The sequence below is a fragment of the Marmota flaviventris genome, chromosome 4 (genome assembly GCF_047511675.1).
Source record: "Marmota flaviventris isolate mMarFla1 chromosome 4, mMarFla1.hap1, whole genome shotgun sequence".
In the NCBI taxonomy this organism is placed as follows: Eukaryota; Metazoa; Chordata; class Mammalia; order Rodentia; family Sciuridae; genus Marmota; species Marmota flaviventris.
Window position 1 is genome coordinate 9,656,466 of NC_092501.1, and position 141,645 is coordinate 9,798,110.

General features: G+C 49.4%; 1 protein-coding gene across 5 annotated transcripts; it reads left to right on the forward strand.

Annotated features, from left to right (window-relative positions):
• The first annotated feature begins 337 nt into the window (after positions 1–337).
• Positions 338–94,370, forward strand: Fgfr2 (fibroblast growth factor receptor 2). 5 transcript variants are annotated; one of them, XM_027930022.3, is made up of 17 exons: positions 338–461; positions 20,811–21,077; positions 22,104–22,181; positions 33,362–33,531; positions 43,908–44,031; positions 60,124–60,314; positions 62,659–62,803; positions 64,769–64,965; positions 73,425–73,576; positions 76,446–76,567; positions 77,874–77,984; positions 79,471–79,661; positions 86,820–86,942; positions 87,481–87,551; positions 89,352–89,489; positions 90,888–90,993; positions 93,870–94,370. In XM_027930022.3, the coding sequence occupies exons 1-17, from the start codon at positions 353–355 to the stop codon at positions 94,032–94,034; spliced, it is 2,460 nt and encodes an 819-aa protein (XP_027785823.2). In that variant the 5' UTR covers positions 338–352; the 3' UTR covers positions 94,035–94,370. The 5 variants fall into 5 exon arrangements, with proteins under 5 accessions (XP_027785823.2, XP_027785827.2, XP_071466785.1 ...); XM_071610685.1 differs by lacking the exon at positions 338–461 and adding an exon at positions 24,498–24,508 and having other exon boundaries at positions 21,047–21,077; positions 22,104–22,185; XM_071610686.1 differs by lacking the exon at positions 338–461 and adding an exon at positions 25,181–25,185 and having other exon boundaries at positions 21,047–21,077; positions 22,104–22,185.
• The last annotated feature ends 47,275 nt before the right edge of the window (positions 94,371–141,645 follow it).

Sequence of the window (141,645 nt, forward strand, 5' to 3'; positions counted from 1 at the left end):
GAGGACCCATCTGGTGGACACACCTGGGGCTCCGAGGTGAGGATGGAAGGCCCTGGCTGATAATGAAAAAGAGCTGTGTTTGCACACACCCTGGCGATGCCGAGAAACAGTCTTATCCTATGTGGGTCCAAGTGCGTGGCGCTGGGGAGGACTGCACTGACTGGCCGAATCTCTTTCTTTCAGTGGCTGCTGCAGTCGCAGCACAGCAGCGAGCCCCGCCGCAGTGCCCTGCCTGCTGAGCCCCCCGTGGGCCGAGGCGCTGCAGGCGGTCCATGCTCCAGGAGGAAGTGTGCAGATGGGATTAACGTCCACATGGAGATATGGAAGAGGACTGGGGATTGGCACCGTAACCATGGTCAACTGGGGTCGGTTCATCTGCCTGGTCGTGGTCACCATGGCAACCTTGTCCCGGGCCCGGCCCTCCTTCAATTTAGTTGAGGATACCACGTTAGAGCCGGAAGGTAAGTTATTTAATTTCGCTTTCAGGGTACCAAGTTTGTGTGGGGATTTGTCTGGGGGAAGCGGCACGGAATGGGGAGGTCTGTTTCAGCATGGGCTGCCCTTTCCTGGCTGCCAGGTGGCCAGCAGAAGGTATAGTTTGGAGGTTTGAGTGCTGGGCGAGGGAGGCAGCTGCAGCTCCCTTTTAGCCAGTGCCCAGGAGAGCCGCGGAAGGGACGTGCCTCGGGAAGATGACTGTCCTTTCTAGCCTCCTGCAGGAGCTTTCTCGCTGGAGGGATCTTGCTTTCAGTGTAAAGAATTGCTGTTTTCTGACCAAAGGGGACCACTAAAGGAAACTGCCAACATCTGAAATGCTGACGCTTGATTTTCATTGTTTGTTGGAGTCTCTGAAGTGCTACAGAGAGAGGCCAGACAGGTTGCTTCTCTAAGCCATTGTAGTTCATAATCCTTAAGCAATGTGCCCTAGAGTGGCAGACTCTGTTTTAGAGAGACCAGGAAGTGAATACACCCAGGGGTCTCCCTCCTCTCTGAGAACTTCAGCTCTCACGGGGCAGGCACTGACTGGCATGTCGTCTTTGGGGACCTGATTGTAAAAGTGGAAGGCCACTCGCGGGGACTACACCGGGCTCCTGTATTCAGCTGGGCATATCTGCAACCTTTTTCCCAGGTCCGGGGGAGACAGTGTTCACTAGCCAAGCCTCCACTTGGTGCAGCATTGAATCTGTCATCAGGAGGGAATATTGGTAGCCGAGTTATTTTCGAGTGGTAATCCGAGAGTAAAACGGCAGATCCCGGCACTCATCGCCACTTAATGAACCTGTTTGCTCTGAGCCCACCTGGTGCCTGCTTGCCTTTGGGAGCCCGCCCAGTCCTGCGTGGTGTCTGGGTTTGGCTGAGCCGCTGTGGGGATGCATGGGGCGTGTGGGGTGGGTGAGCAGCATGCTGACCCAGAGGGGTGGCCTGGGAGGGGCAGAAAGCCCAGCTTCCTTGGTCCCAAAGGGGGACATCCACAAGGAGTATTGTGCTGCCATCCAGAGATGAGAACCAGAGAGGTGGGGTCCCTAGGGAGACCGAGGCACTGCTCTTCCAAAGCTGTGAGGGAGGCTGGGGCATTCGTGGTTACACAGAGGCACTGCGACTCTGTAATTGCCAGGTGTGGTGACATCGTGGCGGTGCCTACCATGTCTCTGGAAAGGGATCTGGGAGGAGTTGTGTCTGAGGCTGTTACAAGCTCTCGATCCAGACCACTATGGAACCGCCTCTTTGTGACTTGTGCTGTGACATCAGGGCCGATGTAATTTGCAATGGTGACGCATTTGTAAAGGGCTTAATGTGAGGGAAACCGTCCCCAGTTTCTCAAAGTCATGCCTGTGATTCTTTAATTTTGCTAATAATTAAAATGGATGTTTCCCTAATTGCCGGCTCTCCCCTGAGTACATGGCTCTGCACGGTGGGGAAGCTGAGCTGGGATTTCCTACCGTGTGGGCTTCAGGAATGGCCCAGGTTAGGAATAACTGTCATTTTCCATTTTAGATTCCAGGGCAGTGTTATGGTGAGTTTATTTCAACATAAAGTGTAAAATGGTCCTGGTGGAATTCTTTTACCACATTTAATTATTGAAGGAAGTTTAAAATACAGGCGTATGTGGGGACAGACAGTTGAGGCAGAGGAGGAAGAGCAGGGGAGAGGGGTGCTGTGCCTCCGTGGTTCTTTGTGTAAGAATTTATATCCAACAGTGTGAACATGGTTCTCAGCAGGTCTCCCCACTGAGGACTTGTGGATCACTCTGGGGTCGGGGTGCAGCGCTCAAAGTTCCCCAAAGTGTAGGTCACACTCTACCACCGTCCTTGTGAGCGTTTTTCTGAGCTCATAGTTCCCATGAAGGTTTGCATCCAGAGTTGAGAGACCAAAATGAAAGACAGTGGCTTAGAGGGAAAGCCAAGCGCCCCCACGGAGGGGGCTTTGAAAAAGCACAGAGGCCCCTGGGCTGGGTTTTCTTCTCTGTCTTCTGAGGTTGCATACAATGGTCTTCTGGGTCTCTATTAATATTTGATGAACAGTAATCTTCTCAGAGGCCTTCTGACTAGTGACCTCAAAAGATTGTTGGATTTCTGTTTGACGTGGCTGTAAAGAGCAGTGAGCTTGGGGCCTGGCATCTTGTTCTCATACTGAGGATTGAACCCTGGGGCACTTCACCACTGAGCTGCGTCCCTGTCCTTTTTTATTTTTAGTTTGAGACAGAGTCTTACTAAGTATGTGAGTCTCACTGTGTTGCTGAGGCTGGCCTTGAACTTGTGACCATCCTGCCTCAGCCTCCCGACTCACTGGGATTCCAGGTGTGGGCATCGCCAGAGCAGGCCTGGCATCTCATAAGCCACCAGTGCATGTTATCGTCAGCACTGTCCCCGGCAAGTGAGGAAGGGTCTTTCCAGACCCTTGGGTGGGCCAGTTGGAGCAGTGTCAAGGAGCACATAGTTGAGAAGAAAGTTGTTCTTGGACAGAGGTGACAGTGGACCCTGCCTTTGTAGGTCCGTGGGTCTCGTGTCTATGGATCCAATATTGCCACCTGATTGGAAGTTTAAGACCAGTTTATCTGTTGAGTTTTGCTTTGAAGGTCATTGAATTGTAGGTGAGAAAGGAGCTTTAAGCTCTTGGAAGCCAGCCGGAGCAGCTCCAGATTGGGTTCTGGAGTGCCAGATTGGTGTGTGTGTGTGTGTGAGTCCCCTTACATCTGTCCCTGTACGTCTGTCTGTCCTCTGTGGTTAATGTAGCTATAGCCTGGGTTAACGGTACCTTCAGCTTTGACCTTCTAAGGCCTTATCTTGGAAGGCTTTTTGGTTTGCTAACTTGGAGACTCAGTTTAGATTATGTCTGTTGAACCAGAGAGGAGTGTTCCTGAGAAGTTCCTGCAGAACCTTGTCTGATGGCCCAGTCACCGCAGCATTGGCCAGTGCCACATCAGATGTCACCTGTGTCACCTCCTGGTGTGCATTTGTCTTCTGAGCACTCTCTCAGGTGGTAACCATGGCTTGGGTCTACCTAATTAACTTGAGAGAACACTCTGGAGGATTTTGGTTAATATTGCAGACTAAAATTGGTTGTTTCTGTGTGTCACCCGTTGTTACTGGGACAGCTGAGTGAAGTTATAGCAGTTATTGATTCCGAGGGGAGTGATTCTCAGAGCCAAGTGCTACTCTGCTGATTAATATTCTGAATGTTTAGAGTATAGTGAAGCTTGATTACAGAGAGGAGGGAACTCTTACTTTCAAATTCTTCCTGACATTGTCACCTACTCTGGTTAATTAAGTCATTGTTGACATAAAGGGAATCTTTGTTTACACCCGCCCAGTAGGAGCTAAAATAAAAGGGCTTTTCCAACCCTGAACCCTTAATTACTTTCCCACCCTCACAAAGTGCCATGATTCCAAAAACCACCAACCTGGGTAACAAGCAGTTTACATGCTTTTTTTAAAAAAGCCATTTTCCCAGCAGTCTTTTGGGGGGCCGGGGGCCATGCTGACCCCGACCAGAGCAGGTTGTTCCAAAGTTCATAGCAGAGGAATTGAGTGTGGGATCTGCATGGAGACCTCCCCAAGTCAGATTTTTCCAGTGTGCTTTAAGTCCTTTGTTAGAAGTATTGTAAATGCCATAATATCAGCCATACGCATTTAATTGCAAGTTAAAAGAAAAGCAAGGGAAAAAAGAATATATCCGCATACCAAGAGTGAATGACTTAAAATAATCTTCTGTTTTGCATTATCTGCATCTTTGTTCCTCAATATGAGTGTTAATATTTAAGAGTTGACTGTAACTCGAGAGTTAGCTTAGGAACAAGGATTTATTCTTGGTCAATTAAACCAAATGCAGGCTTATGCAGTTAAATACACAATGAAGTACTCATTCTTTATTAGTATATAAAGTATTTCACAATTCATAGACAAAGAGCTGTGTTTAATATTACTTCTAGGGCAAAAATCTGGCAAGTCCAGAAGTGACATTGGTATAACTTTCTATACTGACTCCCTCTGATCTGAGTTTGGGGTGTGTGTTTGTATGTGTTCTGCCTGCTTATTTTAACCAGTTAAAAGACCGAACATGTACTTATGCAAAAAAGCCCCTCACCAGCTCGGGCCCAGTTGAGGGTGAGAATTCCCACAGCCAGCGCCATCCCATAGGAAGGATCCTAATATCAGTCAGACTTAAGGAGTAATTACTTGGTTAGGAGAGAGCTGGGGCAGGGCTTAAACAGGAAGAGTGTGTTTAATGTTCACTCTCAGTGAAGTGTAGGTGGTGCCCCCACCCCTCGTGGACTGTTACTTAGCCCAGTGACTGTTCCAGGCTGCCTACCCACTTTCATCAGAGCCCATCTGACTTTTCCATTCCCCTTTAAGCCAATTTTAGTCTTTAAAGGAAGACATGGGACGTTGGTTTGAGGGTGCCAGCTTCCTAGTGAGCTGGGAACTGCAGCGGGCTGGCTTTCCACACCGCTGGTTCGGTTCTCAGCAGAGAAGTGGGTGCTGTGGGTTGTGTGCAGCTGCAGAGAGATGTCTCCGGTCTTTATTTGATTTTTTTCCCCGAGGGCTAAGATCCTGAGGTCTTTTATCCCTTCCCTGTGTCCCTCATCCCAGTGACAGCTGGAGAATGGCTGCGTCCTGCTGTGTTGCAGGTCGCACACCCTCCTCCTGCGCAGTTTCCTTGAACTGACTGACAGTGGTGGGGTCCCAGGTCCCATGACTGGCCACTGAGCCTGGTGTAGAGCGGAGCCCTGGCTGTGCTCTGAGTAGTGTGCCTCGTGTCTTCTTGGTGGCCTTGTCAAGTTGGAGTGAATCCCAAGAGTTTAGCTTTGACCTCTTGGGGGCCCTGGAACCTGATGATATAAGCCGCGGTGGCTTCTGCTTTGAGCAAAGTGAGGCATTGAATCCTCCATAAACTGCCTGCTCCCTCCTGCTGTACCCAGCGGGACACCAAGTGACCTGGATTGGTTGCACTTTAGCCTTGGTTAGGGAAGGGGTGTTAGGGTCTGTAAACAAGTCAAGATGGCGCCTGGCATGTTGCCGGGGAGGTGTAAGGAAGGGGGCTTAAGGCTGATGCACTTGATGGAGAAGTGTGGTGAACAGGCGGCTGGATGCTTCACCTGGCTGTCCTTCCTGTCTGTCCCCTTCAGAAATGAACAAAGGCCACACCTCCGTGTGGTTTCTCTCCCTGGCTCTGATTGCTTACTATCCCTGGTTAGGGCGTGATAGAAAATCCAAGATGGTAGCTCTGTCAGTGTGGCCACGGGCTTTTTGTGGCCTCTGTTTTTATTATGTCAGGCCTTTACCATTTATATTAAAAAAACTTTTTTTTAGTTATAGGTGGACACAGTTTTCTTTATTTCTATTTATTTATTTTTATGCGGTGCTGAGAATCAAACCCAGTGCCTCACACACTACCACTGAGCCCCAGCCCCAGCCCACCATTTATATTTTGTTTCTACAAACACGTATTTAATAACTGGACAAACCATGGTCATTCTTTAGATTGTCAGTAATTTTGATTTTGGAAAACTTGTACCATGATGGAGTTTTAAGATGTTGGATGTGTCATTTATTCCTACTACCATAAGTACTCACACCCCACTGTGGACTTTTGCCACATCCTATGAATAAAAAAATTTTTTGACTGGCCTGAGTAAGGGACCTAAGCTATGGCGTATGCTTTCCTTTAACTCCTTGTCTGACGAACTATAAATTCCAAGTCATTTCTGACCAAAATGCATGCATCTAGAATTTCAGGGTATGGTGAACATGTTTTATGAGGAGGTTAAAAATAACTCCTAAGAAAAATGCTGATAGAATTAGGAATGAGAACAAGGGACATATTTATTTACATGATTTATGTTGCACCTTCCTAGAAACAGCTCAATTCACAGGTCTATTATGAATAAAATGAACTCTGTATAAATTACCATGATTATTTTCTAACCTCAAAATGTCTGTGTTACTATATGGGACCTGTTTCGACACTTGACAGTTGACTTATGAAGTTTTTTCCCCACATGTGGCCAATTGTTATATTTTAAAAGTGTTCAGAGGTCAAATTGAGAGTTTAAATTCTTTAGTACCCTTCAAGTTCAGAAGTCAGTTGACAGTGGGATTGCCCTGAAGTCCCATGGCTGCCTTCATCAAACTTCCTTCCTGTCCTGCTAAGCCTCCCGGATTTCCACTAAGACATGCTACATTCTTAGATGGCTGTAGTTGGCACACTATTGAATATATCTTAGGTGATATTAATTTGAAACCATTCACATCTTTCAAAGACTGGGACTTCTCTATACGTTGGATCCAAATCCTGTAATGACATTAAAAAATGAATGAATAAGGTTGCTTTCTGGAGACAAACTTGCAGAGGAACTTGGCCTTGGGAGCTGGGTTCCAATGTCTCCAGTATCTCCTTGTGACCTTGGACAAGTTAGATAACTTGTCAAAGATATTGAGCCTCAAAGATAATATCTATCTTGAAGGGTGACTGTGCAGATTAAAGGCAAATGACGCAAAGCCCCTCTGCAAATCCTGGCCCAGGGTAGGTGCTTAGTAAATGAGGCTTTCTTCCCTACCCCACCCTGCCTCCTTGTCAAAGTGAATTTAAAAACAATATTTCATAGGCTGATAAGATGTTTACCATACAATATATAGATACCATACAATATATAGATCTGATGATAAGTTTTACATTAATGAAACAGAAAACAAGCTCTAACTAAGCCCTGGGTTTGTCCAGCCCTTCTTATTATCTTGGGCTTTTGCAAGTCTCAAGGATTTTGGAGAGATGAAGCCCTTCCAGTTACTTCCCATTTGTAGCCCAAATAGCTCAGGGTTCACATTTTTCTCTCTTGCTGAAAAAAGTCAGTTACAGCTGAACAATGAACAGTGGGGCACAGATGCCGAGAGGCACAACATGTTTTGGCAAAGGAGTCTCCTGTTTGAGGTTCCCAAGGGTTGACTTAGGCCCTGTGAAGATCGGGGAGGAGGTAGTGGGGTGCGGGGGTGGTGGAGTGGGCTCTGCTGTTCAGGTCAGTGAGGGAGTGCTCTGCATCCTGTGGCCACGTGCCTTCTGCCTGCTGAAAGTCCCCAGGTGCACAGGTGGCTGGGCTTGCTCAAGCAGTCATGGTGGGACCCACAGTGGGGGCGGGGCTGAGCATTCATTTGCATGGTCTCCCCTGGGAGCTGCTTGATAGGACCGACCTGGGGGATGAGGTCCTGTTCCTGTAGCCCCTGCCTGAGATAATGAGGATGAAATAGTGATGGAGACGGTAACTAGCTGCCATTCATTAGGTGGCTTCTGTGTGTAGGAGGCTGCACTAGGTACTTGGACATTATTATCTCTAATCTCCAACCGACAGATCCTAGGTGCTCCTATTCTCATCTTATGGATCAGGTCATAAGTGACTCCTCTTAAGACCTCCCAGGTGGTAAGCAGGCCCAGGCCTCTGAGTGATTTTATTGGCCCAAGACAGATTTCACAGCTGGCTCTTCCTTCCTGAGCAGGAGGATGTTTTGAGGAGCACTTCTTTCTATTTCTATTTCCTCTTCCTTTCTGTGCTGGATCTGCCATGGGACTGTTAAACTTACAAGGACACTGGTGGTTGGTTGTTTCTTTCTCGTGTATTTACACCTATTTTCCTAAAGTAATTTGAGGAAAGATTTCAGACAATGGAACTAATAATACCACTTTGTGATTCTTCTGGAGTGGCTTCTGTTAGGGGGTAGCTTATCAGTAAGAAGCCAATTCTCTCTGGCTTCTGGTCCCAGGGAGACCAGTGGGAGGCTTCCCTGGGCCCCAGTGACCAGGCTAATTTGGGACCATAAGGACATGCAGGTCACCCCAGATCTTCCTTGTCCCAGTGCTTTTGGGGTCTGCCCTGGAGCCTACAATCCATTAGCCTTTTTGGCTGTTGCTTTTTTAATATGTCAAGCTTTTCTTCCCAGTATCATTTTTTTTTTTTTTTTTTGGTATGGAATTGAACCCAGAGGTGCTTAACCACTGAGCCACATCCCCAGCCCTTCTTATTTTTCATTTTGAGACAGGGCCTCGCTAAGTTGCTTAAAGCCTTGCTGAAGTGTTGAAGCTGGTCTTGAACTTGTGATCCTCCTGCTTCAGCCTCTCAAGTTGCTGGGATGACAGATGTGCACCACTGTGCCCTTCCAGCATTTCTGATTAGTGACTCAGTGGAAAATGAAGGCCCACCCGTAGGACCCCTGTACCAGGACCTCCTGCAACCCGTGATTATGGAAATGACAAGTACCAAAGCCTGCCTGGCCCTTCCAGTTTCTTCCCTGCAGAGATTAGGAACAGAGACTAGGAACTCCCTCCACAAAAGAGAAAAATTCCAAGAATGAAGGGGCAGAAGTGGAGACATCTTCCCTTCCTGGGCCAGGAATGGTGTCCCTAGGGGAAAAGAGGCCAGGTAATAAATAGAGTGCTTTTTAAAGCAAGCAAAGTTCAATTTGGTGACTTAAAAAAAAGGTAAACCCTGACTGGTCCCAGAAGACGCGGAGTGAGTGGAGACTGGCTTAGGGACTGCGTGGGTCTCTGCCCAGTGGCTGTGGACGCCTAGGGTCGCAGGCATTTAGAAGTGAGGGTTTAGTGGTGGGGGAGGTTGTGGAATTCCTGCCTGGACGCAGCAGGGCAGCTTCCCCTCTGATCCTCGCAACCCTGGGGGTGAGGCAGCTCTTGGAGCTCGGCAGAGACTTTTCTGTGCAGGTCATTAATGTGGCTTCTTTGAGTTCGATCGTTCATTTGTTCTCAGTTTATTTTTTGAGACCCTAGTATGAGTTAGTTTCTGTGGAGAAAGAACAGCAAGCAGAAAACAGCCTCAAGTCCTGTCAAGTAGGGAGACCAGCTTTTGTGAAATAATGGTGAAAAGGAAGGGCCACTTCCATCCCAAGGTGAAGCTGCTGTGAGGGAGTGCTTGGCCTGCCCAGGGACGTGGGGAACCCCAGGAGGCCGTGTGCTGCCCTGGAATGAGGCTGGTGGGTCTGGGTACCAGGCTGAGGATTTCTGGGGACTTGTGCACCTTCTGAGGCTGGCCTTCACCTCAAGGAGGTGGCCATCCTCCTTGCTTCTCCAGCAAACTTGCTGCTGGACTTCCCGGCAGCCATCTCGCCCATCAGGTTGCCCCTCCTCCAGCCAGTGGATCATCCAGGGCCTCTCTGCTGTCCCCAGCTGGCTTCTGTTGACAGAGGTGTCCCAGAGGCTGTCTGGTGACGATGTGCAGCTCAGAGGCCACCCCGCCTCCATTGCAGAAAGGTGCCCATCCTTGGGTGCAGCTTGTGAGGACGCTGGGCCACGCTCTGCAGGTCGGCTCAGCCTGCTCCCTGGTGGTCTGTTCCTGGCACTCTCTCTCTCTCTCTGATGGGCAGTTTCTTGCCAGGCCACCTTGGAGGCAGGGAGACAGGAGCGCCCAGCGTGGCCCGGCAGGTAGTGGTTACGCACCTTGCGCTCCTGGGATGCCCTGGCTGCCGGAGGCCAGCGTGTCAGGAGGCTTGTCCATCCTTTTCCAGGTCCAGCGCTTCCGGGGTCTTGGAGGGGACTTACTGAGGTGGGGGCTCTTCAGAGCTTTTACCTCTATGCAAAGCTATGGTACAGGGCTGGGGAAAAAGTTGACCAAGTGGGGCCATCTTAATTTGGAATTTCCTGAATTAATGTGGATTTCAGTCCTCTAGGACAGTGTCCCCAGGAGGAGGGGGAGTTTTGCTTTTTTCTGCAAAACACCTAAGAAAAGTGATTCTTGTGCCTCTGACTTGCCTTCCCAGGGCCCTGGGGTACAAACTCATGGGAGTCAGAGTGAGTTTGGGAAACCCTCTGTGAGGTCATTCCCATCTAGCTGCTTGCCCAGGGTTCCTTGGGCTACCTCTCTGCCTCCAGCCACCACGTAGGCCTGGCCCTTACTAGCAGAGCCCCAGGAGTGGGACCAAACCCATTCAGATGAGGAGGGCCATCTGTTTCCCTGTCTCCAGCTGCTGCCCCTTCCTTTGCAGATGGCTGGGATGCTGCTGGGAGGGACCAGTCCTGGGACACATCTGCAGCCTCTGAACGGGTATTGGAACTGGGGTCCTGCTGAGAGAAGAAAGGCCGAGCCCTTTAAATAAACTTGCTGAACAATACCCCCAAAAGGTCCCCGCCAAAGGAGCAGGAGGCTGCCCTGCCCTCTTGGAATAACTCTTAACCCTGACCCCCCTTTCTTCTGTAGCTGTGCCATTAGAAGTATTCTTTTATTTCTAAAGTACTCGTCAAGAGAGGGCCTGCTCTGTGGCTAGGGAAAATGTCACCTAGGATTTGGACATTGATCTGCCCTTTAGGGGACTTTGAGAACGAATGTTTCCACTTGATGAGTATGCACCACTTATTGATTATTTCAGTGTCAGGGAGGGGCAGGCTTGTCCCTGCCGTAGCTTCTGGGAGCCACAGGTAACAGTGGACACTTGGTTCTGGAATGCAGTTGCACGGCTGGCCTGAGGCACTCTCTGGAATGCAGGCCAGTGACCCGACATGCTGGCCCTGGGCTCCTGGGCCTCCTGCCCATGGTTTGATTCACTGGCTTATTCCCAGGGTGCTGTGGGGGTTGTGATGAGTTATTCAGCCCCGAGCCTGCTGGGATCTTGGTCTCTAGGGAATTCCGTGGGGTATTACTGTGCCACCCGCATAAACATCAGGTCGGTCGGGCGGAGGTGGAGTAGGTGGCGTTTTAATAAGCCGTCGGCCGCTTCTCTTGCTAAATCAGTCGAGCAGGTGTTAGGCCTGGGCGTTGATGATGATGAATCTCACAAGATCTTCCCAAGTTTAGTTCCATTTGGGTACGTTCCAGGAGTCCCTGCTTAGGTAACTTACATGTACATGATGTGACAGATTTGTTCATTTGAAAGAAAACTCTGTTTTGAAGTCAGAGGAATTCTAATGGAGGTTCTCACGGGGCTGGAGAAAGCTGTCTGCTGACCCGTTAGTATCAAATTGTGACCCATGAGGAGGAGCCCAGGATGGCCCCCCTGGCCAGGGTGGGGCCAGCTGCAAGTTGGGGTGCCTTCTCTCAGGTGTGCCTCTATTTCAGGGGCTACAGGGGCCTTCTGAGGCAGCCTGGGGTTTGTCCTAAGGCTGGCCTTGGCCAGCAGCAGGAGACTTGGAGGTGCCTCTGTCCTGGAAACCAGGATTAAGGGTCACCAAGGGAAGGGGCTGCCCCTGCGGATGTGGCTCATTACTAGAAGAAGCAGGTCTGGAACTCTTGTCCTGGGACAGTGTGGCCCTTGTAGTAGCAGGTTGGCCTCATCTGGGAACCTGGGGCAACTAGAGTCTCAGTCCCCAGCCCAGACCGGCTCCCCTGGGGCCTTTCTCAGGGGGCCTAGGAAGGTGAACTTCATACACAGTAAAGTCTGAGACGCGCTGGGTTGATTTGCCCCTCAGGAAGCTCTACGTGTAGCCAACGGCTGGATGGAGTGACCTGGGAGGCAGATGGTGTTTGGCTGTTGTACAGGCTACACAGAGAAACAAAGGCTGTGGTGTCCTGGAGATGGGAGCAGCAGTGTCTGCCTTGGAAGCAGGAAGTTTCCTAGGGAGATACTTGAACTGGGCTTTGTAGACTGAATAGGAGCCTGCTGGGCAGAGGAGCCAGGCGGGGCGTGCAGGTGCATGAACAGCGCCCTGAGAGCAGGCAGTCTGTGCTGTGAGGAAGAGTGGTCTGCAGCAGGTGGGCCCCAGTGTATTCTGTGTAGAGAGGTCGGTGCCTTTTTTTTTTTTTTTTGCTGTAAAGGTGGAGCCCAGATGTGCTTTCTAGAACACCTGGAGTCCTCGATGGCCGGGGGAGGGGATGGGGAGGCCCTGGTGATGGGTCAGACTTGTGCAGAGGTTCTGTGGAGAGACGGAGGAGGCATGGCATGGACCGTGGGGTGGTGCCTTGTCTGGCTTTCTGACCGCTGTCTGAGGTGGGCTTAATAGGGGAGGGGTGCTGGAGCGGGGGGGGGGGGGGGTCTCTGAGCTTGAACCGCTGGACTCCATTGGTGACTCCGTTCAGCAAGAGGCCGGGGGAGGGGGCGCTGAGGGATGAGCTCTTACTGAGGTGGGCCTCGCTCCTGGGGCCTTCTCTCATTTGTTAAGGTTCCTAGTTTGCAGGGCAAGAAAAAAATGAAGGATTAGAAAAGCCAAGGGCTTGTTCCAAGGACACGGTGTGTAGGGGGCAGAATTGGGACTCGGGTCTGCTCAGCCTGCATTTTTAGTATCCTTGGCCTCATCCTGGCCTCTTTGCTAGGGAAGGGACCAAGATGAGACCGCAGCCTTAACAGAGCTGGGGTGCAGAGGAGGGCTCAGGGTGTGGCCGTGAACCTGAGGGCAGCATCTCCTCTGCCACTTGGTAAAATGCAGAAAGCTACTTAGGGCTGGTGCTGTCACCAGGTCTTGGAGATGAGGAATTTGGGGGAGGTGCAGAGTGTTAGGCTTCAGAACTAGAGAAACCTTCGTTTTCCAAGGTGACACCTCAGCAAGCCTCCCAACCTTAAGATCATGTCACTAAAGGTGACCCATGTGGCTCATTCCTTCCCCTCCTGGGGGCTCAGGTGCTTTTCCTGATGCCAGGATGTGGGGAGGACATACCTGGCTTGCTGCTGGACAAGCGGGGTTCTGGGGCCTTTGGTCTTCAGGGCTAGCTTTTGGTTTTCCAGAACAGCGTGTCCCCAGAACCCCTGCAGAGCGTGGGAAGCACCAGCTTTCTCTGCGAGTGCATTTCAGGAGGCAGGAGGCCCCGCACCAGTGGGCAGGGCGGCTGTGACAGACTCCCCATTGTAACCCCGAGCAGGGAGCGCGGAGCACTTACATATAACTTGTAGTGCAGGTTTCTACTTCCTGGGCGCTATAGGACCTGATGGCTTCTCTCTTTGGGACATGCTTTTTGAACAAAGGCTCAATTTTGTAATTCTTGCCCAAGCAAAGCCGCCAACATCCAGGCATTTTATGCCTGTGGAGCGGATTTGATTTGCACATCTTGATGGTCCAGTGCGCAATTTGCTCTTGTGAGTATAAGAGTTGAATGCAGGTATTGTGACGGGGTGAGGGGGACTGTCCCTGTGTGCCTCTATCCCTTTTAGAAAACATTGTCATGAGCTGGTGAAATTGGGAGAGACGGGGATGCTGACAAAATCAGGATGTTTTTTCTGATTCCACTTTGAGTGATTCCATTCAATTCCACTTTGAGTCCCAGTGTTGGGTGACCAGGGTGACCCGTTCCTCAATGAGTACATTCCTAGGCCTCTGCTCTTTCTACATTTTAATTTTCTCATGGGCATCAGTATGATGTCATTCAAATGTAGAGAGCTGTCCACCCTGCCGCTCGTAGAGGGGCCTAAATTGTGTGAAGGGTGTGCCTAGAAATACGGCTTAATGGTCACCATATTGGAGACATTAGTTATGCTCCATCTGGTCACGTGGTGGGGGAGCCAGGCCAGAGTTTCTGGAGCTGTCAGGCTGCTGCCACAGAGGTAGCTATTAGCGGTGGTGACGGTACCTGGTTCCTGGGATGCAGCACGTTGAGTTCTGACACGTGACATTTCAGCCCCATGCAGGGCTATAGGATGCTAGACAGTTGGCTGGGAAGAGAGAGAAAGGCCTGCAGCCCCTTCCTGGACACCTTTTCACTGCTTTGGCTTTTTGTCCCCAACTTTGTGCTGGCAGGATTTCGTGAGGATGAGAATTTTTTTTTTCTTTCTTTGATTGAACTCAGGGCCCCCCACATGCTAGGCCAGTGCTTTAGCACTGAGCCACATCCCCGGCCCCATGGGTGAGAACTTTCGTCTTTATACTGGGCAGAGTGTATGTCCCCTCGCCCCCTGTTAAAGGACAAGTAGCACCTCTGCCTTGTGAGGCCTGTGTTTGACGTTGGCTCTTGTGAAGGGGGGGTCTAAGGCGTCTGAGCTGAAGGAGCTGCGTGGGCGCTGACTCCGTGTCTGTGTAGAGTCCTTGCTGCAGGACGCCATCGAGGGGACCCCACTGCCTTAGTTCTGTGCGAGCTTCACCAAGACCTTGCCATGGAAGAGTCGAGCTGGGCTCTTCCAAAGCCCCAGATCTTGCTAAACAGCTCTGGGTTTCTAAAAAACCAGGCTGCCCATGCCAGGTGTCTGTTTGTCTGTTTGGATTCCCTCATTTCACAGTTGTGGAAATATTCCAGTTGTGCCGCGCGAGGGGGGTTCTGATCCTGTGGACAGAGAACTGGGCGTCGTCCAGCTGAAGCGTCTCACTAGGACCCTGGCATGGCCTGGGGCCAGGGACCTGGTGCAGGCCAACTGGATGGGGGACCTCTGCCCCCACCTGCATGTGCTGTGACTTTTTGCAGTGACTTTTACAGCTTGATCCCGTGTGTTGCTGTCGATTCTGGCAGTCCCTCAGCGTCGAGTTTGTCTTGTACCAGGTGACAGAACGTCTGGGAGGGCACCAGGAGCCCGAGGCCTTACTAGTTTTGCTGCAGATGTCCCAGGGGACAGGGCTCGTGGGCCTGAGCCCTGCCTGGAGGTGCGGATGGGTTTAGCCCCAACAGGACATGACAGGACAGCCGCCACGCCCGCTAGCCCCCCCCCCCCCCCCCCCCCGTCCCCACCCATCAGCTCCTTCTCCCTTTCTTCTGTCCCCTCTTCTCTCTTCGCCCCCTCCTCTGCCCCTTTTCCCTCCTCCTGCTCGACAGCTCTATGTTCAAGGACTTTTCTCCCCTCCCTGTCTTCCTCTTTGTGGGGAATGTGCGGGGACTGGATGACCCCGTAGGGAGGAGCCCTTGGAGGGGCCTGTTCCCGGGACCCTATGTGTCCTTGAAACTGGATCCTGTAGACACTTGAAAAGGCGCCATGCTGGGGACGCCCCAGAAACCGCTTTCTTGGTGACAGTGGAGTGTGGTTAGTTGTCCTGTTGGCACAGGCTGCTCTTCTTTCCCCAGAAGTTTAAGCCCACAGAGCGTCCCCTTGGGATGGCTGGACAAGGCAGGCCGGGGCTCCCATCTGTTTCTGTTGGCGTTTGGGCGCCACTTCAGAAACCACCGGGGAGAAGTTCATGGGCAGGCTTGATGAGAAGTGACAGTCTGGGTGCGGCTGGAGCTGGACTGGCAACGGGAGGTGGGGCCACGCAGCTTCCCCTGTCCACACAGCATGTCCTCCCGCTGGGCTGGGGAGGATTCAGCTGGGCGGAGGGGCAGCCGCTTGGGCAGGGTTCCCCCTCCTGGGGCTGCCTTCACCTGCAGCAAGGCCCCGCCCCTTCATTTACCTACAGAGCTTGTCACAGGTGACATCAGTATGATGTCTCACCCACAGGTCAGGACCTCTCCCTGGATCTGCTGAGGGCCTGGGAGAGTCATGCAGACCCTGCCTCAGTGTCCCTCTCCCTGCTTGGAGACCCCTTATTTCCAATTTCCATTGGAATTTTGGAGGAGCACGGGACTGAGGGAGTTCTTGGGGAGGGCAGGAGTCACAGGCCCGTGTGGGTGACTCTTGGGGACGTTTCCCTCGCTCTTTCTCTCAGAGCAGCCTACCTGTTGAGGCCGCCCCAGCTGAACCAGCTGCCAGCTTCTCCAGTGTTGGAAGCTGGGGGAGAAGGCCACCCAGTCCCCGCTCCTGGGCAGCAGTGCCTGGTGCCCGTGCGCTGGCAGCAGGTGGAAGCCAGAGCGCCGAGCCCGCCCAGAAAGTAAACTTGTCACCTTGTTTGTTGAGCAGTTTTAGGTAACATGACAAAGAGTGCCCAGGGTTCATCCCAGCTTGCTTGCTTGCTCCTTTTTGAATTTCAGTTTATATTACGGAAACTATGTGGGGACAAGCCTTCTGTCTGTGGAACCCCCTGGAAGAGCATTTGGTGCGAGCAGAGTGGCTTCTGGAACCTTCTCTGTGTTGCATTTTGGCAGGACAGAGGCTCAAGGTGAGGCTGTGAGCCTTGGGAGAGGTGAACCGTGTGCTGCAGCATCAGAAACACCAAATCCAGGAAATGTTAATATTGCTATAAAAGGCACTGTTTAGATTTCCCAGGGAGCTCCTTGCCCTGTGTCAACTGTCATATTTCACAGAGCAGGCCGTGCAGCGAGGCGGAGTCAGGGAGGGAGTGGCCCGCGTTAGTGGCGGGCAGTCCAGGTTGGGGTAGCAGGTGGGGTGTGGCAGGCACGCACTTCTGGTCCCAGCAGATGAGCAGATTGTGTTGGCCCCTCCCAGAGCAGCATGAGGGGATTTGGGCACGCTACTTAGAGGGAGTGGGCTCTGAGGCCACCCAAAGCATTCACACACAGAAGCCAAAGCCCCAAGAAAGCAAATGGCCTTAAGGCAGGACAGGGACAGGGTTGCTTCAGCGGGGCCAGCTGTGTGGTCTCTACTGTGTGTCCCTGGGCAGGGACCCGCGAGCTGGGTCACTGGTTGGCATTCTGGCCCTCCCCTCTCCTTACAGCTTCAGCCTGTCCCTCCTGCTGTCCCCTTCCTGTGCCTTTCTTCATGTATCCTCTCTTCTTCTAGCCTGTGCTGGAGTCTGCCTGGGACGCCCAGGGGTGTGGCAAACACTGCAGACCCCCAGGTGGGAGGGCCTGTTGCCTAGCTCAGGGAGGAGGAGGGGTGTCTTCTGAGTTTGCCTTTAAAGTTGTCACGGCTCGATTTTATGGATAAACATCATTGTCTTACTGATGCCTTCAGCAGAGAGAGTTTACTGTGCTTGTGGTTCATGATGTCACTGGAAAATGGATGACAGTTTTGACCTGGGTTTAATGGAAATAAGATCCATTTTTGGTACCTGAAGACACCCTAACTGTCCACAGAGATGGGAGCCCAGCCTGAAGTCGCTTTGTGTCTTGATGTAGAATCCAGAGGTTCTCTGTCCTTTGAACACTGGTGTTCCCAGTCGTGGCAAATGTCTCTGGAGGGTAACCGTGATGTGCTGTCATCCACTTTTGTGGGTTATAGTTGGAAGGTCAGGTCCACACGAGGAGCCTCCCTGGAGCCTCACAGATAGTGGCTGGATATTTGGGCACCCCTGCTCTTCATTGGGGAGCCTGTGGCTGGATGGAGAGTCCTAGGATGTCATCTTCTTTGCCCCCAGGGTAGCACCCCAGAACCAATCATCTCGTGTCCAACCCAGAACAAGACTCTGTCCCTTGTTTTGTTTTTATTTTTTATATGACAGTGGAATGCATTACAGTTCTTATTACACATATAGAGCACAGTTTTTCATATCTCTGGTTGTACACAAAGTATATTCACACCAATTCGTTTCTTCATACATGTACTTTGGATAATAATGATCATCACATTCCACCATCATTTATAACCCCAGGGCCCCTCCCTTCCCCTCCAACCCCTCTGCCCTATCTAGAGTTCGTCTATTCCTCCCATGCCCCCTCTCCCTATCTTTTATCAAGGAAAAATTTAGCATTGGTTATTTGGGATTGGCTAACTTCACTTCGCATTATCTTCTCTAACTCCATCCATTTACCTGCAAATGCCATGATTTTATTCTCTCTCATTGCTGAGTAATATTCTCTGACCTTGCTTAACTGGCAGGTGGGGATGTGTTTTGGTGACATTGTTCCAGTAATGGGGACACCCCTGGTTTCAGTAAGACTTTGTGGTTCATTGAGTTCACGTGAAGGAAGGGATTCTCAAAACTGAGTTTCCTAACTTAAAAGCTGAGAAATCATAATTGTATTTTCTCAGGAGAGGGATTTTTCTGTAATCGCAAATGCCTTGCTTATCTTTCTTCCCTCTGATGTCGTCTTCGAGCATTCTATGACATGGAGTAGGCCCGTGGCCTCCCCTTATCTGAGGGACAGGACAGAGCAGATGGGCTACGAGGGTCTGTCGACTCTCCTTTCAAGGAGGGAAGTTTTGTGATTTGACCCAGCTGCTTCCCTGCTCAGGAATCCTTGATGACACATTCTGGCTCAGAGGAAAGCAAATTCCAGAAATTCTTTTTCTATTTTTTTGAGGCAGGGTCTAAGTTACTTAGGCTGGCCTCTTACTTGCAGTCCTCCTACCTCAGCCTCCTGAGTGGCTGTAGCTGGGAGTACAGGCACACACTACCACACCTGGCCCAGGGAGTGGAGTGACAGGTGGTCCGCCGTCCCTCCCATAGTTCTCTTCCTCTCCCTTTTCTGCTCAGGGTCCCGACTTCTGAGCGTTTCTGTTAGTGCCTCAGTTCAGCTGCCTCCTGACCTGCCGTCCTGGAAGATCCCATCTGAGAACCTTCCAACCAAGTTCCCAACATCTTTCCCTTTGTCCTTTGCTTCTCAGCCCAAGTGGCCGCTCCTGGGGGAGCTTCTCTGATCGTCTCCCTTCACAGGAGCTGAACCTGCAGGCCACGGGTCTCTCCGTGCGAGGACTCGGCTCTGCCCTGAACCACAGAAGCCGCCCGGGCAGTGCAGAGCCTGTGAGCGTGGCCGGGCTCCAGGCACACTGTTTACAAAAGCAAGCCGCGGCTGGCTTGGCCCCTGGACCACCGCTGGCCAGTTCCTGCCACGGATGGAGCCCTCACCCGCCACTTCTGTGTGGGCCGCTGTCTTGCTGTGTTCTTTCCCCCTTGCTGAAGGCCACCTCGCACACTTTATATTCTTTTGTAGATTTATATTTCCCCTCTGTCACCCCCACCCCAGTGGAAGCCCCACAAGGGCAGGTTCCTGTGTTGCTTCCGGAGAGTCCAGAACAAAACGTGGCCCCCCGGGGGTGTTCAATAAGTAGCTGTGCGTGAGGAAAACAGGCCTTTGAAAGGAAGCCCGCCTGCCAGTGGGGCTCTCTCTGCACCATGTCGGGGTCTTTGACTGTGTCCCCCGGACCCCTTGTGTTCCAGTCTGTTAAACATTTGGGCCCCTCTTGGTGGGGCCCCATGGAAGGCCGGGGTCCCCAGGTTGGCTGGTTGTGGTGGCCGCGGTTCGTGGATCAGATGCTTCTTGGGAGTGAGGACTAAGGCGTGGACTGACTGTATCTCAGTCATGTGGGAGATTTGTCCTGAATGGACTCTGGGCAAAACAATTGCCTTGTGACGCTGCCCAGCTTTGGAGCCGTCCAGTGCTGGGAAGGAGGCTTTGTGTTTTCCAGGCCTGGGGCTCTGTGTACCATTCACAGCCCTCGCTGCGGGGATGAAAGCTCGCTTCATGGACCTCGTGGCCAGCCCCTGGTGGCCTTGGCTGTTCTTAGAGGCCAGCAGCTTCCTCCCTCCTCCTTTGGGGAAGTTAATGTGGGTTGGATCCTCTTGGGTCTGTTCCATCTTGCCCTGTGTCTCTGGGGGCTGTGATGATGCTCAGTCCTGCTGTCCCTGTGTATGCCACAGGCCCTAGGATGAGTGGAGGACACACTGATCCACAAGACCTGGGTCCCCTCTCTGGCAGCTTTGTGTGTCCTCGGGGAGGCGGGACGTGCTCATAAGAAATATGTACATCCCAGGAGCTGAGAAGGCGGGCAGGTGTACAGTGAGGGCGCAGGGCCACTTCCCTCTGGCCAGGTGACTGATCCAGGGCTTCTGCAGAGGGCCCTTGATCTGGGCTTGAAGGAGAGTCGGGTTGAACAAGGATGAGAGAGAGGAAGGGATATCCCCAAAGAAGAGAGAGGCACAGAAGCCGGGAGGCTGAGGACCTGGATGAGTGGGGTAGGGTTGGTGGCAGGTGGGGTTGGGCCATGTGACATGGAATAAGAGGCGTCCAGGGTCAGTGTGGCACAGACCCGCTCTCAGCCGTGGACATTCTGCTCTGTTAGTTTTGTCTCAAGCCCTCTGGGCATGTCCCAGCCTAGCCCAGCACACTCCTGACCAGCAATCGCTCTGTGCCCGATAGCTCTGCATGGGACGGTTGGTTTCCCTTGAGTTTGAGGCATTTCATTTTAAGGAACTTGGTTTTATAACCAGAGGCCAAGTGTGGCACAAATAAATAGAGAAGTAAGAGAAGGCGGGAGAGCACGCACATAGTCCTGTCGAATCAGCGCATTGGTAAGAGCCAGCGACTCTCTTACACACGGGAAGTGCCACGGTAACGGGCTTTCCCAGGGGGAGCAGGCTTCAGGTTGGTGGTCAGCTTGGGCACGGTCCTGTGGCACATCCTTCCTGGCTGGGCTCTGGTTTGCTTCTGAAGACCTTCACCATGAGGAAATGGAGGCGGGGCAGCTCTGCTGGGCACTTCCTCTGGCTGCTGTTTCGGGGCTCAGTCTGCCTCAGTCTACCCTTGAGTGTGGGCTGCTTCCTGGCTTCTTGGGGTGCGGGGAGAGATGGACGCCTCCTGGGGCCATTTGTCAAACAGGAACGGCTTCTCCTGGAACGGAGGGCCTCACTGACCTTTGTTGGACGTTCTCTCCTCCCGCTCTGTCCCATCTGTCTCTGTCTCTCTCTCCCACTTTCTGCAGAGCCACCAACCAAATACCAAATCTCCCAACCAGAAGTGTACGTGGCCGCGCCAGGGGAGGCGCTAGAGCTGCGCTGCCTGTTGAAAGATGCCGCCGTGATCAGTTGGACTAAGGATGGGGTTCACTTGGGGCCCAGCAATAGGACAGTGCTTATTGGGGAGTACTTGCAGGTCAAAGGCGCCACACCTAGAGACTCCGGCCTCTATGCTTGTTCTGCCGCTAGGACTGTAGACAGTGAAACTTGGTACTTCATGGTGAATGTCACAGGTGAGTTGGCCTGCAGGCTGCGCCCTCTTCTCTGGCTGTTTTCTGGTTAAAGTTGATTTTTTAACTTTTTTTTTTGCCTAGTGAAATCATAGTGACATCTGCTAGTTGGCTGGCTGCGGGGCACACAGCTTCAGAGTTTGTTATTGATCAGTTTTTAAAAAATTATTTGTTTACTTTTTGAGATAGGGTCTTGCTGTGTTATTCAGGCTAGTCTTGAACTCCTGGGCTCAAGTGACCCTCCTGCCTCAGCCTCCTGAGTAGCTGGGACTATAGGTGCATGCCACCCCACCCGGATGACCCATTTTTGAAATTCTTATGGAAGGACCTGGTCCTCTGAGAGGCCCATCATTATGAATGACCGAGATCTTGTGTGCAAGGCAACATTTTAAGACAGCACACTTTTAATGTTAATAAGTCTTGTTTCTCTTTATGCCACCAACATCTTTGGCATTTTGAAGATTGGACTGAACTACGGAAGCTCCAAATTTCTGGTTCCTTTATTAAAATATGAGTTCCTCTCAGCTTTCTTTCCATGTAAGGTGGGGAACCGAACAAGCCCCCTTTGGGGCCAAGGTTGAAGTTCTCTGTGAAGTTTAAAGTTCCTCTCTCAGAATGCTAATGACGAGAAGGGCCACACAGGGATCACGTTTTGTTAGGGACCCATTTCTTTCTGGAAGGGGTCCCCACATGCTGAAAAGTTCTCTTGGGGAGGAAAGAAATCGTTGGCTGTAACATAATCAGTAAATCTGCTGGGGACTCGAATGTTGTTAGAAGCTTAAAATCCAGTTCCAGTAGATCCAATCTGACGGTGTGTTTAAATAGCACGGGAGCAGGAGGCGTCGAGAATCCCAACAGAGACCCACTGTCCTTCCAGAGGGACCCTTTAAACCATTAAAAGCAACCGAACGTGGTCTCAGGCTTGGTGGTTCCTGGGTGGTGAGCTCAGCCCTGCGCAGGGCTGGCGGCGGTGATGGCGGCCCTTGGCTGGGCAGAAACACAGGCTTGGATCTGTTCTCTTGCATACAGATGCCCTCTCGTCCGGAGATGACGAGGACGACACAGACGCCTCTGAAGACTTGGTCAGTGAGAGCAGTAACAACAAGAGTAAGTAGCCGCTGCCCCGAGGCCGGAGAGAGGAGCGCTGGGAGCTCCGACCCCCACCGCCACCGTGTCCTTGTCCGCGCTGGGCCCTGCGGCTCTTGCTGTCCAGTGTGTCTGCTGTCCTAACTTTCAAACCTGAGAATAAACCGTGTCACTGTCCCCCCTTCACCACCGCTCGTCCTTTCTTCTGTGTCTGTCCACTCTGTGGAGACAGCGGCTGCCTTTCTCGTGGCTTTCTTTTCTCGTTCCCTTTCTCACTGTTCCGAGACCGGCCACACCCGCCTTGGTCATCTCCAAGGCTATCCACGGTGCCTGGCTTCACCCAGTGACTCTTGACCAAGGGTAACTGCCTGTCCCTCTCCCTGGGACCTCTGTCAATGTCTGGTTGTCACTGGGGGAGGGGCACAAGTGGCATCTCACAGGCGGGGCCAGGTTTGCTGCTGGGACCGCAGGGACCCATCTGGTCAGTGCGCCACGGCGTGCGCCACAGCTGAGAAGCCCTGGCTTTCCCAGATGAGGGCCTCGTGTGGTAGGCAGGGACAGGAGAGGGGCCAGGTGGTGTTTGCTTGTTCTGAGGCAGTTCACACTGAGCGCTGACCCCAGAGAGCCCCTTTTACTTGGTGGTAGGAACGCGACTGGCCTCTCGGGGCTGGACAGCCTGGGTCTGGGTCCTGCTTTACCTGCCGCATCTCAGTTCCCCATTGAACACCTGCACCTCAGTTTCTTGGGCTGTAAAATGGGAATAATAACAATGATAATGTCTTCCAGGTGGTTAGGAGGCGTGAATGAGTTGACATTTGCACAGTGCTCCTGTAAAGACTAGGTAGCATCGGTTGCGTTCTGCGTTGACCCGGCTGGAGCGTCCCACAGTGATGGTCCTGGAGTTCTTTGCTTGGGTGGTATAGACTGCACTGTCTCCAGACGATTTTGTCAGTTAATTTAACCAGGGCCTAAATAATAAAACAATTAGTTTTTTTTTTTGAAAAATTGACTTTTTAAGGAGCAGTTTTGTCGTCATCACGCGAAGCCCGTAGTTCACCTCAGGGTCCCTCTTGGTCTTGTGCACTCTGAGTTAGGACGAGTGTCTGAGCACACGTGTCCACCATTGGTGTCATGCAGAGCAATCCGCTGTGCCCACCAGGCAACCCTGGCCTTTGTACTGTCCCTGTGGCTCTGCCCTTTCCAGGATGTCCTGTGTTGGGGACGCACACTTCAGCTTGGCCTCTTCGTCCAGCGGTGTGCTTGGGCTTCCTCCTCGTCTCCATGTCCTGACTGCTCCTTTCTTTTTGGCGCTGATGCTGTTCCGTAGTTCAGATGGGCCTCAGTTACTGACCCACTCACCTGCCCTAGGGTGGCTCGGTGGCCTCCACCTAGGAATAAAGCTGCTGCAAACTCGGGGGCAGGTTTTGTGGAGATGCACATTCATAGCTCTCCTAGGTAATCGCCACGGGTGCTGCGATTGTTAGATGATGCAGAAAGAGTGCGCCCAGGTTTGTGGGAAGCCACCGCACACCTTCCAGAGGGGCTGCGCCATCTTGCTTTCCAGATCCTCGCCAGCTTTTGATGCGGTCTGTGCTCTGATTTTGGCCTTTCGAGGAGGTGGTTGTGGTCTCTCTGTTGTTCTTATTTGCATTCCCTCAGGATGAGCCATGTGAAGCACCTTTTGTAGGTGCTTAATTGCCATCCCTGCATCTTCTTTGGTGAGGTGCCTGCTAAGACCTTTGGCTCGTTTTTTAATTGGGTTGTTTGTTTTCTTATTGTTGAGTTTTGAGAGTTCTTTGTATATTTTGGATAGCAGTCCTGTGTATTTTTGCAAATATTTTCTCCCAGTCTGTGGCTTGTCTTTTCATTCCTTTGAGCAGCTCTCACAGCACAGAAATCTTCAATTTGCATGAAGCACAGCTTATCCGCTCTCTGTGAATTGTTGTGCTCTGGGTGTTGCTATCTAGAAAGCCACCAGCAAGGTCAGCTCTGTGTTATCTCCTAGGAGTTTTGTAGTTTCCCGTTTTACATTTAGATCACAGTCATGATCTATTTTAAATTAAGTTTTATGAGGTCTCAGTCTGATATTTTGCCTGTGGATGGATGGATGTTCAGGTGGGCCAGTACCATTTGTTGAAAAGTCTCTTATTTAGTCCAGGGCTTTTTAAAGGAAGAAGAAACAATAGATCTTAGGCACCTGGGGAAAATGTGGTACTTAAGTGAGGGTTTGGATTTGTCCCTGAGTCCCCCAGTTGCTTGGGGAAAAAGGGAAATGTTTTGGTTGATAAGAGTTTTTACTTTTAGGCAAGAGGAAGCTTAGGGCAGTGGTTCTCAAAGTGCTGTTCCGGGCCCACAGCATCAGTATCACTGCGGGTGGAGGGGCTTGTTGGAAATGCAGATTCTCAGGCACCTTCTCAGACTCACTGAAGTAGAAGCTGGGTGTGATTCTGATGCACATGGAACTGTGAGATCCACTGGCTTAGGATTTGCACGTGCAGATCTGCCTTGGACAAGAGTTTGCCATGAGCCATTTTGTTGTGAAACTGGGTAATGAGGCGAGTAAAAATGTCATGTGCTGTGATTCGTACTGGCCTTCTACGGGGGCATGGTTTAATACAAAAACACTGACACAGCCCAGCATACCACTGGCCTCTTTAGTTGCTTGGCTCTGGTTTGGAGCTGGAGGCCAAGAGTCAGGGGCTGTGAGTGGCCCTGGCTGGTGCCGCGGGTCGCAGTCCGGGGAGAGCACTTCTCCTTTTATTGATCTGCAAAACCTGACTCGGGAGCAGAAGGCAGCGCTGGAGTGGGTCATAGGCCTGTTGCCCGTGGGCATCCCGGGCTCACACTGGGGTGGAGTGAGCACGTTCGTGCAGTTGTCTGTAGCTCCGCAGTGATACTGCATGTGGGCGCCTTTGCTGCCGACTGGGACATCAGATTCCCCCAGCTTGGTTTGGCTGGCTTGCCTGCCAACTGTGTGGTCCTGCTGGTCAGGTGCCCTGCCAGATAGCTCGCCGCCACAGTCCACGTGAAGCAGTGAGTGCGACAGCAGGTAGAGCAGGCTGGGCATGCATCCTCCCTCTGAGGGCTCAGCAGACCTCTGGGTTTCCACCGTGACCACGAGCCAGCTGCCCAGGGTCCGGGAAGGGCCAGGCACAGAGCTGTCCGGTGGGTGCCAGCGAGGGAGCATGTGCCTGGCTTTTTTCACCTTGCACCCGGGGGTTTTTGTAATTGACTCTCGGATGACACCACTCTGGCCCTGAGATGGGCGCTCTGTGGTGGTGAAGGGCGAGTTTTAGCTGTCCCTGGAGGTGCTACCCCCGCGAGGGCCTCTGTTTGTGCCTGTGAAACATTAGACGCTATTTAAAGTGATAGCAGCTCTTAGCTGGCTGCGTGGCCTCTGCCATCTGTTAGTGTGATTAGGCTGGTCTGATTCACAGGTGCAGCCTGGGGCGGCCGAGATTAAGCAGCTGTGGCCTGTGTGGACAGAGGAATGCCGTGGCTGGGGTCATTGGCAAGGCGGGAAAGGGATGTTGCCATTAAAACAGTTTTTTGCCACCTCAAGTGTCAAATGCCTGACCTGATTAATAGGGAAAATTGCAGAAGCGCAGAATTCTCAGCATTTCCAGCCACCTGGAAACACCCGGGTGTCCAGATTGATTCCCCGGTGCCCTCTGATTGCCTGGGAGATGCCACGTGGGGTGGCTTGAATGTTCCTCTAGTGAAGTTCACAAATGAACTTCTGCTGACTGCTGACAGTGACATTTTGGGGCTTTGCTGGGGAGATTTTTGTCTCTTTCTGGATTAAGACATTGCATGTTTAGTTCTCTGTCTTCAAGCTTGAGAAATGTGGGGCGGGTTATTCTGTTTTGATGCCTACGTTGATGGGTGCGTTAGTGCTCATCCAGTGTCGGTGCTCAGCTGTGAGAAGGAAAGGTAGCCTCCTGGGAGAGGCCTGGTAGGTGCAGGCGGGGGTAGCCAGCTATGACGGCCCAACCAAGGTGGGCTCCGTCCCGGCATTGGAAAAAGAAAAGAAAAAAAAAAAAAAAAGAAAAGAAAAATTAAGGCAGGATTGCTGAATTTTGTACATGAAACTGGTATCCATTAAGACCAAGGTGTTGCTTGATTTTTATAGGAATGTTCTGCAGTATCCAGGTTGCTCCTAACTTTTAACCCAGCTCTGATCCAGTCCCAAAGTGGGCTCCTCTGAGGGGGACTTTGTGTTTACACAGGCAGAACAAGTGGCTTGTTTTCTGTTTTATTGCATCTTTTTTTTTTTTTCTTTTTAGTTGTAGCTGGATGCAATACCTTTAATTAATTAATTAATTTTTATGTGGTGCTGAGGATCGAACCCAGGGCCTTGCCCGTGCTAGGTGGGCGCTCTACTGCTGAGCCCCAACCCCAGCCCCTTATTGCATCTTGTGTGATAAGACCTAACACCTTGAGCCTGCCTTTCCCAGTAGACTGCTGGCTTCTCGAGGGCAGAACCTTCCTGGAGGTTGAGTGAATATTTTGTGGAATTACAGGCCTTATGTACATCTTTTATGGATCATATTAAAAACAGAGTGATGTGTAGGTTCTGCTCCATACATGAAGGAAATAAGCCAGTGTTTCTCAAAGACCATACCTTGGAACCCTGGTTCCAAATGATTCTCTGCCAAGTGAGTTGTTTTGAAATTTTAGAAATGTTGCATGCCGTAACCCTTTCTTGGAGATGTACAGTGTCCAACAGTATAGTCCACGCCCTAGGGGGTTCTACAGTAAAGCATCTGTTAGTTTTGTTTTTTCCCAGGCTTTTTCAAATGTATTGGCCATAAGACCCTTTTAAATAATACAGCCTCTATTAACATACCATTGTACATGATTTGGAAAACCCGGCAGGGGCTGACTTAGTGGGTCTAACCCTCACCCCTCTTTAAGTCTAGTTCTCCCTTCACAGATACAAAGGGCGTTCTTTGGTCATATTTTAGCAGCTGACTAGCTGATGACCTCACACCTTGCCAGCGCTAGATGTTTCCCGAGCAGAGCAATCCTGTGATGTCATCACACGCCGGCTGCCAGGAAATAATGCAGCTATACATGCCCGTCAGTGAAACACGTTCTCTCTGGACAGAAAGTTACAGTTTCAAATGCTAGTTTTTGAAAGGCATCCAGGTTGAGGGTTTTGAAAGGTTCAGAATTTATGCCTTAGCATAGGAAAGTATAACTTAACCAGTCGTTGCCTTCCCTAGGTATTAGGGATCTTAATGGGTTACCTGGCAGCAGATAAGTAAATGTGTATGCTGGTTTGCTCAAGGGGTTTTTATTACCTCCAGCTTAGGTTTAAGTGATTAATGTTTCTCAGAGCCTGAGACTCAGTTCCTGGGAAGGTCATGACTGTCAACAGTTGAGGCCCATTGTTTGGCCAGAGGGACATGATGGCAAGATGCGAGATGGCTGCATTGAGACTCTACCCTCTGGAGGGGTTCTTTCTATTGACCGGAGATGGAGAGAGGCAAGGTAATTTTCTATTTTGGTTTCATTCCTGTTGAGACCAGCAGATGCCCCATACTCCATGTCAGAGACAAGGGATTTTTTTTTTTTTAAAGTCACTGGGGTAAACAAAAGTATTTGGCCTGAGATTCCAAACTCTTTTCATTGATGAATCTGCCCACGGTAACGGTTCTGAGCCATTTTCTCATTGGGAATTTTACTTGGTGGATGATTTCTAGGTTGGTGAATGGAGCTTTCTTAGTTGTGTTGACTTCTAGGAGTTGAGAGGAACCAAGAAACAGAGACCTCAGGCCTCTTGTGTTTTTGAAAATTCTTTTTTTTGGCAGGGGGCAGTGTACTAGGGATTGAATTCAGGGCATTCGACCACTGAGACACATCCCCAGCCCTATTTTGTATTTTATTTAAAGACAGGGTCTCACTGAGTTGCTTAGCATCTCACCATTGCTGAGGTTGGCTTTGAACTTGTGATCCTCCTGCCTCAGCCTCCCAAGCCGCTGGGATTACAGGCATGCGCCACCACGCTCTGCTGTTTTAGGAAATTCTTGGTAATGGAAAGCTCGTCAGTAAGTTGGCGTGGGCATTTCATCTCAGGCTAACAGTGATGGCCACTTGCTTCTCTACCTCCCTGGTCAAGACACACAGGCAGAGGCTGGAGGGTTTTCCTGCAGGTGATTGGCCACCTGGTGGACTCCACTCATTTCACTTGGGTAACTTGTCTGTGTGTTTTTTTTTTTTTTAAATGTGTTTCTGATTGGCCTTGAGCTGGTTGAGATTTCTCAAATGAAGCCACAGACCTTCCCCTCAGCTCACACCCCCACCGTCTGTTAGATTGGCTTTCTCTAAGTTCACATCAGACTGAAAACAGATGAACCCCAGGCGGGTTCAAGGCTGGTGACGTTTCCCCTCACAGGGGTTAGAGCATTCAAATGTCCTGATTAGTGATATTTTTAAAAGCCCTAATTATAGACTTAGGGCAGAGGCCTTACTGGGGCTTTAGGGAGTTTGTGACTTAATCTAGGAGCTGGAACTGGCTGCGTGTATGTGTGTGTGTTTTTATTTTTGCATCAATAAAAATACAGTTGGCAGTCATCAGCGTCCATGGCCCACATAAATCTTGAACTTTTGACTTAATTACTATGGGAGAGTTCACAGGGCAGTCGGGAGTGGTTGAGAGAGCACTGCTCAGGGAGCCAGAGACTTGGGGCTAGCCTCAGTGGGGCCTCTGGCTGTGTGACCTTGATCATATCACTTAACCTTTCTGGGTGACACTGATCACATCAGCCATCAGGCCAGATGGTCGCTGAGGCCTCTTTTGGTACAGCTCTGTAATATGATTCCATGTTTTTCCTTTAAAACCTTGGGCTGTGCTCTCTTTTTGGTTCTGGGGAGAGAGCAGACCATGAACCTTAGGTATCCGTATTGGGGACATGTAAAGGTTTTTTGCGGGGATGGGCTCCGTAGCCCATGGTTTCTCATTAAGTTTAAATTGCAGGGTCAATAAAAGACCCCTCTAATCCTCCCATTTACTGACAGAATCAGTATCTGCCTAGCACGCTTGGGAAGAATGTTAGATCTGGCAGGGGCCCCGTCAGAGCAACTCCTAATTCTAGAGCTAAACCTTGGAACAGTCTTTGTCTGCTTGTCAGGCCGCGGTTCACCCGTCCTTCAGCTCTGAGAGCCCACTCTGCAGGTGGAGGATGCATTCAGGCCCCCGCCCTCGTTACTCAGCACACACACGAGAGACACCTGGTGCCGAAGCGCACGGTGGCCCAGGCAAAGATGCACTTCACCACGGGGTGGGGACATACGGCAGGGCTGTGTTGAGGGGGAGTTTCTGTGGGGTTATGAGTCCCTTTTCAACCACCCAATCCTAAGACACTTCTGTTGTGGGAAAGTGAAATTCCACTCGACATGATCTCTCACAGTGTGGCAAACGGTAACGAGTGGCCTGCTGTCCCTTGAAGATGGGATTTTATTTGTTCCTTGTGGCTGGGTCTTTATTGTTCTTTTAATTTGCTCATCATTAGGATTCAGTGACTAAGAGCATTGCTCTTCTGCCACATGTGACATCAGAAGGTACGAGGGGGTCAGTGCCGAAGGGGCCATGCCTATGGGCGAGGCCAAGTGGTATCCTTACAGGTGGCTGGTGGAGTTCAGGTCGAGTGCCTTTGGTGGTCTTGCTGCAGCTCCCCCACAATTCACGACTTGAAACCCATCTTTGTCCACCCCCAGGGTTCTGCCCGGTGAGGTGTGGACGCTAGATACTCACGTACTTGAACTCAGCCAAGGTGCCCTTGGCTTGTGGGTTCCTTTTAAGCAGGTTGTTGATAGTCGGTCACCCGCTGTGTACAAGGATGTCTCTGCCTTTGACTCTTTTAACTGGTTGTGCCAATTCCTTCTCCAGATGAAGCTGGTGAAGCTGTTCGGGTCCAGCCTTTTGGGTTTTGGCCTGTCCCTGGTGCCCGGCTGCATCCCTGCAGCTGCCTCGTGGTTCTTTGGCATTTGCTTAGACTGAAGAAATGGACGGAAATACTGAGGAGAGAAGAGGCTGTGGGGACCAAGGCTAAAGGGAATGCTGTATGGCTGTCCTTACAGTGTTGCTATTTTCTTTAAGCTAGTTTATTTCAGCAAGAGCCACTGTAATTATTATTTTTTGGTGCTGGGACTGAATCCGTGGTCCCCGTGCGCTGGGCGGATGCTCTACCCCTGACCTACAGCCCAGCCCCGTAAAGCAGTTCCTTCCTCCCAGCATCAGGCTCATTTTCAAGAAATTCAGGAACTCAGCCTCCCTCCAGGGCCTCTTGTGCCTGTGTGATGTCAGCAGGCCCCAGAGCGAGGCTGGTCAGGTGAACAGCAGGGGCTTGAGGCAGCCACTCGGGACACCCAGGCCACCTTGCACAACATGGCTCGTGGGCCTTTCTGTGGAGTCACGACTTGCAGTTCTTGAGGGAGCGTTGTGAAATCTCAGCATGGAGCCGTAGCCATGAAGGGGATCTGTTCCTGCTTACAGTGATTGGATTTCATGGTGCCCCACCCACCATGGGCCTCAGACGCAGAGAAGCGGGTGCCCACACCCTGACGCATGGCTGGGCGTCTGTTTTGCACGAGCAGATTTTATAGGTATAGTTTTGATGATTGAAATTTCACCCCAGGGAAGTGGCTACCTGCCAGAAATTCCAGCAAAATTCTTTCCCCCTAACCTGCAGTCATTCCTTAGGCACCAAGACAAAGGCCCCAGTGGAGGGCGGGAGGTGGAGGGGCAGGTCAGTCTGCATGGCCGCGTGGTCAGGGGCTATCCTGTGCTGGGTACAGCCTCTCTGGTGGCTTAGCTCAGCAAGAGTGGAAAAGATCAACATTCCTCCATCCTTAAGCCAAATCCCACTTTTTGACCTTTTAGGGAACATAAAAATCATGCCTAATGGTATGTGAGCACATATCTGCTGATTTCTTTTATGTAGAGAAGAAAAAAAAGACATTCCAAGGGATAAGCTCAGCAGTAATTGATGCTCTCTGAAAGAGTTACTACATTAATATTTAGCTAATTCGCGTGAATAGGCCATTGTGTTTACTTAAACAAATGACGTGAGTTCAGACACCTGACAGCATGAGGTGTGCTTTTCATTTAGGTCAGATTTGTAAAAGTCTTTGTGCAGCAACAAAGCTCTTTATTTGTTTTGTGCTCTCAAAGGTTTCTTTTCAGTGGCTGTGGATGGGTTTTTCTAAGTAGAAGCTTTGAAAATGAAAGATTATTGAAATTGTTTCAGTGTATGCCTGGCCCCAGGGGTCTTGTAATAAATGGGGATCCAGGAGCCCCGTGAACTCTCACAAGAATACGTGTGCTCATGGGCACCGGACACCCAGCCCACTGGCTGCCAGGGATGCCTGCTCGTTCCAAATGCAGTTGGGGTCCAGGGAAAGAACGTGCCCATCTCTTGCCTCCCTCGTCTGACCTCCCCGCTGCCTCTGTTCTGCAAGATGACCCACCGGACGGTTCTGCCCTCTCTGTACTATCTCGCCACCTAAATCCCACTGACCTCGGCACTTCAGTGTGCCAGACGATACGAAGGCACAGCGTGGCCTTGGTGAGGAGTCTGGGCCCCACCTTCCATAGTCCTCTCAAGAGCAAGGGAGGCAAAGAGCGGTGGATACATGGATGTAGCCATTCCAGTTCCGAGTTGTGACATGGGAGTCTGGGTGCTCAGTTATGTGATTGCTACTGTGGGGGCATGCTGTGCCACTGTAGAGCAGTGCAGACTGCCAGGTACGGGCAGGACCCAGGCCCTCCCTGGTGCCATTTTGTCTCTGGCTTGTGGAATGTGGGTGCTGTTGCTCAGGTGAACCCTCATCAGAAAACAGCACAGTTATGAATCGTCCTTCGAGAACATTCTAGGCCCTGTTGATGGACCCTTTAAGGGCGTGGATTTAGGTTACCAGTTTACTAAGACAGAAACGTGTGTGAAAAGTTCAGTTGCTGTCCAACATTTCAGTGGAGGTTCTGGAAGATAATAAAGGAAGGAGTGTGCCTTTAGGCCAGGCCAGTTGCCCTGGACGCCAGTCTTAAATATCACAGTGGTTGAAGACATGGATTCTAACCCCTGGGGAAGCAGTAAAGAACACAGCTAAAAGCCGTGGGCTCTGGCGTCAGACTGCTTGGGTTCAAATTCTGGCCCACACCTTTTCTGAGCCTCCTGGCTTTTGGCAGATGACTTAACAGCTCAGTGCCTCGGTTTGCCCACCTGTGCACAGGGAATACTGTAGAGCCGTTCCCTTGGATTGCTGAGGGTTAAGGTAACACACATGTAAACTCTTAGAGACACGCTGCTTGACAAACGAGAAGCCTTCTGTCAACCATGATCCCTCGCCATTATTAGCCAGCTTAGAAAATTTATAGCTTATCCTGGATTGATGCCGTGGCTTTTTATAAAATGTATGGCAATTGGAAAACTTACCTCCTTTCTTGGGTTTAAAAAAATTACTCGTATTTATGGCTGTGAGGGCCACTCAGAGGGCACAGCTTTCCATAACATTTATTGGTGGCCTCCTGTCAAGTTATCTGCTTAGGTGTGCTGGTAGGATTCTGGTGTTCAGAACCACCATTGGAGAAGAAAAAAACCTTTTTATTAAAATATGTTTTGTGATAAGGTATTTTGTCGGATAAAGCTGGGACGTTAATGATGCCTATTTAGATTAGTTCCTCACAATAGGATGGGAATTTATAATATCAATCACCCTTTAAAGTTCAGCTCTATTGGATAAGTTTCTGGGGCTTTCGAGGACAGCTAGCTTTTACCATTGTGTGTATGTAGCCATTTAAAAGGTGTGAGGATCCAAAATGATATATTTTTGGAGGACTGTGCTGTTGTTACTGCGTGCGTTGTTACCGTGACTATAAAGTAGCATTTAAAAATATGACTTGATGTGAAATTATTTTCTGGCACCAAGCTTGAGAGAGAGAAGGTGCCTCGAATGCTTTTTTTTTTTTTTCCCTCGTTAATAGACATAAACCAATAAGCAGTCCCTCCCGGGACCTTCTGCTAGGCCAGCTGGATTTGAGTGCTGAAAATATTTTCCTAATGTAAATATTATTCAAAGATTTAAAAAAAAAATCAGATCCTTGTCGTCTAAGATGAATTGCTCTTACCTGTTTGGAGTTGGCTGGTGGAGATGAAGCTGTCCTTCTATGTGCATTGTAACACTGTCTTTCCAATCAGGGGCGCCCTACTGGACCAACACGGAGAAGATGGAGAAGAGACTGCACGCAGTCCCCGCAGCCAACACGGTCAAGTTCCGCTGTCCAGCTGGGGGGAGCCCAACACCCACCATGAGGTGGCTGAAGAACGGGAAGGAGTTTAAGCAGGAACACCGCATTGGAGGCTACAAGGTAGGATTGAGCTTTCTTAAGTGTGTATTTTTTAAACCCCTCCAAAGTTAGCAAGAACTAGAAGGAACATTAAAAAAAAAAAAAAAAAAAAACAACCAAAAAAAACCAAACAGCGATTATCATAATGGATCGTGTCAGTGTTTGATATCTAAAAAAAACTGCCCGGGACTTGGCTGTTATTTTAAAGTACAATCCCCATTTGCATTGTTCTTTTATATGAGGAGAATTTAATAACTGAAGGGTCGAAAGTTGAGTGTCTGTTTTCTATATGCTTTATGGTCTGTAAAACTTAAACTGGCGCAGAATTTGAGAAGTCTCAAGTAGAGTTACCCTGTGAGAGCAGGATTGCATTAATAGGAACGGGCTAGAGGCCGGGGCATGAAAAATGGTTCACTAACGGCTCTGGAAGATGACAGGCGGGCCTCTGTCCTCTGTCCTTTGTCCTCTGGAGGATCCTAGGATGCCCTGACATTTGACATCATTGCTCATGGGAGGGAGCGGGGGTAAGGCTGACCTTGCCCTGAAGATGCCTGCAAAGGCTCCTCCGGGTCCTGGTTCATCTGTCCAGCCAAGGTTGGTTGAGCACCTCTGCGTGAGACACTGTCCTAGGCACTGGGGAAGCTGCAGGGGCCAGGATGTGGCTGCAGCTCAGAGAGCCCCTGGTCCAGCAGGGAGGCAGACGAGAGAGCTGGCGGTGGGGCCATGCTGATGAGGCCCACGACCTGAGAGCATGCTGTGTCCAGTGGACAGGCAAGGAGCCATGGTGGCCGCTCTTGGGAGGATAAGAATGAAGGAGATCCAGCAGGAGTTTTGGGCTGTGTTGGAAGGAAGGGTGTCTCATAAGGAGAGCGATGGAATCTCTATTTGGTATGGAAGCAGAACTTCGAGACGCAGGACTCGAGGAACCCTTATTATGAAATTCTTTGTGCCTTTGGAATGTGAGTGGGCACGTTAGTCACCTGTTGCTGTGTAACAAATTACCCCGGGACACAGGGACTTTAAATAGTGTTATCTCAGTTGCCAGGGTCAGGAATCTAGGTGCAGCCTGGTGGGTTCTTCTGTCTCTTGGTGCCTCCCAGCACGGAACGCCGGGTCCCACGTAGGGTGGGGTCTCACCTGAAGGCTCACCTGGGAAGGGTCTGCCATGTGGCTGTTGTCAGATGTGCTTTCTGCAAGAAGTTGGCAGCCCAGAGCTCCTTGCCACCTGGGCCTCTTTGTAGGGCAGCTGCTGTGCTGTCCTCAGGGTGAGCAGACGAGGAGCCAGAGTGGAGGAACACAGAAGTCGTGGCTTTTGGTCACCTCATCGTGGAAGTGGCATCCCAGCACTCCACCGCCTGGAGTGGTGGGGACCACTGGGCTCCCTGTGAGAAGTAAGTATGCGCCTGGGTGTCAGGGGATGCAGCCGTCTGGAGCCATCCTAAGTCAGGTGGGGGAGGAGTTCTTGGTGGCAGTGGAGGGACGTGTAGGACCATCTCTCCCTCCTGTTCAACATCACTTGATGGCATGCGAGCCCCTGTTCCATCACTGCCGTGGTTACGAAAGCCCCTTCCTAAAAGTGCCTGGGAGTCCTTTTCTGAAAGGCCATCCACAGGTTTTCATCTTTAAAGGATTATTTGATTGTGCAAAAGTTTTTGCCTTTTTGTTTTAACATTTAAAAATTGACACCTAGAAGCCAAAACTCAGAGGAAAATGGGAAAAGCCCGAGTCCATCTCTGTGAGCAGGTAGGGAACAGTTTAGGGTGAAACGGGTGGAAGGCAGGTAAATGGTGGGTGGTGTAAGCCTTTGAAGCCCCTGGATGTTGAAATGCTGTCATCGTCTGCCACGACTCCTGCTTGGTGAAGGCGGGAGGCGGTGGCGAGATTTGTCCTTACATTCTGAATTCAGTCCTTAGATCAGCTACCATGAGTCTGGGACATTGGCCCTTTAAAAAAAATTCTTTAATAACAAGTAGACGAAGATTTCATTAGGCAGTACTGCTTAGAAAGGAAGAGTTAAACCATTAAATTGTGGCCCCTGGGATTGTCTTAACCACCAAGCGCTCGCTGAGACTCACATAATTGGTGCAGTTCCAACCATTTATTTAAATATGATTTAAGCATCAGAATGGTGGTCAGAATCCCAGTGTCTAACTAATTCTGTCAATTGAGACAGACTTGTAAATAAGCACAAAGAGAGCCCAGGAGCCTCCAGAGATGCCTGGTCTCAAAATAAACGGGACCCACATCATCATTATGGGTGAGGAGCTTTTTGCCGATCTGAATCAGTGATTACGAATACGCTGGGAGACTAGGGGCTTAATGAGGAAATGCTGCTTGATTTTTAACAGGTGCAGCTCAGCTTTGATTATTTATGACAACCTTCTTCTCAGTGAAGAGCGCCTGTGTTCTCAAAGCAAAACCAGGAACCCTCCGGAGTGTCTCTGGCCGGTGGGGACATGTGAGGCCACGGCTTCTCTGTTGGTCCACGTTTGATCCTTTTCTGGAGGGAAAGAGAAATGGAATCTGAGTAGGTGGGACGAAAGTCTAGAGTATATTTTGCTTTTGAGAAAACAAAGCGAGAGAGAGGAGGACTGCGTCTTTGGAACATGGAGTCCTGGCTGGAGGCAGCGAGGGCCTGCTTCTTGCCCTCTGGACTTTTCTCTGGCCGTGGCGGAGGGATGGGGTGGCCTGGGAGGTGAGCCTGACTAAGGCAGATGATCGGTTTGCACAACAGTGGTGGCACTGGACTTTCATTTTGGGGACACCGGAAACTCAGAATTCCAGAGGCCCTTCTAGGACCTGGGAAGGGAGGGGAGAATGCTCAACCCCTGGTGAAGTCTGTACCTGAAGTGATCCTTGCCAAGGGATATGTGACGTCAGCCCCAGGTCCCCAGGTCCCCAGGTCCCCATGTCATGGAGTCAGGGAGGTCCCTGGCTGACGCCCACCTGGAGCTGGGCCCCCCTGGCCTGTCCAGCTGCCTGCCTGGCTCTGGTCAGCTTCAGGCTCATGGTCCTCGTCAGGGCCTGAGCAGGACAGCATTTGGGGTGGGTGGGCCCCAGTGTGGAGTTAGCCCCTGGTATTTTCTTCGTCCCCAGGGTCTTTGCCCTGCGGGAGCCCGTCCTTCTGGAGCCCAGTCTTTCCTGGGGCTTCCTCCAGAGGAGAGGCCTTGCTCAGGGGGAGGGCCTGACGTCCCCCCCTGCTCCTGCCTTTTAGCCACTTAATGAACAAGCTGAGGCTTAAGTCTTCCACCGCGTTTGTTTTCCCCAGAAAACAAAGACCCGAAAGTGCCCACAAACAAACATTTGTTATTTCTGTGATTTTTGCTTTTCCTGGGAAAATCAATCTGCTTTTTCCATCAACTGAGGCTGAGCTTTGATGGCCCCGCCGCCCCCCGGCCCTCCTCTGCCGAGCCGCAGCTTGTTCTGGACTGGGGTGCGCATGTGGCCAGCCAAGGGAGAAGGGAAAACGAAAAACAAAACGAAGTCAGAGTTATGAAACGGACGGACGGACGGACGGCTGGCTCCTCTTAGTGAGAATGACCCACAGAACTCTGTGTCCTGTGGCTGGGTCTTGTTTATCAGGGACCTCCCGCCGAGCTGTCCCTCGGTGATTAAGAGTCAGATGATTATTTTTCCTAGTGGGTGCTCAGGGCTGGTTGAGTGTTATTAATGTGTAAGTTTTTAACGTAACGCTTGACTCCAGCCGCGGCTCTGGGCTTTCTCCTGGGCTGCACGTCTGTCCTGGAGGCCAGCGCGTTACGAGCTCAGCCTCAGCTCCCACACCTTGAAGGGAGGAGGGTGGACAGAACGTCTGGTCCCCTCCAGCTCCAAGAACTCTTGAGTTAATTGCTGAACTGTAATGTGGCACCAGCCATTTTTCATCTTAAACAATAGCGCTGAGTTGTTTTTTAAGTGAAGAGGTTACCTTGATGGCGCGGTATTTCACAGTCTCTGAACAGTTACTGCGACGTAGCACGGAAAGCAGGAAGACACCTGGGGTAGTTAGTGGGCCCTTAACCTCTTAACCCCTAACCCTAACCTCATTCATGGAACCACTTGGCCTAGGGGGTTCCTGAAACCCATCTGACATCACGTCTCAGGGCACAAGAGCTTAGACCCGGAGTGAGCACAGAGACATGCTCCCTCGACATGACTGTGAACAGCCACCGAAGCCCACGGCCTGAGTTCCCAAAGAGCCCCTCAGCTGAGAGCAGTGATTTATGGAGTACAGACTGTTCATCTCCAAGAGGGGTTCAGATCTGAGGAGAGACAGCTGAAAACAGTGTTTCGTTACCATCACCCCCAAACTGGTGCTTTTTGATGCCTCACTTAGTCAATTTCCGATTTCTAGGTCAGTTACTCCGACGTTGTTGGAATGACTTTTTTGATGTAACGCTTAGGTTTGTCCTGCCGTGAGTTTTGCCCACACGCTGGGCAAGGCTCCCACAGAGCTGTGTCCCCAGCCCTGCACGTGCATTTAGGGAGAAAATCAAGACTAATGTGCTGAGAGGTCGAACAGCCCTAATCTGCAAATCCAAGATCCAAAATGCCCTAAAATCTGAAATATTTTTAGAGCTGACATGACACTGTAGTTGGGAAGCCCCCCCACCTAGCTTCATGGTGGTCAAGGTCAAACATTGTGTTTGATACTGCGTCAGATGACCTTTAGGTTTTGTGTGTAAGGCATAGGAAACAAATGGCTTTTTTGTTTAGACATGGGTCCCCTCCCCAAGACACCTCATGAATATGTGAATATTCCAATGAATATTCCAAAATTGGGGCAGCGGGGGACCCTAACTCTGAAGCGCGTCTGGTCCCGAGCATTGGAATCAAGGATGCTCAGCTTGTCTTGGTGGGTTTGTACTTGACCCAGGTTCCTCTGGGCCGGGACATTTTAGCTGCAGACGGAGCCCTCTGTGAGGAGGACATGGGGTCAGTTGGCCTCATCCAGCCTTGATTGTTCCTTGGGTTGTGCCTTTGCCAAGTGCCTCCTGTGCCTTAGGGCACTGGGACCTTCCACAACTTGAAGGGGTGGATGGGTTCTGTCACCGTGTCATTTTTGTAGATGGAAGTTCTCCGTCCCGTACCCCGTGGGACCCCAGCTCTTCTCCTCTAGCTTGTGTTCTTGGTAAACTGCGTCCTTCAAAGGAGGTTCCACATTTTATAAGAACATCATTAACAGCTAACTCAGAATCATCACAGTGCAAGTCAGTACCATTTGGCCCAAGGAGTACCATGGAGAGCAAACCCGGGGTGCTTTTGTGTCTGGCTTATTTCACATACTGTGTTCAAAGTCATCCATATTTGTAGCTTGACTCAAAGCTTCCATTTTTATGGCTGAATAGTATTCCACTGTGTGGATATACCGCATTTTCACTTGGGTCATTTCTGCCTTTTGGCCGTCATGAGTAGTGCTATATTTGGTGAAGAATCTGTTTTGAGTCCTCACTTTCAGTTCCCTTGGGTGTATACCCAGGAGTGGAATGGTTAGATCATATTGTAGTTCCCCGCTTAGCTTTTTGAGGAAGGTCATGCAATTTTTAGAGTTAAGTTCAAAAGGTGATGGATGCCCTGCTGTCACCGACCTTGAGAACACCGCAGGCAGCAGACATCTAAGAGAGCAGCCTTGTGTTTTGCAGGTCACTTGCCACCTCCTCTGGAGAGACCCGGCAGTTGTGCACCAAGGGGAGGGAAGGTTTCTGCTGCTGGTCCCAGGGAATCAGGTGGCCGGGCTCTGTGGTCTGGACACCTCCTGAAAAGCAAACTCTGTGGATGTGGGGTTTGAGCACTAACAGGTGTTTGCCTTCACTTCTGCATGACCAGCTGCTCTGAGGGCCACAGTCCTCGACACGGGGAGCCCAGCTGGTACAGACCCATTTGCAAGGGGTGTTTTGGAGCCGGAAGCCTGCTGGGAATGGGACTTGGGTGGGATGGTGGGATTTTTTATGCATCTTAATGACAGCTGGCCTGTGTGGAACTGTAGTTCCTGGGGTGGCTTTCCACAGGCCAGGGCCACAAAGGATGGCTGTCTTCCTGGATGAATGGGCCCTGCTCTGAGTGGAGGGAAGTCACAGGAGTATGGACTGTCACATGGACAGTGTTGGACCCGGCACAGAGAACAGCTTCGGGATGTTCGTTCCACTCGCTATCGAACACCTGGGTATTTGGAAATGTTGACTTTTTATTTTGCAATGTGGAAGCCAAACATCCAGGTGACACTTTGGGCCTTTGACCTTTGGCCTTAACATTTGGGTTGCTACACAATCTACATCTGCATTCCCAGTTGTCACCCGAAAGTAGCTGAGGATTTAACAGGCACCTTGGGAGATTTGGGTAACAGAAGCATTCCAAGAAAACCTGTCTGGGCCACCTTTTGTCTCTGCGTGGACAGGGTGTGGAATGTTGGTGGAATCCGCTTTTTGTACTGGAGTAAGAGAGTTCAGGCCCTCCGCTCCAATCTGCTTTGTTTCAATATTGAAATGTTATTTTAAAAAGACTGCAGTGAACATAGTTTTGAAGCCCCGTGCTCTCTAGTTCTGTTACTTGGCAGATGGAAAATAATGATGAATTCCACAAAGATCTGGCCATGGGCAGGAATGAAAATAAAGAATCGTGTGTGTGTCGGTTTCTTTCCTCCTGGCCTTTGTGTGTGTCAGCTAGAGAGCCCTAGGCACAGGGGCTCCGCTGTGCAGGATCCAGCACCACGTAGCTGGCCGAGGGGCTTTCCCATTTTACTCTTTGTTGTGTGCGTGATCTCTGTTTAAGTTTCAAAAGTGAAAATGAGGAAAAAGTAAACAACATGCATACTCTGACCATTTAATTAAAGCCTGTGGCTCACAGCTTGCTGTCTTCTCCCTGATGCTTGCTATGTTCACACAGGCCTGCTTGTGGCTTAGGCCTGTGTGCCACTGCGGGTTTGTGCTGTGTGTGTTTGGGTTTTTTTTTTTTTTTTTTTTTTAATAAAAGGGAATCACAAATATACTTACTTCTATGCAATCTGCTTTTTTTGGTCATTTATCAATTGCTCTATAATGGAATCTTATCAGGGCTGAACATGAGACTATCTCATTCTTTCAGTGACTGGAACTAGACATTAGTTTCTAGAGGATGACCCATACATTATTAACGACTCTTTTCTTGATAGATTACACTTTTGGGTTGTTCCTTAGAGTGCTTGAAGCAAGTTTTTGTTCACGTGCAATTTCTGTGGGCTACTTTCCTAGAAGTGGAATTAACCAGGTAAAATAATATGCATTGCTAATTTTAACAGTTACCGCCAAATTCTTCTACAGAAAGGTTTTCTCAGTTGATGTTCCTGTTCTCAATTGAGTCCTTCTTTGCTCCGTACTCACCAAGTACTGAGTGACATGGAGCCTTCTAATTTTTGTTAATCAGCTGGTGAGTAACAGTGTCTCATTATTGTTTTAATTTGCATATCCCTGGTTGTCAATGAGATTATGCATTTTTTTCAGTGTTTATTGGGTATTTTACAGTCTCTGTTCTGGGTAAGCAAAGACGGCATATGTTCATTTGACCTGACAAAATAATTGTAGCACTGAGAGGGGGAGAGGATTTAAAAGACGCCTCGAAGGGCACCTCGTCTGTTTTTCTTGGAGGGTTGACACTGTAAGTTTTTACTGAGGCTTGGAATGGAAACACAGGGATTAACTTTATGCTTTGTCTCAATTTTTATAAAGTTACTGTTGTTGTTTTGCTTGCTATTAAGCAACCACTAATTAGTGGTAGGATGTCCCCTACAGAAGTGCCAGCCAGAGTCTCACCGGTGGCAGCTTTAAGGACATCCATTTAGAAAATGCCACAGCTCATAATATTTGGGCCTGGTGGTATGTCAAGGAATCAAACCCTGGATCAGTGATGTAAAAAGTAAATATTAACAGTACCGCACAAGGCAGCGTTGACCCAGCACCCAGGTTCTGGGAGGATGGGAACACCTGTTTGGTAAATGTGCTTCTTCTCGTCGTCAAAATATTTTATTAATATTAACTTGCTAATATTTGTAGCACATCTCCAGGAAGTCAGTATTGAGGGCGCATAGTCCCTTCAAGAGGGATCTCGCGTGGACACATATCACAGCCCCAGCAAGACACTCTGGCTGACCACGTGCCCCTGGGGGTGGGGTTGGGGCAGCTGCCATGCCAAGCTACATATGCCAAGATTTAACGTCCCCTCCCCATGCAGTTCAGGTTCAGCTCCATTTGGAATATGCCGTGTGCCAAATCTGGGTCCAGGCGCGAGAAAGACATTGACAGTTTGGACCGGGTCCAGAGGCAGGCACTGCGGTGATTAAGGGCTTATGCGCATGACATCTGAGTGGGGGCTCAAAGAACTGAATATTTACAGCAGGGATAAATGCTGGATTACGTGGCTTGGTGACGCTGGTCTCTGCTGCCTCCCTGTCTTGCCTTCCACGTGACTGGTGGCTCAGAGGCAAGGAGAGAACCGTATCTGTACCCCTGGGTGAAGGAGCATCTCCTTGTGGGGCCACCTGCCTCTTGGTAAGCCAGGGAGCTGGTACCTGCCTCTCAGGCCCTCTGTCCCACAGCTCTAGTGGTACCCAGGGGTCAGGAGTTCTCATAGAACCGGGCCATTTGGTATCTACTCCTCCAGGTTCTGAACACCCCTCCTGCGCAGGAGAATTTTCTCTCTCCTACAGGGAGACCTGGCCCCTTGCTTTGGTTCTCTGATAAGTTATTGGCCCAGCCAAGCGCACGGCTTATCTCCTGAGTGGAGACGGACTCTCTCTGCGGTGGATCGGGTGCCCCAGGTGCTCTTCAGTGTCAGGGATCTTACTTGCGAAACATCACTTTCCCATCACCAGCTCACAGTGGGACTGTGAGATGACCTCCAGAGTCAGGGCCTCCGAGTGGGGTGACTGCCCAGAACTTGCTGCCTGTGCTCTTGAGAAGAGTCCCCTGTCCCCTGGTGATCCTCCACGGGGCCGGCAGCGCCGAGCAGTGGTCTGTCTGAACCTGGCGGCAGTGACGGCAGGAAGGCTGTGAAGTGCCGCTGCTAACGTGAACTCGGTGGGCCCTGGTGAGCTCCCGTGGTCCCTTACCTCTGTTGGCAAAGTGGACAGCTGCTCCGCCCTCCTGCTTTTATAACTGGAGCAGTTACGGGATGATTTTCTTTATTCTCTGGTTTAGTTCCTTGAATCTCTCATGTGCCTGCGAAGGCTCTGCCTGTATTATGGGTTTTTATGTGATTAAGGCTGAAAACACTTGCGATGCCCAGGGTGTCATTCAGAAGGTCAGTTGAGATTCCTGAAATGAGAGCTGAGATTAGTAGTCCCTCACTTTTTATTTTTTCTTTCCATTTCTCTGGAGTGCCTCGTCCAAAATACTAAGAATGATTCGGACGGAGATGTTAAAGCCATGAACACTAAAGATAGTAAAATTTGCATTTTTTTTTCCTGGTAAGGAAAATTCAATTTTGTTTAAGAATCTAAGTCTATTGAAAATATTTCAAAAGCAGGGTGAGAACATTAGAATCTAGTCTGCGTATTTACAGACTGGGTAGGAGTCACCATAGTTTATTTATTTATTTTTTTACACATGCTGCTTATCTTTGCAAAGTCTCAAGAAGTTTGCAAACAACTGGATATAGAACTGAAGTTCCATAAGGATTCATTGCTCCCATATTTGGAATTCTGGGTGTATCTCGGGAACACGACATCTACTCAGCCACCACTAGGGATGGAAGTGGCAGACTTGTGTTCTCAGCTGAAACTTCTTGAGATTTCTAGACAGCATGGGAAAGCCAGGAAAAGAGAAATGAGGGGCTTTGAACCAGAAAGTTCAGGAAGGGTAATGGCGCTTTCCTCGTGGGCTCCCTGAGAGGATGAACTTAGCTAAGTCAGGACCGAGGGCTCAGGGTGGTGCCTGGCATACTGTTGGTGCTCACTAGCATTGACTTTAGATAGTTCGTTGGTGCTCTAGGGCTGGGGGCTCCCAGGGATGAGTGAGCTGATAGATCCATACTGTAGGTTGCTGTTCAGGCCCCGTGGCCACTCAAGTTCTCCTGGAGGAAACAGTTAATGCCCCTGCACATCTGAGTGTTTGAGTGCGTGAGTATCTGCCCCAGAGGCCTTCACATGTTGAAGATAGTTATTTTCATTTGTCACCATCCTGAGGACCAGTTGTGAGCACAGTGTAGAATCCAGGTGATTTTTCTCTGCCCTCCCTGGACTTCTTGTTCTGCCTTTTTTTCTTTTCGGGTGCTGGAGGTTGAACCCAGGGCCTTGGCACATGCCAAGCACATTTTCTACCTCTGAGCTATATTCCCAGCCCCAACCAACTTCATTTTACAATAAGAAAGCAGAGCAGTTGTTTTTCCGTGCTAAGATTATTGAATGACCACCTTTACTTGAATCTTTTCAGGTACGAAACCAGCATTGGAGTCTTATTATGGAAAGCGTGGTCCCGTCCGACAAAGGCAATTACACGTGTGTGGTGGAGAACGAGTACGGGTCCATCAACCACACCTACCACCTCGACGTCGTTGGTGAGTCTGCTGCTGTGGGCCGGCCTTTCGCAGCCGGTTCTAGTGGACTCATTCGAAGCCATGATAGTGGATTCGCTTGTCCCTCCCCCATAGTTAAGGGGAAATTATTTTCACATTGTTTCTGCACTCTGTTATTTGACTGTTCTGATTCCCCATCTGCTGGTTTTCTGGGTTTTTGCTGTATCTCCGTTGTTCCCAAACCTGACCTTTTGTAAGGTGGACAGGGTAAGAATCGTCTGGCATTCTAGAACCCGAGATTTACTCTGAAAATGTGAGTGGAAAAGGGGTCGGATATGCTGTAGGAGAACTTTGCTTTTATAACAGGCAGCACTGGGCGTGGTGGCACACACCTGTAATCCCAGCGGCTCAGGAGGCTGAGGCAGGAGGATCAAAGCCAGTATCAGCAAAAGTGAGGCGCTTGGCAACTCAGTGAGACCGTGTGTCTAAATAAATACAAAATAGGCCTGGGGATGTGGCTCAGGGGTTGAGCGCCCCCGAGTTCAATCCACGGTACATGCCCCCTGCCCCCGCGCACTTGCAAAAAACCCAAAAAACAAAAAACAGAGGCAACATTTCCTAAAGAAGGGCCACGGTGTCACGTGGGCTGAAGAGGAAAGGAAAAGGTATCACCAGCGCTGAGCCCCCGCTGGCTGCAGGAAGATGGACGTCCAGGTGCCCGACCCCTTGCTTCAGGAGTTGCCCGCCTCTCCAGGTCAGGGTCTGTTCCTGGAATGCATGTTCTCTGGGCAGAGGGAACCACATGGATGAGTTTGTAAGTACTTTCCATCCGAGTGCGCGGAGGAAGAGGCATTTTAACAAACATCTTAAGCTCGTGTAGCCCAGTGTCTCGCAAGCTCCTATTTCTTCCCCAGTTTTGCCTGTTAGGGTGGGTTTTGTTGATGACGAGAGGGTTCTCCTCTGTCTTGGAGGGTCCCTACCCTTTGGTCTCTCTGGGAGCACATGCCCACCCACTGTGCTCTGGGGCACGGTCTCTCACGTCACTTCCTGTGCAGGTGCCCCCAGTGTTATCTCACTGTAGGTATCTCTTCTCCTTTCATAATAAAATGTGTTAACTCCTCACAGAGAGAAATTCCACAGGTATTTGAATTGCCCTCCAAGCCATTAAAAACCTTTGGAAAAAAAAAAAAAACCTGGATTAACTAAATGGTGTAGATTTGGTTAATTGAAGATTTAGGTTAACTGAAAATTAAAACTATTTTGGCTTTCTGTCAAATTAAAAGAAGTTAAATTCACAAGACACTCTGCACGATAAAGTCTTTATTTGCATTTGCACATAAGCATCCCCTGAAAAGAAGATTTATTCGAGCATTTGAGTCATTCTGAAGCCTTCATATGGAATTTGATAGACCTTTGTACAATGTCTGTCCTATGGATAAAGAATGACTTACAGTCCCCTTTTCTTGTAGAGATTTGTGGTATGATTCTTAGAACTACTATGTTCGTATATTTTACAAAACAGAAAGAGGCCTAATATTCAAATATGAGAAGAAAATGGTCAATATGAATTTTGGCATTCATGTACTATATATAAATCCATCGATCAAAGGGTACGTGACTTGGAATTTACTTTGGGCTGCATGTGTACCGCATTTGACAAGAAGTGTTTCCAGTTAAGGAAAGCAAGTTGGATTTTGGGTTAAAAGTTCTAAATACCTAATTTTGTAATTAAGTAATTTATTGTTGGAGGGAAGAAAAAAACCAGTGGTGCTGCAGCCATCTTCAGGGGTCAGGCTTTGCATAGGTCCATCGATTGTCCATTGAGGTGGGTTGGGGCCGCTCCAGGAATCACAGAGTCCTGTCATGGGCCCTGCAGCAGCAGGCTCTTGCTTAGGGCAGGTTTTCCGTTGAGTTGTTATGTCAGGCATTCAAAAGCCCCTCACCCACCTCCCCTTTGAGCTTTCTGGCAGCTCATCCCTGTGAAGCCCTGAAATCTCTCTTAGAGTTTAGGGTTGGGATTTGAATCGGGCTGCTGAATAATGGAATTGTGCTGTCTAATGTTAATCCCCTGGCAATCGGTCTTGCTGAAAAGAGCGTGTGATTCAGTGGGTAATGTGCAGGGAGCCTGAGTGTATGGAGTAACGCAGAGAGAGGCCTGATTATGTCACAAATTTGGGAGATCGCCCAGCTAAACGCAGGCCAATAATGACACAATGCTGGTTGGGAATATCCATTAAAGCTCAACTCCAATAATTTTCCAAGCCTTGAACCTTCTTTATAAATAGAAGCCAAAAGTCAGCGAAGTATAAGACATTTTCAGTAAAGATGGAGGCGTGAAATACTCTCATCTTTGCTCAGAACCCTAGTAATTGCTTTGAGAAGCACTAATAAAATAAGAATTGAGTCAGCGAAAGAGCCTCGTGTAGACTTACAGGGTTGGCAGTCCTTCTGAACATCTCAGCAAGGGAAACAAGAACGATTCAGGCTTCAGCCGCAAACTTCTAGTGGCCCTTGGGCCCAAATTTAGTGTGTCGCCGCGTGATCACGGCTTATCAGCGACTCCCCCTGTCTCACAGGAAGTCAGGAGCTCTGTTGTTGCTCACATTCTCGTGAGGTTTTATTCTTGTTGCTATGATACCTGGGTTTGTGGCTCAGATGTGAGGAAGCATCAAAATGGGTGAGATCTTTTCACTGGAATTCTTCCTTGCAAAGGCATCCCCCATAAGCACTTTAGTGTAAAGGCCGTGTAATTTAAGTGACGTTGTTGTGCTCCGGAATTAAACAGCAAGCCGTTGTAGTGAGGGGGGGAGGCTTGCATTTGTGGGAGTCCTTTTAGGAGCCTGCGTGATCCTCATTAAAATCGACACCATTACTTTTCAACCTTTTACATCAAGGGAAAACGAGCTCAAAGCTCTACGTCACGTAATTGTGGCAATAATAAAAACAGCTGGCTGTGGGAGGTGGTCAGTCTTTGCTGTGGTTTATCAGTGGGGGGTGCTGAAGCCCTGGATCTGATGGGAGCCCTGCCACCAAGAAGCTGCATCTAGGATAAGTCATGAACTCTTCACTTTCACTGTGCCTGACTCATGAGTGTTAGAAACGAAAGCAGCCTGGTGGTGTGACAGGAGTAGAACATCTGTTCGAGGGCACACTTGGGCACCAGGTGAGTTGGAACAAGTGGCTTAGCTCTTCTAAGCCTCACCTTTATCATCAGTTGGATGGGAATGACGATCCTTGCTTCATTCCTGTGATGGCTGTATTAGTTCCTAGAGCTGCTATAACAAATGACCCCAAACATGTTTGTTTGAAGTAATACATACACATTCACTTATACTTCTGGAGCCCAGAAGTCCAAAATCTAGGTGTCACCAGGTTTCATGGCTCTGTTACAGCTTCCAGTGGCCATTGTCAGTCCTTGACTTAGAAATATATCACTTCTGTCTCTGCCTCTACCCCCACACATCTCACTTCTGTATCTCAGATCTTCCTCTGTTTTTTTCTTATGAGGACACCTGTCATTGGATTCAGAGCCCACCCTAAACCCAGGATGGTCTAATCTCTGTATCCTTAACTTCATTACATCTACAAAGGCATGGTTTCTTTGTAAGTCCACATCCTTGGGCTCAGGGATTTGGACATGGACAGTCACTCCTGGGGCCACAATTCAACCCACAGTTGTTCGTGAGGCCTCAGGTGGGTTAGCAGGTGAAAATGCCACATTGGCACGCAGGTGACCAGCCACCAATGCCAGTTTCCCCCCTTCAAAAGCTGGATTCTTTTGAGGGTTAGAAGGTATCTTTAATAGCTTTCATTTGCTCCATCAGAAGCCTGAATGCCATATTGGTACCAAAAGAACTGGCCAGTGGCTGCCATTCCCGATTCCTAGTTCCACCTTTGATTGAGGCCATCCTAAGACTGATTGGGTTGTTGCACTTGCAGAAGAGAATCATAGAGTTCAAATGCTTGAAGTTCACTGAGTTGGCCTCTTGATCCCAACCTCCGCCGGTCCATCTTACAGCAGAGGAAATCCATTCCAGGAGGGTGAGTGATTCATGCAAGGACTTGATGACAGCAGAGCAAGGTCTCAGCCCAGGCGTTTTTGACTCCTGGGTCAGGGCATGCCAGCGCCTTCCTGTTGGGCTCGCTGTGGTGTGGACCAGTGGCAACTGAGAAGGAGCTGCTGCGACCCCACCCCACCTCCAGCTCTTCACTGCCAAAACCACAGGAGGCGGAAGTATTCAAAGACTGGTTGTTCTTCCTCACCCACAAAGACCCTTTGGCTTTGGACTGTGAGCTTTTCCTGCTTGGGGTTCCAGTTCTGCACCCCCTGAGACCACTCACCACCCGGCATTGGGTGTGTAGGATGAGAAGTGCATTTGCTGAGGCTGGCCGTATCTTCTCCCCTGTGAATTTACCTTTCTAGAACTTCACCCCACCCCGGAGCTGAAGCCGTGAGCAGCAGTCCGTGTTGGAGGGGCGGGTTGGGGCCCATCGGGGGCTGCGCTGCCCTCTGGCTGGGTGGAGATCGTGCAAGCTTCAGCACCAGCCCCAACTTGCCTGGTGACAGACCAGAATGGCGCTGTTGACTCGCCTTGACATAAATCCTCTGTAACTTGGCTCTGGACATGATGGGACACGGCCCGAAAGCATGAAGGAATCCGTTCCACACTGACTCCCCCTCAGGTGTGTGCTCAGGAGGAAGGAGGCGTCCCCCCTGGCACTGCGCGGCTGGCAGCCCAGTCCCCAGCTCCAGTAGGAGAGACGACCCGAGTTGTGCAGAGGCCCTGAAGAGCCTCTGTCCCAGGAATGTGGAGGCTCTGGTGTGAAGGCCCAGGAATTAAGGAGTGGGAGGCCCTGGGCCACATCTGGAATGTGAACCTGGAGCAGAATGGCCTTTACGTCCGTGAAGAGGGGTGGCCTAGTTAGTTATGGGCGAGGCTCATGCCGACTGCCCTGCGGTGAGGAGCAGCCTTGGCAGAAGCTCTGAAGTGCACCACATGCCCGGCCTCCCTCTGGCTGTAGCGCTCTGTTTCCTCCACTCTCTGGAGTCCTGTGAGGCTCTGAACTTGCAGCATCTTGACCTTGAGCCTCCTGGCCAGCCTTCATTTGAAGACTGCATATCTGTGATCTCGCAGCCAGTGAATTCTTCTCCGTTTCTTGCTCTGAGGCTAAGACGTGGGGCCTGAGGCGGACACTGGCTGAGTGTGCCCGTGCTGGGGTTTTGCAGTCCAGCTGGAGAGAGGCAGAGAGCCCCCTACCCAGGTGGGATGGAGGTGGCTTGCCAGGTCACAGGTCACGGCAGGCCCTGTGTGAGTGGCACTGGAGCAGCGGTTGAGCCGGAAGTGTGTACCTGAGCTGCTCTAGTGGCTTGGGCGGCCATTTTGGCCTTTTGTCCAAACCCCTGGGTTACTGCAGTTGGCCCGGGGGGTCTCCTTGCCAGAGAGCGCTGACCTGAGGATGTTCAGTTGGGAATTACGGAGGTGGTGGGGATGTCAGATCCCGTCCATCCTTTGCCAGCTCTGTAGCCTTAGGAAGTAATGGTGTCTCTGAGGCTCTGTCCTCTCAGCTGTCCCGTGGGGTGATGACCCACATGCTGAGCAGCGCCCTGGGAGGTGAGGTGGTGAGAAGGGCATTGCCATCAGTAACAGCCCCAGGTGACCCTCAGCAGGTGATCCCACACCTCCTGTCCCGTCTCCAGTGAGATCCACAGCCTGTCCCTGATTAAAGGAGTGGTCGGCGTCAGCCCGTCCTCCAGGACAGAAATTTCAAAACTCCTGGTCGCCACTGTTTAATGAGTGTCCAATTGCAACAGAGCAGTTCTTCATTCCTGTTTCGCAGCAGAGCTTCCAGGGGCAAAGGCTGGCCAGAGGACAACAGCATGATGGCTCCAAGTACTGACCGGCAACTAAGTACTTTCCCAGCAAGAAGTGAATCCTTCCAGATTCTGGGAGCAGGGGGGTCTGTGGAGCCAGCGTGGAGAGGGCATGTTAGTGCTTGACCATATCAGCTTTTTTGTCATGTCCTCTGCAAGCCGCCAGGTGCCCTTTGGTCCACAGTTGAGGAAGGAAGCTTTATTGATTGCTTTTGATTCTGGCAGGAGGTCCAGCTGAGGTGGCTGGAGAGAGGGCTAATATTTGGTCTGTGGTTGATCTCTGGCATTGAGTCTGTGGGCAAAGAGGATGCAGAAGTGTTATGATCAGGTTCATGTTTTGCACTTTTTAAAAAAATATTTTTTTAGTTGTAGATGAACACACAGTATCTTTATTCATTTTTTATGTGGTGCTGAGGATCAAACCCAGCGCCTCACACATGCGAGGCAAGCGCTTTACTACTGAACTCCAGCCCCAGCCCCAATGTTTTGCAGTTTTATATAAGAAGCAGGTCTTTTTGCCATACCTGCAGGTGAGATGCAGGTGAGGCCTGGGCACAGAGAGAGCCACTTTATCAGTGCTGGGCAGTGAGCTTGGCATGAAGATAAGGCTTTATCTGCAGCAGCCACAGAATGCACAGTGTTCGAGAACTTCGGTTTCTGTGTGGCCAAATTGAAATACGGTGGGGCATCCCTGATCTGAAAGTCCCAAAGCTTAAATCCAAAACTTTCTTTTTTTTTTTTTGGGGGGGGGGGTACCAGGGATTGACCCCAGGGGGGCTTAACCACTGAGCCACATCCCCAGCCCTTTTTTGGGGGACAAGGTCTTGCTCAATTGCTGAGGCTGTCTTTGAACTTATGATCCTCCTGCCTTAGCCTCCTAAATAGCTGGGATTATAGGTATATGCCACATTGCCTTGGTTGAAGTCCAAAACTTTTGAACATCATATTGATTCCATTGTAGGCCAATGATTGTCACATTGATTGACAAAATTACAGAAGTTTGATTGTGGAGCCTTTTGAATTTTAGATTTTGTGGATTAGGGATGCTCAACTGGTAAGGTCTATGCAAATATTTTAACCTCTGAGAAAGTCCAAATTCTGAAAGATTTCTAGCTCCTAGTAGTTTAGGTAAGGCATATTAACCTTAATAGAAAAGTATTCTGATGAGTTATTACATTTGGAGTTTTGTAGTGCTTAGTGTTCCAGTTCTGAAGCAGGACCTTCAGAGAGATTTTCTGTAAACACAGTATTCATCACAGCTGAATCAACAGCTACTTATACAAACTGAAAGACCCCATTGGGAGATTTCATGCCACCTCCCTGGGATGCGCATGGGGACCCGCCATTGAGTTCTTCTCCTTATTAGAGGTGCGTCCCCGGGTTTCCCTTAGGGCCCCACCACTTATTCCCTTGCTCACGTTTGGTTCATGTTCCCAGTCCAGGAGAAGGGAGGCTGTGACAGGGAGAACAGGTCTGATTGGAAGGGTGGCTTTGAGGTTGGATCTGTCACGAAACAGGTCTGGTGCAGGAGGCTGTGGGGAGAAGATGGCGGAGGACACCAGTGTTGCTGTGGAGAAGTTGTTCTCCTGCTTCTGAGAAGAGAGACAGGGGCCAGGGAGATTGTTGTTGTCCCTGTTTGGAGAATAGAACACTCCAGCTGGGGCTGCCTGTATTTACTCTTTTGTAATGCTGAGCCCTCGTCTGTGGGGCACATAATGTCAGCACAGCCTGTACTTGGCCTCCCAGGTGACAGTCACTTGAATGAGACACACTTTGTCCCCTTGGAGTTCTCATTTCATAGCGTGAGAGACCCCAAACCGTCACAGTGAAGAGATGATGGGGGGACGTGGAGATTCCTGAAGCACCTTCGCTGTAGGATTCCATCCATCCCTAAGGTCATCAGACAGTGCCCAGCTCTGTCCTCCCCCAGGTCAGGGAGGTAGTGGTCTGTGGAGGGTTGAGCACTGGCTGTTCTCTGAAGGGGTCTTGGAAGCTGTGTTTCACTTGAAAAAAGAAGTTCTTACCTTACTGGTTTGGTTCATGCCCTGGAATGAGACAGAAAGGTGAAGGACATAGTCCTTAAAATCTGTGGTTTTGTCCAAAAGAAGCCAAATCATCCTGTCTGTGAGATGATGGTGGAGTGCTTGTTATGGGCTGGTGGGGGCTGACTACGGCATCTCGCCCCCCCTGAGCATGGAGCAGAATAGCACCTTCAGAAAGAGAGTTTGGATCTGAGCCTCTTGAGATCTGGGTGACAATTTCAAAGCCTCTCTTTAGGTGATGCTTGTCCTAAGGAGTATCTAAAACCACAGTTATTTTCAGTGTCTGAGTTTTGTCCCCAAGAAAACAAATGGGGTTTATTGTTCAACCTCCCATGTCGTTGTGCCAAAGGGAGGCATTTCTTGTTTGCTCAGATGGGCTGAAAGCTTTTCCTTCTGCTCCAACCACCCCAGGAGCAAAACATATCTGAGAGATTAGCATAGGTCTTTCTGGACTTCCTCTGGAAGAAAGGCATTTCAGAGGATGGGGGTTGATGAAAGCTAGGAACATTTGTACTGTGGACATTCTTCCATGTCCACATCTATCTTCATGCTTATTAGCAGCAGTGTGCTGGCCCGTCATGCATATAGCATAAGTCATTTAATCACCTTGAGGTTGTGCACATCTTTTATTTTCCAGTTACCAAAAAAAAAAAAAAATGCTACAATGACAAGCTTTGTCTACACCCATTGATTAAGCACCTGTGTGAATATTTTTCTAGGACAGATTTCAAAAGGGTCTTTTTGGTAAATAGTTGAAAAACATTTTAAGCTTAAGGAAATTCATTTTGACTTGACTAGGGGCTTGCTGCTGGTTTGATTTTTTTAAATTTTTAGCATCTTTGCAAATCATTTAGGAGAAGCTACTGTAATTTGGAACTCAGCCTTTCTAACAAAAGGGTATTTTAAATTCCTGAACAATTAAAAAAACAAAACAAAACAGAAAACCAGCTAACTTTTCCAGCACGCTCTTCCCATGGAGGAAACCCAGCTAGGCAGACACCAGCTGATAATGTTGCATTCCTGAAGGGAGTGCTCCCCCTAAGCCAGTGGAGGTGCTGGAGCCCAGCGGGATTGCTCTCAGCTGTGTTTACCCCCACTCCTCAGGAGGGAGCTTGCAGAGACCTGACGTCTGAGTTTACATCAGTGTCCACCCTGGAGCACAGTACAGGGAGGGACCTTGTGCGGATTCTTTGTATTGAAGATAGAAAAGCTTTCATTTGGTAAACCCGACAAGATAAACACACTTAGCGATCTGAGAAGGGCCCTTTCCCATGACCCTGGAGACATATCGGATGCACTCTGCCATTGTCGCCTTCGCCACATCTTCTTTTTTCAGAAAATGGTGGGAAGAGATGCATAGCATAAAATTTACCATTTTAACCATTTTTGAACAGACGATTCTGCAACGTTCAGCACCTTCATTGTATCGTTGTGCAGCCTTCGCCACTGTCCGTCTCTAGAACTTTCTCATCATCTCAAAGGCATTTCTCCTTTTAACAAAAGGAGAGGCATTTTTAAAATCTAAATTTGGCAAGGCTTTCTGGTCACCAAAGAGTGGTCAGCTCTGGCTTAACTTTATGAAGTCACAGAGCTTGATATCTTAAACATCGGAGGCGTGACACACACAGTCCTGCTCCTGTAATTTGTCTTCAGAAGATCCAAATTGACACCCTGCAGGTAAAAGCTGCTCAGTCCCAGCCAAATCATATGGTCTGCGACATTCATGAGGGAAGGTGTTCGCCTCCCCTGCGGGTCTTCCCAGGCCCCAGCCCCCACCTGCCCTGCACCCCGCTTGTCCACGCTGGTGAGCAGGCACAAAGGAATTAGTGGTGTTTGGCTTCTAGCATTTCACATGGTGCAGCCTCACGAGTCACTTTGTGACTTCAGCTCATGCTGGAGGGAAGACACTTCATTTTTCCCCAAACAAGCTTGTTCTGCAGACTTTGCTGTCTCTGCAAAATGATGCTGGATCCCCAGCCCCCATTCTTCATGAGTGTCCAGAGGCAGGTGTCTGGGCAGAAGGTGAGGCGCTGGGTGACCGTGCAGCAAAGGGGATGGGAGAACAATACTGAAGGAGGTCAGGGGCAGAGACTGGTCAGGTACAGGGTGTGGTTTTGTTTCTTGAAGTCACTCAGGGTACCCAGCGCCCAGGGCCCCTCATCTGTTCAGAACAGGGCATGCTGAAGCACTGGCCATGGCCACTGGGACTCTTTCCCAAGTGTATGGTTTCTTCCTAAGCGGGTCCTACCTTTTTCTGCTGATCATTTTTAAAACTTGGGGAAAACAAAACAAAACTCAGAACCCAACTAGATTTAGCCTGTCTGGCTTGGCTGCCTGGGGCCAAGCCTTGACAAGGCAGTGAACTCACTCTAGTAATTGTAGTGAGCCTTGAGGCCTTTAGCAGGTTATCTGGCTCCTCCAACTTCAGAAGGCTTTGATAAGCAGTGGCCGCCTCCTCCTCCTCCTCCTCCTCCTCCTCCTCCTCCTCCTCCTCCTCCTAACTGATCCTCATGCTCAGTGGTTTAGTGCATTTTTATGCAACAAAAGCAACCACTGCCTATTATTTTTCTAAGAAAGCTAGGCTGGGCTTTAGAAAACAGAATTCTCAGTTGTTTTCACTTTTTTTCTAAATCTCAGAGTGTTCTTTCCCTATTCAGCTCCTTGCAGTTGCTAAGAAACTGCCTTTTTGGAGGAAGGGTAATTAAATTTTGATTTTAATTTAGAGGCAGAGCAGGTAAGGTGATCCATGCTTCTTCAGTGAATGGGGGCCGGAGAGCAGGAGATTGGCCACTTCTAGATCGATCCCGGGGAACTCGATTCACAGACTCCTGGTGTCCTGCTGCCAGAGAGTGGTTTTGAGCTGGTTCTTTGTGGCAAGTGCTGCTTAAGTTTGGGGGGAGAAATAGACCAACCAGTGTGTGCTGGGAAACCAGCGGCTCTGGGCTTGATTAATTTATAGGTGTAATTTAAGAGCCTGGTTCTCCTCCTGATCTCTGGGATGCGTGTTTACTGAGCCTGTAGACAGGAGGCCTCTCTGCTCTGTGGACGTTTTTATGGCCTTAGCCATGTCAGAGCAAAAGCTGTAGATCTCTTATGAGTGAGCCTATTCTTATGTCCAGCAGAGGACTGGCATGTTGTAAAGTTTCAATGGTCAATTAACAAAGATTTATTCTTTGTCACTCAGGTATTTTCTTTTTTTCCCTCTCGCTCCATGATTACTTCTTGTAATGAAGCAGGCTGTGTTTTCCTCTGCCGTCTGTAGTTGGTTATGGCCCCCAGCGACAGAGCTGGACTTGAGAGGGCCAGCATGGATACTTAGCCTCTTAGCAGCTGCACTTTCTGCTTTAGTGAAGTGGACACTTGAAAACCGGGCGGGAGAGGGAGAGGGAGTGAAGGCGGGAGGGAATGTGTTTTAAGGGCTCCAGTCTGTGTTTACTACGCGTTGATTCGGTGGAACCTCATTCCAGCAGTGCAGCCAACTGTCCTGTCGACCGCAGCCGCACCCTTTGGACAGCCTTCCATTGTGTCTTAATTTGGAATCCGCACAGGGACCTCTGAGTCGCTATTTTAAATGAAGGTTCTCACCCTGCTTCAGGTCCACGTAAGGTCCACGTGCAACCTGCCGAGCTCAGAACATACCTATTTTAAAATTGCAGTCAAGAATCAGAGGCGAGGGGGCTGGGATTGTGGCTCAGAGGTAGAGCGCTCGCCCCGCACGCAGGATGCACTGGGTTCAATCCTCAGCACCACATAAAAATAAAACAAAGATATTGTAAAAAAAAATAAGTATTAAAAAAAAATCAGAGGTGAGCTGTTCATCAGCCCTTTGGTTTTTCACAGGTTTATTTCGCTCCCCCTGCAGAGAGAGAAATCTGTTTTATATAACACCTGAATGAAACATGCCAAAAGAGAACCTTGCTTAACATGGCAAATCCCTCCTGGTGGGGAGATGTGACTTCGTTATCACTCAGAAGAAGAGCTGAGCCAGCTCTGGGCTCCGTCCCTCATGCAGAAATAATTCCTGGACTAATCCCTTTGATTTCAGCTTGCTGAGAAAAGTTGCAAACCCAGGGTTTCTGCTTGCCCAGGGCCTGGTGAGGTTCGTTGTTGGAGGGCCATTGTTCCTCTTGCCCTGGCCCGTCCCCTCTGCCCGGACAGCTTCGTCATGGCCATCCGTGCCTGGCTTTTGCCCCAGCACCTCAGAAGTCAGAACAGAAGTGCAGGCACCGTCGTCCATTCCTGACCCCTGCTCTTCAGGGTGGTGGACACCAAGGCGCGATCCATGGCTGAAGGTGACAAGAAGAGGCGTGTGGTGCTCCGCAGATGCTGGCATCCTGGGACCTTTTCCAAGATGTTTCAGGCCTCGTTCTCCAACTTGTTTAAGGGCAGAGAATGAGGTTGCAAAGGAAATCAAAGCCTGATGTGGAAAAACGAAACATGAGGCCTACTGACTTTTTAAAAACATTTTAAATAACGTTCTCGGAGGTTTCATTTTATACCGAAAGCAGCTGTAATAAGTTTTGGAAGATGGTGTAAGGTTTCTATTACAGAACGATCCTGCCTGCAGTTTTTGTACCTCAAGTGAGAAAGAGCAGAGGGGGTGAAGGGGTGGCTAAGAGGCTATTTCATAAAAGGTGAGAAAATTTGCAAAGATGAATTCAGGTCTGCCAGCGGTGACATTTGGCATGCTGTAATTCGCAAATGTAATAACATTAAACCATTGCACGGGGCTTTTTTTTTTTTTTTTTTTGGTGAAAATAGTCCGGATAACAGTGGAATAACTTAATAACTGCAGCTCGGCAGTGCTCTGGCCACAAGGAAAGCGAGGCCCCAGCCCTGAAGCAGGCCCTGCCAGTGTTGCCCCAGCGACTGATGCCCGTCGGAGGCTGGCGCAGGCCAGAGGCGGCGGTGCTCTGAAAGCGCTCCTTGTTCACAGGGCGGCGTTTTTTGGTAGGACGTGCTCAGTGATGTTTGCTTGTGAAACGATTTACTAGAAACTAGTATGTTTCAGAAAGAGGGCTTGTTTTGAAATATGGCAAATCTGGCTTATGATATTAAAGGTTTTATAGGACTTTTGTTTCAAAAGATATCTTAGGCCCAACTGTCAATAGTTGTCTTACACACACACAGGTACACACATTTGAGTGGAACTCTGAGCCAGGGAATGAGTTGATACCTACGATTCACTTTTCTGAGGGAAGGAATGAGCTGTCTTCGGTCTTGACAGGTACAAAGGGGCATGTTTGTGAACCCGCTGTGGGGTCCAGCCCAGGCAATGGCCTCTCTAAGCTGTTAAATCTCTTGGTAGGAAGTATGTTGGGGAGTGAGGAAGAGGAGTGTGTGTAAGTGGACTCAACTTAGTCCTTCCCACATGGACGGAGCCAGCCACCATGAAAACATACCTCCTTCATTGCTGGTAACACACCAGGCCCCAAGGCTTGTGCCTGAGAAAACATGTCAGCCAAAGAGTGGCACTTTCACATGACATTTGAAGACACCAAGGTTTGACATTTTCTGCCCAGAAAAACTAGAAGTCTTGACTTGTGGGGTGATTGCTTAGCCTGCATGGGTGATATTGGGACAGATGAATGACTTCTTGAGGGCTCTGACATCCTTATCTTTATAATGTAGAGACATAGGTATCTGCGAAGCGATGGGAGATTATAGAAATAAATGTGCTGAAGATAACCACTGGTACTTTTTCTTTCTTAAAAAGTTTTTGAGGGCAAGCAACAGGCTGGTGGAGTAAAATCAATTTGCACATGGTCTGGCTCTTGTCCAACAAATTCCACTAAATGATATTTTAATCTGAAAGCCCCAAATGTAGAAAGGCCTAGACATCTATCATTCTGATTAGAGCACTGGGGTCCTAGGTGTGGTATGGAGACATCCTTGGTGTGTTGGGCTGGCCCAGGCATCCTCATTTCCCCTGGCTGTTTTGAAGCTGCAGGTTGAAGGCAGTGGTACCTACACTTCAGGGAGAAAGGGGGAGGCTGGTTGGTACATGTAGGCATGAGGGTGGAGCAGTGATTGGGTGGAGTGTGCCCCTGACAGCACTGCTGTGTGAACTTGTGGTTATTTTATCTTTATTTTTTTTTTTTAGTTGGGGGGATACTAGGGATTGAACTTAGGGGCACTTGACCACTAACCCACATCCCCAGCCCTATTTTGTGTTTTATTTAGAGATGGGGTCTCACTGAGTTGCTTAGTGCCTTGCTATTGCTGAGGCTGGCTTTGAACTCGCAATCCTCCTGCCTCAGCCTCACGAACCACTGGGGTTACAGGCGTGGGCCACCGTGCCTCTTTTGAGAACACCTCACACGAGATGTTCTGTCCTAACATGTCCTCATCTGCTATCTAACATCTTTCAGTTGATATAAGTGCAAGGTTGTACAGCAGATCTCTGGAATTTATTCACCCTGCTTGACTGACAGTTTATGTCCCCGATCAGCAACCCCCCATCTGCCCTGGCGGCCACCCCTGCACTCTGAGGGTATGCAGTTGGCTATGCAGACCCCGCACACGAGCTCCATCCTGCAGTGCCTCTGCTTCGGCGGCTGCCCTGTTTCATCCACGTTGTCATCCATGGCACGATTTCCATTTTTTTTTTTTAAAGCTAATGGTTTCCCGTTGTATGTAGAGATCACATTTTTAATTTTTCCATTCATTGGTCAATGGAGATTTGGGATATTGGCTGAATCAATATCTTGATTGACAGTGGAGCTGTGAGGAACGTGGGTGTGCTCATGTCTCAGATCCTGAGTTCTTTTGGATGAATACCTCGAAGTGGGACCAAATGGTCGTTCTGTTTTGACTTTTTTTTTCAAAGGAGCCTCCATATTGTTTTTCATGGAGGCCGCACTGTTTTGCACCCCCACCAGCTGTGTGGGCAGGAGATCCACTCTCTACATCCTCCCCATTAGCCACCCTAACAGGTGTGAGGTGACAGCCCATGGTGATTTTGGTTTGTATTTTGCTGAGGATTAGTAATGACGCATCTTTTCACACACCTGTTCACCATTTGTATGTTGTTTTTGGAAAAACGTCTGTTCCAGTTCTTAGCCCATCTTTCAGTTGGTTTTTGCTTAATTCTTGAGGAACCTTGGGTGTAGATGCCAGCACACCTTGGCTTGGTAGCCTCAGTAGGATTTCTGCAGAGAGCCCCACTCCACTGGAGAGGAACCTTCTTGAAAGCCACTCAACAGGAAGTGTGTGTGGGGGTGCACTTTGTTGAGAACTCTCTCTGCAGAGAAAGAGCTACAAGACAATGAGGCCCAGGAAGCAATGGCAGGCATCCCCTGTGTCGGGCCTTCTCCCCGACAGTCCAAAAGTTAGCCCAGGCTGGGGGACTGGCTTCTCCTTGTGTTTCTTTCGGGGCCACATCTGTTAAGCCAAAGATTGTCTGCTAGTTCCTGTATTTCCTAGCATACAGTGACATTCATATTTATTAAATAAATGAATGCGTGAATAGAGAGCCAATCAATGACTAAGCTCCTTGGTAGAGGTGAATCCAGTTTTGAGTTTGGTCTAGAGACTTAGGTTTCTAGTTTATATTTTAAAATAAGGGACGCAGGTCTTCTCAGGACATTTTAAAAATGCTCAGGCGACACCATGAGGAGTGGAGCCTTTTTGGTATTCACGGTGGCTGGTCTCTTTGCTCAGCCTGCATGGGCGGTATTGGGACAGATGAATGGCTTAAAGTAACAAATGATCCCAAATGAATTTGCTTGATACAACACACATTTGCTTCTAGTTCTGGGGCCTAGAAGTTCTAAATCAAGGTCTGGTAACCCAGACCTTGGGGCTGTGTGAGGTGTCTTGTCGTTTGCCCGTGATGTTAGGCTTAGTGTTGCCGTGGGTTTGGGAGACCATCCCAAGCACGCTCAGTGAAGCGGTCCCCTGTTGCCATTTGTCTTTCAGATTATCAAAATAAAATCTTTCCTTTTATTCGTTAGGTGGCCACGGATAACCAGTAACTTGGGATATAATAAATTGTTTTCTGATTTTTTAAATAAGAATCGTTTTGACAAGGGTTGTGCTCCAGCAGGCTCCTTTGAAGTCCTTTCTGTCATGCATGGGGCCTCCATGTTATTCCAGAGGAGTCAGCCAGCAGACGGAGGACTTTTTGGCTCCCCCAACAGCCCTCTGGACAGCACACCTTATTTATGGGTCTCTTCCTCCTCCCACCCCTGCTTGTCCTTTCTCCCCTCTCTCCATCAGAGCGGTCGCCACACCGGCCCATCCTGCAGGCTGGGCTGCCGGCGAATGCCTCCACGGTGGTCGGAGGGGATGTGGAGTTTGTGTGCAAAGTGTACAGCGACGCCCAGCCCCACATCCAGTGGATCAAGCATGTCGAGAAGAACGGCAGTAAATATGGGCCCGATGGGCTGCCCTACCTCAAGGTTCTAAAGGTGAGCACTTTCCAAATCCCAGGGGGCCCCGGACTGGGCTCCCCGGTGGGTTTGGCCAGGTTCTTTGATTTCCTGTTAGAATTGACAGATGATATCTCTCTTTGGCCAGTATGTTAAGGAATTAGCAGATCTTTAGGCTTGCTAATAAAATATCACAAGGGAACTGTGGGGTCAGGGAAGAACGACTAAACTTGGAGTCAGACTAGTTCAGCTGTTTGTCAGCCCTAAAATCTTAGAAAAAATGTCGAGGCTTAGCTGCACCTCTATAAAAGTGGGCCTCATGACATTGTCTCCCCTACAAGATGGTCGTGTAGTTGTCAGTGGGACGGAGTTGATGGAAAGACCTTGATGTTACTCTGTTTTTTATTAATATGTTAGGATCGAATTTGAGTAGCCACCTTTTAGAACTTTTTTTTTTTCCCAAAAACTTTTTTCAAAGATTCCCTAAATCATTCACATATGGTTTAGGAGTAAACTTTGAGCCATATTTCTATGCCCGTGAAAAGTTTTTCCCCCTTGTGTTCCTTGTTTGTTTGTTTTGCAAGCCTCCATTTTCGTAGCACCGGCCTCTGTTTCCCATCTCACTCGCTCTCAGGACGTAGTAGCACGTGGCAGCTCAGTTAATCCTCAGCCCCCTGCCTCCCATGTCTCCTGGATTAAGTTGCCCGTAGAGAATGTCCTTCAAAAGAACAGGCTTCCCCAGAACCATAGGTGTCCAACGACTCCCCACCACGAGCGTCTCTCCAGCTAACAATAGCCAGGGTCCAAAGGCTGGAGAGAGATGAGCAGCCTGGGCAGCGGCTCTCCCCCTTCCACCTGCTGTCACCGCACCCCACATCCTCTCCATTGCCCCACCCTTTTCATTCTCCCTCAGCCCACAGCTCTTTGAACGTAATGGAGGTTGTCTCCCTGTGGTATGTTGGTGGTGGGACCATAGACAGCCCTCGGTCCTTCCTGGTTGGCCGTTATATTGTTCTCCTATGTCTGTTCTAGCACTCGGGGATAAATAGTTCCAATGCAGAAGTGCTGGCTCTGTTCAATGTGACTGAGGCGGATGCTGGGGAATATATATGTAAGGTCTCCAATTATATAGGGCAGGCCAACCAGTCTGCCTGGCTCACTGTCCTGCCAAAACAGCAAGGTAACCATGTTTTCGTTTTTGTTTTCATTTTTTTAAAAGAAAGCTGGATATAGAAGCTGAAAAGACTTGGTGCTTTGGGAGCCTGCAGGCAGCTTCTAGGATAACCCCTGTGGCCTCGGTATATTCATAATAATCTTTCTTTGGTGATGCGGCTGGCATGGTGCCAGCAGCCATGGAAAAATGCCCACAATGTTCAAGGTGCTTGCTGTCATTTCTTCTGAAGAGTGCCCTCCACCCCTACCCAGTTTTCTCAGTCATCTCTTCTGGTTTATCTTGTCCGGGCTGCACGTTTCCCACCATGACTGCACATTAGCACCGTTTTATACACAAACTGGCAGAATTGTTGAATTTGTAGCATTCAAATATCAGAAATATATGTCCTTCTACTCCAGATTTTTAGAGAAGTATTGGCATGCTATTATTTGTCCAGGAAAGTCTCTTGGACAAATTCTTTGGTTCCATAGTGGATCCTACCCTAAATTTGAAGATAGTGCATCTTACCCACTGAACGTACTACTGGACGCTGTCAAAGGCGGAAGGTGGACCTTCTTAGTTTGTCATGACTCATGTTCAAATATTTTTTATTACAAAAGGAGAGAAGCCACCACAACAGAAAGCCCAGTTTTTCTCTTGCCAAGATCATGCTTTCTTCCATTCTCTTTCAAGGCTTTGTAATGCAAGATGGTTTTGCAAAAATGAAATTAAGGATCTGGTAACCGAGACAACCTTCCCACCCTGGTTGGTTCCCACAGGGCCATGGGGACAAGAGAGGTGTCTACCTGGGCTGTTTACAGTGCTTTGTTTTCTTACACAGCCATTTAGATAGAACCATCCTTTTCTCAAGCTGGGAGTCTGCAGCCAATAAGACCAGAAGCCAAATTAGCCTTTTGGGCACTGTGCCTTTGGAAAGCCACCCCTCAATCCAAACTAAAGCAAAGGCCCAGCGAACAGACCTCTGTGGGTTGATTTTTCCATGCGTTTGATTGCATGCATGTCTAGGTGGTGAAGCCGGTGTGGTGACGGGCCTGCGGAGGTGAGCTGGCCGGTGTGCTCAGGGTCTTGGTTGTGGGCTTTGTGGATGGCTGCAGTTGGAATCTCGCGGTGGCCAGCGTCTCCTGGAGCCGCCGTGGAGGCCCGTGGTTCCGTGGCCCCTCCACAGTCCTTCCTGTCTCTAGCCCTTTTCTCGCTTCCTTTGTTTTCTAGGCTGCCGGTGTTAACACCACGGACAAAGAGATTGAGGTTCTCTATATTCGGAATGTAACTTTTGAGGATGCTGGGGAATATACGTGCTTGGCGGGTAATTCTATTGGGATATCCTTTCACTCTGCATGGTTGACAGTTCTGCCAGGTATATACTGCTCTTTCTTTCCGTGGGTTTTCCCCTTTTCTTGGTTGATTGCTATAAAATTAACACAGCTTCTGTTCCCAGAAATGGCCCCTTTTATCCTTGCATAAAGATTGAAAAATATGCAAAATGATCCCCCAGGGATTAAGAAAGTTGCTTTGGAAATTCACTTACAAGGAGATCCCACACTCACATTTATGATCAAGTAAAATTTCACCCTTAAAACCCAAAGGGATCTTATATTTTTTTTTAGTGAGTCATGGAGCCAATGTATAAATTAGCCCATCCCCCTTCTCATAAAGAAGTAGTAAAAATTACTTTATAAAATTCAAAGTAATTTTTTCTCATTGCAAGTTCCATCTCGTTGAAATCCCATATGTGGTTTTTCTCCCCCTCTTGTGTTTCTAATGAGATGTGAGCAGATGGATGTTCATTGGGGTGCCTGGGGGAAGCACCCTGCAACATAGGTGTGCAGAAGCAGTGTGTTACCTACCTTGGGAATCGGTGGCTTGTTGCATGTTGCAATAGAATGGACTCTCATTGGCCTTTTCTAGGGAGCATGCTTGTGCCATCTTAGGCTTGATGTTATTTCTGCCCTGCAAAGAAATAAACATCAGTGAAGCCCTGTTGCTAAACGTTGCTGCTAAGTCTAACCAACATCTCTGTTCTAGTCTTGACAAACCCTGTTTTCTTTGTTACATTTGCTGCTATTGTTTCCTTTGTGAAACTGCATAGACTATGGTTTGCTAGCTCATGATGTTCCACTCCAGTTATTAATTCCTCATTTTTAGAGTACAGTGCCTACCTGCATGCCTGTTTTATATCAAGTAAAAATAAATTGATCATTTCATTTTGTGCTGTGCTGCTGAGAGTTGACTATCTTTGCAAGTATTTTTTTTTCTGATTAAAATGTATAAGCTTCAATACCATTGCATCCGTTTTTCCTTTTGTTGTGAATCTGCTCTATGAATATTTGCTTTGAAAAACAATGAGATGCCTCTCCTGTTGAGCTTGCTTTAACTTGCAGTACTGCATTCTGCAGGTGCCTAACTGGCACTTCTTAACCAGTTTGCCTGATAATACTAGCCCATTAACTAAGAATGCAGTTTGGGGAAAAAAAAAAATACTGTTTGGAAATACACTGCTTGTAAATTGATCACTGAAGACTAAGAAGGGGACAGATAATATTTGATATAAAAAGTTGCTAAATTAATTACATAAGTATGCACATGCAATGCCATTTATATTTTTATACAAAACTCTTAATGGTTATTATGGAATATTATAAACTTTGTGTATTTTGTGCATAAAGATTTTATATCATAATTGTCTTTATAAAGAATGCATTGGTTTAACTGAATAGCATGGGGGACTGTATTAAAGAAATCAAAAAATTTTGGGGGACAGTCTATTAGCTGAACACTTATCTGTGTTCATCTGGGAAAAACAATCTTGTAGGGCTTTGCTGTGAAAGAGCCCACCCCAGTGACATGAAGCACCATCATGTCCTCCTTAGGAACAAAAAGGGCACGCTCATATTCAAGAACTTTGAATTTGGTTTGCCTTCAGAGGCCACCATGAAAGATGGTCCCTTTGTTGTGGGTGTAGTCGATGATCCAGCTCTGCCCAAATGACCAACAGAATGTGGCTTGTAGCCTGCCCATTGTAACCTGGTGTCAGCCACTCAGTGCTGGCAGACACCCACTAAGACCAGAGATGGTGACCTCCTGGGCCCTGATGGTGGAGTGAGGAACCCACGGTCATTTGTTTGCATCTGGGAGAGCCTCAGGCCAGAGGCACTTGCAACTGGGCCCCTGTTATCCTGCAGCCTTGAGTTACGGGGACGCCTACCTTGACTGGAGAATGGCCGTCGCCCTTGATTCCTTTAATTACACGGTGACTCATCACTCCCCTGTCCTAACTCTCTGGCCTGCTTATCTGTTCCTCCCCCTGCGACCTGCCATCTAGCTCCTGTAAGAGAAAAGGAGATCACAGCTTCCCCAGATTACCTGGAGATAGCCATTTACTGCATAGGGGTCTTCCTCATTGCCTGCATGGTGGTGACAGTCATCCTGTGCCGAATGAAGACCACCACCAAGAAGCCGGACTTCAGCAGCCAGCCTGCAGTGCACAAGCTGACCAAGCGCATCCCCCTGCGGAGACAGGTAACAGAAAGTAGATAAAGAGTTTAAAGAACCTTACTCCTCCCCAACCACCCAGCCAGCTCTTGGATCTTTTCCTCTGCTTTGATGTCCTCTCTTCGTTGAGCATCATTGTGTGATGCTGCCTGGTGGGCTCAGCATTTGGAGCTTGGAGAGTCAAGTCACAGTGCTTTGGGCGGGGGGTGGGGTGGGGTGGTAAATGAGGTCTAGTTCCAAGGTCAAGAAAGGACAGTAATAAGAGAGTCAGGTCCTCAGCAGGACTGGAAATAACTCTGGAGGGACTCCAAGTATAGCTGTCTATTCATCATAGGCCACATTAGTGTCCTGTATCTATTTTTTATTTATTTTATTATTATTTTTTTTTTTTGAGGTAGGCATGGATATTGGATGGGACTTATACCACTAGGAGAAAAGAAACTCTAGTCCTCTTTAATTTAAGTCAAGATCTGAACCCTGGGGCTCAGAGATGTACCTGAACTACTTATTTCCAAACTGAATTTTGGCTGAGTTCCTCTGATTCTTTAAAATAGCGTTGAATGCATATATTATATATATTTACTTTTGTTAGTAGGTCACAGGTGTGGCCATGGGCCTGGTGGTAGGATGATTTTTCTATGAAACTGGGAAAGGATTGCTTTTAACCTTAAACCTGGTCTTTGGTGGCTGCTTTTCTTGTATTTGCCTTCTGATTGGTTGATTTTGGCTTTGGGAGATGGGACAAGATTGTCTTCACTGTGCCCTAAGCCAAGGGTCAGGAAATGCTATGAAGGAACAAAGGGAAGGTACATATGAATGTGAAGTCTTAGGAAAATATTTGGAACTTGATTCTGATAAAGTGTTTTCCTTTTTTTTTTAAAGTAGTAAGTGCCACAGCAGCTCACTGGCCTTGCTTCAATATGAATTTTAGTAGAATTTATGCTAAAATTGCAGATTCCATCATCCCAGCCCTGATTCTTATTCAGTAGATCTTGAACAGAGCCAGGAATCTGCATTTTAAACAAGTTCCCAGGTGAGTCTTAAAAGTGCTTTGGGAAATTCAGGGTTCATCTCCCTTCTGGTCATAGGACTTGGGTATCCATGGCATTTTTTGGACAAGGCATTGGGAAGGGTTAAGGACCCGTTGATCAGCAACAGTTTCCGCATGGATCTGGCTGTCCTTGGCCAGCTCCTGGCTGAATGGGTCCTTGCTAAGGTCTTTGGAACCATGTCCCTTGCAGGTCTGTCTTCGTGGAGGCTGAGGATAGAATCTGGGTGTGTGTTAAGTATGGGCAGATGATCGTTGTGCCAAGAACATGGGAGAAAGGGGGCCCATTGGGTCATATCTGCCACCAAGAATGCTGTTGTTATTTTGAGTGACAGCACTGTCATTTGTGAGGCCAGAGAAGCAGTGATGGCCCAGAGCCGGTTGCCTGGTCCGTTTCTGGAGAGTCTAGTCCTGAGATGACCCTCACCTGGCTGGATAGTGCTGTGGCTTCAGGCCACGTGGCCACTTTGCCCCACCCTCCCTCCTCACCAGTCACCTCTGGGCTGCTCTTAAGGCATCCACACTTGGGATCTGGCACAGGGAGTTGGGAAAAGGGAGTGGTGTTCCCATTGCTATTATTTTCTTCTAATAAGGCAGGAGGGGAACCCTCTCATGTGGCGTAACTAGGCTCTCATCCTGTAATTATGTCATCTTTTCTTTTTTGTAACTATTAGGATGAAAGAGGAAGGTGCCCTTAAAATCCCCTGACTTCTCTCCATCGTCCGTGTCCACTTAGGGTGGTCATCTTCTCGCTTGCTGTGTAAGCCCCGGGGACAGAGGCCCTCCCGTGTTCTTCCCTCCTTCCTTTCACTCGTCCTCCTTCATCTGGTGCTTGGTCCAACCCAGGCTCCACAGGAGGCTTCAAGGTTATTTGGAGGCTGTTATTTGAAATGTGATTGCCTTGTGTTGGAGAGGGGCAGATGGTGCAAGAGAAATGGGAGTGGAGAAACATCTCTGGGAGTTAAGTTTTTGAGGAATGTCGACACACCCCCAGTTCTTCATATATGTGAAATGGGGAGCATTATTCATTGTTCACAAAGAGCATCCCTCAGGGAGCCCCGTTGGTGGAGGGGGAGATGCCTGTCCCGTGTCTAGGTAAAAGAGGGCTATTCGACCATGCTGGAGGGAGAAGCCACACAAAGGCCCCAGGGATGCGAAGTGAGTCTTCACCAGGTGACAAGTGAGCCCATCATTGGCTGTCTTGGGACCCTTGCCCCCAGGCTCTCAGGAAGTCACTTGCATCCTGCATTGGCCCAAGCTCCTGTGTGACACAGGTCACACTCGAGTCTTCCTGGCTCCAAGGCCTCTCTCTTGATGTGCTCTGCCAGAGGTTGGTGATTTATCCTGTTGTGAGTTTTCCTTCTTAACATTTACTAATTTGCACTGGATTTACTGGGTGCAAGACAGACATTTCATTTATGTTATTTTTTTGGAACAACAGATTTTTCCCCCAGTACTAAAGGAGGAGTTTCTTGGAATCATGTTCCAGTAACTACGAATTTTTGAGAATTTTCATGCACCTTGATGCTTGGGGAAACTCAGGTGGCGTGGGGCAGCCCCCTTGGGAGGGGACTCATACCTCACTCAGGGTCAGGGCTCGGACACTGTGCTGCCCTGCCCACCTGCTGCTGTTTCCTGAGCACTTGGCATGTCAGAAGGGACCAGCAGCCGTCCACCCAGACAGGGGCTTCTTGGTGAGCCTGTTGGCCTTCCTGTGGCCCTATAGGGTGGCCAGGGGCCATGGAAAAGCAGCCTGTGCACCTATGAACTGAAGGGAGGGCTTTGCTCCCTGTGATGCCCACAAGTCACCTGGGGGTGGCAGTGGGGTGGTGCAGGTACAGGAGGGGACACAGGGGACGAGCTGGGTGTGCTGAGGAGGATTTTCAGTGAGTATGTCAACTCCTTGCTCTGGAGCCAGAAGCACCCATAGGGTAGGATGGAGATTCGAGTGTCCTAGAGTTGGCTCTGTCTGGATGGTCATGTCCTGTGCAGCTCTCACCAGCTCCCACTGCCCCCAGCAGCTCACCAGAGGCTGAGGGGGGGTGGGAACCAGGTGGGGTGGGGCGATTCTTCAGGCTTCAGTTTTGCCCTCTCAGCCAGATACAGGGAGAGTAAAACCAGAGAAAGTATCATGGGTGTCTCTTGTGATGTCTTTGAGGCTAGGAGTGAGGCAGAGATGCAGGAGAGGAGTAGGTGACTCTGGAGCCTGTTCTAGGCCAGTGTGACTGGCCTCCGGATCACAGCAAACCGAAGAAGGGGGCTCTGGTTCCGGAGGGGGATTTCTGTTTCTAGAAGGAAGTCGTTCTAGAAGGGAGCTATGCTTCTGGAAGCTTGCTCACTGGCAGCTAGACCCCACGAATGTCCTCTGCAGGGTGGGCAGTCCAAGGGCCTCGTGAAACCTGGCTGGTTCGGAAAGACTTGGGTGCTGAGCATGGTCGTGGGCCACCTCACTGGGACCTGCCCTTTCTGTGGACCCCTGGCCTTCCCCTGCCCCTGCTTGGCGGCTCTCTTCTCTCAGCCTCTGAAGGACACATGGCCTGACTAAGCTCTGACCTGGACTCTAGCTGACAGGACCTTCTAAGTAGAAGCTGGCTGCCCGACCGGGTGCGTCACGGCCCTCACAGGTTGCTCAAGAGACTGGGGGAGGCGGAGGCCCGTTAAGGGAGAAACTCGGCGTCTGATAAACTTCCTCGCCTAATTACCCAAGTTTTGCTGTGGAGGGGAAAAACCCCTGGAAGCTTTATGCAGACACCCCCCCCCCCCCAGTTTGACACAGTGACAACATTTGTCTGTCTGTAGGCCATGTGGGCGAGACTTGGGGCAAAAGTGCCGTCCTCAGGCCTGGTCTGGTTGGGGAAGGTGGCCGCAGCCTCAGGGTGGGCAGGCTCCTGGGCAGGCTGCGGCCCAGGGCTGGTGTCCTCAGGAGGAAACACAGAGAGCGCCCTCCTGCCCGCTGTCCTCCCTGGGAGGTCCCCTCTAGGAGGTCCCCTCTAGGTGTTCAGCTTTGTCTCGTATGAAGAGAGAACACTTACGTGGTGGCCCCTTAAAAAGCCAGGGGGAGAAAAACCAACCCCACTTTCTTGCTTAATCTCCCATATGTAGTGTGGAAATATACGAAAAGCCCATTTAGTTAAAAGCTTGATTTATGGCACATGGTAAAGGGACATTCCGGAAAGCAAGGAAGCTGAATTGGAGACTGTGGAAATACATGTTTAAAAAAAAGCCTTCCAAGGTTTGGGTGGGAAAATAGTTCACCAGTGTTAGCATTTATTGTTTAGAAGTAACTTCTCACCAACAATGGGGTGTTTGTTTTTTTTTTTTTAATTGGAAAGAAAACTTCAGAATTGAAGTAGGAATTGAAGAATATGTAACAGGGGAAATTATGATTTCATGGAAAAGGGGAGAAAAAGTGATAATCTAATAGTGCTGAGGAAGAAGGGCTTCCGTGGGGGCCCAGGGCCTCGATTCCAAGGACAGCAGCCCCTGAAACATGGCGTCCCTCGGGGACCTGCCTGCGGGGGGGGGGGTGGGGGGGGTTGGGTTGCGCCAAGCCCTCCAAACAGGTTCCCTTCCAGAGGAAGGGAGTGAGGGGAAAGCCAGTCGAGCTTTACAGTCCCCGAGGGGGTTTTAAAAGCACTCTAAAAATGCGTGGAGGTAAAATTAAGATGTGCCTTGGATGGGACCATCAGGCTCAGGCCTTTTTATACTGGGGGCATTTTCTTACCTTTTTCCGCTTTGTGTTTTTATAACCAAAGTATTTTCCAGATTTGTACATTTAATCTGAATCTCTACACTTCGTCTCAACAAAGTAAGCACAGTGTTGTATTTTAATATCAGTGAGAACCACACTGTGTAAAGGTTTCCATTTCTGTTATTTATTTGAGCCTTTCTGTTTTGTTTTGGGGCTGGGGATTGAACCCGGGGGCACGTAACAACTGAGCCACATCCGCAGTGGCCCATCCCCCACCTTTTTTTTTTTTCTTTAAATTTTGAGGCAGGGACTCGCTAAGTTGCTTAGAGCTTTGCTAAATTGCCGAGGCTGGCTTGGAACCTGCGATCCTCCTGCCTCAGCCTCCTGGGCTGCTGGGATGACAGGTGTGCACCACCGTGCCTGGCTAGCTTTTCCATCTTAACAGCGTTCACATTACAGGCTTATGGAGATGCTGTGTTTGGGGGAAGGAACACATGTGTATGAACTTGTGCCACAGTTGGGGGATGCAGGCTCCCTTGGGGTCAGAGGTTTGCTGTGGAGCAGTGTCAGACTGAATGTTGGAGTTCTCCGTCCTGTTTGTCCCTGGGACTGTGTTACCCTGTGTCTGGACGCTCCCTGACTCCTGGATTCTGCATTTCTCGTTTGCTGGAGCCCCATCCCACCTGGTTGGGAGCAGAGGCCTTGTGCGTCCCAACTTAGATGTGCCCATTAGGTCATATCCTGTTCTGCAGGCAGCCCTCCTGTCACCTGGCTATCTTCCCGGTTGTGCAGTTAATGACCTCTAACAACCCGAGGCTCCGGGTGGTCCACAGAGAGGTGCCATCTGTATTCACTGGGGTCTGGATACAACTGATGTTCAAGGCGCTGAGGGAAAATGCTGTGGGTTGGGAGCAAATATCACTGAGCTCGTGCTGAGCGCCTGAGCTCACCCCCGCCTCCTGGTCACTGTGAGGTGGAGCTGGGCTGCCTCCTGTGTAACGGAGGGGAACTCGGGCCGGGAAGGGTGCATGGCTTCCCGAAGCTCACAGGGCTAATGCTGTTGGACCTGCAGGATGGACCCTCGGTGTTGGGGGATGTGGCCTGGACAGTCCACGGGCTACCCATATTGAAGTGCACACAGTGTCATGACGAGGACCTTGCAGCAGAAGAGAGCAACAGAAGCGTCAGTCTTGCCATTTCTCGTTGTTAGAGATGGTGTATGCTCTGTTTGTCAAAGAAAAAGTGCTGTTTCTAAAACATAGAAGAAATGTACATACATGACAATAAAACCCAAACGATCTAGAAAATTCTGAAGTAAGGCCTATTTCTACCCTCTCCCCGCTCCTGGTCTCTCCCGCAAGGGTGACTAAGTCTCTTAGATCCCCCCCAGAGCCGTTTTGAATGCCTATGTGCTCACCCTCACTGTGGGAAGGCTGCTTTCCCCACATCCTATCCCCTGAGCCTCCCTTAGGAGAGGGGTGAGTTTTGGGGACAAGGCGGAGAAGCTGCACGTGCTTTCTGGATGTTGACGTCATCGGCCCTCGGCTGCCAGTGATTTCCCAATCGCTTTCCCGTCTTCCATCGATCAAGCAGCACACGGCGCACCCCAACAGTGCAGTTCCGGGAACTCTGGAGTGCCCTGGTGAGGGTCTACGCTGGTGGTCCTGCAGAGCATCCTGGCTGCAGAATCCGCTGGAATCTGGCCACCAGGGCCTGTATTGTCTCATTGCTAGACCGACTTTTACTAGTTTGGCTGGGACTTCTTGCCTGTGATCTTCCAGCCCAAGTGTCCGCTTCAGCAAGTGGTGATTTTCGCTGGTTCATGCGGAGGAACTTTCCAGAAGATCTTTTTAATTTTTGAAAACACCAGGGGCCTTTTGTACCTTTGGCAGGCACAGCACGCAGCCAGGATACTGAGTGAATTAGGTTTAGAAGGAAAGATGGGAGAAGCATCCTTGGCCAATCCCATTCCTGAATCTTCCCGAGCCCCTTCTCTGTGGACGACGCTCAGGATGTTTGTGTGGTCAGTGGAAACTGGAAACTTGAGAATCTCTGAAAGTGCCTGATGTGTCCTGCAGATGAGGTCAGCCCACCATAGCCAGGTTGGATTCCATGTGAACTGTGGTGGGCCTTGGAAGTCATTGCCTGCTGTGTCCAGGGAAGGGCTCCTGCCTGGACTGTGACGTTGGTGGGCAGTGCGAGTAGGTTTTACAGGAGCCCATACCTACCGTTTCATCTTTTCCTGCTTGTTCTGCCATTTGCCTTTGCATCTTGGATGCTTGGGGTGGGGCTTTCACCTACAAAATTTGAGATTTGATATGGCACAATCAGTAAACCATTACTCATCGTTCCTGCATGGTAAACTTGAGCAACAGCTCCCCCTGCCCAAAAGACAATTCAGGAGGCTCAGAAATGTACTCATATACATTTTTTTTTATGTTTTTCACATGCGTTTAAAAAGGGAATTAAAATTCTATGTGAAGCATTGGCCAACTTCTTGATTTTTATACTGAAAACAGTTTGATTTCTCAACTACCCCCCCATTCATTCTTCGGCATCTTCTTGAGTTTCTAGCCTGCCTTAAGGGTAGTCTGGGTTTAAAAAGACAGAAACAATGCTTCCTGATTGGGTGAGAGCAGGGAGTACAAGTCCTCTGGTTCCCTGTGAGAAGAGTCCAAGATCCACCATATAAAAGTTCCTCCCAACCAACCTCATCGGTTCATCTGGGCTCGGTTGTTACCCGCTCTGCTGACAAGGTATCTGTCCGAGTAGCTGGGCGTTCTGTCAGCCCTCGAAAGATAAGAAGCCAGGGGCTTGGTGGGCTGCTTGGGTGGCTCATGTTTAGCCTCATATTCTGACTTTTGGGCCAAAGTCTTGTTCCTGGTGTAGAGTTAAGGGTGTCTTCTAGCAGCCCGTGACCATCTGAGATTGTGTAGTCATACCCAGAGGTGGCCTTCAGGTGGGCTCTGCGTGGGTCTTCCTTTACAGATACCAGCCAGGGGAGATGACGGATTTAGGAAATAATCACCTAATCAGGCACAGAAGGAAATGGATCTGGGTGCATGAGCAAAAGAACCCCGCCTGCTCCCAGGTGACCGAATGAAGGTGTCTCTCCCTGGATCCTCTGCCTCGCCTGTGCACTGGTTTCTGAAGCTGAAGCGGACCAGAGGCAGCTCATTCTCATTGAACGGCTTGGGGATCAGCAAGTTTCCAAAGGACTGGGGAGACTGACTGGGCCCAGTGCCTGGGTCTTGGCTGACCTCGAATAGAGGCAGTCGGAGCTCTTTCTTTGAGATGTTCTGCTTTACGTTCCCAGACGTGGAGGAAATATGGAAAAGTTTGTTTCCTACAAGTTTTGGAGAAAGTTCATGAGCCTAGCATTGGTCAATGAAGAGCAGAAAGAGGAGTTTGATTACTGGGGGCTCAGGTACAGGTGTGGGTGCAGGCAGAGAGGCTGTGACGAGCCACTGAGGTCTGCCTGCGTGGAGCAGCTGTCTTAATTAGGATAGAAAGGAGACAATAGTTCAGTCAGACTTAGGTAAAAATTTTGTTTTGAAACCCGATCCAAGTGCTGCGTCAAGGGGGGACAAAGGAATCAGAGTCCAGTGGCTTTCATTTTGGTTCATGGCTTTTCCCAGGCCCCACCTGCTTTCTTTCTAAGAATTGATACTCTGGCTGGGTTCCGGCTGCCTTCCCGCCTTTCCAGGTGGAGCCAGGATTACATCTGTCTTTGCATTTTGTATCCAGGTTTCCGCAGAGTCCAGCTCCTCCATGAACTCCAATACCCCGCTGGTGAGGATAACGACTCGTCTGTCCTCGGCCGCTGACACCCCAATGCTGGCAGGGGTCTCGGAGTATGAGCTGCCAGAGGACCCAAAATGGGAGTTCCCCAGAGATAAGTGAGTATTTCTGCCAGGCACATCCCTGAATGCAAACTTGGATGGAAATGGGAATCCTGGATGGACACTGTCATTCTAGGTCTTGACTGCAAAGGTCTTGCTCTGATGGTGTCAATAGGAGTGAGATTAACTTTCCAGATAACAACTCCTAGAAAAGATTAAAATTTTTTTTAAAATTTTTTATTTTTTTAAATAGCTTATTTAAATCAGAGCTACAAAGTTCTGGCTTTTTCCCCAAATAAGATGGCATCTGGTTATCATTTTTTAAATTTCTGGACAATTCAAAACCAGTCAAATGGAATAAAAGCAGAATGATCCAATCTATAAAACAGATCTGACATTCCACCTTCTGGTTACTGGAAAATGATTGTTCTCAGGTTTATTTCTTTGGAGAAATTAGAGTGTAAATTGCCTTTAGGATCTTTACCCATTGCTGCTGTTTTCAATGCTTATTAATGTAATTTTGGGCTGAAAAGCTTCAGATATGGTACCTAATATTTGACTTCTATGGTGCATAGTATTGTCTTCACAGGGTGGTATACAGGTGTTGCCATAGTAAAAGGTGGCCATTTGGGCTTTATTGAAGGCATTGCTGGGAGCTGTGTGTCTCTGGGTCTCACTTGAGCAAGTCCATGTACTTTGGACTCTGTTGGGCTGAATTTGAACCCTGACTCTGCCAGTCAGTTCCTATAAAACGAGGGTCATGGTGCACACCTCCCAGGACTGAGCGCAATTCTTGGCCATGGGAGCCCCTTTCATTTCCATTCATGTCTTGGCGACCTTGAAAACCCTTAGCAGATGGTTGTGCCAGTCACAGAGCCAGTGGGGCAGATCACGGGCTGCTAGTAGAGACATCCCCACCCCGCCACCAGCCCCACCTTCTGAAGGGGAGCTCCCCGAGGACTGTCTGCTCACTCTGGGGTACTTGTACTAAATGGAGTCCCAACAGCTCTAGAGTGGTAAAAGGTGCAATGCTGATTCTCTTTCTGTACCAGATAAATTGGAAAGAGCTCTTAACCTGCTTATGAACAGTTACCCCATTTGTCTCCCTAAGATTATGTTAGAGATGCACTTCTTTAATATACATGTACAAATTTGGAAACACAAAGATCAGCTTTTCTGGAGATCCTATAAGGAGTTCTCTTTGGAAGGAAGAGGAAGTTTATGCGTCACTGGTGATTTTGACTTATACAATTTCACATTGCTTACCTTTTCCAACAGCCAATATAGAGCTACGAATGCATATCATAAGCTAGAACCAAGTAATTGTCCAGGTATTATTCAATTAGCGTATTAATGGAAGTAATTTCCAGTTTCTGAATACTGTGGGGAAAACACTGTTCATTAAGGCTTGGCTGTCGGACATGCACTGGTGAGGCACAGGGGAAGCACAAAGAACGGTTTCTTTACCTGCAGAGTGTGGAAAGGGGAAAGGGTGTTTCTCTTGAACCCTGCCAGCCCCTGGCTGTGAGTGATTATATAAATAAGCTAGTTCTCGCACACATTCCTCTGTGTATAGCACTGAGCTGGGGAGTTGTGCTCATGGGTAAGGAACTTTGCAGCCTCAGGTTAGGTCTGTAGCTTTTGCCACCTGTGACACCGTGGTCAACAGTAGGAGTCTGTACTGCACTGTTAGCTCCCACCTGGGGGTCCCCCAAGTGTGGAAAATCTGAGTACTGTGCATTTCCAAACAGTGTTTAGCCCAAATGTAGGTGGAGCTGATTTCCAATGAATGAAGGCTATTTAGAAGCAGTTTATTAGATCGGAGGCAGAATTTATACAAAGAGAGGATTGTTATGCTTGTAGTAGCAGGGCAGTAGGACATAAATTAGCCATTTTTCCAATGCAAATGTTTATTTTCTGCCAAGATGTTAAATTTAATTTTAGCTCTGAATGGAAACAGGATGACCTCAGCATAGCATATGCTGCCCTCAGGTTTTTTTGTTGTTTTTGTTTTTTTGGTTTTTTTTTTTTTTTTTTTTTTTTGCTGAACTTTTGCAAATCATTGTGTACTTACTTACCGTAAATACCGTTTACTAATGGCGGCTCAGTATTTTGCTGTTAGGCTTAAGAAACCACATTCAGAAACATTCCAAAGACGCATTTTGCTAGTTTCTGGAATGTCCAAGGGTGATATGTGGCCCTTCATGAAATGGGCACAGAGCTTCTGGGCTTAAAAATGTAATTTGTGAGGCTCACTTTGCAATTTCTTCCTTTGCACATAGTTGATCTAGAGGTGAGGAATTTTCAGGATTAATTTCAGGTAGTCATAAGGATCTCTATCTAAACTTACGTCAAAAAAGTATGCTCCCCATTTTCTAGAATTTCTTCTTCCTGTAGTGAGAAATTAAAGATTCCTTGAAACACATTTAAGATTCAGATCCTGTAACTTGGCAAGGAATGTGACCATAAAATCCACTGGTATTTGAATAATAGTGATTTTTTTTTAAAGCTGCCACTTTACAGGGACAAAAAAAAATAAGAACAACCTTAACATTTTTCTTTGGGACATTCTAAATTACAAATGTTTAATTGGCTCAAGATCTGAAGCACCTCGTTGTTGGCCCTTGGTGGTGGGGGAGAGGGGCACTGACCAGCTCCCTAGCAAGGGGGCCTTCCTTTCATAAAGAAAAGAAATTGAGAATACAAATGTGAAACCGAATAGCTGTTCCACCAGTAATTGACGTTCTCTGAAACGTCACTAAGAAAATACCCCAGCGCGTGTGTACCCTAAGTCTCATTAGTTCCATATGATAAATGCGCCATGCTTTTGCAAGCTGCTGAAAGATTGTTATATTTAGTTCTGGCATCTCCCTCGCTGCGTCCATCCACCAGATGCCGTGTGCTAATCCCCTGTTTACACATTTAGGCTGACGCTGGGCAAACCCCTGGGGGAAGGTTGCTTTGGGCAAGTGGTCATGGCTGAAGCAGTGGGCATCGACAAAGACAAGCCCAAGGAGGCGGTCACCGTGGCAGTGAAGATGCTGAAAGGTGAGTGGGGAGGCGGCGGGGGCGGGGCGCAGAGGGTCTTATCAAGAATGCCCCTTTTGTGGCATGTGAACTCTGTCATGGCAGGGGTCAGAGGGCACATAGTTGACCTAGAGGTTGAGGAGTTTTCAAGATAAATCAGTGTCTTGGACAGACTATTTATCTTGAGCCATGTGTACTTACCAAGAAAGAAAAGCCCCCTCTGTTCGCAAGTGGTGGCCGTCCAGGTTGAGTTGTCCTGGGGCTTCCTGCAGGTGACTGTGATTCTTCACCCGCTCTGTGTTTCTATGGGCTTAGAAAGTATCCACTCCTAGTGGATGGATTTAGATGGGGGTTGGCCCACTGGCTTCGGGACTCAAACTCGAGCCTTCAAACAGAAACTGACATTGTAAGAGGTAACTAGAGGCTCAGTGAGTAGGACACCTTCTTTCTTTGCAAGGAGAGGAGCAGAAATGACTCCCGTCGGGGGAAGTCACTTAGAAGCTACAAAGGATCTAACAGAATCGGGGTTGGTGCAGAGACCCGGGTCGTGGGGACAGCAGCCGAGACATAAGCATCCAGTTGCTGTCACTCGTGGGAACCTGAAGCGCGCACCAACCCTCTGACCCGCTCCACGGGAGCTAGAAGAACTTTTAACCATTAACTTATGCTCCTGAGCTGGTCTTTTATGAGAAAGGTTATAGGGAACGGTCACATTATAAATCCTATTGTAGGGATGTCGGAAAGGAGGTCCAAAGCCAGGTGTTTCTGTGGTTTCCAAGCAGAGAAGTCTGTCCTTGGGCTGCAGGATTTGCTGTTCTTGCTGGAGGTTTTTTTAAGATGGGAACTGGAGCCACTTTGAGTAGCCAATGGGCGCCATGGCCATTGGCCCGCCCAGGATGCTGCACACAGTTTACACACACAGTTGTGGGGAGCCTCCTGAGCCAACTTTGAGTGTTCCAAGGGCCACTGGGGTTGCGCAGGGAGGGAATTCTTGCTCTGGAGAAAATCTGTAGTGATTCTAAGATTCCTTATGTATGATAGAGGAGGGGTTGGCTCACCGTAGAGAGAAACACTCTCATGTCTGTGATGTTTGCTTCAGAAGACTTGGGCTTAGGGTCACATGCCTTGTTTTAATCCTGACTGTTTGCTAGTGACCCCCCAAAGAACCCTGTCCGGGCCTTTGTTCCTTTGCTGATAAAATGAGGGAGATGATTGGGGAAGTCTTTCCTGGTTCTGTGATTCAGTTTCAACCAAGAGTTTGGCCACTAGCAGTGACAGCCCTCAAATCAGAGGAAATGTCTGATTGGTGGTCACCTACTATTCATAGATGATGCCACGGAAAAGGACCTTTCTGATCTGGTGTCAGAGATGGAGATGATGAAGATGATTGGAAAACACAAAAATATCATTAACCTTCTTGGAGCTTGCACACAGGACGGTGAGTAGGGGAAATGATTCCAGATGTTCAGCCCACAGTTGAGAGCAGGCTTCTTTCTAGAAGCAGTTGAGCTTCTGAATCCTGCTCCTGGGGTGCCTTATGTGCATGTTTATAGTTTTCCTTAAAATACCCTTTGTAAGATGTTCCCAGGCAGGGACACAAAGGGGCCTCTGTGCCTGGGGATTGGGGACAGGCGGGTGTCAGGTCCTGCTGTCTCTAGGTCATGATCTGGAGGCCATTTTGGAACGGGCGATCTCCTTATGTTTTTGTGAGTGTGAACATGAGACCCTGTGTTTGGTTGAGAAGTTCTTCCCTTGTGGTGGGAGTTGAGGCGCCCCATCCTGCTGTCAGCTACAGACAGTGGGCTCTGAAGGAAAGAGGAGAGCAGTATGAAGGGGTGCCTCTTCCTCCACAGAGGGATTCCCTGGCTGCTGCCGCTGAACATCTGCTGGCGCTTTGGGAACCAATTTGACAATAATCTATAAACTTGAGAATGCACATTTGTCTTGATAATTTTCCTTTAGGTCGACATTGGCAACTTATTTCCATAAGGTCAGTTGGAGATATTTTAGAGTCTTGTGGACCTTGTGGTCTCTGTTGAAACCACATGTCACTGCCATTGTACTAGGGGAGCAGCCTTAGTCCAGAAATGCATGGACCTGGTTGTGTGTCAGTGAAAGTCAGTGACCCAGACAGGCAATGGGCAAGCTTTGGCCTGCAGGCTCTGGTTTGCTGACTTTCCAGTCTGTGCCATGGAGAAGTATGGCAATCTGTAGGCAGAGAGACACAGCCATGTTCCTTGCCCACTCAGTTATGGTGGATACAGCAACCTAAATGCCCACCAGTACAGAGAAGCAGAGGGAGGGTGGTATGGGAGATGGAACAGCATGCTGTCCTGCTGTGGAAAGGAGGGATCAGCTTGGGCGGATGAGAATGACGTATCGGTGACATGTAGCCTCCCCAAGAGAATGTATCAGTGAAAATGTAGCAAAGTTCTCTTTATTGTTCCTTTCTGTGACTAAAAATAATACATACATTTTATCAATACTAGATGTACGTAGAGTAGCTAAGATGAATTGGAAGTAAATAGTAGAGGGAACAGATTTATGAGAGCCACTGCCCTCCATGATAGGGAGGGCACCGCCTCTCTGCTTCATTTCTTGAAGGCTTTTGCAGATGTCACCACCCAATATTGATTCTCATTTGAAGAGATCAGAACACAGGTGTTCTGTTTTCATGTGTGCTTTTCTGCATGTAAAAACTTAAAAAACAAACAAACAAAAAATAAAACCACCCATGCTTGATGGTGTGGCTCGGTGGTAGAGTCCTTACCCAGCACCTGGGTCTCCATCCTCAGCGCTGCAGAAGCCACAGACGGCAACATGGCGGTGCCACGTTGGGTGCAGTAACTAGAGGCCCTTTGCTGAGTGGCCCCAGGGCAGATCCTGGCCCGCTGCCTCAGGAAGCGTGTCCTCTCTGTCAACAGGGCCACTCTATGTCATAGTCGAGTACGCTTCGAAAGGCAACCTCCGGGAGTACCTCCGAGCCCGCAGGCCGCCCGGCATGGAGTACTCCTATGACATCAACCGCGTGCCCGAGGAGCAGATGACCTTCAAGGACCTGGTGTCCTGCACCTACCAGCTGGCCAGAGGCATGGAGTACTTGGCTTCCCAAAAAGTGAGTCCTTCTCATTCCTCTCGGCCGGGGGAACGCCAATAAAAAGTGCCTTTGAAGGCGCTGGGCGGTGGGCTGTGCTCATTCTCTAGATCATACCCTCACATGTCTCGTGCAGGCTGGAAAGTCTTTATGGCCTTGTGCATATTCGAGTTTAATGAACTCTAAAGAGCAAAGCAGCCTCATAAACTCGTGGGGACACTGCAGAGAGGAGCAGGAAAGATGTCTCTTCTCTGAGATGGGGCTGGGTTTGGTGCTCTTGGGAATTCAGTGCCCCCGGTGGAGGGTGACTGGCCCAGGGGTGTTCCCTGTCATCCTGATGTGGGACTTCTTGTTTTATTTTGTTTGGGCTTCATTTGTTTTGTAGTTACTGAGTGTGGGGACATGGACTTTGGGTGATGTGTTTAGGATTTTGAGTTTGATGTGGCCTTAAGTATGCTAAGAAGAGAGATCAAGTGAAAGGGTATTTTAGTAACACAGAATCCTGGACATCTGAGTTCATTTTGGCTTACTTTGGTGAGTGACCCTCTGTGGTCAGAAGTTGGCCAGGTCCCCCGAGGTAAATCGCTGGCATTCCAAGCATGCCACTTTCAAAGGAACTTGAAACATGTGAGTTATTCTGGAAGCAGTTAAGCAGGTACCCAGATGTGCTCGGGGGCATTTCAGGGGACCTAAGACACCCTTTCCTCAGCCCACATTCAGGGAGGGGTGCAGAGACCCCCTCCTCAGGCAACATGAGCTCCACTCCTCTCTGCTGGGAAATATGATGTAGCATCAGGAACTTCCTGGGAACCCAGAAAGCTGAGGTCTGGTGGGTGTGGACCTCTGTCACCTGGGGGCCTGGGCTGCTTGGATGGTCACAAACCTGGATCCCCACAGGGGCCTTGTGAGTCTGATGCGTGAAGTGGACGGGAGGGGCAGCCGTGCTGCAGCCCTGGTCTCCACCCTGGGTCCTGTGGGTTCTGTCTTTGTTTTGTGTTTTATTTTCATTGTTTTGTTTTGATTTTTAAAAAATACTTTAAGTTTTTAAAAAATTTTCCAGAAAATTCAGAGCTCAAAACTTTTCCAGATTTCTCCCTATAAAATCTCTTAGTATATAGGTTTTGGGAAACTAACTGAAACAGTTTTGAGTCCTGTGATTTTGCATGTGCGTGTAAGCAGGGCGGTTTGCCAATCAGAACGTCTTGGGCATCGGGAAACAGGTCCAGGATGCTGGCATTTGACAAGACATGGTTTCAAAGGGTCAATGTCACAAGAGACAAAAAGTGCCAGGGAGATCATTCCAGAGTAAAGGAGGCTAAAGAGATGGCAGCCAGGTGTGAGAGTGGACTTGGGCAGGTTCCTTTGGGGTGGGAGGTGGGGCCAGCTTTTACAAAGGACATTGTGCACAATTAAACTTGAGCTCGGCCTGTGTCTTAGGTAACGTTACTGTGTCAAAGCCGAATTTGGGGCAACAGTGCAACTGTGTTAAGGTGGGAGACATAGGTCAAGTGGCTCGTGTCCAAAATAAGTGTTTGAGACTCTAGAGGAGTAGCCAAGGATGGCTTCTGATTTCCATGTATGGAATATTTCCATACACCTTTCTTGAAGGAAAGACCCAAATCTAAACACAAAATGCCCATAAGAGCCTGAAGGTATCGTTATACAACATTTTTATTAATTTTGTGCATAAGACCAAGTTTTATAGTATGGAATTTTTCACCTGTGTCATGTCAGTACTCAAAATGTTTTGGATTTTAGATTTTCGAATTAGGTATGTTCACCCTGTAAATGCTGAAGAATTTAGATGTGAAGTGTTAGTGATACTTACAACTTTTAAAGAGCTGAGCGGTAAAGTAAGAGTGCATATGTGTGTGTGTGTGTGTGCGCGCCTGCGTGCATATGCTGAATACAAAGAGAGAAGGCGAGCAGGTAAGAATAATAAGCAAGTTTGGTGACCCTGGTTATCCATTGTACTATTTCACCTTTTCTGAAATATTTGTAGTATTTCAGATAGAACACTGGGGGCACAGTCTAGCTGGAGGCAGCCTGGTCACTTATGGGCCTGGTCTCTCCCAGCTGTCCCTAGGTGGGAGATGGGAGAGGCACAGGGTGCTACTGCTCATACAAAACGGTGGGAGGACTGGCCTCAGCATTTTATTCAGTCCTTCAACTCAACAGGCCTCCCTGGAAGCCTCAAGCCCTAGTCAGAATGGACATAGCCCTTGACCTCTTGCAGCGGGACCCATGAGTGATTTCCAATTAACATGAAAATAAAAATTAGTATGTAAACAACAACAAAAACCCTGAATGGGAACGGTGTGATAAGGCCCCATTCATTCAGGACCTTAAGGCCCCATGCCAGGGGCCAGAAACCATTAAGGGAGAGTAACAGGTCAGGAGTGTGCTTTACAGATGGCTCTTCCTGTTGCCTGCATGGCAGATGGAAAACACCAAGTCCTGTGGAAGGTGCCGGTAGGTGTGGGCCAGGGCTTAGTGGGGCCCAAGACACTGACCGAAGTTGCTAGTGTGATTTCAGACTTATTTTGCTGTGAGGATAGTGACTTGATTAGGTCCGGGGAGAGGAGTGGCCAAGGATGGCTTCTGATTTCCAGCTTGAGAAACTGGACGTGGTCCAGCTTTCCAAGATGAAGAAGACTTGGGAATTGGGAGGCAGGGCAGGGATGGGTTTTGGTGGAAAACCCAGAACTCAGGTATCCCAGAGCCATTCAAAGGGAGGTGTCCAACATGCCGCAGATGCAGACCCATGGACCGGGCAGGCAACTGGAAGACTGCGGAGGAAGGTGGTGTCAAGCTGTGGTAGCAAATCAGTTACCTAGAGGGAAACCTAGAAGAGGAAGATGAGAAGCCTGGAGTGGGACCCCGGGAAAACTCAAATCCCAAGATTGGTGAAAAGCTCAGGAGGCAGTGGAGGCTGAGCAGGCGCTGTCTGAGATTCAAGGGGGAAGCAGAGGCCCCAAAGGAGGGTTTCAGGAAGGGGGAGAGGTGGGCTGTGAACCGTCTTGTCGAGTATGGACACCCCTTACCCCAGGGAGTTAGGACACACGAAGGACCCTCTGGGTCAAACAGAAGACTTGGAATCAGTGCTCAGAAGGAGGAGAGAAGCACCCGTGTTGAGTCTGGCTGCAAAGCCAGTGGCAGCCTCACACCACCGAACCTGTGCACCCCGAGCCCTTCTTGGTTTGGAGTTGCCCCGTGGAGTGAAGAGAACTAGGAGTCAAATGAACTTTGCAAAACGTGCCAACATTTTAAAACACGTGAGAACATTTCAGGACGACAGTGGGAGGGTGGATTCCTCATAGATGGTGTTGGGATGGCCGTAGCCGCTGTTGTGACTCATCAGTGACTACCTTTTGAGAGCCCACCATTGGTCAGGCACGGTGTCAAGCACCTGGCTTACAGGATCCTACATAACTAAGCCTTGGAACAATTTGCAATTGGTGGGACTTTATAAGTAAGGATGCTGAGGACTGTTGGAAAGTGACAGGAAGGAAGGCTCTGATCCCAAGCATGGCAGAATCACTGTCCTTTCTTAAGGGGTGAGACCTGTAGGCCCCCAGGGTAACATGGCTGTCCTGGAGCTAAGTCCTCTGGTCCTCTACCCAGCCGGGCCTGGCTCTCAGGCAGTCTCTACCTCTCCCTGGACTCAAGCAGGACCAAGGAGAGTCCCTGTTCTGGGGCTTTAGTTAGTAACCTGGTGAGCTCACTCCTTGATTTTTCAGAAGAACCCAGAGTCAAAGGGACAGTAATGTTTCCTTGGGGCATTGCATGGGTCCAAAGTCCCTGGCCCAGGGCTGCCTGTAGTTAAAGACATTGGAATAGATGGGAAGGGTGGGAGATGAAGATGTTAAGAATGTTCCCCTTGGGTAGGAAAGATGGTGGAATGAGATGGATGTCATTACCCTAGGTACATGTATGATTGCACAAATGATGCGTCTCTACACTATGTACAACCAGAGAATTGAAATGTTGTGCTCCATTTGTGTACGGTGAATTGAAATGCATTCCGCTGTCATGTACAACTAAGTAGAACAAATTTTAAAAAATAAATATATTTAAAAAAAAAAGAATGTTCCCCTTAGGAATCGCCTGTTTCCAGACCCAGAAGGTTCATTCCTGACAGTCGAGAAAGAGGAAGTAGGGGAAGGGTCCTATCCTGCCTACCTACCCACAGCCTCCCACTCACAGCCAAGAGATGGCCTTGTTAGAGACCCACTCCCTGGAAGGAGGGGCGGAGGGCAGCTCAGCAGACCATTCCCTGGCCAGGCTCTGTGCTCTGTGCTGGGAATACTGAGGTCACACACAGTGCCTGGCTTCACACAGCTGTCAGTGGTGTGGGGAGTATGCAGGTGTGTTGGCCTTTCCGCACTGTGACAAATGCCTGGGAAAAACAACTTAGAGGAAATAAGGTTTATTGGCTCAAGGTAACTGAGGTTTCAGCTCATGATTGGCGGCTACATTGCTCTGGACCTAAGGTGAGGCTGACCATCATGGTGGTCCCACCAGGAGTCCATTTAGATTCTCTTAATGCATCCAATGGATGTATCCATCGATGAGGTCAGAGCCCTGTGATCCAGTCATTCCCCCAAAGCTCTGGATAGTGCTGCACTGCTTCAGCACCTGATCTTTTAGGGGACTTTGCAGATCCGGGTGGGGGTGCAGAGGGAGTCCGCAAGTAAAGCACCACTAGGGTGCATGTGGTAACAGGGTGCAGTTCGTAAGGGGGTGTTTGGCCTTACACAGTTTATAAACTCCTTGCTATTTTTAGTTCAAAGCACATATTTTCTTTTGTAACCAAATTGCACATCCAATTTAGCTTCCAGAGTATTAAACCCGAGCGGATTGGATTTTCCTATTAAGCAGGCCCATCGCCCCACCTCGGAGGCGTCCTGGGGGCGTTAGCTTTCCTTCCTGAGCGACCCTTCTCCTGTAGGAGAGGGGAATGCCAAACTGTCTCAGGCCCTAATTATATAAATAGTCAGCTCTTTGGGCTGGAGAACAACTCAGATTTCTGTGAATGATGGGATCTGGCTTGCTTTAAATTATTTTCCCTTTTCTGGCTCTGGTTCCAAGTCTTCTGTTCAGCCTGGCGGGGCCTTTGGTGTGTCCGGGCTCCCCAGGAAGAGGGGTGTCCGAGCTGGACAAGGTGGTGGCAGTAGCCCTAGGCAGCATCTCTTCCCAGTCGAGCCCTGATGTGTGGTCGGGGCCCAGTGCAGGGGAAGCTGGATTCTCCTGACCACACGGCTTGCCAAACTCACAGCACGTGTTGGAGGCAGAGTACCACCGGGAGAGTTTGGCCCGGGGCTTGGAAGTTCAATTTGAAGCGGCCTCCAGACCAGGAAGGCGGCCCCAGCCACACGGATCTGCAGGCAGCTCTGGGAGTGCTCACGTTCCCTGCTCCTGTCTGGCCGGGGACGCACAGACTTGGTGGCTTTCCTGCTTCCCCGTTTCTGAACTCAGCCGTCCCACGGAAGCAAGTAAACACAAGGACTAGCTGGGGGTGTGGACAGAGTAAAATAATTCTTAATTCCTATTTCCAAAATGTTTGGCTCTTTTTTAAGTGCCCGTCTAAGTGTGGCCCCCTGGCAGCCATGTCCAGTGGATTGGTCAGACTCTCGGCGTCATGTGACAGTTACCCTTTATTGGTAACCTGTATAAAGGCATTTGATGGTATTGTTGACTTGCTTCTTTGTGCCTTACCTCTCCCAAAATTACAGGGTGATGATTCGGGACCCTAATTACCATGTACCGTGATGAAATCGTGGTATGTTAGAGTGCAGATAAAACTCCAGCTAGCAAGGGCATTTCCTTTGTAGGAAGGAAACACAGAAGTTAGAATAGCTTGGCCTTTCTGAGACCAGAGGGACTCCCAGGAAGCATCAGCCCTCACCGTCAGTCCCCCTAGCAAGCCCTGTAGCCATAGCCTGCATCCCTGTGCAGGCCAGGTGTTCTGACAGACGGGGCTGAGGGCCTGGATAGATGGGGAATGCTGTGACACACACCTCTCAGGGGCACAACTGTCTGCGTCTAAAACACAGGGAAGGGAGGGAGAGGAGTTGGCTGAGTTTGAAGCATGGAGAACAGGCAGTGTGGCAGTCCACAGGGGGCAGGCAATGACCACAGCCTGCACTGAGGGGTCAGCAGTAAGGTGGCAAACTGGAGAGGCACTTTGGAGTTGGAATCAACAGGACTTGGGCGTAAAGGATGCTGGTGTGTCCCTTTCTGATTGAGAGAGACAAAAGGAATAAGAATCAGGGGAGTAGAAACTTGAACCTTGATGCATCAAGGGGACACCGCTGTGGAAATGTCCCACAGTGAGTTGAAAATGAGAACATGGGTCTCGGGAGAGGTCGGAGTGGAGATGGGAATTTGTGACCATTTTATACGTCATCTAGGATTTGACTCTGTGAGGGTAGATAGAGATGCACAGACGCAATGGGGCACTTTGTCTACTTTTGAGGGACAGAGGAAAAGGTGAGCCAACCACAGAGTCAGAGAGTGTCCAGGAGAGAAAGAGAATGAGCCAAGAGCAAGGGGAGGGAGCGGGGCTTAGGGAAGGACAGTTTTCAAAAAATGAGCAAGCGGTCAGCAGTGTCTGAAGCTGTAGAGAGGAAGAACTTGGAGGGGGTTCAAGGGCCGCTGGATCTGGCAGTGGAGAGCTGATTTCATCCTCTTTAGGAGGAGCAGGGAGCACGTCATCTGTGGAAAGGGAATACCAAAGTTGTAATTGTAGACCTTCTGAGACCAGAGTTGTATCAGGTCAGAGCATCAGAGAAGGGACCAGGAGGTAAAGATTGATGCTGGGTTGAACCAGCCCTTCTGAAAGTGGGTTTAAGGATCAGGTGTTGGGATGGCAGGTGTGGACCCTCCAGTGCCATTCTGTGTGCTGGAAGGAGGGCCCTGGTGCGTCGGGGCTACTGGTGAAAGAGTGTGGTCTTGAAATGACCAGGGCCTTGGCTTAGTTACTTATTCACAATTAGAAAATAAATACCAGAGTCGTGCTGGGGGTTCTCGGGTGGTCTCAGCTGACCAGTTTGGTCTTCCAGCTCCAGTATGGCCTTTTGACTTGAAATGTATGTTCTGTCTGCATTTTAAGAAATGAGCCTATATTTTCTTTTGCTTCTTTGAAGCATTTTGAAATTCGTTCTTTCTTGATTTCAGTGCATTCATCGGGATTTAGCAGCCAGAAACGTATTGGTAACAGAAAACAATGTGATGAAAATAGCAGACTTTGGACTGGCCAGAGACATCAACAATATAGACTATTACAAGAAGACCACGAACGTGAGTCTCGGTGGTCAGCGGGAGAGGGGGTGGGGGGCACAGAAGGATTCCAGGTTCCTGGCGTTTGGAGCTGGAAGGAGCTTCCGCCCCTCATTCCTGTTTGTTGGCCATACTCTTCACAAACTCTCAATAAGCAAATGCAGGCGATAATTCAGGATGATCTTGGCCAACGCGAAACGTTCTTTTATCCTGAGTAAGCAGGAGCCTCCAGGCGTTTAACGTGACTCTTGTCTGTCAAGAACTTTCATAGCACAGAACAGAGCCTGGACGTTACGGGGTTAATTTTTGTCTAGGACCTGGCCAGGGTGTGTCTGTGCAGGGGATAAATGGTATTGAGAATCCAAGGAGATGGCAGGTCATTACCGCACCCAAAGCTGACATGTTACGTCCGGTCCTAGTTGGAGCTTGTCTCTGTCCTGACGACTGACCCTGACCCAGGGAAACCATGAGGTTCCACCTCCTGGCTACAGTGCAGCTCGTCGAACCTGCTGCCATAGTTTTAATCTGTGGGTTTGTACGTTTTCTCCCACCCTCGCAGGGGCGGCTTCCTGTCAAGTGGATGGCTCCCGAAGCCCTTTTTGACAGAGTGTACACACACCAGAGTGACGTGTAAGTGACCTCCGTTCTCTGGCTCTTTCGTGGGGTCGGTCGCAGGAACAGGGCATGTTCTTCCTCTGTCTTCATCCTCTGGTGGCCACTGCATTGCACACGTTCATGGAAGGCCTCAGAGAGCGCAGACGTTGTAGTAGGCTGGTAACCAGGGCTCTGTTACTAGTCTGCCACCTTTGAAGAGCCCAGGCAGTGGAATCGCCTACCTCCCCTTGCTGGAGCGAGGTGACCCTCCCACGCCCCCAGGGGTGTGTACTGTAGAGCTGCTGTCCAGATGGCCAATCCAGTCCGCAGCTGCCACTCTCTTCAGTCCCTTAAAGTAGTACCTACACCCTCCCTGCTCAGGGGGCTTGTGTGCTCCCCACCCAGGTTGTCCTCGGGGGACACTTGAGTGAGGCAAATTCGGCTCAGATGATCTCCACCATGGCTGCTCACTGGGATGACTCTTAAAAAATCTGGTCTGGTCTTAGTCTCTTTTAGAAATATAGTAGAAATTACATAATGTTTCTGTTATGCACTTAAAAATGCAGTTAGGATCAGGCTCCAACTGATTTTTTAGATTCTGGAAATTCAGTTGAAAGATCTTGCTACCTTTGGGAGAAGATGGGTGAAAGGGACTGTTTTTGCAAGTTTCTGGGAGTCTATAATTATTCCAAGGGAAAAAGTTGTATTTTTATTTTATTTATTTATTTATTTATTTATTTATTTTGGCACTGAGGATTGAACTCGGGGGCACTCGGCCACCAAGCCACATCCCCAGCCCTATTTTGTATTTCATTTAGAGACAGGGTCTCACTGAGTTGCTTAGCACCTCGCTTTTGCTGAGGCTGGCTTTGAACTCTCAATCCTCCTGCCTCAGCCTCCTGAGCCTCTGGGATTTCAGGCATGTGCCACCACGCCTGGCCTGGTTTTTGTTGTTGTTGTTGTTGTTTGTTTGCTTTAAAGTCATTCGGTCTGTTTTTCCCGTGTGAGCAGGATTCCTGGGGTAGGCCTGGACTCTTCCAGCAGGGTTGGCCCTCTCGGCAACTCGGGCAGGAAGGGTCCTGATTCCCATTTGTGCCATGAGCAAACTGAAGCCCAGTGGCTCCTTCTGCCTACGTCATGCTTCTGCTTCTGCTCCATAGAAAGCCAGGAACAGTTTCATTCCCAAACCTGACCAGCAGAGAGTCAGTAAGGACAGTTTCCAGAGCTTCGATGACACAGGTTAAACCTGTGGTTCTCTGCTTGATCGCCCCAGGGATTGAGTCCCCTGAACTAGGCTCAGAAAAAAAAAAAAATGCAGGTCTCTAAGAAGCCTGTGTGAATGTTCCCTGTGGGGTGTCCTGGTGAAATTCAGGTGGGCACAGCATTCTCCCATCCTGACCCTGGCCCTGGCCCTGGCCCTGCACCGACTCCTGGGCCATCTTAGTAAGTCACAGAGCATCTGCTGCGGGCACTCTACCAGCCATTCTGAGAATGGCTGGTCTTACTGTGTCAGCTGCTGGTACTGCTGAATCACAGTCCTTGTGTCAGGCACACCGGGAAGAGTGAGAGGAGCAGAAGCCTTTGGAGTGTAGGAATGGAGATCCTGTGTCTCTAGTGCCATCTTTGAGACCAAGAACTTTTAAGAGCAATGGAAAATTCCATCAAGAGTACCCCAGCCCTCCCTGTTCAAAGAGCCTCCTTGGAGCAGGAAGGGTGACGTGGGATGAATCACAGGAGGGCTCGTTTATCTGTGAATGCAAGAAGTGGGCAGGTGTTTTATTTTTTTCCTGCCGTTTGGATGGGTCAGTCATGCTGTGTTTTCTCTTTTCTTTGCAGCTGGTCCTTCGGGGTGTTAATGTGGGAGATCTTCACCTTAGGGGGCTCGCCCTACCCAGGGATTCCCGTGGAGGAACTTTTTAAGCTGCTGAAGGAAGGACACAGGATGGATAAGCCAGCCAACTGCACCAATGAGCTGTAAGGCCATTTCTCCCCGCCCGGCCTGCTGCCACATCAACCACCCTTCTGAGTCACCTCTGTATCCTAAAGCCCCGATTCTCTAAAGATGCTCTGAAAAGAGTTGCTGAAGGTGTCCATGCTCAGTCCCAGAGCTGAGATAGCTACTCCGGCCACCGCACCTTGTCCAAAAAAAAGAGTAGCCTGCTGCGGTGCACAGAGGGCAGGCGGCTGCCTGGGCGAGCGCAGAGCCAGCTGGAGTGATCTTCCTGGGGTGTCTCCTGTGCCTCAAGGGTCAGGAAAGTGCCCGGGTCAGGTAGCAAGCTAGGAAGCCGTGGGGCCACCCTCACAAAGCCGAGGTGCTTTTGCCAGCCCCAGCGTGGCAAGTGGACAGAGTGGGCGTTTCTGAAGCACCTTTGACCCCTGACGGCCGCCACTGCAGATTGACATCAACCACACTTGCTCAGAGCCGATAGCTAGTGTCTGCAAACCCATGTTTCACTCATATCTTAGTGCAGAGAACTAAAAATCCTCAGGGTACTGCATCTGACCATAAAACCAGTAGCTGATTTCTAGAAAAATCCACCTCGCACTGTAAGTGGAGTTACATTGTGTCAGTGACGTGTGCCTTGTGCAATAGAAGTGGCACTGGGAAAAGGAGGCTGTCCCCCCTCTAGCCCTGGGGTGAACTAAGAGCAGCGATTGTCCCAGAGACTGCGCTCCATTGTGCGTCTTTTCACAGGGATTTAATGTCAGTAATCCCATGAGTGCTTTTAGGTGTACAGTGGGCATTGATGAATGACCACATTTTATATCGTATTATATAAAGGCATTTATTGTGCTCCTTGTCGTTCCTCTTGCTTTTCCTAATGCAGAGGGTCTGTTGAAACTCCCCATCAAGATAAGCCCAGGAACGTTGGTCTCTGCGAGAGTTAATCAGGAAGTCAGCATGCAGCCCATCGGGGCAGATCGGCCCCTGAAACCCTTGGCTTAAAGTTGTGGTTTTCACACTTTATTTTGTTTTAAACTGAGGAACCTTTGTCAATTGGAATCTTTAAAACAAAACCCAAAGTGTATTCAGCAGCGTGTTCAGGGCGGAAGGCTAGAGACCTAGCAGCACCCGTCTCCTCCCTTGACCTCCAGAAGGGCCTTGAAATCGAGAGGCCGTGGCGACGTCACAGGGGTGCCTAGCTAGATGTCTTCCTAGGACGTATTGGGTGAAGCCATATTTTTGTAAGTCCAAGTGCCTTTCGGAGGAAGCAAGCACTGGGTCCTTGAATAGTGACCGACTCCCTCCTCACTGAGTGGCTTGGAAGGTTCTGGTACCTTTTCATTACTCAGGGCGCCTCTGCATGTTCCTGTTAAAGCTGGCATAGCCTAGTGCTTAAATCAGCTCACCAGGGGCCCGTCTCTTGCCAGGTACATGATGATGAGGGACTGCTGGCACGCTGTGCCCTCACAGAGACCGACGTTCAAGCAGTTGGTGGAGGACCTGGATCGAATCCTCACTCTCACAACCAATGAGGTAAGAACCTCCTTCCAGAAGCTCCGGGGGCCTTGCCCAGCTCAGGAGAGAAGCTCAGCTTCATACACGCGATTCCCCTGTTGGAGTCGTGGTATAGTCTGCCATGGTACCAGAAGGGCCAGACAGTGAACTGTGTGTGTGTTCCTCTCAAAGCACAAGCTTTCTCAGAAGTGCACTTGGTAAATTCTGATTAATGAAACCAAAGGTGGAGGCCATGCCGAGGCTGCCCAGCGGTGGCTGCTGGTGGCGTGTGGCTGGGATGGAGGGAGAAGAAGTGTCCAGCTGCTGCATTTTGGTGTGGAGGGAGGGAGCTCAGGCTTTGTGCTCACCAAGTCTGTGCCTGGTCATGAGTGTGAGAGCAGCTGATGCCCTGTCGCTGACCCTGGATGGCACCTAGTGAGTCCTTCTGTGTGACCGATGCTGCCGTGGGTGATCTCAGCTGGCAGGGGCTGTGGCTCTCACCTCCTTTTTGTGCATGTAAACACACACAGCCTCCTGTGGGGAGTGACCATTAGGATTTTTGGTGAAAACTGATACCTGTTGGTTAAAGTGGTTATTTTCTCCAAAATATTTGTAATCTATGTCCACCAAAGAAATACTTTGTGTCACTCGATACCCAATCCAGAGAGTGAGTGGTCTTTAGGGCTATGGCAAGAAAGTGTGGTTATGCTCTGAGCAGGAAAGATGATAAAACTCTGGAGTCCAGGAAAAGCCCACGGGGGAGAAATTAGTAATGAATGAAATTTGAGATATTTAATGAGGATGTAGGAGCAGTATTCCCTCACATGGGGAAAAAAACAAAACAACCCCAGAGTACACAGTTGTCTTTGGAGCCACAAAATGTTAACATCTCCCAAATATGTTAGACCAATTATACACTTAATTTTTAATGAACAGGTTTACAGGGATTTTTTTTTTTTTAATAAAAATACAGTCGAATGGACTGATATGAAGCTCAACTCAGCAACTTTTATCTTGTGTGTCTGACTATGGCTTGTGCCGAATAAAGGGAGAGATTGCATTTAAATGAATGCAGCTGACCTTCAGAAGTTGAAAGAACGGAACAGTTCAAGGGCGGGGGGTAGGAGGGGGGACACCAACTTTCTTCTCCTGCCAAAATTGTTGTTTCTAGCATAAGTTCCTTTAACCCTCGACTTGGAATCCACTGATATTCCTATTTTTTTTCCTATCAGATCTGAAAGTTTATGGCTTCATTTAGAAACTGGAGAAAGCACTAAAGTTCTCTTTTAATGATCCCGTGTCCCTGCTCCACGTTACACATTTATATATTCACATTTAAAGAGGGGTCCGTTCATACTGAAATTTATATGTAGTATCCTAAAATAAAAAAAGCAGAATGCCATATTGCCTAACGGATATAAAAATCGAAGTCTCTTTCCTTCTGAAAATCATTACCATATGCTCAAGAAAAATGGTTCCATTTAGGACAAAATCTCATTTTTATCATTGTAAGCAAAAAGTCCTCTTTTGATGTGGTGGGCGTGTTTGTTTCTAGTGGTGCGGTTCATACTGTGGTGTTGTTGGAAACGACACATCCCCTTTCTTGGATGGGGACTCTTTCTTTTGCCAGCCCTGGTGATGAATTATAGTGGGGTTTTTTTTTTCCCCCTCTGTCTTTTAAAACATATAGTCGCCAACATTCCGTGGGCTCTTTTCTGATAACGCCGAGGCAGTTTCTGCTGTGGTCTGCACTTTTTAGGCCCCTCTGGGTGAAACCACATGTCACAGAAATGGAGTTGGCTTCTGGGCGTATGAGCAGAACCACCAGCATGCCAGCTCCGTTGGGGCAGCGAGACTGAGAAAGTCCCCATTTAGAAATCTTCCCCTGGCTTCAGAGCGGGGTCAGCACACGCTTTCTGTAAAGGTCCAGAGAGTAAATATTTTCAGCTTTAAGGGCCATATGGTCTCTGTCGAAACTCTGCCATCATAGCCTGAAAGCAGCTACAGACTGTATGTAAATAAATGGGTGTCTGTGTTCTACTAAAACTTTATGGGCCCTGAAATTGGAATTGTTATGAATTGTATATCATTTTATGTCATTTGAGTGCCATAAGATATTACTCTTCTTTTGAGGTTTTCCATCCATGTGCAAATGTTAGCAACTGTCCTTAGCTCACGGGCTGCGTGAGAGCAGGCCACCAGCTCTTGCCCAGGCCTGGGTGGAGGAGGGCCTGTTCTTCTGGGTGCAGGGGTACCTCAGCAGCCACACCAAGGTGGTGCTTTGGGGAATCTCAGACCTCCATTTCCCTAAGCTTCCCTTTAGTGGCCCACTGTGGATTTAACGTGCACGAGTGGATCCAAGCCTTTTTTGAACCTGTTTACATTTTCAACCGAGCGAGCTTCTGAGAGTAATGAATTACATGTGTTAAATTACGTGCTGAATGAAGAAGTGTTCCCCTTAAATTGTCCTAGAAACTATAATAGTAAGATGTAATTCAGGAAATAAATATTCATGATCTCATTAGGCAAAGCGGTCCCGGGGACCGTGTCCTATTAGGTGTTTCTACTCTGCTGGGCCTTGAACTTGAACCACACGGTCTAGCAAGGGGGTGACTGGCCCCAGAGTTGGCGTAGGTCTCTGCGGGCTAAGGAGACCCCAGCACCAGCAGTGGGAGGTAGATGAAGCTGGGCTTGGGGGAGGTGTCCCTGGCTGTTGGGGGGACGGGCTCTGTAGGCCTTCCAGGGGATCCCTGTCCCTTCCCAGCTTACGCCCACTTCTCGGGAACCTGCATTTCAAACAAGACTCTTCTCTCCCTTCTTTCAGGACTACCTGGACCTCAGTCAGCCTCTCGAGCCGTATTCACCTTGTTATCCTGACCCGAGATGAAATAAAACATCTCTCTCCCTTCTTTCAGGACTACTTGGACCTCAGTCAGCCTCTCGAGCAGTATTCTCCTAGTTACCCCGACACAAGGAGCTCTTGTTCTTCAGGGGATGACTCTGTGTTTTCTCCGGACCCCATGCCTTACGAACCTTGCCTGCCTCAGTTTCCACACATAAACGGCAGCATTAAAACATGAACGAGTGTGTCTTCCTGTCCCTGGACAGGGCAGCGCCAGGAACCTACCTACACTGAGCAGGCAGGCCTTGCCTCCCAGGGCCTGTTGTCTCTGCTTGTATATATGGATCAGAGGAGTAAATAATTGGAAAAGGAATCGGCACACGTGTAAAGGTTTATACATCTGAAAACTTACCACCTTCGCCAGGAGGAGGATGTTTCTGGAGCAGTGGACAGCCACGAGCCACTGCCCCCTCACCCCGACCCACTGTGGGTACTGCTGTGCCCCATCGGACTCAAGGCAGACACACGTTCTGCCTTCCTTGTTAATTTTGTAATAATTGGAGAAAATATATGTCAGCACACACTTACAGAGCACAAATGCAGTATATAGGTGCTGGATGTATGTAAATATATTCAAATTATGTATAAATATATATTATATATTTACAAGGAATTATTTTTTGTATTGATTTTAAATGGATGTCCCAATACACCTAGAAAATTGGTCTCTCCTTTTTTTTTTTTTTTAAATAGTTATTTGCTAAATGCTGTTCTTATACAGAATTTCTTAATTTTCACCAAGCAGAGGTGGGAAAAATACTTTTGCTTTCAGGGAAAATGGTATAACATTAATTTATTAATGGATTGGTAATATACAAAAGCAATTAATCATTTATAGTTTTTTTTTTTTTTTTGTAATTTAAGTGGCATTTCTATGTGGGCAGCACAGCGGACTAGTTAATCTATTGCTTGGACTTAACTAGTTATCAGATCCTATGAGAACAGAAATATTTACAATATATGACTAACTTGGGGGAAATGGAAGTTTTTGATTTATTTGTGTTTAAACTCTGCTGTCAGATAATTTTATGCTTAAACCACCTGAATGCCCATATTACAGGAACCTGTTCATAGGAAGGTGTTTGGTGTTGGTGTGCAGCTCTGTCTTTGGCCGGCGCTGCATTTAGCTGGATTTCCCTAGACAAATGGTACCAGCGCCCTTGCTCAAAGGTGCCTTAATCCATTCCTCGAGGACAGACTTCAGCTGGAGCCCCAGGAGGACGGGTTCTCTGCGGCAGCTGGCCTTCTGCCCTTGAGTTGTGCATCTGTCAGATGAGTCTGCATCCTCCTCAGTGAGTTTTGATAATGGCTTCCAGGTTCTTTGGCATCAGAGAAGCCTTTTAGGATCTTCAAAGAACTATCATAGAAAATGGAAACACAGGAATGCTCTGCTGAGAGTCGGGGGCTGCTTCCATCTTAAGGGTTTGCTTCCGTCTGCTGCTGACAAGACCTCACCTCAAGATCCGGCCCATCAGACAGAAGAGCTCCGTCTTGTTCATTCTGTGTTAAAGTATTGTGTTTTGCTTTCAGATCACCCACTCACTTTGCTATAGCCATGCAACATGAATGCAGAAGACACTGATTTTATGTGTTACGAAATTGGAGAAAGTATTTAATAAAACCTGTTAATTTTTATACTGACAATAAAAATGTTTCTACAGATATTAATGTTAACAAGACAAAATAAATGTCACGCAGCTTATTTTTTTAATACTCGTGTCTTACCAAATGGTTTCCTGTGCTCGGAGGTGTTGACAGAGTGCTGTGCGGTGCAAATGCACAGAAGGCAGAACTGCAAGGCCCTTTGTTTGCCACAAGCAGCAGTGATATGCCGCTGGGATTGGACAGGACCAGCCGTACGTGGGGCACATGGATCCAATGACATTGGAAGTTGGTTGAAGCCCTGTCTGGGTTGCTCACTGGCACCTCAGGGTAGAGAGTCCTCGTTCCTTCCTGGGTCCCCAAGGAGCAGCAGGGGAGAGAGCGTCACAAACCGGGAGGTGTTGCAGGATGGGGAGGTATTGGCGAGGGGAGGTGCTCAGGACACCTGATCCCAGGGACCTTGAACCCTTCCAGGCTGGTTTCCTTGTGATGCATAGAGTTAAATGCATCTCAAAATTTCTAAGAAGCATGAAAACATGGACGAATTTGGTTTCATACCACCAAGAATCTGAAGATAGCAATGGAATTTTGCCTGTTAGTTAACACGAGGGTCTGGGACACAGTGAGTTCCCATTACATCTGCTTGCCAGCCTCATTGGCACCAGGAAAAGGAGGTAACAGGACACTTCTCTTGAGCCACAGCCATGCTCTTAGACCCTGGCGGGGCTGTTGTACACAGGGCTGGCCTGTGGGTCTCTGTTGGCTTTGAGGCCATCAGTGGTGGAGCAAGGGTCTCACCCGGCATCAGATCCTGGGTCCTGGTTCTGCATTTGCAACCTCCTCTTCAGGGTTGTGCTCTATTAGTAGAGCAGGGTTATGACCCCACCTGAAGAATGTGATCCAAAAAATGAGAAAGCAGCCTAAGAGAAGTGCCACCTGATTAGCACATGTGTGTACAGGGCAACTATGCTGCAGCCCTCTGGCGTTTCCTTGGCCAGGTGGAGGATGGGCCTGTGGTACTGCAGGTATTCAGAGCAAGCGAAGGATCCACAGTGGTTCTTCTCTGCAGCTCAGTGGTGCATCTTCCATACTCTAGGGACTGAAAGGACCATTTGTGGCTTTGACCATGTAGGTTCCATGAATCTTCAGAATTGCTGTACTTGCCCTTTTCAGGGAGATGGGTGGGCCAGAGTTCTAAGCCAGCTGTTGGCCATTTTAGTTTTTAGAATTATTTTGAAAGGGGCATTTGTCATGAGGAGACAAGGGGCAGGATGGTCCATTTATAGATTGCAAATTCTTCCCTTTTTTTTAGACCTACCTCAAAAAGTCTGAACTTGATAAGAATCCCGCGGCTGATAGCCTTTTCCCCAGATCTACAAAATCCGACAGGCAGCTGGCTTAGATGGTGGAGCCTGGGCCCTTCTGTTCCCAGCTAGGAAGGGAGATTTCAGGAGGCTGCTGGAGGTCCTGCTGGTGATGTGAGGGTGGAGAGGTGACCCCTCGCCCACTGCTCAGCTCGTCCCTCCCTCCTTACCTCAGGGAGCTACTCTCCTGATTTGCAGGAAGTTCCTTAGCCCACATTTGGGAAATTAGCACCTACACAAGACCTGTGACCTGAGCAGCTATGGACTGAGGAGTCCCCCACCATTCAGACAACTAGTGATCGGTCCGCCAGCTTGTCCTGTCTCAGGCTCCACCAGGGCCAGGTCCAGAGAGCTGCGCTATTGCAGAACAGGTACTTGAGACTCAGCCTAAGGGTTTGAGGGTCACCAGGCTGGGAAAGAGTCCATGAAAACAAGGCTGAAGTCTGTGTGGTGGGAACCAAGACGAGGGGTGGCGGGCTTCACGCTAATGGAGAGGTGTAGCAGGGTGATGCTGGGCAAGTCACAGATTGTGCCTGAACTTTCCTTGCCTCCTCTGTGAAACCTGCTGTCACCAGCCTCGTGGGCCTCCCATAGGATGACCTGTAGGAGCTTGGCTCCAGCAGAAGATGCCCCCCAAAAGTTTTCCAATTTTCACAATGTGGTACGATCATCACTACTATCTAATTCCAAATATTCCCATCACTCCATATGAAACCATTCACAGTCTTTCCCCACCTCCAGCCCTTGCTGCCTCCAGCTGCTGATTGTGGATCTACCTCTTCTAGACATTTCACCTAAATGGAGCCCTACAGTACGTGGCCTTCGTGTCTGGGTTCCTTCCCGTAACCTATTTCAAGGTCCATCCACAATGCAGCATGTATCTGTACCTCATTCCCTTTATTCCCAATGACATGCCGCTGTGTGGACATGCCACAGTCTGTCTATCCATCGTCCACTGATGGGCACGTGGGTGGTTTTCACTTCCTGGCTATTAAGAGCAGCGCTGCTGCTAACGTTCATGTGTGTCTTTATTTCAGTTAGTGCACACCCAGGAGGGGCGCTGCGGGGACCTGTGGTCACTGTGTCTAGCCACTCTGAGGTCCAGGGTCACTGCACTCTTACATCTCCCCTAGCAATGTACGAGGGCTGCACTCCCTCCCTAACAGTACTCTTGTCCCCGTTTTTTATTATAGCACCCTAGTGGGCATGAAGTGTCCCCCTAAAGATTTAATAGCTGAAGAGATACCATTCAGATCATGGGCCAAAGATGCATGCATGGACCTTACTGGGCTTTTCAGAAAAGGGTACTTCAGTAAGTTGGCCTGGCTTCCACACCCAGGGAGAGGCTGAGGGTCTGGTCGGTTGCTCTCTTCCCTCTGCTGGGAGAGGAAGGGAGCGCTGGTGTGATGCAGGGCAGAGACTCTCTGGCTGGCATCCTGGAGCGCGGCTCTACCTCCCATCCCCACCTCTATTCCAGCTGTGGCCTGCGAGCTTGAGCAACCCCTGGGGATGGTGAGTGGGCTGTTTCTTGTCCAGCTTGCGTTTTGATGTTGTTTATTTTCTGATGTTTAAAAGATGAAAGCAAAGTTTATCTTCTCTCACATTTCATCCTCAGGAAAACTTGAAGTGGTTCGGTTGTCCACCCCGGGCAGGGATGGCAGAAGCCTTTCACATTTCAAGTGACATTCTGGAACGGGGCCCTTCTTACACCCTTTCCCCCCGGGGTTTCTGGAGTTTTGAAGGGACTCCTCAAAACTGCCTTGTGGTCCTGTCTCAGAGGGTCACATGAGGGACTGTGAAGAACAGTGGACAGCTGGATGGTCAATGTCCAGTGTCCCATCCTCTTGGGAACTTTAAAAGGTGGTGGATTCCTGCCTTTCCACCAAGTGGAACCCCAGGGCCTCAAGCAGTTCAGCCAAGAATTTAGCTTAAAATACAAATGCAGACAAGTGACTTCTGTGGCTCAGGACATGGCCTTGGGCTGGGTCTTCTTAGCTCCATCTTCTTCTAATTCTTTCTTTGAGGACACTTGAATGAATCTTGCCTGTAGCCCTTACAAGTCAAAATCCAAAGTACTGGGAAAGGGACGGGATGCTTACAGATTGGTAAATGAAGACTAATGGTCTGTGAATGTGACAGATGATCACTGTGTCAAATAAACATTGAGTTGAATGAGGTTTGACCTGAGCAGTGCTCCTATGTACACTCAAATATTAGCTTTTCTCTCTGGATATAGACATAAAAGTAGGTCTTGAGACAAATATAAAAATATATGTTATTATATACATAAATACAATTGTCATTATTATTGCTAGTCGGTCATGAATGTGACCAGGGCCATGTTTCCCGGCCACCGCCACCACTCTTTCTTTTTTTTTTTTTTTGGTGGTGCTGGGGATTGAACCCAGCATGCAAGGCAAGCACTCTACCCACGGAGCTATATCCCCAGCCCTCACTACTCTTTCTTAAAAAACATTTAATATGTGTTAAAACATTGAAAGTGATGACCCAAACTTTTAAAAGTCATGAAGTTATGTTGTATGTTTCCCTTTTTGAACGGCATTTACTCTCCAAACACCACCAGGCAACCAAAGCCCTGCTGATCTTGAAAGGGCATTTTGAGAACGGCATAGACCAAGCTAGCGAATGATTTCAGTACTGAAATCATATTGAGACCAGAGCAGGAACAAAGGCTCCAGAGGGCTTTGCCATGGAAACTCTCAGGCCCCAGGGGTGCTGTTGGGTCAAGCGAATCAGGATGGGCACCGATGCAGAGTTCTACCACCCAGGGCCAGGAGCCTGGTGCAGTGTTCTAGTGGCAGGCTGTGCACCATTCAGGGCACCGCCAATTCTTGGAGGACTGGGAAACGTGCAGGACTCGGGAGGCTGAAACCACCCTGTCCTCTGTGGGGAAATCGTAAAGGGGCCTGGTTGACTTCAGGGGTGTCTCGTGCCTGCAGGAATGTGAAACGGGATGTTCACGCACACTCAGGACTGCCGTTTCACCTTGTTTGGTGACCTGACTTGCTGCCTCTTCTGGAACAAGGCTCTGTGTGTCTTTGCATACATGTCACAGCAAGGGAGGAAATCTGAAACTGGCCTCCTTCCTGACCTGCCTTTGCTCCCAGGGAGACTAGTTCTTTGGTTGCCTCTTGCTGGATTTAGGTTTAGCCAAAGCGCAGAAGTTTTTCATTCATTGCTGGCCATCTCCCAGGAGTTCCAGAGCTGTGAACAAAAAAGGCAAAGTCAAAACACTAAACCACAAAGCCAGTAGTGACTCGCTGGGCTGGGGGTGCGGGTGGGGTTGGGGGAGAGCTTGCTCTATCTCAGACCAGGGTCGACAAATCCGGCCACTGCTTGTCTTTGTACTGCCTGTGAGCTAAGAAATGTTTTTAGATGGTTGGAAAAGATTTTAGAAAGATATATTTTGTGACACATACAAATTATACAGGACTCCAATTTCAGAGTCCATAAGTAAAGTTTTATTGGGATATAGCCAAACCTTTTCATTTACATAATGTCTACAAGAGGCTTCCCTGCTGTGAGGGCAGAGTGGGAGCATTGCAGCAGAGATGTTCTGCAACGCAGAAAATACCATCTATTCCTCTCTGCAAAGTAATGTTTGTGACCCCTGGCTTAGGTGACGCTGTATCCGTTGGATACCAGGCCCCTGCATGTGGCTTATGGGCAAAGACAGTAGCATATGGCAAGGTCCTGAATCCCGGTGATGGATGCCTTCAAGAATGGGGTCCACTTGACAGTGAGACCTGAGAGTGGGGGTGAGAAATGCCCGTGGGCCAAGCGCCATGTTTTGAGATTCTTTGGAGACAGTCCGTGGCCCACCTGGGGATCTACCCCAGGCTTCCTGGTGCTGGTTCTGCCCTGGAGCACCATGTAGCAACAAGCCACAGCCCTTCCAAACAAGGTTGCCACAGGGATCCACAAATCAAAGGCTAAATAAATAATGTGGTTCTTCCAGAAGGAGGGAAGGTGAGAGGCTGACATTCAGGTTGAGTGATGCTTGTTTGGCAGGAAGTAAGCAGGCCTTTGCGGCTAAGGAGCACCTTTGTACCAGGACACCATCACCGTATTCCTGGGTCAGGCCAGAACATGGGTTCAGGGGCAGGATTGGCTTGGGTGGAGTTTTCCATCACTCTGGTGCTCAGGGAGATTTCCGTGGACGGGACACATGTGCCCTTCTCCCATCTCTTCTCAGAGCACAAAGGCCATCCCGGGACAGACTGGTTTGGAGTCACTGTAGTTTGCCTGGATACATAACTCGGTGTGACTTCTTTTGGCTTCCCATTAACTTTAGTTAAAAGTGTCCCTAAAGTGCCTGCTGCTGAAGGTGTGAATGACCCTAGAGCCACTTGCCCTGTAGATCAGCATGCAACTCCCCCACGTAAGCAGATCCGGGGAAAATCTACATATGCAATAAATGTGTACAGGTAATGGAGATGGGTGATAAAAATGCTAGGATCTGGTTTCGGCTTCTCCCTTGTTTTCTAAAAGAGGATGAAAGCCAATCAAGCACTAAGCCCTGATTTTTTCTGACCTGAAAGCAGGTGAATTGAGTCAAGTGCAGGAGATGTGAGATGAAGCGGAGACCCCCAGTAAACGGAAAGCAGGGTGTGTGGAGTCACTGTGGGAAGGCGAGCCCCAGGCAGATCCCCAGGTGAAAGCCTAGAACCTTGTCAGAGATGGCGCGGTGCCGGGGAGCGGGGGGACGTAGGTGGTGCTGGTGAAGTTGCACCTTGCGGCCCTCCCTGATGTACAGGGCGCTGCAGACCTGAGGTGGACCTGAGAAGGGCGTTTGTAGTCCTGAGCATGTGTGTGCGCACTCCTGCAGACCAGGCGTGTGCAGCTCTCAGGATTCTCTTGGTAGCTCCACCATGGAGGGTTGACTGGTTATTTAAGGTCTCCAGTGTGACCTGGGAGCATCTCAGAAGGAGAGTTCAGATGGGCTCCCCATCCACACAGGAGCAGGCAGAGGCAGAGGAGGTGTGGATAGTTCCAGGTGTGTGTGTGTGTGTGTGTGTGGTGCTGGCGATTGAACTCAGTGGGGCTTTGCCACTGAGCTACATCCCTACCCCTTTTATTTTTTATTTTTAGACTGGGTCTCACTAAGTTGCTGAGGCTAGCCTCAAACTTGTGGTCCTCCTGCCTCAGCTTCCTAGCCTCCGGGATCCCAGGGATGCGCCAACATGCCTGTCAAAATTTCTGTAAGAGATGAGTTGAGGGTCTGAAGTGGGCAGGAGAGGGGGATTGGAGAATTGGGATTTGACTTGGAGTTGGTTTTGCACAAGAAACACACTGTTTTTGTATAAAACAAGTGTTTTATGGGATTGGATTTGAGGGGCCGGAGATTGAACAGGGTATAGTCCAGAAGATCTCAGTCCACCCACCCTAATCCACCACTTCCAAGAGGTCTAATTAGCCCGAGTAGTTTCACTTCTAAGCCAGGCAGTCAGCCAGACCAAATTCTAACTATTCCTGACCACCCCACTCCCCGTCCCTGCAGGTAGCAAGGACCATGTAGTATCCTTCCCATGCCCACCTGCGTCCCCCTTAAGCCACGCCTTCCTGCAGAGGTGCTGGGAGTGCCTGCTGACAGACACAGCACCGTCTGATGCGCACAGAGCAGCACCTCATTGCAAAGCTGAGGTGCTACCAAAGTGTGTGCACACAGGGGCTCAGGCAGCACATTTAACTTAGCTCCCATGAGCAGGTGCTTTGATGCCCAGCAGAGCCAAAGGTCATGGTACATTCTAGAAATGTGTGGCCACAACCTGTTTGCACCGGATCACATGCTGTTTGGTCAGAGCTGGCATTGGGTGAGGAGAAAGGAAGATGATACCTTTGAAGATGGCTCTATAAGTCTGCCCCAAAGCAAGTTTGTGAAGTTAATTTATTGTATCTGCAGGCCAGCAGCCTGAAACCAAGGTGCTGGCGGGGCCACACTCCTTTTGAAGGCTGTAAAGGAAAATCCTTCCTCCAGCTTCTGGAGGCTCCCGGGTTCCTTGGCTTGTGGCTGCGTCAGCCAGGCTCTTTGCTCAGGCTTCTCCCCTCCTCCATGTGTCTCATTAGACTTAGAGCCCACCCCCATCATCCAGGGTGATCCCATCTTGAGGTCCTTAATTATATCAGCAAAGTCCACATTCACAGACTCCAGGGGCTAGGCCATGGGCATGCCTTTTTGAAGATCAGCATTTGATTCATTGCAGAAGTGAGGGTGGGGGATTTGACTGGACGGCCTTCTCAGAGAATTCCACAGCCTATTCATAACGACAGGGTTGTCACACGGGAACGCTGGGATTCAAACCCAAGCTGGCCAGGTTCTACCTCTGAGATCTTTCTCAACATCTGTGCTTCTGAAACCGTCCAGCAGTCACTCCCTGAAGGGTAAGCGTGAGGTGGGGCCTGCAGCTGGACAGGCGGAGGAAGTAAGGCCAGAGGAAGCCTTGGGGTCCTCCTTTAGTGGAGGAAACAAGCCCCACAGGGGAGGGGGATGATGGTAAGAGGACATCTGCCCTTGGGAAGATTAAGGGAAAATGGCCATCTGAGCTGACCAGAGCAGACCTCAGCCCAGGTATCCTTGGAATGGGAATGGGGATGGGATCCCTTGTGGCCTTCTGAGGATAGAAGAGATTTCAGGGGAGTGTCAGGCAGGGGTCTCTGGGTGGTGGCTGGCCCTCTGAGGTCTTTGTCACCCTTGGTGTTCTGAGTTTGTCCCTGTAGTTCTCAGCTCTGGCTGCCGTGGCAAACCACAGTCAGGGGCTGTGGGCACAGAAGCTCTCCCCTGCAGGCCTGTCAGGGGGCTTCTGAAGGGACACTGGCTTCAAAGCCAGTGCCAGCATCTCCTGCCTGCCCTCACTGCCTGGACCACAGGAGCCCCTCATTGTCAAGTGAGGGCAAGAGGGGTGGCAGCATGGCCAGGTGGCTCAGCCCAGGGGAGTCCAGAAGCTGGATGTCACCCCCAGCTCAGCCCCCACCAGCCCATGGACCTGGGAAAGCCTCTCAACCCGTCCAGCCGCAGATTTCTCTGGTGTAGTGTAAGGGCAGGATTATGACCCCTGACACCCGGGTGTGGCCCTTGTCAGGTAACTTTGGGAAAGCCCTGGAAAGAGGCAGAGCATGGTCCAAGTCTGAAGGGCAACTGTGTGTGTGACCAACCGCCAACCACAGCCCAAAAAAGGACACCCCCGCCCAGGTCCAAGTTTGGGCTGAACTTCAGCCTAAGGTGGCTGAGTCCTGGGACCCTGTGTACATGCTGGGGGCAGGCAGGGGCCCTCCAGCTGGTTCCAGCCACCCCAAGTGCACTATCAGAGAAGGGGAGCCCCGATTCTCCCAGAAGATGGGGAAGTTGTTTTCTCTGGAAACAGAAGCATGTCTGTTACAGCCTCCCTGATGTCAGGAGGCCCCACGGTTGGTATGGAGCCCAGTGGCAGAGCACTTACCCAGCATGTGCCAGCCCTGAGGTTCATTCCCAGCAATGCGGAAGGAAGGAAGGAAGGAAGGAAGGAAGGAAGGAAGGAAGGAAGGAAGGAAGGAAGGAAGGAAAGAGAGAGAGAGAGAAAGAGAGAAAATCAAAGTGAGGAGAGCACCTCCCCACTTTTTTATACAAATGAATCTGAATTGTTTTAAAATTGAATAGTGGATGGGGCTGTAGCTCAGTGGAAGAGCCCTTGCCTGGCATGTGTGAGGCACAGGGTTCGATTCTCAGCACCACATATAAATAAGTAAAATGAAGGTCCATTGACAAGTAAAAAATATTAAAAAAAAAATACTGAGTAGTGGAGAAGGAGAGGAGGAGGGTCAGCTATTTGGTTGAAGAAAGTCCTCTGAAAATAAGGTCTGTTCCAGGACAAGGTGGAGTGTGGCCAGTCAGGTGGAAGACCAGGCTGCCCACGGCTGTCTCTGTGTGGTCTTTCCTCACCAAGCCAACCTCGGTTTACCACGGCTTCTTCTTGGCCACGTCCTTGCTGGGTGACTTTGGGATGAGACATCTAACTCTTCTGGGCCTCCATCTCTTTATCTTCAAAGGCAGACAGAGGTACTGACAGGCTCCTGCCCTGGCTTCTTGTGAGGTCAAGAGTGAAGACAGAAGTGAGAGTTTCACACCTGCACAAACACAGGGTGGCCATGGGGTCACGGAAGCCTTTTTACCTCTTCCCTTTCCTCCAGAGGCTGGGAGGGTCCTCCTGAGTCCTCCCGAGGGGTGACACCTGGGAGGGTGGGACAGAGGACTTTGCCTACCTGAATTCCCGCTTCACCCTGAGCCCAAGGTTGCCTCTGCTTTCCAGAAAATTCCCCTTACGTACGGCATGTTCCCCACTGACCAAAGGCGCGGAATCCCACGTGTGGACGAGCCCTAGAGTTCACCTTGTCCCACCTTTCTTTCCACAGAGGGGGAAACTGAGGCACGGGAAGGGGCCAGGCGGCTGGGCCAGTGACCTGCAGAGAGCGGTGGAAGCCCAGGGACGGGAACCCGGGCCCCTGGGCGTGCACAGTCCTGATGCTGCAGGCTGCAAGGCCTCTCCGCTCTCGCCTCCTGCCCTGCTGAAAGTCTGCCTTGATAGCGTCTGGAGGCGACAGAGACAGATCTCCAAGGGCGCCAGCAAGCCCTGCTTTGTTTGGCGCACGTTGTGTCTAAACTATTTTGGAGTTGGTTCTTGGTGTTAAGATTTCGTAGGAACATGCATATTTGTAGTGTGTCTTAGAGATTCAGACGTGGGCCATGTTGGCCACAATCCCTGGGGGCAGGGGGTGGCTAGAACTTGTTCCTTTTAGACAGGACACATGCGCTCACCTGGGCAGTGCCCACCTGGCCAGCATCACTCCATCACACACCACGGTCGGTTCTCCCCGGGTTGCAGGTCTCTGGACAACAGGTGGTGCCTGTCTGGCTGCCTCCTTCTCACAAGCAGGTTACTGGGCTTTGGGGGACAGGGGAGGTGACAAAGCCACCCAGCCCACACGGAGCTCTTCCCAGAGGCGACTCTGCTCCTCTCCCCTGCTGACCTAGTTGCGAGGGGAAAGTCTCGTTTTCAGAAAGAGTTGGGCCGCGCTGCCGAGGCTGTGGCGAGACTGCTCAGCATTTCCATGAGGAACACTTTCCTGGGCCTGAACCCCAGCCATAAAGATGTGTTTTGGATGAAGATTGGTCCTTTCCCAGCCGAACCTGGGAATCTTTATTTCCAACCCGTTCAAAAGATCTTTTACTCTTGAAGTACAAATCTGTGTGGTTTGCGGCTCACTGGACCCGCCTGGGGCTTTGGATTTTGCTGCATGACATTTTTCCAACCTCTCATTTTAAAGCCACATCATCTCCTATATTTATTCCATGGTTAAGATTGGTATTTTCTTTTTTTCTGTGCGGGGTAGGTTACATAAAGGGTGACTTTGTCTCCCGTCCCTGGTGGGGGAGCAGACAGACGTGGGCTCTGGTAGAATCTGAAGTGGACGTCTCTTAAGTGTGTTAATTTATGTGACCGACAAAATCAAGGGGATGTGACTGGCTCATGAGCTGGGGCGGGGAGATGGACTTCCAGTGGTGTTTGCTTGTTACCCGTGAGCTGGGCCTAGTTGGGCCATCACGGGTTTTGTTTTTATAATTGCCTTGATCATTTTAATGATCAGAAATAAGAGCTCCAGGCCTGATATAATTATTCTCAGGGAAATTTTGGAAAATCTGTGTTGTCTACGGACTTCCTTGTTTTCAAGACAAGGAGAGACTGTAAGCAGGAAGAGGCCTGCAGAAAAGGCAAGCCTGCCCAGTGGGCACAGTCACACCAGCTGGGCCAGCTGCTCCTCCTCCTGTGTTCTCACACTTGGGCAAGGCCATCCACCCGGCCTCCCAAGCTAGAGGCTTCAGACTCGGCCTGGAGTCCTCCTCTGCCTCCTCCCTGGGATCCAGTCACCACCACTTCCTGTCTGTCCTGATAGAAGCACTTGAGCCCACCCCCTCTTTGCCCTCTCCACCGCCCAAGTGAGCTCGCTGTCTCTTGCTGGGCTCAGCTTCCTGACCGTCCTGGCTGGCCCACCCTCCACCCTGCTACCTGTTTAAGTTCCAAAGCGGTCGTGTCTCACCCCATTCCGTTCTCCTGCTTAGACCTCCGGTTGGCTGGCGGTGCCCAGGACAAAGCCCATACGGCAGGCAGCACAAGCTGCTCTCCAGGCCTGACTTACCTGTCCCCCGCCCCCCCACCCCCAGCAGGAACCTCACGCTCCTGTCACTCTGGAATCTTTGTTCTGTGGACAACCATGCCCTTCGTGACAGGAGCTTTCTGTGCTCTGTTCCTAGGACAACTCGCCCCAGCCACCTCTCCTGGGCCAACTCAGTCAGGGCTGGGGTGAGACGCCACACCCCCGGCTCAGGAGGCTTTTCTGGTCCCTTCCAGGTGCAGATAGCTCTTTAAGCAAAGCTCAGCAATAGCGTTTCTCATAATGTATTGTGTTTTTGTCTTTCTTTGGATCTTCTCCTAAATGATGGACACTTTGATGGTACGGTTCTGGATCTTTACTGCTCTGAGTTTCTATCACCCAAGAGAGTGTCTGACTCGCAGGAGCTGCTTCATTAACGCCTATTGACTGAGTGATCATTGATAACATGTGCTAAACACTGCTCAGGCACCAGGCAACATTTCAGGTGCTTGCCACATTCCAATTTTCACCACCACCTGACCTATTAGGAATAGATACTCTTAGATGCTCTATTTTCTGATGAGAAAACAGAGGCACAAAAAGGTAATGTGAGTGACCCAAGGTCACACAGCGTGGATTGAACCCAGGCTGCCTGAGCACAGAGTCTGCCTGAATCCTGACATTATTCTGTTTTCCAGTGAATGAGTGCCGAGTCAAGCACCCTGATAATCTCTGAGTAGATTTGGGGTGCAAGTCATAGAAGTGACTCAGACCTAAGATTTGCCCTCACACCGTGGACCAGTGCTAAATCTCTGTGGTCTTCACCTTCTCAGCAATAGACCTGGGTGAGACACCAAGTAGAGAGGGAGATATGCTGCTGGCTTGCCTTTGGGAGCAAATCATCTAAAATTAGAATTCTTGATCTGAACAAATACTTTATAGATTGTGTGAAAACCTCAAGGACAAAGGCCACTGTCATGGCCACCATCTCACCCTCACTATTTGGGAGCCTCTTTGAGGTCAGTAATAGACTATACACAAGTCTTCACACCCAAAACCAAGTTACGGTTTTCTGTACATTCCTCACCGAGCACAGGTTGGTACATGAATGACCCAGGGCCACTGGACGGTGAAGTTTCCCCAGGATCACGAGTCAGGAGAGCTGAGATAATTGCCTCTTTTCTGGAAGAATTTGGGTGCAATTCATCCGTCTGGAATGGGCTGGAACTGTCCTCCCTGGAGGCAGGTCCTCCCTGCAGAAGATCCTTCCCAGACCAAACACAGGAGCCTGGGTCTGGCAAACACCACCGAGAGCTGCTCTCTTCAGCACAAGGACCACGTGGAAATCGCCAGGTGCGCCGGAGAGGGCCGAGGCTCGGGGCAAGCTCCATCGGGCTCCAGCGCTGGCTCTGTCACTGTGACGGGCAGTTGCTGCTCGTCTCTCCCAGGGAACCCCCTCCCTTCATTCATCCCAACAAGCCCCACTCCCCGCTTTGATGTGGTCTGGGGAAGCTGATTCACTTTCTGGCTCCAGGGATGGAGCCCAGGACCTCAGGAGTGGGCATGCAGCCATTGGTCAGAAGTGGGTATGTGATCGAAGTTGGTGCAATCAGGAGACTCGGGCTGGGAGGCAGAACAAGGAGGCTCTTTTCCTTCTGCAGGTACTTAAAGAATCCTGTAGCCCCGGGTGCCTGTTAGAAATGCAAATTCTTAGTCCCCACCCCACGGGTACTGAATCAGAATCTCTGCGCCCTGGTCTAGAAGGCAGGCCATCCCGATGATTCCAAGGAACCCCTCTGAGTGTGAGGACCGCTCCTGCACTTCATTCAACATACAGGTAGAAAACCTCAGGTACAGAGAACCAAGGTGACTTTCCCACAGTCACAGGACTAGTGAGGACCATGTCAGGGCCAGACTAGGCTTTGTGCCCTTCCTTTAAGAATTGCCTCTGTGTCTTTATAAGTTGTACAACCATCATAGCCAGGGCAGCCTCATCTTGTGAAGTCCTCCTTCCCCCAGGCATTTCCTCCAGGGCTGAAACTCCTGTGCTCTGAGGTTATATGGGGCTGCGACTCCCTGCTTCTCACATATTTGTGTGCCACATCTCAAGCTCAATGTTGGTTGCATTAGGGTCACCCAGGACCACACAATGCCTGAAGAACAGGCCCACCTGGGGCCTGAGACCCTGGGCGTGTTGGGGGAAGACTGATGCCATCATTTTGGGGGTCAAGCTGCTAGATGGTTGACTAGCTCCTTCCACTGTGATCTGAGCCTCCAGTCTGAGTTTGCTACCCCAAGACTGTGCCCCTTGTGTCTGTGAGGGTAGGTGTTGGAGGGGGGACGCAGCTGGTTGCTAGCCAGAGTCATGGCTCCAGTCTGAAAGTCCAGGCATACCTAAGTCGTCTCTCGTGGCTCCCCAATGCCATATTAGGCTGCCCCCTCGGAAGGGTGGAATCTCTGACTCATCTTCCCCTCCCCCACCCCGCTCCCTCCTGCCAGTTTTGGCCAAGATTAGAATTCACTCAAATCTGTGGGTTCTAAGGTTTATGTGCTATTTCAGTTTGGCAACTGGCTCCTTCTCGTTTCGAGTTAGACAAAAAGCCCTTTCCTGAAAGGGACTTTGGAAGACTTTTCTTGGCGAGCCGATGTTTTGTAACCAGAAATTAATGTGGTGATTTTGGTGCATTATGCATCATCGGGAAGCTGATGGTGATTCTCAGATGCATCCTGGGCTTAATGGATGGTGAGCAAGGGGGATTCTGCTCAGGACAGTGGCCACCACACCTACCACTCTTGAGTGTCCCTTGGGTTTCCAGCATTCTGTTTCCTTAACCCTTACCCTTGTCCCACCAGGGAGGCAAACCTGCCCATTTTAGAGATAAGGAAACTGAGATTCAGAAAAGGCAGGTCCTGAGGCCAGCAGAGGGGTAGCGTCAGGCCAGGGGCTCCAGCTCTGCCTGGCGTTGTACCATAGGGTGGGTGGCCGGGGGTCTCAGGAGGAGGGGACCTGTTCTGCTACCTGGAGTGACTGGAGGTGTTTGTCTCAGTGCCTGTTCCCTGGGAGGTGGAGGAGGAATCAGTCAGAGGTTATTGGAGCAACAGAACAGGAAGTTGAAAATGAGGGAGCAGCTGGAAGAATCAGATGGCAGAAGAGTCAGGGCAAACGGAGGGGCCTAGGCTGCCCCTAGGGCCCGTGTCTGCCGTGTGGCTGCTGAGCACAGGCCCCGCTGTCTCCTGCCTTGTCGTGTCTGGTCATGACTCAGATTCCGAGCAGGCGTGAGCAGAGGGCGCTGCTGGGGTCAGGCACCCGTCTCTTGCTTGGGGAGGGCAGGCATCTTGAGCAATGATCCCACCAGGCCGTGTCTAGGTGGGAGAGGATCACTTCCCAAAAGGAGTCAGGATGCTGTTGCTTAAAGGAAGGAGAAGGAGAGCGGATGTGGGTGAGTGGCCAGCGGGGCTGAGGCCTGGTGCTGGGTGCTGGACTGGGAATTGGGAGGTGTCCAGTCCTCTGCCTGTGGGTGTCTTTTCTCTCCCCTTCCTAACACCTGAGAGCCAGGGATGCATTCTGAGGTGCAGTAGGCCGGTGTGTTGAGGCCATTCTGGGTCGGCGTGGAGCAGCGGGTCAATGGGAATGGCAAGGTAAGGAATGGAGGCTGTCAGACTCCTTGGAACACGCCTGCCTGGGCTTGGCACCCCAGCCCCCAGCCGCAGCCTGCAGACCTGCAGGGGCCAGCAGGGGCGGTGCCGGGCGTCATTGATACCAACTACTAGAATTCCCCTGCTGTCCCCGAACTTTGAAGCTCCGAGGGCAAGAAAGGCCAGCAGATAACCAGCAGGGAGCTGGCAGACTCCTCTCTGCGGCTGCAGCTGCCAGGAACAGGCCAAGAGGGGCAGGGAGCCCGGGGCTTAGTGGTGACTCTAGTGGTTCACCCCAGGGAGGGAGGCTGAGGCTGCAGCGGGAAGGCAGTGCCCAGGGGCGCCATCGGCTGATGGTGGTGAGCACTCGGGGCCTCCCAGCTCCCCGCCTGCTCAAGGGCGTGCCACCGGCAGCTGGGGCTCTCTTCTCCTGCTGCTCTACCACCCACCCTTCCATTCCATCTACCAAACACCACTTATTAAGCACCTACTGTGTACATGGCTCTGTGGGCACACAGGACTCATGAAATCTACCCTCTACCCTGAGGGAGTTTTCAGCTGATAGGGAAGAAACAAGGAAACAACCGTGACACAAGGCCACCAGGGCAGGGCTCACCCTGGGGACTCAGGCCGGAGCCTCCTTCCCTCTCTGGTTTCAGGTGGACCTGAGCTTGTGTCTGTGTCCTGAGAACAGGTGTGTGTGTAATTGTATGTACAGCTATGTGTGCAGGTGTGTGTGTGCAAGTGTATATGTGAGGATGTGTGCACAGGTTTGTGTAGGTGTGTGTACAGGCATGTGCGGGCACGTATGTAGGGATGTGTCCAGGAGTGTGTTCAATGATGTGCAGGCATTGGTCTAGTGTGCATGTACACAGGTGTGTGTAGTTGTCGGTGCAGGTGTGTGTGCAGGAGTGGGTGTACGTGCAGAGGCATGTGTAGGCGCATGTGTGTGTGCAGGAACGGCTGAGGTCTGTGGTCAGGTCCTCTTCCTTTCCTCCTCCCTGGCAGGGGTTGCTGGGAGCTGGGTCATCAGAGCCCTGCTGCAGGAACTAGAGGCTGGGGTGTTTGTGGTGCTCCTTTTTTTAAGAATCCACTCTCTTTATTATTATTATTATTATTATTATTATTATTATTATTATTATTATTTTAAGTTGTAGATGGACACAATATCTTTATTTGTTTTTGTTTATGTGGTGCCGGGGATCGAACCCAGTGCCTCACGCATCCTAGCAAGTGCTCTACCACTGAGCCCCAGCCCCGGCCCCTCATGTTCTTAGCCAGAGGTTTTAAGAATGAAGAATCTAAAGGTTCCCTGGCAACAGCCTCCCACCTGGCCGTGGCTGCCTCTGCTGCGGTGCAGCTCCTTGACCTTGGACAGGGCCTCTGCCAGGCTGTGGCCCTCCAAGCCTGGGCCCCAGGGCTCCTGCACTCCCCCTTTGGAAGCCATTCCTTCCTGCAGGTCCCGGGAGCCCCTCTGCAGCTGGAGAACTGTGAGTCTTCCCTGGGCCAACTCAGGGGTTCCTCATCAGGGCCACTCTACATTCAGTAAGGACACTTGATATGAGCCATTTGAAAAAAAAGGACGATCCCAATCTTAATGCCTGGGCCTAATCTTTATGATAAAAAGAAAGAAAAAGAAATCTAGCAAACTGTGGTCCTTGCTGTTTGCTCTTGAAAATGTTACAACCAAGAGAAAGATCTGGAAACTGAGCTGATTAGATAACTCGGGAGGGATCTGCGACCCTCTGGGGAGGGTTATCACAGGTCTCTCACCCAGCCTGTGTTGACCTTTCCTTGTGGGGGTCCCTGCGCACAGCAGGCCTGGCGACTGAGCTCCGTGGGCTGATGTTATCTTCAGGGTGTGCCTGATGCAAGGAAAGCAGAGGAAACGTGGCATCCGGAGCCCCAGAGGAGGCGCAGTGCTGAGCCCCAGGCAGACATGTTGAGGCCGCGGGCCAGACGGCACCAGGAACTTTGCCCTTCTTTAAGGAACCCTGTGATCCTGGAGCAGGATGGGGCATTCAAAGCACTGCCCCAATGTGATTCTTCTCCAGAGACTACAGCAGCCACGGCAGCAAGGACAGGAGCCAGGGCAAGTGCTCCATGTACAGAGAAGTGCTGGTAGGCGAGCTGTCCCCGGAGAGGAAGAGGTGTGGCTGTGGAGGCTCTGGAGTGAGGGTGCTGCACATTACGTGGGGCGACGGTGGGTGGAGGGGTGCCTTATCTTGGGTTTGCAGGTTCTTCCAGACTTGAGGTTGGGGTTAAAATCCCAGCAGGGCCTTATAAAGACATAGTCCCCAGGCCTGCTCTGCTCTCTAGGGCCACTAGGGCAGGGACATGGGCTCTTAGGATCTTCACCGTGCCCTCCATTCCTCTCACACAGGTTTTGCACAAATAAATGTTAGCTGAGTGATGGATGGATGCGTGGAGTCCAGTGGTTAAGTGTGTGCGATCTGTGGTCAGACTGCTTGGGTTCAAGTCACAGCCCTGCTTCCTGCTACCTGTGTGACCTTGGGTAATGACTCTACCTCTCTGTGCTTGTAGCCCTCATTTATAAAGTGGAGATAAAAATGCACTCTGCATACTAGGTTGCCATGGGTTCAAACAAGGTGGTACATGCAGGGTCCCCAGCAGAATGCTGGCACGTCGTGGGAGCCCAAAGTTCAGCAAGGATGTTGTAGGACACGGTGCTGGACATCTGCACTTCCAACCCTGTGAGGGGCTGTAGGGCCACAGCTCTGGCCAAAGCAAGGTGCGTGGCAGAGAGACGTGGGACGTGGTAGGCAAGAAGTGCTTGCTGGCCTTTTCCCTTCCTGTAGATCTGTGACTGGAAGCCAGTGTTGAGATGTCCCTGGGACCCTGGATGACCCCTATAAGCAGAGACCCCTCCTGCAGTGGACGAGTAATGGAAGCAGGAAATAGACTTGGGGGGAGTAACACAACCTCATGATCACTCGTGTCCTGAGGCAGGCGCCCAGGAGTCCCCAGTCCAGATTCACTTCCTTCTTTTCTGGGAAGGGTCAGCATAATGGGACGGCCAGAGCCCAGAGTCCTCCACAGACCTGGGACTGAGTCCCGTGGAGCCACTCCAGCACTGCACATGGGGTGCACGTGGGGTGGGCAGCTGGGCTCCTCAGGCCTGGGTCATTGCAGGGTAACTCCTCCGAGGCTGGGCAGCAAGGGCTGGCGTCCTGGGGAGACGTGTCTGCTGCGGCTGGCTCCACGTTCTGCACACTCTGGGATCAGGCTTGCTGATAAGGCCTGGAGTGGGGACTGTGCGTCCCCTCCTCCAGCTGGGCAGCACTGTGACAGTGGCTCGGAAGCCTTCTCTGATCCCGTCTCTGGGCCAAGTTCCTGTTCGCCCAGGGCCACTCTCCACTGTTCCCGCCCTCTCCACCTGAGTGGACACAGCAGGCCACTGGCTTCCACTGGATTCGGGACCACAGGAAGGAAAGAGGGAGTCTGGGATACTTACTCCTTCTACTGTGTCTCCACGGCCTTCCTGGGAGGTGGCCTCAGGCCAGCATTGCCACTTGGCCCCTTGTCCCTGCTTCCTCAAGGGGCCTCCCACAGGAAGCTCCCTGTACTCCTCCCTCCCTCCCCAGCTAGTCATAGTTACTGTGTTAGAAATTTTAAAAATACTTATTCCACATCGAGTGATGATAATAAACCCATCACACATTAAAATGATAATTAACTGTATTTTCCAAAACACACATACAGAAGGAAAAAGTGCCTTTCTTCTTCTTCTTTTTTTTTCTTTTTTTAAATGTTGCAAAGTTCTTTATTGTCTGCTAACAGAAGGCAGCTGGCTTCTTGTATCTGCTTGTGCCTTGTTGGGGGACCGCCCATCATACAGACGGCGAAACCTGACTTGACTTCTGAGAGAATGCAAGAGAAAAAGCCATATAGCTTCTTAATATCACCATGAAACGTGTTTTAAACTCCCGAGTCCTGGGGAAGGTCTCGGGGACCCCATGGGTCCCTCGGCAATGCTTTGGGAACCTGCTCTGTGCTTCTAAGCTCTGTCTTCCTTGGTCCTCACCATTCCCAGGGCTTCTCGCCCATCCTCTTTGGCACTATCTGGGCGTCATGCTCGCAGGTGGGAGTGAGATGAGTGTCCTCCGCCCTTCCTCATCCTTTGTGGCCAGGAAAGAGCCGCCCCTGAGTGCCTCTGGGCTGCTGAGATTCGGGGGATCAGCTGCTGTGTTCCAGACGATGACATTTGTTACTTCGTGCAGGACTACGGGGCCGCGGGCTCCTGACCAGGCTTCCTGGGACTCCGTGAACTCAGCTTTATGGTGATCCTGGGACTTCCATCAATCACTGCCACTTATTTTAGGGGAGAAACAAGAAAATTATAAATTTCTCGAGCAAATTGGAGATAGAGAATGTGCCACTGCCAATTTCCAGGGAGAGAGGGATGAGCCAGGGGAGCACAGGATTTTGGGGTCCTTTCTGTATGGTAACTGTGATGGCAGATATGTGTCAGTATACATTTGTCAAAGCCCAGAGAATGTAAGAGATCAAGAATGGATCCTGACGTAAACTGTAGACTTCAGTTAATAATCGTGGACCAATATTGGGACATAAGTTGTAAACAACCTATCACTCTAATGTTAGATTTATAGGGGACGTCTGTTGGGCGGGGGGTGCAAGGGTAACTAGTAATTTTAGATCTTTTCTCCATAAGCCAAAAACGGCTCTAAAGACACCACATTCAAGAACAAAAATCAAACCTCATTCCCCTAGCTGAGACATCCTCCTGAGATCTTTCCTCCTATTGGCTCCCCAAAGTCCACAGGAGCCTGACCAGGACCTGTAGGGTGTGATTTGGTGGTGAGACAGTCATAGAGAACGATTTGAAGATGGCTGGTGTTGTCCAGTGAGGAAGGCCAGCCTGTCCCTGCAGGGTTAAAGGCTCTGAGGTACAAGGAGGTAAGAACAGCAGGTATCATTCTGCACCAGGGGGAATCTGCCCTCTGAGATCTGGAGGGGCCCCAGCTCTTCTGTTCAGGCTACCTGGGGCTTCCTGTGGCTGGGAATTCGACAGTAAGATGTTTGGTGACGGAGGGGTGGGTCAGAAGATGCAGCAACTGTCCATTGATGGCCAACACGAGCAGACAAGCTGTGGCTTGGTACAATGTTTCCTGGCCCCCAGTTGAATCCTAAGCTCAGCCACTCTGGGGGAATGGAATCTGTTACTGCCATCCTTGGGGATCTGGGGACCACAGGGCTGGCATGAGGGTGCAGTAAGAGTGGCACCTGGAAAATATGTCTTAAGGGGGTCCTGTCTCGGGCTGGTGCAGGTGTGGGGCTGACCCCTGAGAGCAAGGACATTGACCACCCCAGGGTGCTTCTCTCTCCTCACCCCAAGTGCATCCTAGTCCTGACCTGGCGTGAAGTATGCCTTCCCTTGCTAGCTACTTTATCTTCAGGGGTGCTACCTGCCTTCCCCTCACCTGAGTTATGCACAGTGTAAATAACTGTTCATGTCCCTTGTCCCCCGATTTGTCCACCCAGCGTGCATCTTTTTCCCTGGCTCCTTGAGGGCTAGCCACTCTAGAAATGTTTGACTCTGGAAGTTTCCTTCCATAGCCCAACGAACACACAGACTCCCAGATAAAAATGTGCTTAGGAGACAATAAGTAGTTGTTCTGAGGTTGAAAGCGGAGACCCTGGTGACAAGGCGAGGGGGCGGTTCCTCCAAGGGCTCTCCTAAGACTTCTCCTGTTCAGGGTGCGGTGAGGCCGGGTGCAGTGTGGACAGGCATTGTGGTGACCCTGCCCAAGAATTTATTTTCTTTTTCATTCTTTTCTCTCTTTGCTCAAACCTAATTGGTAATATTATAACTTTCAATGTAATCATTGACCTAAATGAGTTGCATTTTTATCTCAGCAGGAGCCTGGCCGGGCTGCAAGAAGCAGCCAGTGGCACTGAGAGGGGAGACTCTTATTAGAAGACTCTTTCTGGCAAGTGACACCACTTCTGCTCCGAGATAAGATGGAGACTTGCTCACGCTATGTTTTAAAATCATAAAAACCCGAGTCTCCTGCTGGAGATAAGCTCCGTGTGGGTCTGGAGCAGCTGGGGCTGCAGCAGAGGGGGGTCAGATGAGCGTTGCCGAGATTTCCACTGAAACCAAGATTGTAAGTCATTCAGGTTTTCAGAGTTTTCTCCAGGTGCACAATGGAGGCCTCGGTATCTTGGATTCTTGAGTCAGGGGTCCGTTTAGCTATTAAAAAAGACAGAAAATATTTCTAAACAAAACCCGCAGTTCCGTAAGGCACGCACCACTCCTGTGGCTGCTTTTGGTCTTGTTTGGAGTTTTTTTGCTCTTTTCCTGGCTCTCCGGAGATCTGCTGTCGATTCTCCCCCGGCCCAGATGGATGGTGTCTTCCTTCAACGTCATATTAAATGACCTGGCTCATTTCCTGCAATGGAATGGACGTGCCCCGCTGCAGCGTCCATGCTGGTCAAAGAGGACTCACAGTCACGGGATCCGTGGGGACAGATCATCATGGCCTTTCTTCTCCGACTTGCAGCTCCCTGAGCAGACCCAGTGCCAGGCGGCCTGGGGGATCCTCGCTCGCTCTCTTTCTCTGACAGAACAGATTGCATCTTTCTTTGTAGGAGCTCACATGCCGTAATCTTTGTGTGCCTAAAATCTTCTTTTATAGGCCTCCTGTTTGGGTATCTTTGATCTGGAGGACGCAATCACATTTTCCTTGAAGATACCAATCATCTAGGAGGAGAAATGCTCTTAAATAATTCCTCAAACCAAATTTAAAACACACATTAATTACTTCAAATTCTTCCATGATTCTCCGGCTCCTATCTCCTGTTCTCATCTGCTCTTTGAATGGGAGGATTCTGCAGCCATAAAGGATCTTAGCATAAAGGGCTTTGGGCTGGCTCTCTGATTATCAGATGAGACACTTTGTTCAAGAAGGGGAAATTTTTCGCTTGGTCCCATTGGTATGGGACCATGTTTTTAGGGACAGAGGATTTAAATTTATTTTTTTAAAAAAACCACAAGAAATCTTGGCAATCATTTAATCAAACGTACACCGTGGTAGTCAGGATTCCTTGGGTTGCAGGTACTAGAGACCCTCCTCGAGGAAGAGAGCAACTTATTGAGAAGATAGGGGGGACCCCAGAACTGCAGGGCAGGTTTGGGGCAGGGCAGTGTGAGGATGGTGGGAGTAGCCCCTGAAACATAGGAGACACCCACCCAAGCTGCCTGTGTCCCCTCCTGGCCACCTATAAGCTTGTCAACCCTGGGTGGCCAATGCTGCTGGTTCCTTTACGGGGCATCTTTGGTGCTTGTATCTATAAAGAAAAAGCAGGATTTTTCCAGTCTGTACAGTTAGCGGGGAAACAAAAACAGGGTGGACGCTGGTTTGTGGGACTTGGGTCACGTGCTCAGCCAGCTCAGGAAGAGGAGGCGACAGGCAGCTGACCACCAGCCTCAGCAACTTGCCTCTTTGGGTGAGAAGGGACACCTGAAAACCTCCAAGTGACTGTCCCTCTGGGGACCAGAAGAGTTGTCTCCTGGAGCCCCAGGAAATGCCTTTCCATTCACAGAGCCACTTCATGCCCTACACGCCAAATCCTCTCCTTTATTTTTCTCTTTGAGAAAAGTGACCTAAGATGGGAACACACAGGCGCCTCGGTCAACAGGAACCCTCAATTAACCAGAAATCCGTTTCCCATTGACTGGGGGAGAGCACAAGAGAGTCTCAGGGGTTGATTCCACCATCTCGCTCTTGGAGCATGTCCCAGGGGCCATGTGTATGCGGCTTCGTCTCCCAGTGTTTCCAAATGCCATCTTTATGCTATGTGAAAAGTTGTGATTAAATATATATATATATATATATACACACACACATAAAATTAGCTGTTTTCATCATTTTCAAGTGTACAATGCAGTAGTATTAAGTATATTCTCACTGCCGTGCCTCTATTACCACTCTCAATTTCCAGAACCTTTTCCTCATCCCAAACATGAACTTCTGTCTCCATTAAACAACAACCCTCCACTCCCCCCACCTTCGCCCCCCACCATTCCCTGGCAACTAACTCTCTTCTTTCTGTCTCCGCGAAGTTGCTGATTTTTAGGGATCTCATGTAAATGGGATCACATTGTGTTTGCCCTTTGTGTCTGACTTACTCAGTTAGCATGCTGTGTTCAAGGTTCCTCCACATGGTAGTTAGTATATGTAAGGATTTCCTTCCTGTTGTGATTTGGACCTGGAATGATCCCCAGAGACTCATGCATTGGGGACTGTCCCCAGTGTAGCAGTGCTTACAGGTGGGCCTTAGGGAGGGTGATTGGATCATTGGCTCTGGCCTCATCAGTGGACTAATCCATCCATGGAATCATAATTTGTGGGGTTATCGGTGGAGACTGTAGGAGATGGGATCTAGTTGGAAGAAGTAGGTCCCTGATTCATGCCCGGAAGGGCGTATCTTGTCCCTTCCCCCTTCCTGTCTCTCTCTGCTGCTCTGTGTCCATGAGCTGAGCAGCTTCCCTCTACCAGGCCCTTCTGCCATGATGTTCTGTCTCACCTCTGGCCAAAAGCAAAGGAGCCAGGCAACCATGGACTAAAACCTCCGAAACTATGATCCAAAGCAAACCTTTAGTTTATAAAGTTGTTTTTCTCAGGCATTTCATCACAGTGACAAAAGAAACCTGATGAACACAATTCCTTTTTGTGGGTAGATAATATTCCATTGTATGGATGTACCACATTCTGTTTATTCATTCGTCATGGACACCGGAGTCGTTCCACGTTTGACTATTATACACAGTGCTGCTATGAACATTGTTGTGCACCACACGTTTTTTGGCAGTGCTGAATAATTATTCATCTCACAAAAATTACACTGAGGTATCCTCAATGACCGTACAAGAAAGTTAAGTTTCCCATCACAATGGAGGTTCTGTGGGAGCATGAGCCCAGAAGCCTATAGGCCTATCTTTAATGCTGGGTCTATGATTTTCTAACTTAGGAGGTTGGGCAAACTTTAAATTTTAAAGTTGTTTGGGCATTAGTTTCCTTATCTGACAATCGGCTAGCAAAAAAGGCTGAAATTGACATTTCTTGGCTGCTTTGAAAATCTGATGCTTCCCAAATTCACTCAGTAATCAAGTGACTTGAGGAGAACACAGACTCCGGGTGGAGGGAGAGCGAGAGCGAGACTCTGAAGGGCCAAGTAATGATCCCCAGCCAAACTCCTAACTTAGAGTATCGAGGAGCAAGACCTGGAAATCTGCATCTTTACCAAAATCTTTAGGAGATGCAAATGAGGCGAGTTTAAAACTTGTCATTGAAATCAAGCACAGTGAGCCAACCCCACACTCAGGACGGAGAAGCAGCTTGGTAAATGCTGGTCCTTCCCTCCTGCCTCTTCCCCTTCTTTCTACTCTTCCTATCAAAGGATGATCGCATTTTAAGGGACACTTGCAACAATGACCATGTCATGTACCACAACAAAAATTCTAATAGTGGATTATTTTCCATTCTGAACAACTGATCGGTCATCTCTGACTGTAAAGGGTGTTGGTAGTTTGGATTACAGAAGCAGTCACTCTATTCATTTATTTTTTCAGTTACGCATTTGGGTTAGAGTGCAGCGGGTGCAATGCCAATCTGCCGATGAGGGTGGTGGAGTGGAGGGGGCACGTCAGGCTGTGTAGAGGAGAGAGCACTTTGGAGATGATCATGCAAACTAGAGACTTCCATGCAGGGAAGAAGCCAGTGAATTTACATCTCACAAACCACATTAATGTTCTTTTCTTCATTTTTTTTCTTTTTTGGTTCCCTTCAAATTATAAAAGGAGTGGACAACAGGGAATGTTGTAGATGTAATTTGTTCCAGGCTTGAATAAAGCGTATTTGTGCCTTATGAAATCCTATGAGAAAAATGTAATTCAAATTGGCTTGGAGATGAGAGCTGTCAAATAGACTGAAAGCTGCATTATAAACCAAGACTAATGAGAGCCTGCAATGTGCACAGAGTTAGGGATGGAGTCCAAGAGAATCTCTGCAAGGTCTTACAGGGGAGGTAAACAGCCTATTAATTAAGGTAGCAGATGGTAGTAAGTTGGGAGATGCTTCAGATTCCAAGGACAGAAAAAGAAATGGAAGTGCAGGAGCTGAATTGGGTAGTTAGAAACCCCAGCACGGAGTCAATGACAGAAAATAACAAGAGCTCCAGGTAGTCTTGGAAGGGAGCAGTATTTGGAATATCACAGGGTGAGAAAGAGACAAGGGTTTAGGTAGAGTGGCAAAGCCACTCCTGGAGAGGACAGTCCATGACACGATGGCACGGCTGCCAGTCTCCAGGGCCCCGCGGGCTCAAGTCAAAAGCAGCACATTTCTGGGTTAGAGTCATCTTAAAGATCTGCTCAGTGGGTATTTTCAGGCAAGGAAGCTGCCAGCATAGAAGGACTAAATTGGATATAAATTGAAGAAAGAAATTAGCACAGGGAACAAAAAGCAGGTGAGTGGATACGATCAGTGTGGTTTGGCCAGTGCTGGAGGGCAGAGTGGAGCACTGGATCCCAGGTGGGCTGGGATCTCAAGTTGGGGCTACCACTGTCTCTGCCACTTGGCTGGGGATCATTACTTAGCCTTTCCGAGTCTCACTTTCCCTCCACCAATAAACGGAGCACACTATTTCTTACTTTCTGTAGTTATCCTACATTTGGAGGAGATCTGCATGTACATCACCCTTGGAACAGGTGTGACCTCTTCCCTGGGCGCCTGCAGAATGAATGTGATCAGCGCAGACTTGGGGAAGGGGGAGACAGGGGACGCTTGGGGAAACTTTGGATAGTAGTGATTCACCTGTCCCTGGGGGCACCTTACCACTGAGCTATAGTCCCAGCTCCTTTTATTTTGAGGCAGGGTCTTTCTAAACTGCCCAGGCTGGCCTCGAACTTGCAATCCTCCTGCCTCAGTCTTCCGAGTTGCTGGGATTACAGGCGCACACCACTGCACCTGGCTCTTCTAATCAGGGAAGTCAGCTGCGCTCTCTTGTTACAGCAGAGTCACATTTACCTCAGGTGTCCAAAGCCATCACGTAAATTGAGACTCACATATGGTCAAAATTACCCTTGAAAATCCCTGAAAGTGCTCATAAAATAGAGTACTGCACTATCTTTCAAATAGTTCTTTCGAGCCAGTTTACCCTGAAGTGTTGGCACGGATCACGACTTTTTTGTTTTTTTGTTTTCTTTCGGCTGAGCGCAGGTGAAGCGGTTGACTTGCATTTCTGGGTCTTGCTATAGGACAATGCTTATCTTCCAAAACTCAATTGACACTTGGAAGGGTGAGTGCTGGCAGCACAGGGTCCCTGGGAACCGAGGGCAGGGCATTTGCACCTGGGCTGGACAGGTAGAACTGCAAATCCTTGTTCTCTCTCTTTACTTAGTCATCTTGGGCTGCTCTGGCTTTTGTAAGGCTCACGTGTTGAAGGCTTGATCTGCACCTGTGGCACCTTTGGAGGTGGTGGACCCTTTAAGGGGTGGGGCCTGGTGGAAGGAAGTAAGGTTGTGGGAGGTGTGCCCTGGAGGCCCCTGCTTGTCTCTTTATGCCTTCCGGCTGTACTGTGCTGGGTCCTCATATGGCAGAGGCAGCAGCCTCTGGTCTCTTTCTAATCTCATCCCAGGGACTCCACCCTTAGTACTTCCAAAAGCCCTGCCTCCCAAGACCACTGGGGATTAGGACTTCAACACGTGATTTTTGGGGACAGATGTGCGTCGTCCACAGCAGACCTGAATCTGCATCCTCTCTGAGTACAAGCAACAGCAATGGCTCTGACTGGCTGTCGGAGGGTCCTGCGGGGCCCAGCTTTGGTTGTGGAGACAATGTGCGCTTTGAGGTTCCATCTGGTCAGCTTGCTTGTCCCTCTGCTCAGCTGACTATATGACAGGGCCCAAGAAGTTGGCTGTGTTAGAGGACATGAGGCTGCATCCGAAGCTGTCCACGTGTGGGCCCTGTGTAAGGGCCAGCTGTGGAGCGACTTGACCTGGCCCCTGTGACTAAGAGGCCCAGTGGCAAGGGCTTGCTCAGCAACCTCTTCCCCTGGGAGGGGGGCGGGCTCCTCCTCTGAGTCTGGAGATGGCTCCCTGCGGGGTCTATTTCTGTGCTTCTCCTCCTGGGGAGCTGAGCCCTATTGAAGTTTGTGCTAAGAAAGGGTGGGATAGTTAGTCCACAGTTCTGCAGTTGGATACTCACTTGTTTTTTCCTTTTAACTTAAAAACTATTATTCTTGGGCTGGGGCTGGGGCTCAGTGGCAGAGTGCTTGCCTCGAATGTGTGAGGCACGGGTTCGATCCTCAGCATCCTATAAAATAAATAAACAAAATAAAGACACTATGTCCATTTATAACTAAAATAAAATAAACCTATTATTCTTATTGGTACGTGAAGAACTTCCTCCTTTTGTTACTGAGGTAAAATTTACCTTATATAATATTCATAATTTTAACTATTTTAAAGTGTGGAATTCAGTGGCTTCCAAGACTACAGCCACCACATCCTACAAGCATCACTGCTCTCTAATTGCATGTTTTATTACCAAAAACAAAAACAAAAACAAAAAAACTCTGTATCCATTAAGCAGTCGCTGCCCAGGGTTTTGATTTGCATTTCCCTAAGGACCTATGATGTCCAGCATCTTTTCCTGGGCTTATTGGCTCTCTCTCTCTCTCTCTCTCTTTTTTTTTTTTTTTTTTGGAGAATATCTATTCAGATTTCTTTGTTTTTCAATTGGGTCATTGTTTGGGTGTGTGTTTGTTGACTAATAAGAGTTGTTCATATATTCTGAGCACTAGACCCTTATCAGATACATGATTCACAAGTATTTTCTTGCATTCTGTGGGTTTTCTTTTCACTTTTTAAATCATCTCCTTTGATACATAAATGTTTTAATTTTGATGAAGCCCAACTTATTTATTTTTCTCTTTTGTTGCTTGTGCTCTCAGCGTCGTAGCTGCAACCCTTTGCCAAATCCAAGCTCCTGAACATGAACTTCTGTATTTTCTTTTAAGAGACACTGCAGGGGTTGGGACTGTGGTCAGTTGTAGAGCACCTGCCTAGCACCACACACACACACACACACACACACACACACACATCCACAACATTTTTTTTAAGAAGTTAATTAAAAAAAAAATACCTTTTATTTTATTTATTTATATGTGGTGCTGAGAATTGAACCCAGTGCCTCACATGTGCTGAGGGAGCACTCTGCCACTGAGTCACAACTCTAGCCCCCACGACATTGTTTTAGGCACTTATATTTAAGTGATTTTGAGATAATTTTCGTATGTAACATAAGGTAAAGATCCAACTTAATTCTCTTGCATGTCAATCACATTTTTTAAAAAAAATCTCTGCATAGCATTCATTTCCAGAGTTTATTTAAACAGTTTTCTATTCTACTGTACTATTTGGGTTACTTCCAATCTTTTACTACTAAAAACAATGAGTCAATAAATATTCTTGCATGTAACTGTTTCCCACATATCTCGGTGCATGTGTGGGCTCTCTACAGTGGAATTTCGGGGTCAGTGTGAGTGCCTACTCTCCAGTACCCGATGAGGATGTGTTTCCCTGCCCTTTTTCTGACCCTTGTAGATATTTGCCAATCAGCTGGGTAGTTTTAATTTGGAAATTTCTTATTGTGAGCAATGGATTATATGTTTTTATATATTTTAAGACATGTGTTTTATCTTTTTATTGCTATGAACTTTTCATAGCCTTAGCCTATGTTTTCTGTTAGTTTATTGGTTGTATGTGTGTGTGTGTGTGTGTGTGTGTGTTGGGGGTGTGTGTGTGCATGTACTGGGATTCCAACCCAGGGCCTTACACTTCTAGGCAAGGGCTCAGCCACTGAGTTGCATCCCCAGCCCTGGACTTGTTTTGTAGGAGATAGTTTTGAAGCACACGAAGTCTATGCCTGTTTGTCATTTACCTGTTAGTTTATTAATAGTGTTTTTTCTTTATAAGAAAAAAAATCATCTACAGTGTTTCAACCTTTTAAGACTTTTGAGTTAAACAGCTACTCAGACTTCCCATTCAGATATGATAATACATGATAGTATTTTTCTTTCTTTTTTTCTTGCATTTTCATGATTTCAATGCATTGTTTAACCTTGGATTCAGCTGGAATTATTTGGGGCTATGGTGTGAGGTAGGGATGCATCTCTACTCCCCTACCCCCACCTCCCAGATAATTGAAGTTGTTGATTTTGAAGTCAGATATCCTATTTCTCACAGCAAACGAAAAAGTAATAGTTCAGTCTGACCTGACGAAAGCCCAAACCCATAAGGATTTTGGTTGGGGCTGGGAAGTTACCTCTGCGCACTGGGCCAGGAGAGTGGCCTCTTGTAACCTAGGGTGATTCTTACCTTACTTGTTGCTCCATCTTTTTAATGAGGTGAAATCAAGTAAAAACAAAAATCAAGTATAGCACCAAGAGAGATGCAGTCTTACCAAGGGTTAGCACCTGGTGTCCTAGAATTAGCTTAGCATTTTGCAGAGGTAAACTGAGGTTCACAATGCAAAATGAACTCATAAACCCAAATTAACAATTTGTGGTAGGCCAGGACCCTAGGCCCTGGTTCCCTGAGCAGGGCTCCACCCACGCAACCATAGCTCAGGGGGTTCTCACTCACCAGCTGGCAGTCCCAAGGGGGCAGGGACCCTGCGTCCCCTCTCCCACTTTAAAGATGCTCAATAAGGCTATCCCCTTATTCCTTACTTGGGGAGGGGCCTCGGTTTCAGGGAGGGTCCCTGTATAAGTTGGTAGCTCTGTCTGGGGGGCCTCTGAGCAGCCCCCTGCCAGCTGCTGGGAGTGGGCTGGGGTCTCCAAAGCCTGAGGGTGGTGATGAGAGGAGTTAACCATTACTTTCTGTTATTCTGTGACCTTCTGTGAGGCAGGGGCCTCTTTCTCTTCCAGCCTCAGGGAAGGGATGATACAATTCAGTAAATAAAGGAGTCAAATTCTTGCCTTTTAAGTTTAAAAGGAGAAATAGATGAGGAGATAAGCTGCTGGCCCTTGGGCTGTCAGAACTGGGGAGGGACCCGGGGAAGAAGGAGAGATCAGGCCCAGCTGGGTCCTAAGCTGTACTCCGTGGGCTGCTAACGCCCGCCCTGGGGGAAGGGCTGGCAAAACCAGAATTTCAAGCAGGCTGGGGATGGGTCCTGGGCATCCACGTCTCCTCTTCCTGGTGAAGCTGGCTCTGAGTGGAATCAGCTGTGCAGCGATGTTGAGAAGCTGGCCTGATGTTGCTTTGCAGAATGTCTCCAAATCCAGGGGTGGATTTAATTTTCATGGGGCTGGGGATTGCACAATTTGGGACCATCTTTAGAAAACAGAATTCAAAGTGAGGCACAGGTTGTGTTTCTTTGGGGCTGATGAAGTGCTCTGAAATGCATGGTGATCACTGGGTAAATTTGAATATATACTAAAAAAAAAAAAACCTCACTGAATCGTGCACTTTAAAAGGGTAAATTTTACAGCATGTGAATTAGAACTCAATTACAAAAAAATGTTGACTGTTAGGGGAAAAAAAGAGTTAAAAATTCTAGAAGGGGCCCAAACAAGAGGAGACACTAAGCAAAGGTTAGTCTCTCGGTGCTGGGTCTGCATGCCAGAGTGGCTAAAGGTGGCGTGGCCAGAGGGCCAGAGGGAAGGACACTGTTAATAGACCTCTAGGAGCAGATCTTCCAGTGTCCCTGGATTTCTTCCCCTCCCAAGGCCTGGGTGGGTTCTAGAACTTCCTTGCCATCCAGGGAAGAGTGAGGGGGAGAGAGAGCAGGAGTTGATGGGATGAAGCCACAGCTTCGTGGGACCAGGACATTACAGAAGTCACATTTTTGTACTCCTGCCTTTAACCTGTGCGCATGTGCAAGTTCTAGCTTAGAGGGGCTCCATGACCAGCCCTCCCCCTGCCCTGTACATGGTGGGGAAGCAGGGCAGGGGGCCCAGGTACGCTGCCTCCACCTTGTGCATTTTTGGATGGAGAAAGTGCCTACAGTCTGGGCAAACAGATGAGGCTCTTTGGAGGCCAGGGATATGCCACTGTCATATTTATAATCGGATTCTTGTTTATCTTGAATCAGACCCGGCTCTCTGCATAACTTCTGTTCCTCACATTTGGAAGATTTGGGCCCAAAACACATTTCAGGGAAAAAGGAGAAAGCTCTTGTTTGAAAATGAACCAGCAAAATAAATCATTGTGCTTCTGACATGATGCCCATAGCATGCTTTTCAATACTTAGCTTTGGCAGCAGCGTTTAAAAAACGCACACACACAAAACCTATCACATAATTCTTTCTGAAAGGCTCATTCAACAGGCCTGCCCGCCTCGGTCACCACCCCTCCTTTTCTTTTTCTTCTCCCCCCTTTTTTTTCTTCTTTTAAGCCAGCCCTTCTGGTGAGAGGGCAAGTGTACATACAGCCTTCCATTGTGTTTGTAAAACAGAGCCATATCAGTGGAGAAGTAATGATAACATTTGTAGTTATGCAAGCAGAGATAACAGTAATCAGATCTCTGCTCTGGGCAAAAAAAAAAAAAAAAAAGAATGGCCAAAAACCTCATAAGGGGTTGGGTGTTATGTTGAAAGGCGGCAAAATATGTATGTGTTTTTGTTTTATAGAAGTCAGCACTTTTTGTCTTGCCTGCAGAACTTTCTCCTGGTTAAAGCCCTTTGGAGGCGTCCAGGAAAGAGGACCCTGCCCTGAGACAGAGGTCCTAGGTCCCCTCCCTGCCCAAGTTCTCCTGGCTGGTTTTTCTTGTACCAAATGATTTAGGGTTTCCTTTGCTTTCCAGCAGGTAATTTGACCTCTCTAGATCGGGAGGAGTGAATGCTTTGCCTTCACTCCAGCAGAGGCAGGTTGACCGATAGCATCAGTTTGCAAGTCCATTTGGATTTTTAAAAAGAAAGGTGTTGTTCTAGAGTTGCCCGGATGCTTTCCAAATCGGGTTTTCCCTGTGGGGATTTCTGTTGCATTTTTTTTTACCCAAACAACATGCAAACATATTGACACCTGGGAGCTTAAACAGTGTGAAGAACTGGAAGTTACAATTTCCAAGGACGGCCAAGCCAAACACAGCACCCAAGCAGCATGCCGTTTCATAAAGACGGAGAGGAGGGCCTCAGGAGATGAGCTCAGTTGGAGAGCAGGAGGCCAGCTCTTACTAGGGCTTGGGTTAGTGGGAGCTGCTTGGCTGGATGGTTTCTCTGATTTTGTTTTGGGTTTTAGTTCAGTTATTTGGGGGCGGGAGAGGCAGGAATTAGCCCTGCCTTCTCTGGATGCAGCAAATAATATCTTAGTGTGGAGCGAATGCCCCAGCCCAACACGGTTGTCTGCACATCCGACCCGGGTGGAAACTCAGATCCACAATGACTACACTTTTCAATTAAGCTAAAGCCAAAATAACTTCCTCTGCTCTGAAGAATTCCTAATCGCATAGAAAATGTAATGCATTTTCATTTTACCTTTCTGCTGGACACCTGAAGAAATGCTGGCTTGTTTCCCCTTCCAGCTCATATCAACCCCCCAAAAGAAAAGAGGAAATGCAAAGGTAAAAGCTGCCACAAAGCCCACGAATCGCTCAGGGCAGGGGGCGGGAGGAATTCTATAAGAAAATAGAATTTTGCTTTATTTTTTTCAAATTATATTTTCTTCCCTGTCTCCAGAGGTAAGTTTTTGAATTGAAACTTCTACTTTGAAGGCTGTGCAGATGTTGACATTTTAAAAGTCAAACCTTATTGGCCCGTGGGTTGCTAAGCAACAGGCACAACCCAATCAGCCCCTTTGGAAGGTGGAAATTTTCAGGAGGAGGCAAAGTGAAGCTCAGGGTGGGGTTCACCCGGTGCCATGCGGTGGGTGGGAAAGTTGCCTGGCCCCCGTGCTCCTCTCGCTGGAAGAGCAGCTCGCCTGGCCCGAGCATGCATGTTAATTTCACTGTCAGTTCTCATTATCTGTCTACATGGATTCCCCTTTTGGGTTTTCAGAAATAATTAAGCAAAAAGCCCTTTCACTCGCTGCATTTTGGCCTTGATAAAGACATCTGAGGCATTTCAGACAATGCTGGAGCCAGTATCAGAGCAAGTCTTTGAAGATCTTCTTTAAAGACAGTTCTGACAAACAGTGGCAAACAGACCAATTAACCCCGGAATCAGAGTCCTGGCTGCTTTAAGCTCCCTTCTAAAGAAATTAGCCTTCATGTTAATAAAGTGGGTGTTAGACCATTTCAGAATATCAACTTCAGCAGACTGAGTCAATTGGATGGAATTATGATGCTGTCTTGCCAAAAGAGGAGCCCGAGCTGGTGTGAATTGCTGTTACAGTTGCTGTTTGAAAATTAGACAAAAGTTCCAAACCAAAGTTGCAGCAAGAATTCCAAGTGGGATAGCACAGATTTATTATTTTTTTTTTTTAAAAAAAAGAAAGAAAAAAGAAAAACACTTAGGGAAGGAGGAAAAGGAAGTGCCCAGAAATGTGACCTGCAGTGTTGGGGTTTGTGGTCAGAAGGAGGACTGGGTTCAGGGCCCGGCTCCCCGCGATAAGCCTCTCTAATACGTGTCTGCTTGCCAAGGAAGGCTTGTAGCGCAGCCCTTGATTCCTTATTGACTTTTTAGATCACAAGGGAGGAAGCAGGAACTCAGGCTCTATAAGTAGTGCTAAGGACTCGCACTGAGGCCCCCGGTGTCTCTTCAGTGTTGTTTTGATGCTGTCTCAAATAGAAAAGGAAATTATTTGCTGGGGGAATTATTTTCATTTGCTAGAACCACACAATTGGGTTTTGCCTTGTTTTGGTGAAGTGTTCATTTCCAAGGGCTCTTTCTCATCTCTGTGTTCTCTCTCTCAGAAGAGAGAAGTAAACCTTTTGATCGATGCAACTTCTGAGGAAAGATATCTCATGTTTGCCGTGCCAGCATACTTGTTTGATAACAAAGGGTAGAACAGGAAGAAAAAAGCAATTGCAGCTCTTGGGTGGCTGGGGTGGCTTTAGAAAGGAGCAGCTTCCTGGTGCCCAGAAGCTCCAAGCATGGGCCTGCATTTGGGACAAGGGAGGAAGTTTGTGTGTCCACATGAACTCCTCTTCCCGTGTGGACTGAGGGCTGAGTTGACATGTCTGAAATGTCCCCAGGGCTTCAGCTTTAAGGGACCACATGGAGTCTTGCTGCCATCTCCCTGCCTTCTTCAGCCAGCCAAGGTCCAAAAGGAAAGTGAGGCTGCGAGGTGGAGTCACTTGCTCAGTGTCACATGACCCAAACCCAGTTCTCCTGCCCTAGCTAGTTCCTACCCCTCTGGCTGCACAGTGAGTCACCAGGTCTCACCTGTGTGGGGCGTTGAAGCTGGCGATGGTTGGGTGAGGCTCTGGCTTTTGTGACAGGTGGTTCTTGCCCTCCCTCTGTGTGACAGTGTTCTCAGACTGGCTGTGGGTTAGAGGATGGGCTCCCTCTTGGCCGAGGGTCCGGGACGAGGTGAGGCTCTTGCCTCTATGGTTGAGACCAGGACAGACGGGAGGCCACTCCTTCCATGCCCCTCGGGCTCCACTTTCTCAGGTTTGGTCTTGGGGCTCCCAGGCACCTCTCCTCTCTCCCAGCCATTTGCTTCTCTGATCCCCAATTAGTAAGCAGCCTAACTAGGTATGACAGGGGAACACCCATCCCTCCCTGTTGTTTAAAACTCTATGGAATTTCTCTTTGCTAATCTACAAAAAACAAAGCTGCTGGTTCTGAGTGATTTGGGAGGCCCAGGCTATTGCAGTCTCATCTGGGACCCTTTGCCCTTTGCCTCCCTCAGAGAAGGGCCTCCGTCCTCCTGGTAGCGGCTCATCAACCCAGTGGCCAAGGGGTGAATTCCTTTATTTAGCTAAGTTCTCAACTCCATGTCTATTTTGAATCCCAGAAGAGCAAAACTCTAACCTCATAAACTGAGGGAAGCTTTTCTCTTTTCCAGAGGCTTTTGAGCTGCCAGGGTTACGGGTCCAGGCCCTTAACAGCCACCCACTCATGCTGACATCGGCAGGGCAGTGCGCTGCCCCTTATGGGCATGAAGGGTGCTGCTGAGTTGGTGTCCTGGCTCCCTTTTGTAACCTCCCTCCCCAGGTGGCATGGTCCCCCAGGTGTGGTGGCTCTCTGTGCCGTGCCAGGGTGCCGTGACACATCTGCTGCTCACACACTAGGCTGGGGCACAGGGACCTTCTGAGGGACTCAGGCTCTGCATGCCCAGATCACAGAGGGAGCACTGTTTGGGCTGGAGTCCAGCCACATTCTTGGGGCCCCACCCGGGTATGGCCCATCAGGTATGACTCCAGGTTCCAACACTCATTCCTGATTTTCTCTTCTTTCCTCCACACTCAGTTCTTAGGGTGTGTGTGTGTGTGTGTGTTTGTGTGAAGTTGGGATCCCTTGTTAGGAACTCAGAGTTGTCTATGATAACTCCCTGACTCCCTTTCTCCCAACCTGGGAATCTTCATCTTGTATGAAGGGCAAGACTCACCTTATTTATGCCCCATCTAGTCCTCTTTGGAGATTCCTTTTCCCTCTGCTCCCTGACTTAAAAAACTGTGTGTGTGTATAGGTGTATATATACATGCACAACACACCCACATATGCACACACGCATAACTTTACAGAGACGTCATTTCCACATCATAGAATTCACCTTTAAGCATTCAGTTACTTGAGTGCTTGCAAATCTATGTAGTTGTAAACCAGATTCAGAACATTTCTGTCACTCCAAAAAGTTTTCCTATGCCACTCGCAGTCAGTCCTGGTCACCTGCTCCAACCCCTGACAGCCGCTGATCTCCTTCCTGTTTGTACAGTGTTGCCTTTTCTAGAAATTTCATTCGGTGGAATCATATATAATATGTAGTGTTAGGTGTCTAGTTTTTATCTTTTCATATATATATATATATATCTCCCTAGATGACTGTGGTTCAGGTGGTCAGGGATGGGAACTGGTAAACGTGGTTCCGGTTGTGGGGCTGGGGGTAGAGCTCAGTTGGTAGAGTGCTTGCTTGGCATGCCCAGGCCCTGGGCTCAATCCAGCACCACCCCCAAAAAAAATTAAGAAAAAAAGGGGTCTGGTTGTGAAGGGGGGCTATCAAAATGGTGGTGGCTGGTGGTGGCAAGAGGTTGAGTGAAGAGCTTGTTAAGATGTAAGAGACCTCAGAAACTTAAATGCTAGTCGAAAAGAGTCATTAGAGAAAGAGGCTGAGGGTGTGGGGCAGGACACAGGTGCTGGAGGAGCCCACCGCATGGGACTTCGAGGTGGGGAGGGGATTGGAATCTAGAACTTGTGGGGAGAGGTTCATCTTGAATGGGAGGAGGGGGATACCCCCAATTGGACAGGCAGCTTTGGAGATTTGGATGAGACTACTCTATTCTAACTAAGGCCTTTTGTTTCTCCGTCTCCTGCTGAGAGCAGGGAGGATGGAAAGCCAGTGGATCTGAGGCGCAATGTGAGTTGGAAATAATTACTGTAGAGATTGGAAGGCTGACCCCCTCAAGGAGGGATGCCAGGCAGAGGAAGGCCCAGATGGTGGTGGTGAAGGAGACGGCAGGCTGGCTGGATCCTTCTATGACTCACTCCAGTGTGACGGTGTCGTAGGTGTGCACGGTGGAGAGAGGACATCAGGTGGGCTTGGCATTTAAATTTCACCCCATGACCATGATGGATACATGATGGACAGGGCTTTAGAATGCTGATAGGAAAAGAATGTGAAAAACCATTGAAACTAAGTTGAATGTGGAGGCCAGTAGAGAGGAGGCGGAAGGGGAGAGTGAATGGAAAACAGGACGAATGATGGAGGATCAGGAGTCACGGGGAGGGCAGGGCTGGAAGGAAGAGCGGCTGTGTTTGGAAAGGGCCATGTCTGGATCTGCCACACAAGGTGAAGGCCTGGGGCCCCTGGATGGGAGGTCCGGGGAAGCGGTGGTCCAGGGCTTGAGAAGACAGGTGTGCCAGGGTTGCCCGTACACACAAAGCTTCTCCCCAGGTGATGGGGGGCTGCGGGGGGCGGGGGAGAGGAGGAGTGGCAGAGTGACCACATGGCTGTTTGTCACAGAGGCAGGCAGAGATGAAGGATCGACGGGGTCATTTACCCGAGCCTGGAGGAATGGCAGCTGGCACATCTTGAGTGTCAAGGAGGTTCCTGAGAAAACTGTGGGTGGAGGGAGGGAGGAAGGACCAGGCTCCATTTCCCAGGAGGCTGTGGGAGGGTGAGATTTCAGGTCAGGTCACCGGAGCAAAATGGGGACAGGTGGGAGCTCCCAGTTCCTCCTTCTGTCTTGTTCAGGTCAATTGTGGTTGGGGAGCAACAAGTCAACCCCAAGTGTAATTCCTCTGAGAGTAACTGCTCAGCCAGGTTCCCAGTAGCTGCGGGGAATCTCCAGACTCCCCAGCTCCCACCAGAAAGGGATTGAAATCTTGGGGGATACTCTATGTTCATCTCTGCATTGTGCTCTGTCCTCTGTTTTGCATGTGTACCTCCTGTGTGACCTCTGCCCAGAGTGGCCTAGGCCTCAGCCAGCCAAACGGGCGTGGTGCTGCCACGGCTGTTGGTTATCGGCTGGGGCAGCTCATTCTGACCAGGGCCACAAAATCACTACCAGAAATATTTCCTTGTGAAAGACCAAAAGGTCTTTGTTTTGCGGAAGAAAAATGCTTCCTTTCATCCACCTAAGTGATTCTTAGTTCTGAAGGCTGAGGGCTCTCTCACTCATTGTTTGTCGCTCTGAGGTCAAAGAGCCTGCGTCCTTTAAGTACATTTCATGACTGTCCAGATTCAGAAGACACCATGTGGTCTGCCACTTCTGGGCAGAGGGAAGAGCAATCAGGTTGCGGGGGCCACTCCACCGCTTTGCATCCAGGATCCCTGCCCGGCAGTGACTCTGCAATGGTGTCAAGGATGGTGTCCTCCTTGCTGGCTCCAGTGCCTGCTCACCTGTCTGTCCAGATGAACAGGAGGCCCTGCCGGGAGCGGTGCAGGCCTTCCCTTCTCAGTTAATCGGACACCAGCCTGTGAGCTGGATGAGAGTGTGAAATTCTACAGATACTGAAACAAAGACTCAAAGATTTTAAGAGGCTTAGCTAGAGTCCAGTTCCCCAAGCTAAAAAGATACAGAACTGGGAGTCCCATCCAGGTCCAGAGACTCCAAACTGAGGATCTTAAAGCCACCCTGTCCTTCCTGCTGCAGCTGATATCTGAACACAAGGTATTGGGTAGTCTGACATCATATTCTGGAAGGTGTCAAGAAGAGTTCACTGATGACCTTATGCTCACTTCTGCTGAGAGTGGGGGAAGAAAAAGGTCCGGTTTTCTCCTGTGGATGGGAAGAAAATTGACTGCATCTGATGGTTCTCTTGTATTTGCTACACTTCGGCATTGCCTATGCTAGCTTATTTCACCTTTATGGCAATCCTACACTGTATGGACTCTTTTGTCCCCACCTTGAAGGCAAGGAAGCCAAAGCACATAGCTATTAAGCTGTTTGCTACTAAGCAGCACAGCAGGGATTGTGAGACCAGGCGGTTTGCTCCAAGTTCCTGCACTCTATCACTTTGGAGAATTGAATGATGTTCCTGAAACCACTTTGAGCATCAAGGTACATCTCCCTCCTCCTGTTCACTGCGTGGGACCTGGGAGGATTATTCAATTCTTCGATTTTTTTTTTTCCCCAATGGAGTAAGTGAAGGAGTTAAGTAGATTGCAATTTAAATTCCTGCCTCATGGTGAGTACTCAATAAATGTAGGTTACTCTAGCCTGGGTATTCTCTCTAAAATATCACTTAAGTTTCATTCAGAGAGAACAGAATTACTCACATTCATTTAAGCAAATAGAGTTTTATTGATTTATACCCACCCCCAGAAGGTTAAATGACTTAAAATATTGTCAAGAAGGCTGAAGAAACAGATTCTAAGTTGATCATTTGAGAAAAAAGCCTCAAATCTTGAGTGCAGAATTGGCACAAAGGAAGATGTGGGCTTTTCTATGAAAAAGAAACCTATCGACTCCTGCAGTTCAGAAGTCACCCTAAGCAGGAGGCCACCATTGCCCCCACCAGCCCTAGAACAATGCCATATCTGCTACCAGCAAAACGGATGCCCCCTGCTTGCTGACAATCATAAACCAGAGACACTAGCACTGCTGTAGAGAAAGAAGCTTCCTGGGCCCAAGGCCAAGTGGACTCGTAGAGGCGTCAAGAGAAGAGCTTCCACCTTCTACTGATGCATGCTTGCTCGCATCTGATTGGCTAACACTAAGTCACTTCCAGAATCTTAGTTGCAGAGGGGTCTGGGATGTATAGTTTTTAGCTTTTTAGCTCTGCCTTTCAAGTAGGCATGCAAGAAGGAAGATAGAATGGGTGTTGGGTGCCCATGATACTGGGTGCCAATCCATCATGCTAGAGTTGGCTCCCAGGCAGGGCCATCTGCAGGATGCTGAACAGTGCTTCTGGATAGAGCTGCTGATGTGCCCTGTGAGGCTGCCAAGTGCTCAGATGAGGAGCAGGGTGTGGACATGTTCGGAAGCAGAACTCCATGATCCTGCCCTGCCTCCTCAGAGCTGGGAGTTTGGCTACTTTTCTGCAGCATACCCCCCCCCCCCCACCCCCCCACACACACCTCCTTCCCTGCATTTCCTGTGCTAGGTGAGTGGACAGTACCACGTGGTGCAAGGTGCTCTGGAGCAAAGGTCTGGCTGCCTTTGCTATCAACAAGATGTGACATTGGACTGTCTTGCTATGTGGTCAATGGGGGTTAGGGGCTGGATGAGACCCCTTTTTATCCTTAGTAATCTCTAAACTTATAAGAAACACATTCACATGTGGTCACTTTGTTCCAGAGCAATGCTGGAAAAATAACACATTTCTTTTCAATATCAACATTGTCAAAACCACAGTATCTGGGTCTGCGTGGTTTCTGGTAAAACAGAGGCTGTTAAACCTCTGTTGGTGCAAACGTGGACATAAATAGATAATAAATCTTGATAGGTATATAAGACTGCTGTATTTGGATTCCAACTTGTTAACTTTCGCAAGATAAAGTTCAATGTGAAGGCTCAGCTCCCTGGCCTGGGCAAAGGTTCAGATATGGAAGGTTTGTGGATTTCATTGCTAGGAAAACAGAAACTGGAAGCAGCAATTAGAATGTTAATGTGGAAGCTGAATTGCACTCTTGGAACCCAGGCCAAAATCGGGCCCTTGGTCTTTGGCTCTGTGGAGGTCAGATGTGAATTCCTGGATTCTATCATCCTGACATTTCAAGGGGCTAGAGCCGCTTCCCTGAATATGCCTGCAGAGGCCAGTGTGAAAGGCCAACATTTAAATTCTGTTAAGAACTCCTGGCAGCCCAGTGACCTTCCTAGCCCAGGTCACCTGTTTATAAAAGCACGAATACACAAAAATCTAATCAGTGGGTTCATATGAGACTATTTACCTGGCAAAATCCCAAGTGTCAGAGAACTAGCTTCCTTCTGCATTGTACATAAATAGGTTGCTCTTCATGCTGCAGGAGTCGAGCCTTTCTGGGGCACAAAGCTGTCTATACTGGGGCAAGGCTTTCTAGGAATGCACATCTTTGTGGTTACTAATGGTTTCACTATATCATAATATTAGATGGGTTAAGAAGACTCCAAGGGATGGGAGGACCTCCAAGTTCCTCCAGCCCAATCCCCCTGAAGAGAGGAATCAGGGATGAAGTCAACGTAGGTGGGGGTGGTGGATCCTGAGTCTTGGGACTGTTCCTCCTGTTTGACCTCCTCTCCTGCCCTTAGCCAATGGTGCATGCAGCTCGCTCCTTATGGAGGTTCTCTGGGTCAGTCACCTCCTCTCCATGCCCATTATCATTTTTTTCTTGTTTCCTTAAGCAGTCTGCGCCGGGTCCTTCTTGTCACTGGCAGAGCGCAGATTTCCCAGTGGTCCAGCGTCTTGGTCATTTCACTCAATTAGCCTTGATGTTGTCCAGTTTGGCTTAGCTTCAGAGGCAGCTCAGTGATGGTTCTGTCGTTGAACTGAATCCCCTGCTGCCCTCCCTTTACCCTCCCCACCCTCCCTCTCCTGGGAGTGGATGGTCTCTGCTGGGCTGGGAGGTCCTGGACCGGTGACAGCCCAGCTCTCCTGGGAAGGGCACCCAGGAGAGCTGGTGGAGAATGGAACAAAGCAAGCACCTGTTGTCCCCAAGCCAAAGGAGCCACCAGTAGCTGTTTAAGGAAGGAGACCAGAGAGTGAAGACAAGAAGAGGGTGACATGGAGAGCAGGAGAGGGCTTCCCTGGAACAGGGTGGCTCAGTTGTTAGAGTGTGGTGGGTGGTGAGCCTGGTTTATAGGCCAGCATCTACCATGATTTCAGCCCTGTGTGTGTGTGTGTGTGTGTGTGTGTGCATGTGTGTGGTGTGTGTGTGCTTTCCGATCCACTTGGAAACATGCAGCCAATCCACAAAATACAGAGGCCAGGGACGAACCATGAAAATATGTTGGATAGATCCAGAGGGATAGATCGACCGATAAGGAGGATGCCCAATTCGAATCCTCTGTCTGCTCCTATAACTTGGTGTGTGTGTCTTGGTTTGCCCTCCTAGAAGGTGAAGGTGGCTGCTCAGGTTGCCATGACAACACATTCTGGGCAACTTAAACAATCATTGATGCTCTCATGGTGCTGGAAAGCCTGACGTCAAGGCGCTGGCTGGGTTTGTTGCTGGTAAGGGCTGTGCTCTGGGCTCATGCATGGCTGCTGTGTCCTTGTGACTTTCCTCTGAGCATGTACAGAGAGGGAGAAAGCTCTCTGCCATTGCTTATGAGGAACCTCCCTCTGGATCTGGGCTCTGCCTTCATTCAACCTTAAAACTACCTGATAAAGGCCTTCTGTGGCCTGCATGGTTGTATTTCCCCAAATTCCATATCTTGAAACCAAACCCCCAGGGGGATAGAATTAAGAGTTGGGCCTCTAGGAGCTAATGAATGAGGTCACGAGGACAGAAGAGCCTTCATGGATGGGACTCCATCCTCATAAAGGATATTGAGGGAACTGTTTGCCCCTGCCACACATGAGGCTGCCGAAGAAAGATGCTGTCCCTGAAGCAGAGTGAGCACTCATTAGTCACTCAACCTCGGACTTCAGGCTTCCAGAACCGTGGGCAATGCATTCCTGCCTGAGGTGTTTGGTCACAGGAGCCCAGATGGACTAACACGAGGCCTGATCTCCAGATGCATCCCAGTGGTGATTAGGGCTTCTCCTTATGAAATTTGGGAGGAGCACAACTGGGTTCATAGCAGAAAGGTTGGGACTAAATATTTCTTTAAGAATATTTAACAAGTAACAAAGACATATGCACAGAACATGTGAATTTCCACAAAGCCAACACTAGGGTTTGTGGGGTGTTGATGCCACCCAAGTCAAGAAGTGGAAATGGAGTGGTGCCAGCACCCAGTGCTCCTTGGTTCCCCTCCTAGTCGTCCCCTTCTCTCCCCAGCCGCAACTGCTGTGGTCCACAGGGTTTTAGAAATCCCTCTGAGCTCTAACACACAGTGACTCTAGATACAACCATGACGGGCAGATCTCCACATCCCTGGGCCAAAGCTGTTAAAACCTGGAACTCTGTGCTTACCTAAGCTCTTCGTAATCATCTCAGAAGCAACTGGTATTTAGGGCTGGCCTGGATTGTTCCCTTGGCCATCAGAACTCTAATTTTTTTAACAACTGAGGACGATCAACCAAGTTTCCATATCTGATCTCTCCCTGTGTACTTGGCACTGTGGTTCTGAGGTTGCAGCGTGGGTCAAAAAATTCCTGCTTTCATCCCAAAGCTCAATGCTGAGCTATGGAGCTTTTTAATTTTTTTTCGGGTGGTGCAAAATTCAGCTGGGTGGGTACATGATGGTGCTAAGCTGCTCCTCAGGGCTGCCAAATTGGGACTTGGCTTGTGTACTTATGCCCGTAAAAGGTTGCTTCAAGTATAGAAAAGGCCAAGCATCCTGATTTAAAACACACACACACACACACACACAATCCGAAAGTGTGCTGCCAGACCCTGTACCACAGAGTATGCACATGATGCGCCCATTTTAAATGGTGTTTGCAAAAGGAAATGGATTTGAAAATTCTTTGAATGGAAAAAATGGGCCTGGATACTGTTCAGAGACACATGAATACACAAGGTTTTACTGAAAAGCTGGTTTCCAGCAGGGTTTAGGATCATCTCGCTGTGGCTTTCACTGTATTAGAGGTTTCTAACCTCTTTCAGTTGGTGACGCAGTTGGAGCAACTTCTGATGATTCACTGGGGAGCGAGTGACCTTCTTTGTCTCTTTCCATCCACCCGTCAGCTCAGCCCCTGCACAGCTCCCTGCCCGAGTGCCCAAGCACGTCCCCAGGCCTGCTCACACATGCACATGTGTGTACACACGTGCCCCTGCCACAGTCACCGTCTCTCCATTCTGGCAACTTCCACTTCTAACTATTGGTTGGAAATGAGGTCACAGATGGCTTCAACTAAACCTACTGTTGGAAACAGGTAGGGTTTCCTTTTGACCTCAGAGTATACTGGGATGGTGGCTCTGATAAGCTGAGACACACTCCATTGCCTCCCAGCTAGGATTTAAAGAGTTCTCACCCTGTGGCATCTTCCACTGGGAGAGGGTCTCTCATGGGCTGAAGCTGCTGATTACTTTTTGTGCACAGTTTAGGTATAGAGAGGTGCTCAAAATTTTTCTCCCATCTGCCTCTCATTCCACCTGCCTGTCCAGTGACCAGAGTCGACCTGCCAAGGTCCTTTCCAGGGCTGTGAAGGGTCTCTGGTCACCAGGAGTTTCTACTTAAGTGCATGTGTTTATGCACTCGTGGGCCACTGCCTGTGGAAGGATCAGACAACACTAGGGCAGTGGGTGGCAGCGGGCAGAAAGGGGGAGCTGGAGGGAATCTGGGAAAGGGTGGCGGGGCAGACACCTCTTGTCTTCTTCACAGCTCCGTGGAAGGCTAACATCAGGGTTTCAACAGTCAAAAGGAACATCCAGTTTCTAGACAGTGCAGGTTATAGATTAGAATGGTTTCCCAACAGGCTGAGGGATGCATATTCACTGGCAGAGGGCCCCGAGGTCTCTGGGATTTCCAGGCATGAGGAGGATGTCAAGGACACTCGACTCAGCACCCGAGACCCGAGTTCCTACTTCTTGACTCTGTGTGCCGCTGCTGCTCAGTTTGGCCTTGAATTTGCAGTCCTCTTCCCTCAGCTTCTCAAGTCTCTGGAATTATAGGTGTGAATTTCTCCCAAGCACTGATTCCTCAGTGTTATGCTTTGGATATGAGTTGTCCCCCCAAAGCTCTTGTTAGTGCAGGAATATGCTGAGGTGAGCTGTAACCTGGTCAGTCCATCCTAGCTTGAATGGACTAATGGGGTGGTGACAGTAGGCAGGTGGGGCATGGCTGGAGGAGGTGGGTGGCGGGGTGGGGGGTGGCCTGGCAGGGTTCATCTTCTCTGAAGCCCCTTCCTTTTGCTCTCTCTGCTTCTCGGTACCCATGCAGTGAGCAGCTTTCTTCCGCCGTGACCTTTGGCCGTGATGCCCCGCCTCACGTCAGGCCCAGAGCAACGGAGTCGGTCAACCATGGACTGAACCTCTGAAGCCAGGAGCCCCAAACAAACCTTTCCTCCTCTAAGTTCTTCTTGTTGGGTATTTTAGTTACAGTGATGCGAAGTGGATCAACAGACTCAGGAATCATTTTAAAATAGTAGATTTTTAAATAACAGCTTCAGGAGACAGTGGCCTCTCTCTGCCTCTCCTCCCGCAGCCCAGCCGTGGCAAAATGCCCATGGATCTGCCGCAGGAAGGCCCAGGTACGGACTGTGAGCTTAGGTACACACTCCAGCTCGCCCAGTGTTCTTGATTTGCACAAAGTGGATCACAGAGGCTGGGGAATTCATGGAGCAGTGTGACCTCCCGAGGGACTCGCAACCCCTCAGAAAAGTTTGGAGGTTTTTAAGAGACTAAAGCAAAGTCGTTCCTGAGTGTGAGTCCACGCACGGCTGCAAACGCAAATGCCCAGTGAAACCCGATCAAATCTGACACTCCTCTCCAGGCTTCCCCAGGGCGGAGGAGAGGGCTGTAGACTGGAAAATGTAATTTCAAGGGGGCCTGGAGAGAGGCAGCAATAAAGACTAGTTTGTTTTATTGCACGTTTTGAGGGGAAAGCCTGAGGAAGTGCCCTAATGGATGAAATGAGAGACGGTTCTAGAGGGCAGCTTGACAAGAAGCCCTCAGCAGGAGAGATGATGCTTCTTTGACTTTGGGACTCATGGAAGTTTCACTGTAACTGCAGCAAAGCAAAAATCATGGGCTGCTTGAGTTTCTGTTTATCAGTGTTGATGAAGCCCGAGAGCTAAGAGCTACAGCTAGTTGCCAGGTAGACAGTGGTGTGCTGCTAAGTGCTCACAAGGGGCTCTGGGGATGGAGCAGGAGAAGCGGGACTGAGGGCGACTGCTGATTTCCAGGGTGTAAACACTCCCGTCAGAGCTAACTGCAGGCTATGAAAGTGATGTCGCTGAACACGGTGGGGAAGGGGTCTGAGGAACGTGTTGTCTTGAGCCCTTGAGAGCCAGCTCCAGCACGGCCCTGCTTCAGTGACCCAGCCTCTTGTTCCTTGGCTTTGATGTGGGTGAGGAGGGTGGGCAGGGGCTGAGCTGGTTGTCTTTCCTCCGATGGGAGCTGACAGCCTGCTCCAGGGTGGGGCTGGGGGAGGAGAGCCTGATACAAGCCATGGCCTCCTGAAGCTGTTATTTAAAATTCGACTCTTTAAAAAATTACTCCTGAGGAATCAGATGCTTTGGAGAAATTCCAGTAAGCCCAGGGGATCCTGAACCACACATGGTGCTAACGGGGAGAGAACATGGGGTCTTCAGAGGAAAGCGCCTGTGACTTGAAGGGACTCTTTCTAATGATGTGTGAGCTGACCTTGGGTAACGGGATCAGCAGGGGTCATGGGGTCATCTGTTGTAGCTGGCGAAGATTAC

What these genes read in the sequence shown, in the direction of transcription:
- Fgfr2 (XM_027930022.3), top strand. Translation starts at nt 353, where the DNA reads ATGGTCAACTGGGGTCGGTTCATCTGCCTGGTCGTGGTCACCATGGCA. An exon ending in TGAGAGCAGTAACAACAAGA is followed by an intron (nt 22,182 to 33,361) that starts GTAAGTAGCCGC and finishes CTTTCCAATCAG; the next exon opens with GGGCGCCCTACTGGACCAAC. An exon ending in ATGGTTGACAGTTCTGCCAG is followed by an intron (nt 62,804 to 64,768) that starts GTATATACTGCT and finishes CCTGCCATCTAG; the next exon opens with CTCCTGTAAGAGAAAAGGAG.